This window comes from Hyla sarda, chromosome 1 (assembly GCF_029499605.1).
Source record: "Hyla sarda isolate aHylSar1 chromosome 1, aHylSar1.hap1, whole genome shotgun sequence".
Classification (NCBI taxonomy): Eukaryota; Metazoa; Chordata; class Amphibia; order Anura; family Hylidae; genus Hyla; species Hyla sarda.
The window spans coordinates 117,992,872-118,127,008 of NC_079189.1; the positions used below are offsets into that span (position 1 = coordinate 117,992,872).

The 134,137-nt window shown below is 43.8% G+C and overlaps 1 protein-coding gene and 1 long non-coding RNA gene across 2 annotated transcripts; both read right to left on the reverse strand.

The window, feature by feature from the left end:
• Positions 1–57,308: 57,308 nt before the first annotated feature.
• Positions 57,309–82,981, reverse strand: LOC130302397 (uncharacterized). Its single transcript, XR_008852635.1, has 3 exons — positions 82,864–82,981; positions 79,859–79,925; positions 57,309–57,738 (listed from the first exon to the last, which is right to left on the reverse strand). It is a non-coding gene; the product is annotated as an uncharacterized LOC130302397 (long non-coding RNA).
• A 10,842-nt stretch (positions 82,982–93,823) lies between these two features.
• Positions 93,824–115,716, reverse strand: SPCS3 (signal peptidase complex subunit 3). Its single transcript, XM_056560602.1, has 5 exons — positions 115,395–115,716; positions 105,596–105,671; positions 99,464–99,538; positions 97,197–97,312; positions 93,824–94,439 (listed from the first exon to the last, which is right to left on the reverse strand). The coding sequence occupies exons 1-5, from the start codon at positions 115,535–115,537 to the stop codon at positions 94,307–94,309; spliced, it is 543 nt and encodes a 180-aa protein (XP_056416577.1). The 5' UTR covers positions 115,538–115,716; the 3' UTR covers positions 93,824–94,306.
• Between the last annotated feature and the right edge of the window lie 18,421 nt (positions 115,717–134,137).

Below are 134,137 nucleotides of genomic sequence, written 5' to 3' on the forward strand. Positions count from 1 at the left end.
TCCCTTTAACAAGCTACATTGCTCCAACATCTTCTGAATTATTCTTCTTGCACATGATCTGTGTTGTAAGTCACGACCTGTCTTTAATCTAGTGTGTTGGCAATTGCTCAGCCCCATCAATTTTAGTGCAGAAGGCACAATAGTTTCCATTATGCATTGAATGATCCAAATGACTTGAGCCTGACATATCTCTCCTTGGCACTTTATCAGGCAAACCTTGCACCACCTCTTTTGGCCTGTGCTTGCCCTGTAAGTGATCAACATGGCCAAAGAGATAGTTGTGCCAAGCATGTACTGTATCATGCAGATCATCCCATTACATCATACAAAGAAGCATTGAATAAGTCTGTCGACTGCAATGGTAAGACGGAAGAGGGTGGAGGATGGAAAACACCAACATTGTAGATAAAGCTTTATTAAAATGTTTCACTTCTCAGCTAAATTCACAAATAATGTTGTTTCTCAATTCCAAACCATTGTATGCTTAGGAAACAAAAAAAAGTCCCATGCAAAGAACAAGCGGCCCCTTAGCTGTCCAGCTGTGTAGCTCTATTGTACCCAGAACTAAACTTATCCTTGCACTTAGATGTTCTTTTCTTTTAGATGTTTATGTGTAGTATAACGTAGAAAGTTTATGATACTAGTGGAATTTTATTTGACAGAAATTTCAACATAGCTGTTTTGTTAACAAAAATGTGTTTGTTTTCTATCTAAATATAAACTTGTCCAAAAAAAGCAGAAGAAAATGATTTTGGCTATATCATTAACTCATTAGTTGGCAAAAGACAAACTTACTATTGACCACACCAGAGAGATTTATTTCATATTTCATGCTGCTTAACCCACAGCTGTAAGCAGGGGCCAAACCTGTGGCACTGAAGCCAAGTGTAAATCCAAACCTAATGTCACTTTACACGGACATGGTGTCAAAAGAAAATTGCTTTGCTCCCGTGTTCTCTTCAAACTAAAAATAATAGGAAAAGTTTGCAAGAATAGATGAAACTCTTTCTGTTCTTCTAAAAAAAAAAATGCATAACTTTCTAAACTGAAAAAAACAGAGAAGTTGAATTGAGCCTTAAAGGGGTTCTCCGGTGCTTAAACATCTTATCCTCTATCCAAAGGATAGGGGATAAGGTGCCTGATCTCTGGAGTCCCGCCGCTGGGGACCCCCGGGATCATGCACGCGGCACCCCGTTTGTAACCAGTCCCCGGAGCGTGTTCGCTCCGGGTCTGATTACGGGCGACTACAGGGCGGGCGGCGTGTGACGTCACGCCTGCGCCGGCGTGTGATGTCACGCTCCGCCCCTCAATGCAAGCCTACGGGAGGGGGCGTGATAGCTATCACGCCCCCTCCCGTTGGCTTGCATTGAGGGGCGGAGCGTAACATCACACGCCGGCCACCCTGTAGTCACCCGTAATCAGTGCCGCATGCATGATCCCGCGTGCCGCGTGCATGATCCCGGGGGTCCCCAGCGGACTCCCGCGATCAGGCATCTTATCCCCTATCCTTTGGATAGGGGATAAGATGTTTAAGCACCGGAGAACCCCTTTAAAGGGGTTTTAGGCAAAACATTTGTAATAACTGGGGGTGATAGTAGGGAACCCTAGCTATCTAAATAAAGGGGGTTCCTGAGTGCCCCTTGATAATGGGGCAGAAATGTGCTTGCATGATCACATCTTCATTCACAGCTATGGCATTGATATTAGTCTCATAGCAGTGAAAGGAGCAGGAGTCACTCAAACACGTTGCCGTAATACTTTAAACTGGAGAAGAAAAGCATTTAGTTGCGAAAAACAGTATACCTAGAAGACTAGCATCTCACACAGTTTTAAACAGTCCTGTAATAAGCGTATTTTATGTAACCAGATATTACTAAAATGAAGATGCACTACACATAAAAGATTTTGCATTGATATTTTTGTGTTGGACATATCACTGATCGGTGACGTGTTCGAGAGAAGAAGTTAAAGAGGTATTCCAGGGAAAAAACAAACAGATTTGTGAATTACGTTTATAAAAAAAAATCTTACTCCTTCCAGTAGTTATAAGCTGCTGAAGTTGAGTTGTTCTTTTATTTCCGACAACAGTGCTCTCTGCTGACACCTCTGCTTTTCTCAGGAACTGTCCGAAGCTTTAGAGGTTTGCTATAGGGATTTTCTCCTACTCTGGACAGTTCCTGAGACAGACAGAAGTGTCAGCAGCAGAGAGCACTGTTGTCAGAAAGAAAAGAACAACTCAATTTCAGCAGCTGATAACTACTGGAAGGATTAAGATTTTTAATAGAAGTAATTTACAAATCGGTTACACTTTCTGGAGCAAGTTGATACGTTTTTTCTTGGAATACCCTTTTAAGTATGGGCAGAAATGTGCACAAACAGGCTGGGAACACCAAGGAAGATATTTTGCATATTATGTCCCAGGAACAGTGCAACGGATTTAGAAAAAGGTAACCTGTGTTAGAATCACCCGCATATTATCCTGTATAAACAGGTACCGTATTTTTCCTCCTATAGGACGCACCGGCGTATAAGACGCACCCAATTTATAGGTGCAAAATCTAAAAAAATAAAAATTTTGAACCCAATAGTGGTCTTCAACCTGCGGACCTCCAGATGTTGCAAAACTACAACTCCCAGCATGCCCGGACAGCCGTTGGCTGTCCGGGCATGCTGGGAGTTGTAGTTTTGCAACATCTGGAGGTCCGCAGATTGAAGACCACTGCATAGGAGGTAATACTCACGTGTCCCCGCCGCTCCGGACCCGTCACCGCTGCCCTGGATGTCGCTCCATCGCTGTCGCCGTGTCCCCGTCGCTCCGGAACGTCTCTACTGCCGGCCGGGTATCTTCGCTCTCCGTCGACGCCATAACGTCGTTACGCACGCCGACGCACATACGTGACGACGTGATGATGAGGAAGGAGAGCGCCGGCCATACAGGGGATCCCTGAACGGAGAAGACACCGAGGAGGCAGGTAAGGTCCCTCCCGGTGTCCTGTAAGCACTAACCCGGCTATTCAGTCGGGCTGTTCGGGACCGCCGCGGTGAAATCGCGGCGGTCCCGAACAGCCCGACTGAACAGCCGGGTTAGTGTCACTTTCCCTTCAGACGCGGCGGTCAGCTTTGATCGCCACGTCTGAAGGGTTAATACAGGGCATCACCGCGATCGGTGATGTCCTGTATTAGCCGTGGGTCCTGGCCGTTGATGGCCGCCGCGATAGGGGTGTATTCACCGTATAAGACGCACCGACTTTTCCACGTTTTGGGGAAGAAAAAGTGCGTCTTATACGGCGAAAAATGCGGTAAGTGCCGGTGATGCTGCTGTCAGAAGGTAACAGAAAATGGACAGACGTTATTCTACAGAACAAATTCCTGCTCATTTTACATATACGGTATAGTACATAGACCATCAAGCAAGCTGGTTGATCACCATTAGGTAATAATGGGAACCCTAATGCATGCTGTTAGTATATATTTTACTTGCAGAGTAAAAAATATGCTGCAGAAAAAGCAGGTGTGAAACCAGCCTTAGGGACCTCTATTTTCAGATTTTCTTTATTTCAGGGGTAAGAGCTCTATAAAACTGCTCATTTTTACAGTATATGCCTTACAGTCTGATTCACTTTTAAATTCCTTTTTATGACTCCCTGTAAATGTTACTATAACAGACCATATTGATAGGATTCATACAAAGTAAGATTAAGCATATGGTTCATAACTGGCTAAAGTACATCCACTTGTACATTGTGTGTGCTTATCATTCACATAGACAATTACTGCACACGCTAAGGCCAAATGTATCACAAGGAAATTGCAAATGCAAGCGTTAAACTGGGCGACTTTCATGGATTTCGGGAATGCATTATTTCATATCACCAGCCTTGACAAGTTATGTGTAGGATTATTTGGAGCGCTCAGGATAATGTTGATTTTGGATCATTTACTATATTTATTTTTTACAGAAGAGACAGATTTAAGGAATTTTATTTTGAAGAATGTATGAAAGGCAGCTAGAAATTGTGATAAAGGGGAAGAAAACTATTGAGACATTTTATTTGTAGCTAATAACATTTCAGAGAACAACTACAATTTTTTTTTATGTGAGAGTAGCCTACAATAGTAGTAAAAGAGTACTATATAAGTTATAGCTGAACAGAGACTCCTGCCAGTCATAGGGGGCCTTGGACATCATTTTACGATGACAAACATGTCATGATCCAAAACATATGAGAAATGAATGGACAGCACTCACCACTGGTTGCTGTGATACTTTATTCCATCAGATAAAAAGCGTGTAAGCCGGGAAGAAGCGCAACTAGTGTGAAACAATTGTTGCTTATTGAACGCACCTGTAATACGTACCTGCTTTTTATCTGATGGAATTAATTGTCATAGCAAGCAATGGTGAGTGCCGTCCATTCATGTCTCACGTTCTGGATTTGATTGCTACTGGACTTTTTGGGACTGAACACCATCAGGAGACACAGCTTCAGAATCATGACTGTGCCTGAATAGCTTGCATAACCGGGTGTTGTATGTCTGGACAGCTTGATACAGCAGTGCCAACTTGCATTTCTCTTATACTGGTAAGACTGGGTTCACACTACGTTTTGAAGATACGGGAACCGGATCCAGCTGGAGGGGAGTGAAGGCCCTCCCGTATCCCAGCCGGATCCGACTCATATCTCATTCATTTCAATGAGCCGACCGGAGTCATTTTTGCTCCGGTTTTGTGACCGGACCTAAAACCGCAACAGACCACAGTTTTAGGTCCGGTCAGAAAACCAGATACTGGCAAAAATTAGCCAGCCTAACATTAATGTGAGTTGATTTTCCTCCTACCCATTCACACTGCAGAATCTCCACTGTGGAAATTGTGTTCCTCCACAAAAATTCCGGACTTTGGGCCAGCCAAAAGAATGAATATGCTAATTCTTCCAGTGGAAATCTAAACGGACTGTATTGCCATCAATGGTGAAACCACAAGTCCGCATATTCCTAGCAATAATGGTTGCTGAACTCAAAATATTCACCCGGAATATCTCCAGGCAGATATTCCATATTGTAAGCGTAGCCTTATGCTATCATAACACTGTGAATCAATGTGATGGGCTCCTCTCCAGGTTTTCTTGTGGGGCCCTACTATTATGGAAAGTTGACAGATTATACTGTGCTACACAGTTTTCTGCCTATAAGGCCATACAGCCATATACTGGTAAGAATGCACATGGTGACTTCTGAGCATCAAAACTTTCCATAGAACAATAGAAGAAGGTGTCCTAGTCTATAAAATCATGTTTTTTTAGTTGAAGATGGCACTAAGAGTCATTATGGTAAAAAAAAAAAAAAAAAAAAAAAACAACAAGCTGGCAGCAGCATTTATGTGGATGCTGTTTTGACACATATCACCTACCTAAACATTATTGCAGACCAAGTACCTATGTTCCTTGCCAGCAGTATTGCCCACAACTACTTTCAACAGAATAATCTGTTCTGTCACACCGAAAGAGTTGCTCAGGAATCATTTGTGGTCAAGCATCTGTAGGATGTGCTGGAAAAACTATTCTGTTCCATAGAGTAGCTGCGCCTTACAATTTAGAGGAGTTAAGGGGGCTGGTCAACTAACAATACTAATCTACAGTGGTAGCGATGAGCTGCAGTCACACAGACAAGCCTCTATTCTATTAACACTGGGCACTCGACACTGTGGTTCTCATGAGCAATAAGTGTGGTGTCCCAGTACAGGATGTCATCCTGTGGGCTACATGTTGCCTCAGTCATCCCACTGTTCTGGGCCCACTGCTCCATGGCGTATTCTGTTGCATTGTACTGTAATTTCCTTCTATGTTATCATTAATGATGTTACTGCCCCCTTAAAGAAGTATTGCAGAGCGACCCAGATGACCCTGATGCCCCAATGGGAGCCCCCCAGCATTGTCCATGTGTAGTGAAGGGGAAAGGAGCTGGTCAGTCTAGTAAGAGTGCGTGAGAAGCAAAGGAGTGTGGAGAGCTGAGGAGTGTGTGGAGTAGTCTGAGGAGGCCTAAGGAGGAGAAACCTAAAATCTGCAGCCACACCAACCTCAGGAAAACCCCATCGCTCAGGTGAAATTTAAGCCTGGAGGTAAGCACAAAGCTCCGGGGGATAAATAGTCTTCAGTCAGTCAGTCTAAAGTCTCAAATTCAGCATGGACTGTCATTAATTACAAGTCTGCAGCTTAAGCAACTACAAGTCCCAGCAAGATGACAGGCTTCTCGGTTTCACTCTGCACCTTCCTCTGCACAAATCTGTACTGTGAAGGCTGTGACAACATTCCTGCCCCAGTAAAGATAATTTTCTGTAACCTAGCATCCTGGTCTTAATTATGCCTGCACTTGGCCCAGGAGAGCTACGTCATCCTCGGAACGTGTAGGTTAATGTTGCCCTGGCGTCACAAAGTGTACAGTTTAACCACATTTCACCCATAGACACTACATAAGGGTCCCATAATTTGGAACACCACCAATCCTACATTAGTTAAATGCTGATAAATGCTATTAGTTGGCTAACCCCTTTAAAGGATCTGCTGCTATGGTCTTGCTACCAGATACCACAGGATACCTTTAGAAGTCTTGTGTAGTCCATGCCCCTACAAGTCAAAATTGTTTTGGTGGTACTAGGAGGACCTACACGACAGAGAAGGTTTTTAGGTTATGGCTGAACATATTTCACTATATTGCTTATTGTCCCTATATTCTATATAAGCAAATTATAAAATAAGTAGAAAAAAAGATGTATTTCCTTTCCCAAAGTATACCGTGTATTTTATTTACATTTATTAAGGTATCATTGGCCCTCTAACATCTAACCTGTCACTAGAACCATTGAAAACTCTTTGGCCCCTGCACTGTCTATGTACAAGTCCTCAAGCTAAGTGAAAAGCTTTGATCCCAAACACGAGCAATACTCAGGTTTCCCTCTAGTGATGCCTGTTTGTGGAGCTAAATTGTCACACATTTATCATTGCTGCCACAAGCCGGAGTCGCTCAGAAGTCATTACTACTTTTTCCTGTATCACATAACTCATTCTCAGGAAATTTGAAATCCATGATTAACTGGTAGAAAAGAAGTCAGATGTTTGGTTTTCTAAAGCATTTAAGCCATCGCTACACATGTAGCTTAAATAATGCGTTCACATTGCTTGACTAGTAACCTGAGCAGCCACATTTGTTGGAATAGATCAAGTTTCTTTAGTAAAAATAACATTTATAGATTGAAGAGGACCATGGCATTACCAAGAATATTGATGACTTCACTGCAGAACACCAGCTTTACCAGATTAGCATGACAAACTGATGAAAAGTCCCAGAGGAAATGAAAGGAAGCCCAACCAAATAGATCCATCCATGCCAACAATATACATATACATGATAGTTACCTACAAGCATTGGAGGAGCTCGGCGGAAAAGGAAGGGTGGAGGGCAGTTACATCCTAACAGAATCAAATATAGAAGAAATTCTCAAAAATGACCTTTTATAAAAATGGTGAACTTCCAAGTTAAGAATTATCAACTGAAACACTGTTTCTGCTCTCTGTGAAACAGCAACTAGCTTAGCTAGAGAGAATGTGCAACAGTGTGATGGCAGTTTACATATAAATATCTGTCTGTTAGGTTTTATTATTTAGGGAAAAGACTGGATTAGGTAGAGTATATATAAGGGTATAAGGCAAATAGACAGTACAGAAGTTCTATAGTAAGGGTAGACACAAAACCCATATGGTTGTGCATGCTTAGATACTCTTTACCTCAGAACTTGACTGATTTGGTTGAATTCTGCACAAGTACTGTCATACCTTTCATAGGAAAGATAGAGGTGTTGTAAGAACTGGATTTACATATATAAGGATGATCTCTTACGCGCAGTGTTAATGCAGGTTGAAGCCAAAACTGGGAGTGCATAAAAAAAAAGAGACATAGAGATGTTAAAAAGCATACTTGGACAACAAACACCAATGTCAATATATCAGAATGGATTTTGATAAGAATCTACAATTTATATTATTCATCCCTACCATGTCTCAATCCCACACAGATAGTCTCTATACATTCAGGAAATAGACAAAATGTAGTCACAATTGGGGACATTTATCATTGTTGCTTTGGAAAGCAAGTTCTGTAGGCATTTTTTTTTTTTGCTTTAGATTTGCTTATGTATGACACATTTATCACCTGTGCCTAGGCGGTAACAGGCTGGCATTATTTAGGCTGGGGAGGGCCAGTAATAATGGTCCTCGCCGACCCTGGTAACATCAGGCTGTTGCTGTTTGGTTGGTATTTGGCTGAAAATAGTGGGAACCTTTTGCTTTTTTTTGTATAAATAATTAATTGTTTTAAAAAAACGCATAGGGTTCCCCCTATTTTTTATTTTTAGCCAGATACCAACCAAATAATTGGGGGTTAGCGCTAGCTGTTTTTGGGGCTAATGCTAAGCCCAGGCTTAGTAATGGATTCCGTCTGTAAGACAGCTTCCACTACTAAGCCTGTAAAGTGAAAAAAAAAAACACAACACGTTTAAAAAAAATTATTCCAAAAAACACTCCCCCACAAGCCCTGATTAACATTAAACAGATAAAAAAAAAAACGCTGGTCATTGACACAGTCCACCGAATCCAAAGTAGTCCACAGGATACACAGATCTGAAATGAGAAAAAAAAATAAAAAATACATATATATATATATATATATATCTATATATATATATATATATATATATATATATATATAGGTTAATACATTTATTGTCACCCGCCCGCGCATCTCCTGTGCCTCACGACTACAACTCCCAGCATGCCCTTACAGTAAGGACATGCTGGGAGTTGTAGTCATGTGGTGCGGGAGATGTGCGGGCGAGTGACAAGCTTGTTACCTACCCCCCGCTACATGACTACAACTTCCAGCATGCCCTTACAGAAAGGACATGCTGGGAGTTGTAGTTGTGCGGCAGGGGTCAGGCTTGTCACCCGCCCCACAACTACAACTCCCAATATGCTCTTACTGTAAGGGCATGCAGGAAGTTGTAGTCATGCAAGCCAGGGAACGAGCGGTAATGCGCTCTGCTCCCTGGCCAGTGGTGGTCAGAAAATCACTGTTATTTCATATTTCCTGCTGGGTCCAGTGACACGGGACCCAGCGGGAAATTTGAAATTACAGTAAAGTCTGCGGCGCCATGGTAAGGAGCCTGGGCTGACATAACACTGCAGCCACCTGGGACTCCCGCATCTCTCAGCTTATGTTGCAGTGCTGAGGGATGGCAGGGACGACTCCTACACATCTCCCGCCCGGCTGCGGGAGTCTGCAGAGTTATGTCAGTCCAGCTCCTTACCATGGCCCTGCAGGGATAATATATGATGGAGTCCTGGAAAGCTGCAGTGATGCCACCCCTGGCTCCTTTAAACATATAACGGCTTACATTTATGCTGTTTTGGAGGGCTTGCAACTTTTTGTGCTACTTTTGCACTTGATAAATCTTTGACCACTGCAAAGTGAAAAATAAAATTTACTTTGGTAAGCTCTTCTGTAGTTTTTTGCTTACAGCCAAAAGTCGCACAAAAATTTGCTTAGGTGCTAATGCGACTTTTTGTGAGACTCTTGTAAGCAAAAAAAGAGCTCTAAATCCCTTGATAAATCTCCCCCAATAAGACTATGGACATTGAAAAAAAACATCAAAAGGTGGTGCAAACATAAAGCTGTATGAGAATAAAATGATAAAAAAAATATCAAAGTTCAAAATTGTGCATTTCATATACCATAAAAATGTTAATAAAAAGCTATCAAAAAGTCTCATCAAAACAATGGGTACCTATAAAACTACAGATGACAGCGCAAAAAATGAGCCCTCACACCACCCCCGTACACGGAAAAATGGAAACGTTATAGGGGTCATAAGATGCCAATTTTAAACATATTCATTTTTGTGCATGTAGTTTATAATTAAAATAAAAATAAAACCTAACAATAAATTGGGTATCCTTGTAACTGTATGGACCTACAGAATAAAAATAAGGTGTAATTTTTACCAAATATTGCACTGCGTAGAAACGAGAGCCCCCAAAAGTTACAAAAAGGAGTTTTTTTTTTTTGGTTTTTTTTTCACCACTCTAATAATTTTTTTTGGTTTTGCCACAGGTTATATTCTAAAATAAGTGATGTCATTGCAAAGTACAATTGGTGATGCAAAAAAACAAGCCCTTATATGGGTCCGTAGGTGCAAAATTGAAAGCGTTATGATTTTTAAAAAAGAAGGAGGAAAATTTGCTGAGTCCTTAAGGTGAAAATAGGCTGAGTCCCTAAGGGGGTAAGTGACTGGCAGGTCACAATTGGAGCCATTGGATATTATCAGCTCTGTCACCTACACTGGAGCAATGTCTGTATACAACCCAGTATATTCTATTATGTTAGTATCCCTTTTTTGGCATTTTGCTAATGTAAAGCTCGGCGGATGCCCTAAAACGTGATGTTAATAGAACCTTCCCTCTACTCCAAGTCAGATAGAGTGCATCCCTTTAGTGTTGTGAACGAGTTGATGGAATGCTGGCTGTATCATGTAATGGGATATAGTATACAATTTTGCATCTTTTTTGGGTGAGCAAATGCCATGACATTTCTTTCTGTTTGATGATTTTAACATAGCTTTAGACTTTTCATCACCATTGAATATGAGAACTGATGTGTCCATGTGTCTGGTAAGTTCTTCAGGTAATTCTGCATGTGGTTTCCATTTCGCTTCTTTTAATATATGTTCTCCAGACTGTCTGACATCACTACTCGGTCCAGGCAGGAGAACAGGTATAAATCTCACCCCACCCCCAACCCCCCTATTGTCTTATGAATTTTCAGTCTCTTGTGGACTACTCTTTAGTATTCAACAGCAAAGTAGTAATGGTAGAATAAGGAACATGGTGGTGCTCTTTCACCTGCAGGTGACATATATGCCTATGGTGATATGAAGTCTTATGTATTGCAGCATGAAAGGTCAGACATTGTTTGAAACATCGATAGTTCTCACACTCTGTCTCTATATGCATAAAATATACAGACATGCCATATGATTTCCATTGTACTGTAGATGAAAGAGAAATAAAGCAGCGCCAAACAACGTAATTCAAAGTGAACTAGTCTGATAATGTGTTAATGTACTCACAACCTCTCCCTTCTTGGGTGTTCCATCCAGTTTGATTTTCTTTGGCAAAAATGTACTAAATGGTGCCTCGCACAGTTTGGTAGTGAGTTACCTCTTTTAATGTGTCACAATAACTCTGCTTCAGAAATGTACCCTATGTGTTTTTATACAGTAGGCACCAGGCCAAGCTATTCAGACAAAAACCAAAGAACACGGAGCGCTCCCTGTGTAGAATCAACGATGAACATGCAGTGGTGGAGATCTTGTACGAAACTCGCTCACCTGGTTCCGTTGTGCTGTAGAGGCACAATGCTCAGACGGGTGTGAGAGATGCGGTAGATGGCAACAGCTACCCATGCTGACCAGTAAGCGTGAAGACAATGGAGAACGAAGGAAGAACAAGGAAATGGAAGCTGGAACCGCGCTATCAAGGAAGGAGGTGAGTGGATCCAAGACTGTAGTAACATATACTTTTATTCATAGAACATGTGCACGCAACGTGTTTCAAAACCAATCCGTTTTTTTTCATCAGGGGTGATCATACTGGAGCCTGGATGTAATTTATACAGGATGTGATCAAAAAATTTCACAAACGGATGTGACGTGTTGTGTATTTAAAAAAACATGGAAGAACATAGTAAAGCTTGGAAAAACATGGAGGCATGGTAAAATACAATACTATGAAATTCATAAATGGTAACAAAAAATAAATAAATATATATATATATGTGTGTATATATATATATATATATATATATATATATATATATATATATATATATAGATAGATAGATAATCACTGAGTGAAAGTGGCACTGCGTGGGATTAAAATCCCAGGATCCAGGCGGGTGCTCAGTCCTGCGTTAGACTTGACCACGTCCCAACTATTAGAAATCTCCGAAATAACAAGACGCCACTCTAGTGATCCAATATAAAAAGTGATTTTATTCCCCCAAGTGTGAACTGTGACATTTCAACCTGCTCAATGAGGTCTTTTTGCTTGAAAAAGACCTCACTGAGCAGGTTGAAACGTTGCAGTTCACACTTATATTGGATCACTAGAGTGCCGTCTTGTTATTTCGGAGATTTATTTATATATATATATATATATATATATATATATATATATATATATACACCGTATTTTTCGCGGTATAAGACGCGTATAAGAGATTTATTTTTATATATATATATATATATATATATATATATATACACACTATTTTTCGGTGCGTCTTCTACGGCGAATACACCCCTATCGCGGCGGTCCCTGCGGCCATCAATGGCCGGGACCCGCGACTAATACAGGACATCACCGATCGCAGTGATGCCCTGTATTAACCCTTCAGACGCGGCGATCAAAGCTGACCGCCGCGTCTGAAGGGAAAGTAACACTAACCCGGCTGTTGAGTCGGGCTGTTCGGGACCGCCGGGATATCCCCTGTATGGCCGGCGCTCTCCTTCCTCGTCATCACGTCGTCGCGTACTTGCGTCGGGTGCGTAACAACGTGATGGCGGCGACGGAGAGCGAGGATACCCGGCCGGCAGCAGAGACTTTCTGGAGCGATGGGGACACGGCGACAGCGATGGAGCGACATCCAGGGCAGCTGTGACGGGTCCGGAGCGGCGGGGACACGTGAGTATTACCTTCTATGCAGTGGTCTTCAATCTGCGGACCTCCAGATGTTGCAAAACTACAACTCCCAGAATGCCCGGACAGCCAACGGCTGTCCGGGCATGCTGGGAGTTGTAGTTTTGCAACATCTGGAGGTCCGCAGGATGAAGACCACTATTGGGTTCAAAATCTTTATTTTTTTAGATTTTGCACCTATAAATTGGGTGCGTCTTATACGCCGGTGCGTCCTATAGGGCGAAAAATACGGTGTATATATATATATGTATATATATATATATATATATATATATATATATATATATATATAAAACCAGCCATGGATCCACATATGTTGTTTTAACCCCTGCATATTTTGTGAGATAGAACCTGTGTTTTTTCCTTGTGAGCTCAGACATGCTTATGACTTGATAAAGGGAGGAATCCCGAAAGCTTGTCTCTACATAATCTTGTTAGTCCAATAAAAAAGGTATTACAAGATACTGCAACTACCGATGATTTTGCTTTTTGCATCACTGGAATAATACGGCTACTCCTAACTACTATATATATATATATATATATATATATATATATATATATATATATATATATATATATATATTATATATATATATATATGAAAGAAAATCAGAGTAGAATAAAAAAATATATATTAATCATATATAGAGCTAAAAAGTAGTCTTTTCTATCAGTTCATTTAACCCATGAGGCCAAAGCGAATTAATATAAAAAATCCCAAATGACTCTCTATTAATAAGTCTCTGATATCTATTATGCATCTCTTCAGGAATAGATTCAATTACCGTATTTATCGGGTTATACCACACACCGGCCTATAACACACACCCTCATTTTACCAAGGATATTTGGGTAAAAAAAGTTTTTTACCCAAATATCCATGGTAAAATGAGGGTGCGTGTGTGCGCGTGTATACCCCGATACACCCCCAGGAAAGGCAGGGGGAGAGAGGCCGTCGCTGCCGGCTTCTCTCCCCCTGCCTTTCCTGGGGTCTAGAGCCCTGCTGCCGGCCCTTCTCTCCCCCTGGCTATCGTTCTGTCCCCCTGACTATCGGTACCGGCGCCCCATTGCCGGCGCCAATAGCCAGGGGGAGAGAAGCGGCGCAGACAGCCAGGGGGAGAGAAGGGGCAGCAGCACCCATTGCCGGCGCCGCTACCCCCGTTGCCTCCCCCCATCCCCGGTGGCATAATTACCTGTTGCCGGGGTCTGGTCCGCGCTGCTTCAGGCCTCCGGCGTGCGTCCCCTGCGTCGTTGCTATGCACTGCACGGCGCACTGACGTCATCCGCCGTGCCGTGCAGCGCATAGCAACAACGCAGGGGACGCACGCCGGAGGCCTGAAGCAGCACGGACCCGACCCCGGCAACAGGTAATTATGCCACCGGGGATGGGGGGAGGCAACGGGGCAGCAGCGCCGGCAATGGGTGCCGCTGCCCCTTCTCTCCCCCTGGCTGTCGGCACCGCTTCTCTCCCCCTGGCTATCGGCGCCGGCAATGGGGCGCCGGCACCGATAGTCAGGGGGACAGAACGGGCAGCGGTGCCGATAGCCAGGGGGGGAGAAGGGCCGGCAGCAGGGCTCTAGACCCCAGGAAAGGCAGGGAGAGAGAAGCAGCGACGGCCTCTCTCCCACTGCCTTTCCTGGGGGTGTATCGGCGTATAACACGCACATAGACTTTAGGCTAAAAAAAATTGCCTAAAAAGTGCGTGTTATACGCCGATAAATACGATATATGTACTGACAAACCGTGGGGGTCACTTGCATGAATCATGTCACATGTCTTGATACACTATGTTGCATGAATTTAATATGGATGTTGTGGCGGTGATTATTCATTTATTATTCATTGATTATTCATTATTCAAGTGTCTGTACGGTCCGGCCAATATATTGTATCCCACATTTACAGGTGAGTAGATAAATGACATACATGGAGGAACAATCCTATCTTCCTTTAATAGAGAAAATCTCACCTGTAGAAAAAATAATTGAACATTGAGGTATTGTTTTTAGGGACCCACAGACAGCACAGACACCGAGAATGACCGCATTTAAAAGTGCCAGTGCAAAGGGAAGGTGCATTTATTTTATTCTGAGGTAGAACAGTCTTAAGGCAACCAGGTGCAAGGTCTGAGCTCTCCGATAAGTGATCAGGAGTTTGGTAGGAATTTTATGTTTCAATAAGGGGTCAGTACCGCCCAATGTTTTTTTTAAATATTATGGATTTGAATTGTAGAACTGTTAAAATTTGTTATAAAATTATATTTTCTTCTGTCATTCTAATATTTAGATTTTTCATTCTGTATAGTTTTTTGTATATTATTGGACACTAAATCACTTTGTTTTAAGGCCTTTGTCTTATTATACGCTGTTTAAAGTAATTTCTTTGGGTAGCCTTTTTCTATAAAACGACTTTGTAAGATTTTCGCTTGATTCATAAAATCTCTGTTGAGTGAATAGTTTTTCCGAACCCTCTGATATTGTCCATATGGTATGTTTTTGACCCACTTGGGGAAAGGACAGCTATCAAAGGATAGGAAACTGTTCACATCAACTTATTTAAAATGTGTTCGGGTGAACAAAAAATCGACATAATTTCTCTTAAAAATTTCCAAATCCAGAAAAACTATTGATTTATCGGATATGTTTGGTGTGAACACTAAACCCCAATCATTTATATTAATGGTATTAACAAATTCTATGGCTTCCTGTTCGGAGCCACCCCACAGGATGATCAAGTCATTTATATACCTCCTATAAAATAAGATACCGATAGCGGTATCGCACATCCAAGTATCTTATTTTCGTTCTCCAAGACGTCAGAGTGCTTCAGACAGTGCAAACTCTGTGCTATGTTGACATATAGATAATACTGTTTTTACGCACATTTTTTTACATAACATACTACAGAACAACATAGAACACTCTAGAACATTGCTTCTGTAATAAACTTACCTGGCCCGGCTCCAGCGCTGCCTTTCTTTTAATGGTGCTCGGCATCTTTCCTTATTGTTCAAGCAACAGCCCTGGATGTCGTAGGGCCATTCGTCACTAGCCATTTAGCAGCTGCGTAAAGGGTGCCCTCACCTCCCAGTGCCAGCATATGTAAACTGTCTTTTACTTAGTCTTATGTCAGCGACTGAGGTTCTACCTGTAACCAGCATTCCTGGCCCCTATATTCCCTTTGAACCTGACCTTATCTCTACTTGTGACCTGACCATGTCTTTACCCACTGATTTTATGCTATGCTGCCCTTCCAGCTTGACCCTTGCTTCTCCTGAATCCATGGCTGGTTTTGATTTTGTACTGCGCTCCCTCTTCAGGTTTACCTTTTTCCTTGGTTATTCCCTTGTTTGCTGATTCTGTTACTACCTTGTCCTAGCATTGCTGATCTGGCCTAACTTTCTTGACACCTTGTGCACTTAGCGAGTGTAGGGACCATTGCTCAGTTTGTCCAAGTAGGTAGGGACAGTGGTTGAGGCCAGAACTAGTCTGCATTTATCTCTACCCCAGATGTGACAACTGCTTCTTTTTTTTACTGCAACAACAGCTAATTCCATTTTCCACATTAAAATAAACATGTACTCTTAGGCAAACACACATGTCAAGTGCAACTGGAAGAATTTATTATTTGAGTTAGCAGTTATTTCATATGATATTTTATGACTTTTACATGTGTCATACTAACCTACTAATAGCAGATATTATGCGTTCATGTTATCTAGCTTGGCCCCAGGAAGAACCTTGCTGAATACAAAGAGAAAAATGTTGGGCAATGAGAAATGTCACGTAAATAGTTTAGGACTCCCAAGTACAGCTAATATTATGAGCAGGGATGCCATTATCGGGGTTTGGTAACTCTACTGTTAGGCAGGTACTTTATACAGCATTATTAGAAATAGTGCAGTTTTCACCCTAGGCCAATTACCAGGTTTTACTGGGAATGTGAGCATAAAACTTTTAATGTCCTTAGAGTCAGTCTGATCTGCTGTGGCACTATACATATGTGTATACTACATGGTATGTATTTTCATTGCCTTGCATTGCCTTGCTTTGCATTGCCTTCCTGATACATATTTAAAACTCTAAATACACTGCTTAGTTTATATCTGTTACAATTATTATATGCAATCTGGATGTTTTCTAAGTGCTGTATATATTCAATACAGTATCTTAAACATACCAATTGGAATCTCTCTTAAACACTACCATATATGTAAAGCTGGACGAATTATTACTATATGTATTGCTTGTGTGATACAAATGAATCATCTTACATTTGCCTAACACTTCTATGGAACCTGCCTAAATTTTACCAGGTACTTTATAGCATATCAAGTGTTATATATGAATATTTCTGAATGCATATGAAGAATATTAATGGTGTTGCCAATTGACATATGGTAATTTTTCTCTTTGATATTGACACTTTATACTCAATGTTTTGGCATTCTATACTAAATCATAATTATATGTGATTTGTAGCCTAGAGGGGCCCATCTGGATTACTGTCCACATGTAAATCATTATAGTAGTCTTTTTTAGATGTATATAATAAAGGTTATATTTTAGGAGTATGGGGTTTTTCCTTTTGTGAGTTATATATCATGTGTAGAGCATGTTTAAAAATTGCAGTTTGGAAAAAATAAAGTGGAAGGAAGAAATGGAGAAACGCAAGCTGCAAACACAAAGGGCCCTGAACATAGAAAGACAGTCAGTGTCATGCGGGGACATTTATCATCGTTGCTTTGGTAAGCGAGTTCTGTAGGCATTTTTTTCTTGCTTTTAGTTTTGCTTATGTGTGACATATTTAATATATATATATATGTTTTTTACATTTTTTTACAACTCATTTTTTCAGATCCGTGTATCTTGTGGATTACTTTAGATTCAGGGGAGTACAGTGATCAGCATTTTTTTGTTTAATGTTAATAAAATGGTTAATGAGGACTTTTGAGGGAGTGTTTTTTTGGAATAAGTTTTTTTTTTAATGTGTTGTTTTTTTAACCCCTTCATGACCCAGCCCATTTTCACCTTCATGACCTGGGCATTTTTTGAAAATCTGACCACTGTCACTTTAAACATTAATAACTCTGGAATGCTTTTACTTATCATTCTGATTCCGAGATTGTTTTTTCGTGACATATTCTACTTTATGTTATCGGTAAAATTTCACTGATATTTGTATCCTTTCTTGGTAAAAAATCTAAAAATTTCATGAAAATTTTGAAAATTTTGCATTTTTCTAACTTTGAAAGTCTCTGCTTGAAAGGAAAATGGATATTCCAAATAAATTACATATTGATTCACATATACAATATGTCTACTTTGTGTTTGCATTAAAAAATTGACAAGTTTTTACTTTTGGAAGACACCAGAGGGCTTCAAAGTTCCGCAGCAATTTTCCAATTTTTCTCAAGATTTTCTAAATCGTAATTTTTCAGGGCCCAGTTCAGGTTGGAAGTGGATTTTAAGGATCTTCATATTAGAAATACCCCATAAATGACCCCATTATAAAAACTGCACCCCCCAAAGTATTCAAAATGACATTCAGTAAGTGTTTTAACCCTTTAGGTGTTTCACAGGAATAGCAGCAAAGTGAAGGAGAAAATTCTAAATCTTCATTTTTTACACTCGCATTTTCTTGTAGACCCAATTTTTGAATTTTTACAAGGGGTAAAAGGAGAGAAATCACCCTAAAATTGGTAACCCAATTTCTCTTGAGTAAGGAAATACCTCATATGCGTATGTAAAGTGTTCGGCGGGCGCAGTAGAGGGCTCAGAAGGGAAGGAGCGACAATGGGATTTTGGAGAGTGAGTTTTTCTGAAAGGGTTTTTGGGGGGCATGTCCCATTTAGGAAGCCCCTATGGTGCCAGAACAGTGTACCCCCCCACATTTGACCCCATTTTGGAGACTATACCCCTCATGGAATTTAATAAGGGGTGCAGTGAGCATTTACACCCCACTGGCGTTTGACAGATATTTGAAACAGTGGACTGTGCAAATCAAAAATTTTATTTTTCATTTTCACAGACCACTATTCCAAAAATCTGTCATACACCAGTGGGGTGTAAATGCTCACTGCACCCCTTATTACATTCCGTGAGGGGTGTAGTTTCCAAAATGGGGTCACATGTGGATATTTATTGTTTTGCGTTTGTCAGAACTGCTGTAACAATCAGCCACCCCTGTGCAAATCGCCTCAAATGTACATGGTGCACTCTCCCTTCTGGGCCTTGTTGTGCGCCCCCAGAGCACTTTGCGTCCACATATGGGGTATCTCCGTACTCAGGAGAAATTGCGTTACAAATTTAGAGGGTCTTTTTTCCCTTTTACCTCTTGTGAAAATGAAAAGTATAGGGCAACACCAGCATGTCAGTGTAAAAAATTTATTTTTTTACACTAACATGCTGGTGTAGACCCCAACTTCACCTTTTCATAAGGGGTTAAAGAAGAAAACCCCCCCAAAATTTGTAAGGCAATTTCTCCCGAGTACAGCGATACCCCATATGTGTCCCAAAACTGTTGCCCTGAAATACGACAGGGCTCCAAAGTGAGAGAGCGCCATGCACATTTGAGGCCTGAATTAGGGATTTGCATAGGGGTGGACATAGGGGTATTCTACGCCAGTGATTCCCAAACAGGGTGCCTCCAGCTGTTGCAAAACTCCCAGCATGCCTGGACAGTCAATGGCTGTCCGGCAATACTGGGAGTTATTATTTTGCAACAGCTGGAGGCTCCGTTTTGGAAACAGTAGCGTACCAGACGTTTTTCATTTTTTGGGGGGAGGGGGGCTGTGTAGGGGTATGTGTATATGTAGTGTTTTTTACTTTTTATTTTAGGTTAGTGTCAGTGTAGTGTAGTGTTTTTAGGGTACAGTCACATGGGCAGAGGTTCACAGCAAGTTTGCCGCTGGAAGTTTGAGCTGCAGCGCAAAATTTGCGCCATCTCAAACTTGCAGCACTCACTGTAAACCTCCGCCCATGTGAGTGTACCCTGTACATTCACATTGGGGGGAGGGGGCAAACATCCAGCTGTTGCAAACTCCGAGCATGCCCTTTGGCTGTCCGTGCATGCTGGGAGTTGTAGTTTTGCAACAGCTGGAGGAACACTGGTTTGGAAACACTAAGTTAAGTAATAAACTTTCAAGTGTTTTGCAACCAAACTTAGTGTTTCCAAACCAGTGTGCCTCCAGCTGTTGCAAAACTACAACTCCCAGCATGCATGGTCTGTCAGTGCATGCTGGGAGTTATAGTTTTGCAACAATTGCAACAGCTGGAGGCACTGAGGTAGGAAACGGACAATGTTTCCCAACTAGTGTGCCTCCAGTTGTTACAAAACTACAACTCCCAGCATGCCCAGACTGCCAAGGCATGCTGGAAGTTGTAGTTCGGCAATATCTGAAGGATCAGATGTTGCCGAACTACAACTTCCAGCATGCTTGGGCAGTCTGGGCATGCTGGGAGTTGTAGTTTTGCAACATCTGGAGGTCCACAGTTTGGAGACCACTGTATAATGGTCTCCAATCGGTGCTCTTCCAGATGTTAGAGAACTACAACTCCCAGCATGCCTGGACAGACTGAGCATGCTGAGATTTGTAGTTTTGCAACATCTGGAAGAGCACAGATTGGAGACCATTATACAGTGGTCTCCAAACTGTGGACCTCCAGATATTGCAAAACTGCAACTCCCAGCATGCCCAGAAAGCCAAAGGCTGTCTGGGCATGCTGGGAGTTGCAGTTTTGAAACTCTCAGAGGCAGCAGTGAGATCGCTTTACGGCGATCTCACTGCTGCCAATGAAGATGCCGCACTGCTGCCGGAAACTCACCTCCGGAACGCAGCGCAGCCGGGACCGCACGGAAGACGCCGGGACCGCACGGAGGACGCCGGGACCGCTCGGGACACCGCTCCGACGGGTAAGTGATGCCGGGGGACGGGTCAGGGACACTTAGCAGAGCGGTGTGTGTCCCGATCCCCGTGATCCGGACTCACACACCGCGCTGCTAAGTATTCTGATAGCGAAACGCTGCTATCAGCTAGTCAGATTTGACCAGCTGATAGCAGCGATCGCTGGGGGGGGTGGGGGACGAAACCCCCCGTGGTCGCACGGTAAGATGGCTGGCTATCAGTGATAGCCACCATCTTTCCGGGCGCTGCGGGATGCCGCGAGTAGCGGCAGTAATGTCCATGACGTATCTGTATGTCATGGGTCGGGAACACCTTGCCACCCATGACGTACAGGTATGTCATAGGTCGGGACGGGGTTAATTTACTTGACAAGGCTTAGTAGTGGAAGCTGTCTTATAGACAGAATCCATTACTATGCTGAGCTTAGCATTAGCCCCCAAAACAGCTAGCGCTAACCCCGGTACCAACCACCACAGTGGTGCCGGGAGGAGCCGGTACCAACAGGCCTGGAGCGTCACATATGGTGCTCCTGGGCCTAGGCGGTAACAGGCTGGCGTTATTTAGGCTGGGGAGGGCCAGTAACAATGGTCCTCGCCCACCCTGGTAACGTCAGGCTGTTGCTGCTAGGTTGGAATTTGGCTAAAAATAAAAATAGGGGGAATCTTATCATTTTTTTTTTTGCATAAATTTTTTTGCATAAATAATTAATTATTTTAAAAAAATGCATAGGGTTCCCCGTATTTTTATTTTCACAGGTGTTGTTTTTAAGACATAGATGAGGAATAAGAAAGGGTTTTTTGAAGTTAAACCCTTGAGGGGGTGAAAAAGGGGTTGAAAGTTTTATTTATTTTTTTGCATAAATTTTTTTGCATTAATAATTAATTATAAAAAAAAACGCAAAGGGTTCCCCGTATTTTTATTTTCAGCCAAATACCAAACAAGCAGCAACAGCCTGACGTTACCAGGGTGGGAGAGGACCATTTTTACTGGCCCTTCCCAGCCTAAATAACGCCAGCCTGTTACCGCCTAGGCTCCCATATTTGATGCTCCCGTGCTGTTGGTACCGGCTCTTCCTGGCACCCCAGTGGTGGTGGGTACCGGGGTAATAATTGGGGGTTAGTGCTAGCTGTTTTGGGGGCTAACACTAAGCCCAGGCTTAGTAATGGATTCCGTCTATTAGACAGCTTCCACTACTAAGCCTTTCAAGTAAATAAAAAAAAAACACAACACGTTTCAAAAAAATTTATTCCAAAAAACACTCCCCCACAAGCCCTCATTAAACATTTTATTAACATTAAACAGATTTTTTTAAAAGCTGGTCATCGAAGCAGTCCACCGAATCCGAAGTAGTCCACAGGATACACGGATCTGAAATGAGAACAAAAAAAAGAAAAATAGATTAATACATTTATTGTCACCCGTCCGCGCATGACTAAACATCCTAACATGCCCTTACAGTAAGGGCAGGCTGGGAGTTGTAGTCATGTGGTGCGGGAGATTGTCACCCCCCTCGCTGGAGCTGTGATCACGGCTGCCAGCGGGAAATATAAAATTTGCTCTCAAAAGCCGTTTTGTAAGACAACTATAGGCTGGCTTACATTTACGCAGTTTTTGAGGGCTTGCGACTTTTTGTGCGACCTTCGCACTTGATAAATCCCTGACCATTGCAAAGTAAAAAATAAAATTTACTTTCATACTTTACTTTTTGTAGCTTTTTGCTTACAGCCAAAAGTCGCACCAAAAATTGCTTGAGTGATAATGCGACTTTTTGTGCGACTTTTGTAAGCAAAAAAAAAAGCTCCAAATCCCTTGATAAATGTCCCCCATGGTCTTTGTAGCCTTCTGTTGTTGTCTAAGGTGCTTTGGACTTAAAGATGTAGAACAAAGGGTGCTAAAAATACATCTTCAAAGTAGTAGATGGGGTATCTATGGATGTGCCCTAAGGTTAAAGGGGCTCAGTGTGGCTTTCAGTTATGTGGGTTCTCAAAAATAGAGAGCAATTATCCATACATTTAATTCTTGCTATCATACAGTTGTTTTCCTTTCATTTAATGGTGTGATTCCATCTCATTTAGCTACAGAGCCCTATGAATGTCTCTGTAAAAGTATCTACCGTATGTCTACAAATATATATATATATATATATATATATATATATATAAAAAGAGAAGGCCTGACTCACTGACTCATCAACGACCAGCCTAAACCCTTGGACCTAGAAAGCTGAATTTTTTCACAGGTGTTGTTTTTAAGACGTAGACGAGGAATAAGAAATTATTTTTCGAAATTAAACCCTTAAGGAGGTGAAAAAGGGGTTGAAAGTTTGTTTGGAAGTCCTTCATTTTTGAAGCTAGAAGCATGAAACTTTGTTTTTAGGCTAACAGAGATAAAGAAACACGTATTTTAACGTTTTCTAAAATTCCACCCCTGAAGGGGTGAAACGGTGGTTCTAAGTCTGTATGACTTAACCCCTTGCTGCAGAACGCCGGGTATACCCGGCGCTGCGGCAAGTGAGGGTTATGAAGCGAGCTCAGGAGCTGAGCTTGCATCATACCCCCGCGCTCCCTGCTGATAGCAGCCAGGACCGTGGCTAATGCACGTTTTCTAAAATTCCCCCCCTGAAGGGGTGAAACGGGGTTTCAAAGTTTATATGAACTAACCCCTTTCCACAGAACATCGGGTATACCAGGCACTTCAGCACGGGAGGGTTATGAAGCCAGCTCAGGAGCTGAGCTTGCATCATATCCGCACTGTCCCAGCTGCTATTAGCAGCCAGGACCCGTGGCTAATGCTGGACATCGCCATTCCAGCAGATGTCCGGCATTAACTCTTTAGACGCGGGCAAAAGCTAGTTAGACTATATTCCCAGATATGGAACTTCCTCCTTACTATAGGACAGTAGCAAAAAATATGGAGAATTGTACCCTTTTTATACCAAAATTTTGTCTGTCCTTTCTTTAACGGGTGTTCTAAAAATAAATGAATAAATAAATACAAATATAAAAAGTAATATTGGTTGCCTACTTGCCTTCTTCTGTTGTTAGAACAGTCCCTGGGTATTTTGAGTGACAATCAATGTGGTTGACATATGGCAATACTGAGGGAATGGGGGAGGGGGGGTTGCAAAGAAATGTTCACATACTGGATGGCAGATTTGTTGCAGAATTTTTTAAGAAATATTGAATTCATTTTGTAGTCAGTTTCTGCAGCATTAAAATGAAGTCAAGTGAAGTGATCCTAGTCTAAAACTGCCCGTAACTGATGCTACAACTAATGACAAAGTACATCAGTTGGCATCAGTTGTCTAGCATTCAGTGGTCATTATTTGTGCAGGTTGGACAGAGAAACACAGTGGCCCTCATTTACTAAGAAAATCGGGTTGTAAGTCTATCTTGCTTTCTTACCCGACTGCTTTTTTCCCCTGGTATTTATTATTATGTCGCATCCTGTTTGTCGCACGTGGGTTTTGTAGGTTTTGGTTTCCAACTCCTCTGAGCTGTCGGGAAAAAATCCACAACAATTCAACAAATTCGGGTTGGAAACCTTAATAAATACGTGGGAAAGCTCAGAAATGTCGGGTTACGCCCCTTTTTCGGGTTTGGGAGAATCCACATCGGGTCCGTCGGGAAAAAATGTCGCATAGTGTCGCAGACTGGCGCACTATGTCTGCGACATGGCGCAGACAAAGATGCGCCAAAAAAACCCGACAAAAGAGGTCGGGTTTAGAATAGTAAATGAGGGCCAGTAAGTTGCGTTCTGCCGTCTGGTGCCATGAGGAGTGTTGGACAATCCGGCATTTGAATTGAGGTGCCGGATGATTGTGAACTGCCCCATTCAAATGAATACAATCAGTTCTACCATCAGTTTCCCTCTGGCGCCTTTCTACAGCTCTGGAGGTAAAAGCCACCAGATTGTCCTTACAGTACTAGACAACTAGGCAAATTTGCTATTCAGGAGTCTGAACAATATATGTAAAACTTTTGGGAATCAACTCCTAGAAATAGTTAAAATGGTTTCAGATGATGGAGGACTACACAGCTTGCAGGATTTTTCCTGGCAAGATAATCCAGAATGGTCCAGATATTTATGCTCTTTTAATGTTTTTTTCCTGAAGCCCACAAATAAATTACAGACAAGGATCCATGAGAAACTGACCCAGTCGTTGTGCATACAACTATTTACAGCTATATACTTCTGAATGATACAGAACTCTGATTTGGACATTATTCTTCTATAAAGTTAATGATATTGAATATAAATGATAGCTTGGGACGTGATTAATTTTGTTAACATCAGATGGTTAAGTGCACTGATTAAAATAAATGATCCCCTTGCTGGCCATGTGCTAAGTTTCACAGAGGAGTTAGTGTTTTGATTTCGGGTCAGGACAAAAAAATTAGTTTGTCTCTTCCAAAAGTCTAGCCAAGAATGGAGCTAATGATAGAACAGATGCTTGGCACAGTCCACGGCTGGCATCAGAGTATGAAGACCAGAAGGAGCTTATCTGCTTAATTTATAGGCGGTTAGCAAAGCAAATAGTATTACTGAAATATAGGTAATTAAATTAGTAGTTGCAGGTATGAAATACTGCTTACAGCAAACTAGCTACAAAGATGATGTGGTATCACTTTATATAACATTATTTAGATTCCCAGAAAAATCAAATAAGGTCATACATCCACGTTTTTATTCACATTTATTAAATAGAAAGCAAAGAAAATATCATAAACACCAATAAAGGACATTTAACCTCTTAAGGACCAATGACGTCCTGGAACGTCATGGCACTGTCACGATTCGGCTACCAGGTAGTGGATCCTCTGTGCCAGAGAGGGATTGGCGTGGACCGTGCTAGTGGACCGGTTCTAAGCCACTACTGGTTTTCACCAGAGCCCGCCGCAAAGCGGGATGGTCTTGCTGCGGCGGTAGTGACCAGGTCGTATCCACTAGCAACGGCTCACCTCTCTGGCTGCTGAAGATAGGCGCGGTACAAGGGAGTAGGCAGAAGCAAGGTCAGACGTAGCAGAAGGTCGGGGGCAGGCGGCAAGGTTCGTAGTCAGGATGGGTAGCAGAAGTTCAGGTACACAGGCTTTGGACACACTAACGCTTTCACTGGCACAAGGCAACAAGATCCGGCAAGGGAGTGCAAGGGAGGAGACTAGATAAAGGCAGGGAGCAGGTGGGAGCCAATTAAGCTAATTGGGCCAGGCACCAATCATTGGTGCACTGGCCCTTTAAGTCTCAGAGAGCTGGCGCGCGCGCGCCCTAGAGAGCGGAGCCGCGCGCGCCAGCACATGACAGCAGGGGACCGGGACGGGTAAGTGACCTGGGATGCGACTCGCGAGCGGGCGCGTCCCGCTGTGCGAATCGCATCCCCAACGGCCAAAACAGTGCAGCGCTCCCGGTCAGCGGGACTGACCGGGGCGCTGCAGGGAGAAAGACGCCGTGAGCGCTCCGGGGAGGAGCGGGGACCCGGAGCGCTAGGCGTAACAGTACCCCCCCCCTTAGGTCTCCCCTTCTCTTTGTCCGGTAACTGCCTCCCCTGGGATGAGGACACCGGGAAAGAATGGAGGGTTTCCTCAACGGCAGGCAGTACAGCAGGAGTGGGAATGGGGAGGGAGGGCAGAGGGCGAGGCCTGGCACGGGGCAGTGTGACACCAGGACGGGGGCCATGGGGAGGCACAGAGGCTTGCCTGATGGGACTGGGAGGGGGGGAGAGACACTTCCTGTGGCAGGCAGAGTCCCAGTTCCTGATCTCCCCGGTGGTCCAATCAATGGTGGGGGAATGAAGCCGGAGCCAAGGCAGACCGAGGAGGACCTCAGAGGTACAGTTGGGGAGAATGAAGAACTCAATCCTTTCGTGGTGGGGTCCGATAGACATCAGGAGGGGTTCTGTGCGGTAACGCACGGTGCAGTCCAATCTGGCTCCGTTGACCGCGGAAATGTAGAGCGGTTTGACGAGACGGGTCACCGGGATGCTGAATCTATTAACAAAGGACTCCAACATAAAATTCCCGGAGGCACCAGAGTCCAAGCAGGCCACGGCTGAAATGGAGGAGTTGGCTGTAGAGGAAATCCGCACGGGCACCGTGAGACGTGGAGAAGAAGACTTAGAAGCAAAAGATGCCACACCCACGTGAGCTGGGTGCGTGCGTGCGTTTCCCAGGCGTGGAGGACGGATAGGGCAATCCACCAAGAAATGCTCAGTACTGGCACAGTACAGACAGAGATTTTCTTCTCTACGGCGATTCCTCTCTTCCTGGGTCAGGCGAGACCGATCCACTTGCATGGCCTCCTCGGCGGGAGGCCCAGGCGAAGACTGCAAAGGATGCTGTGGGAGAGGTGCCCAGAGATCTAAGTCTTTTTCCTGGCGGAGCTCTTGGTGTCGCTCAGAAAAACGCATGTCAATGCGGGTAGCCAAATGGATGAGTTCTTGGAGGTTGGCAGGAATCTCTCGTGCGGCCAGCACATCCTTGATGCGACTGGATAGGCCTTTTTTAAAGGTCGCGCAGAGAGCCTCATTATTCCAGGATAGTTCAGAAGCAAAAGTACGGAATTGTATGGCGTACTCGCCAACGGAAGAATTACCCTGGACCAGGTTCAGCAAGGCAGTCTCAGCAGAAGAGGCTCGGGCAGGTTCCTCAAAGACACTTCGGACTTCAGCAAAGAAGGACTGGACTGTGGCTGTGGCAGGATCATTGCGGTCCCAGAGCGGTGTGGCCCAAGACAAGGCCTTTCCTGAAAGAAGACTTACTACGAATGCCACCTTAGACCGTTCAGTAGGAAACAAGTCTGACAACATCTCCATATGCAGGGAACACTGAGACAAAAATCCACGGCAGAGTCTGGAGTCCCCATCAAATTTGTCCGGCAGGGACAAGCGGAGGTTAGGAGCGGCCACTCGCTGCGGAGGAGGTGCAGGAGCTGGCGGAGGAGATGGTTGCTGCTGTAGCAGAGGCAGAATTTGCTGTAACATGGCGGTCAACTGCGACAGCTGCTGTCCTTGTTGGGCAATCTGCTGCGATTGCTGAGCGACCACCGTGGGAAGATCAGCGAGACTAGGCAGCGGCACCTCAGCGGGATCCATGGCCGGATCTACTGTCACGATTCGGCTACCAGGTAGTGGATCCTCTGTGCCAGAGAGGGATTGGCGTGGACCGTGCTAGTGGACCGGTTCTAAGCCACTACTGGTTTTCACCAGAGCCCGCCGCAAAGCGGGATGGTCTTGCTGCGGCGGTAGTGACCAGGTCGTATCCACTAGCAACGGCTCACCTCTCTGGCTGCTGAAGATAGGCGCGGTACAAGGGAGTAGGCAGAAGCAAGGTCAGACGTAGCAGAAGGTCGGGGGCAGGCGGCAAGGTTCGTAGTCAGGATGGGTAGCAGAAGTTCAGGTACACAGGCTTTGGACACACTAACGCTTTCACTGGCACAAGGCAACAAGATCCGGCAAGGGAGTGCAAGGGAGGAGACTAGATAAAGGCAGGGAGCAGGTGGGAGCCAATTAAGCTAATTGGGCCAGGCACCAATCATTGGTGCACTGGCCCTTTAAGTCTCAGAGAGCTGGCGCGCGCGCGCCCTAGAGAGCGGAGCCGCGCGCGCCAGCACATGACAGCAGGGGACCGGGACGGGTAAGTGACCTGGGATGCGACTCGCGAGCGGGCGCGTCCCGCTGTGCGAATCGCATCCCCAACGGCCAAAACAGTGCAGCGCTCCCGGTCAGCGGGACTGACCGGGGCGCTGCAGGGAGAAAGACGCCGTGAGCGCTCCGGGGAGGAGCGGGGACCCGGAGCGCTAGGCGTAACAGGCACCCTGGGCCTTAAGGACGAATGACGTCCCAGGACGTCATGGCATTTTCCGGTCCCTGCCGCGTTCCGGGCAGAGATCGGAACGGCATGCCTGCTGAAATCGTTCAGCAGGCATGCTGTGCAAATGCCGAGGGGGGTCCCGGGACCCCCGCATGTCGGCGATCGCCAGAGATCGCTTGCGAAATCACGCAAGCGATCTTCGGCGATTCGGGTCACTTGACCCGGGAATAAACGGTGATCGGCGGAGTACAATTCACCGCCAATCACCTGCTGTTGCTGGGGAGCGGTGACAATACTGTCACCGCCCCAGCAACGCTGCTATTGGCCGGCGATACGCAGGCCAATAGATCATTGCAGGGACAGGTAGGAGTTGAATAAGTTATAAAGTGAAATAAAAGTAAAAAAAAAAGTATCCCCCCTCCCCCCCCTAATAGGTCCTGCAGGGTCCTATTAGGGTCTGATCCTGACCCTGGGTCCTATTAGGGGTTCAGGGAGCTGCGTGCGCTCCCCCTTTTTTTTTTATTAAAAAAAATCCCCCCCTGACCCCCTAATAGGTCCCCCAGGGTCCTATTAGGGTCTGATCCCTTACCCCGGGTCCTATTAGGGGTTCAGGGAGCTGCGTTTGCCACCCCTTTTTTTGGCCACAGCTTTTTTTTTTCTATTCTATTACTGTTCTACACTTTTTAAACCAAGCACCACACAGTACATACTTCCCCATCCACCGCCCCTCCCCCCGCCAACGTAGAAAAAAGGCGATGGCCCGCCGGGCATTTTCGGCAGCCGAGGCTTACGCTTTTTTAGCCTCCGACTCCGAATCTGCCAGTGAGGACGATGAAGATCCAAATTTTTTGTGTTCTTCATCGCCCTCCTCATCATCTAGTAGTGATGATGAGCCCCCTGCACGGCGGCGGAGACGCCGCCAGGCGAGGCCACGCACCCCCCATGAGAGTGACCCAGTGGCCAACACTAGTACGAGTGGCAATGCCGCTCGTAATAGGAGTCCGGCCCCCCAGACAAGTGCCCCGGAGCCCCCTTCCTGTGACCCTGTCTGGAGCCCCCCAGAGGGTTATCAGCCACGGATTCCTGAGTTTGTTGGCGACTCAGGAATCCGGATTGACATGGCTGGGTTCACTGATCTGGACTTTTTAAAGTTTTTTTTCAGTGACAGCCTGGTCAATCACATGATGGAGCAAACGAACTTGTACGCCCAGCAGTTCTTTGCCCACCACCCAGATTCGCTTTTGGCCAGGCCCAATGAATTGCGCGCCATTGATGCAGCGGAAATGAGGACATTTTGGGGCCTCACGCTGCATATGGGCCTGGACAAAAAACCAAGTGCACGCCATTACTGGAGCAGGGACGTCCTCTACCAGACCCCGCTTTACAGTATGGTGATGACACAGAGGCGGTACGAGGCGATTCGGAAATGCCTGCATTATGCAGATAATGCGGCATGTCCGCCCCGAGGTGATCCCGCCCATGACCGGCTTTACAAAGTGAGGCCGGTCATCGATCACTTTGGGGCCAAATTTTTGGAGGCCTACGTACCGCTCAGGGACCTCTCGGTAGATGAGTCTCTCATCAGTTTTAAGGGGAGACTCATCTTCCGCCAGTATATTACCTCGAAGTGGGCGCGGTATGGCGTGAAGCTCTATAAACTTTGCGAGAGTACCTCCGGGTACACTTGCAAGTTTAGAGTGTATGAGGGACGAGATTCCCGTATTGAACCCCCAGATTGTTCCCCCACTCTGGGTGTTAGCGGGGAAAATCGTTTGGGACCTTATGTACCCATTGCTGGATAAGGGTTACCACGTGTACGTGGACAACTTTTATACCAGCATCCCTCTCTTCACATCCCTTGCCGCGAGATCCACATCCGCTTGTGGGACCGTGCGGAAAAACCAGAGAGGCCTCCCTCTAAATTTGGTCCAGACGCCTATCCCCAAGGGTGAGTCCCGTGCCATGACCCATGATAACCTGTTGTTGGTGAAGTATAAGGATAAGAGGGATGTCCTTATACTCACCACTATTCATGGGAATGGCAGCACCCCTGTCCCTGTGCGAGGTACCGTGGGACCGGTCCTCAAGCCCGATTGTATTCTGGACTACAATCGGTATATGGGGGGAGTTGATCTCTCAGATCAAGTCCTCAAGCCATATAACGCCATGCGGAAAACACGGGCATGGTACAAAAAAGTTGCGGTCTACTTGGTACAGGTTGCCATGTACAACGCTTTTGTGCTGTCTCAGTACGCTGGCAACACAGGGACTTTCCTCCAGTACCAAGAAGAAGTCCTAAGGTTCCTGATCTTTGCTGACCGGTAAAGAGCAGGCCGGACTTCCCAAGGGTCTGGAGTTATAGGCGCCAGGATCGTCCGAGGCCAACACTTTCCAGGTGAGATCCCACCCCACCCCCCACTGGGAAGAAGGGACGATCCCAGAAAAGATGCAGAGTGTGTTACAGGAGGGGAATTCGGAGGGACACCAGGTACCAATGTGACACTTGCCCAGATAATCCGGGCCTCTGCATAGGCTGCTTCAGGGAGTATCACACTTCCATGGAGCCCTAAATTTTCCCTTTTTATTTGAATTTTCCATAATTTGACCAATGTACCAAGTCCAGAGTACATTCCAAAATATAACCTCCATAAACCACTAAATTGCCCAAAAAATCCTTAAAAAAACAAAAACCTGATAAGACCTCTGGGGGTGTTTTTTCAGAAATGGGTCATAGGTCACTGAGTCACTATCATCGGGGACTTTTTATGTTGCCTCAAATGCGCAGCGCTCTCTCTCCACCTGAGCGGGTGCGCATTTGAGGCAACAGGTTAGGGACGGCCACACACATCACATTCCCAGAATGATGACTCAGAGCATAGGGTTTGGGGCGGGCATATTTTTTTTTTTGTTTTGGCTATGCTCTGGGTCATCATTCTGGGAACATATCCTGTTTTATTATTTTATGATTTATAGTTTTCTGGCCCACTGTACCCCATATTTACGGGCCTCTGTACCCCACCTGTCTACCCCAGTTATGGCCCGTTTCCCCCATAGTGTTCCCCTATTTTAGGGTTCAGTGCTCCCCCCATTAACGCTCCTTGAGGGGGGGTCCCACATCCTGGCTCCATATCAAGCTGACTGCGCTCCCACTCAAGCAAGACCTGCTGTGCACCCGCCAAGCCTAAATCATCAAAAAATCAGGTATGTCCTTACTCCAAAGAAATGTATTTACAAATTGTGGGGTGTCTTTTCTGCTATTAACCCTTGTAAAAATGTAAAATTTGGGGGGAAACACATATTTTAGCGAAATGTTTTTTTTTTTTTTTTTACATATGCAAAAGTTGTGAAACCCCTGTGGGGTATTAAGGCCTACTTTACCCCTTGTTACATTCCTCAAGTGGTCTAGTTTCCAAAATGGTATGTGGGGGGTATTTTGCTGTTCTGGCACCATAGGGGCTTCCTAAATGCGACATGTCCCCCCCCCATTTCAGCAAAGCTTACAAATGTGACTCCTCTTCTGAGCATTGTAGTTCGCCTGTAGTGCACTTGATGTCCACTTATGGGGTACCTCCATACTCAGAAGAGATGGGATTACAAATTTTGGGGGGTCCTTTCTACTATTAACCCTTGCAAATATGTGAAATTTTTGGGGAAACCCACATTGTAGTGAAAAATTTATTTTTTTTATTTACATATGCAAAAGTCGTGAAATCCCTGTGGGGTATTAAGGTTCACTTTACCCCTTGTTACGTTCCCCAAGGGGTCTAGTTTCCAAAAGATAATGCCATGTGGTTTTTTTTTTTTGCTGTTCTGGCACCATAGGGGCTTCCTAAATGCGGCATGCCCCCAGAGCAAAATTTGTTTCCAAAAAGCCAAATGTGACTACTCCTCTTCTGAGACCTGTAGTGCTCCAGTAGAGCACTTTTCACCCCCACATGGGGTGTTTTCTGAATCATGAGAAATTGGGCTTCAAATTTTGGGGGGTATTTTCTGCTTTAACCCTTTGTAAAAATGTAATTTTTTGGGGAAAACAAGCATTTTAGGTACTTTTCTTTTTTTTACATATGCAAAAGTCGTGAAACCCCTGTGGGGTATTAAGGTTCACTTTACCCCTTGTTATGTCCCCCAAGGGGTCTAGTTTTGAAAAAATATAATGCCATGTGGTTTTTTTTTGTTGTCCTGGCACAATAGGGGCTTCCTAAATGCGGCATGCCCCCAGAGCAAAATTTGCTTCCAAAAAGCCAAATGTGACTACTCCTCTTCTGAGACCTGTAGTGTGCCAGTAGAGCACTTTTCCCCCCCATATGGGGTGTTTTCTGAATCGGGAGAAATTGGGCTTCAAATTTTGGGTGGTATTTTCTGCTTTAACCCTTTGTAAAAATGTAAATTTTTTGGGAAACCAAGCATTTTCGGTATTGTTTTTTTTATTTTTTTTACATATACAAAAGTCGTGAAACCCCTGTGGGGTATTAAGGTTCACTTTACCCCTTGTTACGTTCCCCAAGGGGTCTAGTTTCCAAAATATATGGTGCCCCTGGCACCATAGGGGCTTCCTAAATGCGGCATGCCACCAGAGCAAAATTGGTAAATCGCAATTGCCGATGAAGAGCATAAAACAGCATGCTTTACTTGCACTTGAAGAATTGACGGTTAAGGGTACGATCACACTATGTTCTAGCTTCTGTTAATTGTTAGCCGTTAGCATCCCACTGAAACGAGATGCTGAAGGCTGGAGCAGTGGACTAAATTCTATGGCCAAACTCAGTTTGGCCATAGAACGTAATAGGGTCCACTCCTCCAATTAACAGTATATGCCAACAGATACGATTAATGGGGCCAGAACTTACTGTGATCATACCCTAAGTGACTGCACATTTTGCCTTGCAGTTCTTGGCTCGGCAGAAATTATCATAGCTCGTTCACATTATACCCGATCACTAGGGACAAGTGAATCGAATCTGACAAATCCAAATTCGTTCCGAATTTCAGGAAAAGTTTGAATTGCAACTAATGCGAATATCGCCGCAATTTGATCGTGAGAGTTGCTTCATTAAACTCCATTTAATGCGGTCCAGGCTCCAGGGCATCTTGCGAGGAAATGGCGCAAGGAATCCTGGGAAGGCTGGAACAAGGGTCGGCGGGATGACCCTGAATCACACGCAGCATGCAGCCTATCAGCAGCTAGTTACCCCTGTGATGTCACAGCCCTATATAATTGGCAGCCATCTTGCAGCCAATCACATCAGCGTTCTATTGCAGAGAGAGAGAGGGACAGAGAGCAGTGTGTTGCACAGAAAAGCATTTTTACAGCAGCGATTCACCTCAAGCCCAAATCCAGCCTAGTAGCACTGATAGGGAAGGGAGAGAGATTGAGAGAGAAAGTGCAATTACGGGTGTATTACAGCATCAATTCACCTCAAACCAAATCCAGCATAAAAGCACTGACAGGGTAGGGAGTGAGATTTACAGAGAAAGTGTAATTGTGGGTGTATTACAGCAGTGATTCAACTCAAGCCCAAATCCAGCCTAGAAGCACTGACAGAGAAGGGAGTAAGATTGAGAGAGAAAGTGTAATTTTGGGTGTAGTACACAGCGACTGTGTGCTGGAGCACTGGTGTGTACAACAACTGAAAAGCTAATAGTAGCCAGCCAGTTATGGGGAGCAGAGCACAAAAAGCGCATTGTCCTCTATTAAATATAACCTGTGTGTACCATTTTGTTTCTGTTAAAGTCTCAAGGGCCTAGTTACTGTGAAAGGCCAGCCAAAATGACCCACCTGCTGGTGTTGTAGACAAATACCATTTTAAGCATACAGAAGCGCATTGTACTCCCTCATAAGTGCATGCCACTTATGTACATCTACGTGGTGTACAATTTTGTTCCTGTGAAATACTTAAGGGCCTAGTTACTGTGAAAGGCCAGGCAAAAGTACACTCCTGCTGCTGTTCTAGACAAATATTATTTTAAGTGTACTGGAGTGCATTGTACTCCCCTCATAAGTGCATATCCCATATGTGCATTTAAGTGGTGTACCATTTTGTTCCTATTAAAGTCTCAAGGGCCTAGTTACTGTGAAAGGCCAGCCAAAAGTACACACCTGCTGGTGTCGTAGACAAATACTGTTTTAAGCGAATTGGAGCGCATTGTACTCCCCTCATAAGTGAATACCACATATGTACATATACATGGTGTACCATCCTGTTAAAGTCTTAAGGGCCTAGTTACCGTGAAAGGCCCGGCAAAAGTACACACTTGCGGGTGTTGTAGACAAATACTGTTTTAAGCGAACTGGAGCGCATTGTACTCCCCTCATAAGTGCATACCACAAACGTACATCTATGTGGTGTACCATTTTGTTCCTGTTAAAGTCTTAAGAGCCTAGTTACTGTGAAAGGCCAGCCAAAAGAACACACCTGCTGTTCTAGACAAATACTGCTTTAAGTGTAGTGGAGCGTATTGTACTCCCCTCATATACACACTAAGTATGTCAGGCAGAGAAGTGCCAGGACAAGCACAGAGGAGTGGCAGAGGCCTAAATTAATCAGGCACAGGCAGAGGTCGCAGCAGACTAGGGGTGAGTGGCAGCAGGAGTCACAGCGAGAGGCCTGAGGTCCTGGTATCAGCTAGCGGTCGTGTCTTGACCAGCAACCCATATGCTGTCATTGACTGGTGAACTCGGTCATCCACTTCATCACAAGTGACATCTGACACCCCCAGTCAACAGTCGGTGGGTTCTTTAGACACAACTCTCAGTTGGCATGAAGAGCAGTCCCTGTTCTCCAATTGCCTCTATCCTATGCTGTTCCCTCCCCCATAGAAATATCCTATGCTGTGGGTTCAGCTCCACTTTTTAGTCAGACACCCCAGCTTCCTTCGCTAGGCGGGCAAGTAGTGATGAGGAGAGTGGCGTGGTAGGTGGGGTTGGGAGCGTTCAGGCTCCTGAAGCAAACACTGTTGAGGAACTTGAGGAGGACATCAGTGACGTACTGACACAACTTGATGATGATGAAGCCGATCGCACTTGGGAACCGGGTGCAGAAGGGGCTTCACCATCATCAGGAAAAGAGGGTGGCAGGTTGCCCATGAGGCAGCAGTTGAGTCAGTAAGGTGGTAGCATGGTTGGGAGTCAACATGGTGGCAGCAGTGGGAAGTCTGGAGCCAAACGTGACCGGGTAGACCAACTGCTTCATGGCAGCATGCCTGCCCACGAGGTAGTGGAACAGGGGTCCATGGCAGTAGCAGTCAGTCAGTGAGGACTGTTGGTGGGAAAATCAGCTACTCTGTGGTGTGTCAATTTTTCATCAAGTATATGGAGGATGTTAACATAGCCACAGGCAATTCAAAAAAAATATCTTTAAATCTTTTCAATTGTGAGGCCCTTTGGTCTGGTCAGGCTGCCGCCACCTCCAGACTGTGCCATTTTGTCACCATATGGTCTCCTCTTGCTGCTGCCACCTCCAGGCTTGGTCATTCTGCCACATTTCGGTCTCCTCATGCTGGTGCCACCTTCAGGCTGTGTCGTTGTGCCGCCATGTGGTCCCCTCATGCTGCTGGCACATTACATAAAAAATTTATACGTTTAAAATTGTCATTTTCTGAGCCCTATAACTTTTTTATTTTTCCATGTTCAGGGGGCTATGAGGGCTCATTTTTTGCACCGTGATCTGAAGTTTTTGTTGGTACCATTTTTGATCGCTTTTTATTCATCTTTTCATGATATAAAAAGTAACCAAAAATACGCTATTTTGGAGTTTGGAATTTTTTGCGCGTATGCCATTGAACGTGCGGTTGAAAAAGCAGTATATTTTTATAATTCGGACATTTCTGAACGCGGCGATACCACATATGTTTATTTTTATTTTTATTTACACAGTTTTTTTTTTTTTTATTCTTGGAAATGCCAGGTGATTCAAACTTTTATTAGGGGAAGGGATCATTGAAAGGCTTAATGATTTTTTTACACTTTTCTTATGCCATATTATAGCCCCCAGGGGGGGCTATAACATGGCATGTACTGATCTTTACCACTGATTGATGCATCAATCAGTGTTTTCGGCGATTGAATGCTCAAGCCTGGATCTCAGGCTTGAAGCATTCATTCGGCGATCGGACTGCAGGAAGGAAGGTAAGAGACCTTCCTCCTGCAGTACAGCTGTTCGGGATGTCGCGGACATTTTATACCGCGGACATTTTACCGGCACATTTCACTTTCACTGTTAGCCGCACGGCTCAGCTTTGAGCGCGCGGCTAAAGGGTTAATAGGGCGCGGTACCGTGATCAGTGCCGCGCGCTATTAGCTGCGGGTCCCGGCTTCACTATGATGCCGGGCCCGCCGTGATATGATGCAGGGTTACCGTGTAACCCCACGTTATATCACGGGAGCGGGACTAGGGGCGTAAGTTTACGCCCTTGGTCCTTAACAGGTTAAGGTGTATCCATATAAATGGCCCACCCTGTATTTTAAATTATCGTCATGTTGTTGCCACCTCCAGGCTGGGTTGTTCAGCTACTATATGGTTTCCTCTTGCTGCTGCAAATTCCAGGCTGTGTCATTCTGCCAGATTAGGGTCTCCTCATGCTGCTGCCACCTCCAAATGGTCTCCTTATGCTGTTGGCACCTTAAAGGGGTACTCCGGTGGAAAACTTTTTTTTTTTTAATCAACTGGTGTCAGAAAGTTAAACAGATTTGTAAATTACTTCTATAAAAAAATGTAATCCTTCCAGTACTTATTAGCTGCTGAATACTACAGAGGAAATTATTTTCTTTTTGAACACAGAGCTCTCTGCTGACATCACGAGCACAGTGCTCTCTGCTGACATCTCTGTCCATTTTAAGAACTGTCCAGAGTAGGAGAAAATCCCCATAGCAAACATATGCTGCTCTGGTCAGTTCCTAAAATGGACAGAGATGTCAGCAGAGAGCACTGTGCTCATAATTCAGCAGAGAGCACTGTGTTCCAAAAAGAAAATAATTTCCTCTGTAGTATTCAGCAGCTAATAAGTACTGGAAGGATTAATATTTTTTAATAGAAGTAATTTACAAATCTGTTTAGCTTTCTGGCACCAGTTGAGTTAAAATAAAACAGTTTTCCACCGGAGTACCCCTTTAAATTAAACTTTTTAAACTTAAAATTTTCTATTTAAATTTTTAATAATATCTTTAATCTTTTCTATTGTGAGGCCCTATGGTTTTGTCAGGCTGCTGCCACCTCTAGGCTCTGTCATTATTCCGTAATGTGACTCCTTGTTATATTGGGTTTTGTGGTTATACAGTATTAGTTCAAAGTAAACGCTTCAAGCACCCGGGACATTAAACTTGTGAATCTAATCAAAGTCTTTAATTTAAATTTTAAAAAATTGATGGAATCTTTTCAAGACTGAGGCCCTATGGTCGTCGACATCATATATTACCTCTGGAATTTCCACAATAATCCAATCAAACAGGTTGGAGCTATAACAATGAACCATAACTGATTGAATGAAACATTTGCACTTTCACAGACAGGGGGGGAGGGGCGCTGAGAGGAGGAGGCTGGAACAGGTGGTACCTCCCCTGGCGGGGGATCGCCCGCTCGATTTTAAGATACAAGTACAAGCTTTCTCACTGCATCCACTTCTAGCTTTATGTGCCCACTTATCCAATGGCACAGAAGCTAAATGTGCTCCTGTCCAAGTTGTTGGGGAGGCAGTCCCTCCCTTTTGAAGTGGGCACTCAGTCATGAGCACGGGGGTGCGCTGAGAGGCAGGGGCTGGGACAGGCAGTAGCTGGCCTCACGGCAGACCACCAGCTCGATTTTAAGATACAAGTACGAGCTTTTTCACTACAGCAACTTATACACTGCAGCAAATTTTATACTATTGGAGCTGGAATTACCACGGCTGCTGCCACCAGACTTGCCCTCCATCTCAATAGAGATGAGCGAATCAAATCGGACAAATCTAATAAAAAAAAATTCAATCCTCTCTAGTCGTCGTCATATTTTACCTCTGAAATTACCACAAGAATCCAATGAAACAGTTTGGAGTGATAACAATGAACTATAACTGATTAAATGAAACATTTGCAGTTCCACACAGAGTAAAACAGTCGGGGGGTGGGGGGGGCGGTGGTGCTAAGAGGCAGGGGCTGGAACAGATGGTGGCTCTCCTCACGGGGGACCACAAGCTCGATGCTCACCAGAATGGGTACTCAAAAAAGCCAAAGCTAGAATTGGATCCAGCAGAAGTATAAGTCCTTCCTTTATATTCCCCATTCCTTTTGAATACACTTCTTGCTTTGGCTCAAAAAACTGCAAGCAATATCTGGATGACCTTCTGATTTTAAATCTTATCCATCTGTAAATGATGTAATTTACAAGGTACATGAGTTTGCAAAAAACTTTTGACAAAACCGCTGCAGCCCATCGGTGGCCTCTATGGTCATGCGCCATAGTTCTGGCTTCATGGCGCCTATCACTAGTTTTTGAAAGACATAAGTGCGTTTTTCTATTCCTGGATAACCCCTTTAAAGGTTCCTGTCAGGCCTCTTTGTCTGTAGCCCTGCATCTAGTGATGAAGTCATGGTCACTACAGATGAAGCTGTCTGGCCTCTTGGTCTGTAGCTGTCTGGCCTCTTGGTCTAGTGATGAATGCAGGACTACAGATGAAGCTGTCAGAATAGAAATAGGCTCAGGCTCTGTTTTTTTTTTTTTTTTTTTAACTTACTTTAAAGGCTTGGTAGTGGAAGCCATCTCATTGACAGAGTCCATTAGTAAGCCGGGGCTTACTGTTAGCCTCCAAAACAGCTTTCCCCCCATTATTACCCTGGTACCCACTAGCATAGATGCACCAGGAAGTGCCAGGTACTGTCAGGCCCAGAGCATCACAATTAGTGCTCCGGGACCTGGGCGTTCACAAGCTGGTAACATCAGGCTGCTGCTGCTTGTTTAGTATCTTGCTGATTGTGAAAATAGGGGGACTGCCATGCTTCTTTTTTTGTTATTAAAAAATAAGTGTGGGGTACCCCCCCCCCCCCCCAATGGCACAGCTCGGCCTTGCTAGGAACAGAGAGTCCTATTAGTAAAGTGAGGAGAGTCCAGGTTTTGGTATAGTATACAGCAGTGCACTATGCATCACTGTATACCATATGGCTGGTGGAGGTAAGTAGTGATACTATGCATCACCAACTATTTCCTTACACTCGGTGAGCTGAATGCACTGAAAAGGGGGGTATCCGTACAAATAAAAAAATGGCAGAAAAATACAAAAAGTTTTTTTCTGTTAAAAACCCTTAAGTGGAATATCAGCACCAAACTATGCACAGCAGATAATGTGCTGAGTTTGATGTGGAATATTTACACACAGGTAGTATTGACTGCTTCTGTTACTGATACATTTTGTTAGGTTGTGTTCACACAGTGGTAATGCTATAGGTCTCAAATAAGGATAGATCCACACTGTGCTAGCAGTGTATATTAGACGTATATGTCAAGGGAAGTCCCCAAGATATATGTCTAATGTATGCCCACAACAGATATCATAAATGTATTTAGGAGTGGGCTGAGCCAGAGGGATGATCACGGTTGCACCCTCTGCACATGTCCCAGATCCCTGGGTGAGCACAACTTTTTAGGAGCTGCAGGGGAGTGCTGTGAGAGGTGAGTTATGTTTTATATATTCTATAAGAATCATAATACTATAGTATATAAAAAAAATAAACCTTTAAATACCTCCAGTGCTCCTGCAGTGCTTCCGGTGTCTGCTTCTGTCCCCAGCTGCTATCCTTTTCCTAAGAGAAAGCATGACATTTGGGCCCTAGGTGTCATACTGCCGCTCTGCCAATTACTGGCCAGGGGAGGACATCACTAAGGTGTCACGCTGCAGCTCAAGAAGAGGATCGCAGCTTAGGACCAGAGCATGACAATGGAGGTAACTGAATTTATCCAGCTCCCCCACCAGATAACCCCTTTAAGGCTGGTTTGCCTGTTTTTTTTTTTTTTCTGGTGTTTTTTTTTTTTTTTTGGGGGAGGGGGGGGGAACTGCCACTGAAGTTTTTGAGCCAAAATCAGAAGTGGATCCAGTAGGAAGGAGAAGGATAAGTCCTTGCTTTATATTTCCCATATTCATTTTAAATAAACTTCTGGCTTTGGCTCAAAAAGTGCAGTAGCATTTTTTCAAAAAATGCCAGAAAAAAACCTGTGTGCATGTATCTGAATTGGGGCAGTGCTGGACCAGGAGGGAACTAATCACCGAAATGTAAGTCAAATATATTTTGCACGCCTTTACTTCCTTTACTGCCTGCTTTCAACCATTTACCATGTTCATTATTTTGTGCTACATTTTAGGGCTTGTTCACATCTGCTTTGGAGCTCCATTTGCAGATTCCTATCAAATTATGGAAGTTGAGCAGAGAATAAATTACTATGGGTCATTTTTATTTCTCAGAAAGTCCAAACCAGTTCACCCCGCCTGGACAACCGGAGCACGGATCCAAGTGCTGGACAACACCGAGAATGTAGAGAAGAAAGTAGAGTTGGATCCAGCTTCAATAGCAATAAAACAGTCTTTATTCAAAGGACATGCAAGGAACAGCAGAGGTTACGCGTTTCAAGCGCCAAGCACTCTTAGTCGAAGACTGTATTGGATTTATAATCTTGCAGATCTCTAAGGTATTTGATCTGTTTCGTTTCAGCAATAGATGTCTCCAACTGGGTGAGCTTATCATTAATTGTAGAAAAGTAGAGCAATGTCCAGCACAAAGCACGATGCAAGATGGAAATTTATTGTAGATACACACAGCAAACAGCAACATGGATCATAGAGTAAAGTGACGCGTTTCAGCAACCTTGGTCGCCTTAGTCATACAACATACTTGGTATGACTAAGGCGACCAAGGTTGCTGAAACGCGTCACTTTACTCTATGATCCATGTTGCTGTTTGCTGTGTGTATCTACAATAAATTTCCATCTTGCATCGTGCTTTGTGCTGGACATTGCTCTACTTTTCTACTGTTCGTCTTCGTGGTGTCCGCACGAGTCCGTGCACTGAGGCGGCGGTGGAGAGCTGGATGATTTTTCTATTTCTATAATCATTAATTGTAGCACCAAGTTCATTAAACAGTTCATGTTCAGCAAATTTAGTAACATTATCTTGTAGTTTAGTAATCTTTTCTCTCACCTCTTCGAGATTTTGCTGTTCATGCCGGATAATGAGCTTGACAAAACGCATAGATGAGTCGCACAGGAGATCCTGCCTTTCAGCCTTGAATTGTTCTGAATAGATGGTCGTAGGGAACTTCTTAATTCTGAGCCCTCGTGGGATCATATCCTGTGAGACATATCTTTGGAGCGATGCCAAATCCAGTGATATGCAAGATTCTTGTAAGACAGTAGTCTCCAAGTTCATCATGTGCATCCTAAGATCCACAAGTTCCTGTGTGTCCGGATTGAAAACATCCAACATGCAACATGTTGTCCGTACGTGCCTGTCTGTCTTCTTGTGATTTCAAGCAAGTGCTGGTAGAGGACATTGTGAGAACAGGTGGGATGAATTCCACATCAGCGTCTCAAGGTAGAAGGCTGGCGTGGGGAGCACGGATAATCCACAAAGGGAAACAGAAAGTCCAAACCAGCTCACCCCGCCTGGACAACCGGAGCACGGATCCAGGTGCTGGACAACACCGAGAATGTAGAGAAGAGTAGAGTTGGATCTAGCTTCAACAGCAATAAAACAGTCTTTATTCAAAGGACATGCAGGGAACAGCAGAGGTTACGCGTTTCAAGCGCCAAGCGCTCTTAGTCATACAACAAGTGCAAGGAAAACACAGGTATATAAAGGTGGAGCAATCCCACCTAAGCACGGGTGTTGTAGTCAGGTGGGATTAACCCTTTACATATTTTTACAAATATAGTAACATAAGAGATATATTAAACTGACATGAAAAACAGCCAGAAAATTTAAAACAAGGCGAATATGGAGACATATCAGCAAACCCCTAAATATTAAGTAAATAAGTATAAGAAAATGTATGTATAGAATAAATAAATAAATATGTATAGTAGGGGATGCAATGTAGCAACTATACATTGAAAAACGCAAATCACAGACAAATATACAGAAAGATATCAAAATAAAATAAAGCATTACAAAAACAATACTAATAATATATGTATATGGGAGAGATGTGTCAGAAATACAAGAAATAAATAATTAGAATGAATAAAGATAAAAATTATGTAAATATAAATGGTAATAATGAAGGTAATAGACCAATAAGTCAGTATTCTGACACAAAACTTCATAATTATCAATAATGCAGTATGACCTCTTGTCTTCTGTTTAGACCAGAAGGTGTGCGTGTAGAAAGTTTCAGGATCCAAAATATTTCTCTATTCAGAAGTTTCTGTCTGTGGTCACCTCCTCTTTTAGATGGATAAACCCTCTCAATAGCAGAAAACTGGAGAGAAGCAAAACTACCCTGGTGTTTTTCTGCACAGTGTTTAGAAACTGCAGAGACGTTTTTTTGAAGAGAAATGGGGAATATCGGAGAGGTGTTTACGTAGCCTCACCTTCAACGGGTTGATCGTACAGCCTACATACTGTAAACGGCAAGAAGTGCATGAGACCAGATAGACCACATAGGTGGTATTACAATTGATATATTGTTTTATCAAAAAACTGTTGTTATTGGCATAAGAAGTGAAAGTTCTGGTCACATGCATCACCGAACAGCATATACATCGGTTATGGCCGCACCGGTATGATCCTGGATAAGAAAGCCACATTGGAGGTGAGGGTCGGGTACTGAAGAAAAGACTTGGAGAAACTTTTTGACCTATAGTAGGTGCCTGTTTGGCTATGCATCGGTATCCGGATTGTTTGACAGCGTAGAATAAAGGATCAGATAGAATCATATGCATGTGTGAATGAATGATTTTGCAAATAGTAGAAAAATCCGTACAGTAAGGGGTAGTAAAGATGACAGGAGAAGGATTGGAAGAAGTAGAGTTTGTAAAGTGGATATTTTGTCTGTGCAGAAGTTCCAATCGTTTTTTGTCATGAGCAATCTTTTTAGCTCTGTCAAGAGACCAACGTGGGTAGCCCCTGGACAGCAGGCGTTTTTTGATGGAGTCAGCCTTGATGAAATCAGAATCAGTGGAGCAGTTCCTGCGCGCCCGAATCATCTCACCCACCGGCAGGTTCTTAGTAACCTGCGGTGGGTGACATGAGCAGGCAAACAGGATCGAATTAACTGCTGTGCTTTTACGAAAAGTAGTAGAAGAAATAACTTGGGTGCTGGGATCACCTTGTAAATTGACGTCTAAAAATTAGACCATATGCTGATGGTGGGTAACTGTAAAGCATAAATTACAATGATTAGAATTAAGATAGGATGAAAAATCTTGTACGGTCGCTACACCAGGACCCCATATAAATAAGAGGTCATCGATGTAGCGACCGTACCAGACCAACCGAGCAGCAAAGGGGTTGTCAGGAGAAAACAAGCAGGTAGATTCCCACCAGGACATGAAAATATTAGCTAACAAGGGGGAGAATTTGGCCCCCATTGAAGCTCCTGTAATTTGGAGGAAGAAACCTCCATCGAACATAAAAAATTATGTTCTAAAAGGAAGGTAACTGCAACACACACAAATTCACATAATTCAGGAGAATATGATGAGTAAACCGATAGGAACCACTGCAAAGCTACAATAGCTAGATTATGAGGAATGACAGAGTAAAGAGATGTGACGTCAGCTGTAACCCAGGATTAGTCAGAGTGCCATTTTTGTGTTTCAAGTTGACATAAAAGATGTTTTGTGTCTTGAATGTGTGCTGGTATTTGTGGTATAAGAGGTTGTAAATGGGTGTCAACCCAGGCACAGAGATTTTCATTCAAAGAACCAATACCAGCCACAATTGGCCTACAAGGAGGGGGAAAGGAGAGCTTGTTAATCTTGGGCAAAGAGTGAAAAATGGGAATGATGGGATGTTCTACTAATATATAGTCGGCCTCTTTAAGTGAAAGAAAGCCCTCTGCTTTACCAAGATTCACAAGCTCTGTAATTTGCTTTCTAAAAATAGGAGTAGGGTCTGACTGGAGTATACGATAAGTGTCACGGTCTGAGAGCATGTCCATATTAATACGTTGATATAAACCTTTGTCAAGGATGAAGACAGCGCCGCCTTTATCGGCCTGTCGTATGACAATATCATCGGCTATAGACAAGCTCTCAAGAGCGTCTCATTCCTGTAGGGTCAAATTAAATGTAGTATTAGACCTAGAACTGGCTAAAATCGTAAGATCACGTTCTATTGCTTCCTGAAAAGAGTCCAAGATGGGTGTTCTAGAAGATACAGGATAAAAGTTCTTATTAGTAATTTGAAATGATGGACTCTCGCCAGGAGCATCAGAAGCACGATTATGTAGTTGGTCTAAGTGAGAAACCACTATCAAATCCTGAAATGAAGAGTTAATACATCTGGTAGTAGGTATGTGTACAGACTGTGCGTTATTTGATTGAATATTCAATGTATCTGAGTCCATATCAGAAATGCTGGTATCATAAATTTTTATCTCATTAGACTTATCAACAGACAGATCATCCAAATTGCGGATAACATCAAAATTCTTCCGCAAAGTAATACCCCTTACAAAACGGTTAACATCTAGCAAAGTCCGAAAAAAATCAAATCGACTGGTAGGAGAAAAAGAAAGTCCACGTGACAATACGGATAACTGGTGCATGGAAAGAATTTTGGCAGAAATATTCAAGATGGGAAGACTCATTTCTTCCTGCGGTACTGGGGACTGCGCCTTTCTGGTTCGATGCTTGCGGCCCGCTCAGTGTTTTTTGAAGAGGATGCATGGTGTGAACGGGGTGCAATAGATTTAACAGGTGGTATATCATTTGAAGTGTTAGTGTCCCTCATTACTTCACCTCGTTCGGAAGCAGAGTCCGAAGATTCAAGCTCTGTCGAGCTAAAATTAACCCGTACATCTCCACGTTTATTGTTATTGGAATTTTTGTTGTAACGATTTTTAGTATATGATTTTTTTCAAAATAGACCATGGAGTGTCAGATCTGTGGGTAAGCTGTGGCCAGTTGAAGACTGTATTGGATTTATAATCTTGCAGATCTCTAAGTTATTTGATCTGTTTCGTTTCAGCAATAGATGTCTCCAACTGGGTGAGCTTATCATTAATTGTAGCATCAAGTTCATTAAACAGTTCATGTTCAGCAAATTTAGTAACATGTAGTTTAGTAATCTTTTCTCTCACCTCTTCGAGAGTTTGCTGTTCATGCCGGATAATGAGCTTGACAAAACGCATAGATAAGTCGCACAGGAGATCCTGCCTTTCAGCCTTGAATTGCTCTGAATAGATGGTCGTAGGGAACTTCTTAATTCTTAGCCCTCGTAGGATCATATCCTGTGAGACATATCTTTGGAGTGATGCTAAATCCAGTGATATGCGACATTCTTGTAAGAGAGTAGTCTCCAAGTTCATCATGTGCATCCTAAGATCCACAAGTTCCTGTGTGTCCGGATTGAAAACATCCAAGGCTTGCAACATGTTGTCCGTATGTGCCTGTCTGTCCTCTCGTGATTTCAAGCAAGTGCTGGTAGAGGACATTGTGAGAACAGGTGGGATGAATTCCACATCAGCGTCTCAAGGTTGAAGGCTGGCGTACCACAAAGTGAAACAGAAAGTCCAAACCAGCTCACCCTGCCTGGACAACCGGAGCACGGATCCAGGTGCTGGACAACACCGAGAATGTAGAGAAGAAAGTAGAGTTGGATCCAGCTTCAATAGCAATAAAACAGTCTTTATTCAAAGGATATGCAAGGAACAGCAGAGGTTACGCGTTTCAAGCGCCAAGCGCTCTTAGTCATACAACAAGTGCAAGGAAAACACAGGTATATAAAGGTGGAGCAATCCCGCTTAAGCACAGGTGTTGTGGTCAGGTGGGATTAACCCTTTACATATTTTTACAAATATAGTAACATAAGAGATATATTAAACTGACATGAAAAACAGCCAGAAAATTTAAAACAAGGTGAATATGGAGACATATCAGCAAACCCCTAAATATTAAGTAAATACATTTTTTTTATTTCTCCACTCGACTCCAGCAAAACAATGAACAACAGGCAGAAATCCAACAGACCCCATTGAAAGTTAGTTTCTGTTGTGCAACGGACCATCCAGTTCTGCTGTCTCTCTGGACTGGACTCTGCGATGGAGTTCTGATGCAGATGTGAACTTGGCCTTAGCTGTGTGCATTTAGACTAGCTCCTCAGAAGATGCTATCTACATCACTTTCTCTCTTCCTCACCCTCGTACCCCTCACAACTGATTTTATACTTTTTTCACATGTTGCGGTTTTAATGCGTTTTGACTTCATTTTTGCTGTAATCTTTCTAAAATTTCGGAAAAATTGTTGCTATTTTACAATGATTATGCAACTTGCTCTACAAGTGTCGTGTTTTTTTCCGTAGGTTTCATTATTGTGGAAAAATTCTGTAAAACTGCAACATGTGAGCACAGCGTAAGCCACAATCCATTGCTTTTGTAGATCACTAAACCATCTGGTTTATTTCTCTATCCTCCTGCTCTTAGCTTAGTGTTTTCCAACTAGTGTGCAAACAGCTGTCGTCTGTCTGGGCATGCTGGGAGTTGTAGTTTTGCAACTGCTGGAGACACGCTGCTTGGGAAACACTGTCGAAGCTGCATGGGATATGTCTGAAAAGGAATTAATCAACTCCGTTTGCTGCAAAGAACTTTAGACTGTTAGGCTAGGTTCACACTATGCAATTTCTGATCAGAATTCCGCTTGGGATTTCAGTCAGAAATTCCGGTACAGCAGTACGGTAATGGGATTCCGCTGCACAGTGAACACTATGGAATTTCAGTGGTGGGCATTCCACCTCTGAACAAGTCCATTCTGCTAAAAGAATCAACTTGTTAGTGATGTGGTCGACTGGGTGAGTGTACCAATTTACATTATGAGGTGTCCTGACTGAAGCTTTGGTTAGATTTATAGGATAAGGTGTAAAAGAAAGTGACTAAAAAGAGGAGGAACAAAGTGTAGCATATGTAAAACTAGTCTAGCTACGGTTTACGACAAACCTAATTGTGCAGTGTGTATAGGTAAGCTAACTACCACTAAGGTCTTAGGGTTTAGTAGAAGAATGTCAGGATCACGACACGATTCTTAAGTGTCAGAGGACAATATGTCCTGGAAACACAAAGTGGTTCAGGAGGCCAAGAGTTTGCAGGAACCAAGGAAACCCGGATTGATGCAAGACATCACGTTTGAACGCCTGGAAGTAAAAACAGTCCATAAACAGTATCTTAGTTGACTAAAAGAGAGTGAGAAAACCCTGATATGGCTTTTATCCATGTGGCCATCAAAAGGAAATATCCATTTGACAATACAGTCACTAGTTTCTGGGATCGGTTACCTAAAATAGATGTAGCAATTGCCAAATTCTCAAGGAAGGGACCCTTGTCATTTGAGGACCTGGGGTTTTTAAAAGACCGCATGGACAAAAAAGGCAGAGCTTTTATTTAATAGGGTCTGGAAACGGCAGGGGCAGCCCTTAGGCCAAACACTGTGGATAATTTAGTGTCCATGTTACTTTGGATAGACCAGTTGACCACAGATATTCAAAACAATCATTGGGGGACATTTATTAAAACATATGTAAAGGAAGAGTGGAGCAGTTGCCCATAGCAACCGATGAGATTCCAGCTTTCATTTTTCAGAAGCCTTTTAAAAAAATGAAAGAAGCAATCTGATTGGTTGCTATGGGCTACTGCACTTTCTCTGAAATTCCGCCAGACGTGCCCTGTGTTTTAAAAATTGTTCAGAAGACATTAGTTTTAACCCTTTAACGACGCAGGATGTATATTTACGTCCTGCGCCGGCTCCCGCGATATGAAGCGGGGTCGCGCTGCAACCCCGCATCACATCGCATCGGTCCCGGCGCTTATCAACAGCCGGGACCCGCGGCTAATACCACACATCGCCGATCGCGGCAATGTGCGGTATAAACCCTTTAGAAGCGGCGGCCAAAGCTGACCGCCGCTTCTAAAGTGAAAGTGAAACTATCCCGGCTAGTCAGTCAGGCTGTTCGGGACCGCCGCAGTGAAATTGCCGTGTCCCAAACAGCTTACAGGACACCGGGAGGGCCCTTACCTGCCTCCTTGGTGTCCGATCGACGAATGACTGCTCCGTGCCTGAGATCCAGGCAGGAGCAGTCAAGCGCCGATAACACTGATCACAGGTGTGTTAATACACGCCAGTGATCAGCATGAGAGATCAGTGTGTGCAGTGTTATAGGTCCCTATGGGACCTATAACACTGCAAAAAAAAAGAAAGAAAAGTGTTAATAAAGGTCATTTAACCCCTTCCCCAATAAAAGTTTGAATCACCCCCCTTTTCCCATAAAAAAAATGTGTAAATAAAAAAAAAAATAAACATATGTGGTATCGCTGCATGCATAAATGTCCGAACTATAAAAATATATCATTAATTAAACCGCACGGTCAATGGCGTATGCGCAAAAAAATTCCAAAGTCCAAAAAAGCGTATTTTTGGCCACTTTTTATACCATTAAAAATGAATAAAAAGTGATCAAAAAGTCCGATCAAAACAAAAATTGTACCGATAAAAACTTCAGATCACGGCGCAAAAAATTAGTCCTCATACCGCCCTGTACGTGGAAAAATAAAAAAGTTATAGGGGTCAGAAGATGACATTTTTAAACGTATAAATTTTCCTGCATGTAGTTATGATTTTTTCCAGAAGTACGACAATCTCAAACCTATATAAGTAGGGTATCATTTTAACCGTATGGACCTACAGAATAAAGATAAGGTGTCATTTTTACCGAAATATGCACTGTGTAGAAACGGAAGCCCCCAAAAGTTACAAAATGGCGTTTTTTCTTCAAATTTTGTCTCACAATGATTTTTTTTTCCGTTTCGCCATGAATTTTTGGGTAAAATGACTAATGTCACTGCACAGTAGAATTGGTGACACAAAAAATAAGCCATAATATGGATTTTTATGTGGAAAATTGAAAGGGTTATAATTTTTAAAAGGTAAGGAGGAAAAAACGAAAGTGCAAAAACTGAAAAACCCTGAGTCCTTAAGGGGTTAAAAATAAGCTTTACTCTATTCTGTGTGAGAGTAAATTTTTTGTTCAGTCCTCCCAAACCAGTCAGTGCAGAGACCAGTTAGGTAGATGGAAGTTTTCTCGTAGGGGCAGTGGATTTGTGTTCAATCAGCCCAAGTCCTCATCCAAAAAGTCTAACTCCCAATGACAGAACCTTATGAGTGGGTGGCAGGTAAAAATCTTTTTTTTTAGAGTGGCAAAAGATAGTTGTGTCTAGAATTTACCAGCCTGCCGCCAACTCATTTCCTGATCACAAAGGGTCCCTCCAATCCAGCAGGTCAGTCTTCCCTGAAAGATCTTGTTAATCCAGAAGAGGGTTTTAACCCCTTAAGGACCCAGCCCATTTTCACCTTAAGGACCAGAGCATTTTTTTGCACATCTGACCACTGTCACTTTAAGCATTAATAACTCTGGGATGCTTTTACTTTTCATTCTGATTCCGAGATTTTTTATTACTTTGAAACTCTCTTATAAGGAAAATGGACATCCCAAATATATTATATATTGATTCACATGTACAATATGTCTACTTTATGTTTGCATCATAAAGTTGACATGTTTTTACTTTTGGAAGACATTAGAGGGCTTCAAAGTTCAGCAGCAATTTTCCAATTTTTCACAACATTTTTAAAATCTGAATTTTTCAAGGACCAGTTCAGTTCTTAAGTGGATTTGAGGGGCCTTCATATTAGAAATACCCCATAAATTACCCCATTATAAAACCTGCACCCCTCAAAGTATTCAAAATGACATTCAGAAATTGTGTTAACCCTTTAGGTGTTTCACAGGAATAGCAGCAAAGTGAAGGAGAAAATTCAAAATCTTCATTTTTTTACACTCACATGCTTGTAGATCCAGTTTTTGAATTTTTACAAGGGGTAAAAGAAGAGAACTAGCCCTAAAATGTGTAACCCAATTTCTCTCGAGTAAGGAAATACCTCATATGTGTATGTGAAGTGTTCGGTGGGTGCAGTAGAGGGCTCAGAAGGGAAGGAGCAACAATGGGAATTTGGAGAGTGATTTTATCTGAAATGGTTTTTGGGGGGCATGTCTCATTTAGGAAGCCCCTATGGTGCCAGAACAACAAAAAAATAAAAAATAAATAAACATATGGCCTACTATTTTGGAAACTACACCCCTCAAGGCAAGTAACAATGGCTACAGTGAGCCTTTATACCCCACAGCTGTTTGAAAAATTTCCGCTAAAGTTGGACGTGAAAATGAAAAATTTGATTTTTTTCACTAAAATGCTGGTGTTACTCCAAATTTTAGATTTTCACAAGGGGTAATAGGAGAAAAAGCCCCCCAAAATTTGTAACACCATTTCTTCTGAGTAAGGAAATACCCTATATGTGGATGTAAAGTGCTATGTGGGCGAACTACAATGCTCAGAAGAGAAGGAGCGCCATTGAGCTTTTGGAGAGAGAATTTGGTTGGAATAGAAGTCGGGGGGCCATGTGCGTTTACAAAGCCCCGTGGTACCAAAACAGTGGACCCCCACATGTGACACCCCCCCACACTGCATTTGACAGATCTCTGGAACAGTGGGCTATGCAAATTAAAAATAAAATTTTTCATTTTCACGGACCACAGTTGTAAAAATCTGTCAGACACCAGTGGGGTGTAAGTGCTCACTGCACCCCTTTTTAAATTCTGTGAGGAGTGTAGTTTTCAAAATGGGGTCACATGTGGGGGGGTCCACTGTTTTGGCACCATGCGGGCCTTCAATTTCGGACACATTAGCCCTCATTTACTAAGGTAATCCCGTCACTTTTTGTCGGGTTGTGCGACTAAAATTGTGTTGCACAGCTCGTGCGACACTTTATGCGACACATTTTACCGACATGAACCAGCATCTCTCCGAGTGGTTTTAAAACCCCACAAAAAGGTTTTTGAAAAAAGGGGTGTGTTCCCGATAAAACAAAAAAATCACTCCGAGTGTGTGAGAAAATACACATAAAAACATGTGAGTTTGTTGAAACCAAAACCCTACACCTTTGAGCAGTCGGTAAAGTAATTAAAATAGAGTGTTTATGTTGAAAACCTTAATATAGACCTGGAAATGTATTTAATTATATCTGTTAATTACCTATTTATATTACTTATAAAAATGTTTGTTTATAATTAAAATTTGTACATAAGACATCACAATCAGGATTATATTTATTGTAATCTAATATTTTCTTTAATGTTTTTTCAATTACAATTCAACAGGTTTCAGGGTGTAATACAACCAAAAATAAGTTTATCAAGGCAGCCCCAATCATTAAAAAATAAAATAAAATAAAAATACTTATCAATCATGGCCATTCCCTTTCACACAATTTAGCGTGCAAGACAAATTTCAACGCATGCGACACAAAATTAAATTGACGTGCGGCAGATTAGTAAATCAGAGTGAAAAATACACAGAGTAAACCTGAAATCACTCCAAGATAAACACTCCATTCTTAGTAAATAAGGGCTATTCTCTTTCCAAAAGCCCAATGGAGCTCCTTCTCTTCTGAGCATTGTAGTTCGCCCGCAGAGCACTTTGCATCCACATATGGGGTATTTTCACACTCAGAAGAAATGGGGTTACAAATTTTGGGGGGCTTTTTTTCCTACTTTCCCTTGTGAAAATGAAAAATGTAGAGTAACACCACCAGTGAAATTTTTTTTTTTCACATCCAACTTTAATGAAAATTCATCAAACACCTGTGGGGTGTTAAGACTCACTATACCCCTTGTTACTTCCATGAAGGGTGTAGTTTCCAAAATGGGGTTACATGTGGGTATTTATTCTTTTGCGTTTATGTCAGAACCGCTGTAAAATCAGCCACCCCTGTGCAAATCACCAATTTAGACCTCAAATGTACATGGTACACTCTCGTTGCGTTACAAATTTTGGGGGCCTTATTTTCCTTTTACCACTTGTGAAAATTTAAAGTATGGGGCAACACCAGCATGTTAGTGTAAAAAAGAAAAAAAATTTACTCTAACATGCTGGTGTAGACCCCAACTTTACCTTTTCTTGAGGGGTAAAAGGAGAAAAAGCCCCCCAAAATTTGTAACACAATTTCTCCCAAGTATGTGGCACCAAACTGTTGCCTTGAAATACGACAGGGCTCCAAAGTGAGAGAGTGCCATGCGCATTTGAGGCCTAAATTGGGGATTTGCATCTGCCACCAAAATACCCTACAACAGTGTTTCCCAAACAGGGTGTCTCCAGATGTTGCAAAACTCCCAGCATGCCTTGATAGTCAGTGGCTGTCAGGCAATACTGGGAGTAGTTGATTTTCAACAGCTGGAGGCTCCGTTTTGGACACAGAGCCGTACAAGACATTTTTTTTATTGGGTGGGGGGGTCCCTGTGTAGGGGTATGTGCATATGTAGTGTTTAACTTTTTATTTTGTGTAGGTGTAGTGTAGTGATTTTAGAGTACATTCACACGGGCGGGGGTTTACAGCGAGTTTCCCGCTGGGAGTTTAAGCTGCGGCGGAAAATTTGCCACAGCTCCAACTTGCAATGGGAAACTCACTGTAAACCCCTGCCTGTGTGAATGTACCCTGTGCATTCACATGGGGGGGGGGCGGCAAACCTCCAGCTGTTGCAAACGTACTACTCTCAGCATGCCCTTTGGCTGTCCGTGCATGCTGGGAGTTACAGTTGTGCAACAGCTGGAGGCAAACTAGTTGCAAAACACAGTTTGTTACTTGACTGTTGTGTTTCACAACAAGTGTGCCTGCAACTGTTGCAAAACTACAACTTCCAGCATGTACGGTCTGTCAGTGCATGCTGGGAGTTGTAGTTTGCAACAGCTGGAGGCCCACTGGTTGCAAAACACTGAGTTAGGTAAAAAAAACTCTGTTTCGCAACCAATGTGCCTTCAGCTGTTGCAAAACTATGACTCTCAGCATGCATTGACAGACGAAGGGCATGCTGGGAGCTGTAGTTATGCAATATAAAAAAGATCCTCCAGCTGTTGCAAAACTACAATCCCCAGCATGCACGAACAGCCAAAGGGCATGCTGGGAGTTGTAGTTTTGCCACCAGCTGTTGCAAAACTACAACTCCCAGCATGCCCTTTGGCTGTGCATGCTGGGAGTTGTTGCTTAGCAACAGCAGGAGGCAAACAACTCACCTCCTGCTGTATCCTGCGCCGCCACTGAGGACGCTGCTGCCGCCGCCGCCCGGGGTCCTCCGCCGATGCTGCCAACTCCAAGGACCCTCCACATCGATGCCAGGGACCCCCACCTACTCCGATGGACAGGTAAGGGACCCCCGACTTGCCTGTGCCACCACACTCCTGCTGGTAAAGGGTGATAGGTGGCGTCTCGGACGCCACCTATCACCCTTTTTTCTGGGTCACCGGTGGCCCGACTGACAAGGAATGGCCACTAATCGCCGGTCTGAATTGACTCAGCCCCCCCCCAGGGATTTTTCCTCCTTACCTTTTAAAAATCATAACCCTTTCAATTTTCCACCTAAAAATCCATATTATGGTTTATTTTTTGCATCACCAATTCTACTTTGCAGTGAGATTAGTCATTTTACCCAAAAATTCACGGCGAAACGGATAAAAAAAATCATTGTACGACAAAATCGAAAAAAAAAACGCCATTTTGCAACTTTTGGGGGCTTCCGTTTCTATGCAGTGCATATTTCTGTAAAAATGACATCTTATCATTATTCTGTAGGTCCATATGATTAAAATGATCCCCTACTTATATAGGTTTGATATTGTCATACTTCTGGAAAAAATCATAACTACATGCAGGAAAATGTATACGTTTAAAATGTCCTCTTCTGACCCCTATAACTTTTTTATTTTTCCACGTACAGGGCGGTATGAGGGCTCATTTTTTGTGCCATGATCTGAAATTTTTATCGGTATAATTTTTGTTTTGATCAGACTTTTTGATCACTTTTTATTCATTTTTTATTGGTATAAATAAACTGTTTTGGAATTTGGAATTTTTTTACGTGTACACCATTTACCGTGCGGTTTAATTAACAATATATTTTTATAGGTCGGACATTTACGCACGCGGCGATACCACATATGTTTATTTTTATTTACACTGTTTTATTTTTTTTTATGGGATGGGAAAAGGGGGGTGATTCAAACTTTTATTAGGGAAGGGGTTAAATGATCTTTATTAACACTTGTTTTTTTTACTTTTTTTTTGCAGTGTTATAGGTCCCATAGGGACCTATAACACTGCACACACTGATCTCTATTAGCCGCGGGTCCCGGCCGTTGATAGCCGCCGGGACCGACCCAAAATGACGCAGGGACACCGCGTGACCCTGCGGCATATCGCGGGAGCCGGCGGAGGACGTAAATATACGTCCTTCGTCATTAAGGGGTTAATGGCGCAGAAAATGTGGAGTTTGGCAAATAACCCAAAACTAGGAGACAATTGGTTGTCCGGTTAATTTATCCAAAATTAACCGAGGGACCACCTGGATGGTCACAATAGCCTTATTTCCCAACCACTATTTAAAAAAGTATAATTACTAACTTTATTGAACAAAGAAGGAAAAATGGGGGAAACACACACATCTAAAATAACAGAGCGCAATTACCCCTTTCATCCAACATGCAGTGGGGTATGTGGACACATCAACCAACTAGTTGGTCACTAAGATTCTTGTGACTACATATTATGCAGAAGAATGCTATTTGTTTGGCAAATAGCACCTAACAATGAGTTCACCTGTAGTTATAAGTCAGGTGAAATTATGAGGGGAGCGCTACAGCAATTGTCTGGACTGCACTACCCAGGACAAGAAATAACTTATTTCCCTATGAATATTTTCACTTGTATTTCCAATGGTTTTAGTCGTCGATGACCTTGCTGATTTGATGCCGTGGTCTATCCACTGGTCAAGTCCTTTGTGCACAATAAATACAACAGTGACATCTAGAGGCAGAAAGAAGGTACCACTCTTATACACTAAGAAAAGTAAAATCACGTATCATTGTGCAGTATTCGCCATACTAATTGTCAAATATTCAAATAACCAAAATTCTAATTTTGGCTTGATATATGGTATATAATGTTGCATGATCAATCATACGTTATAGTGAATCATTATTGATTGAGGATCAATAAAGAAATTATTATTATTACCGAATGTGTGCCAGTTATGTGTCTTTTTCTCATCAGTGGTTTACTACCAAGGCTCTGACATTCAGGTGAAATTGTAGCAAGTATATTCACCTCTGGCAGCCAATCCAGACACAGAGCTGCAGTGTAAAGCATAGGGGAGGACAGAGCAGCAGACTAATTTCAGACTTCCTTAAAAGAGTTATCCAGGAAAAAAAAAAAATTATATCAACTGGCTCCAGAAAGTTAAACAGATTTGTAAATTACTTCTATTAAAAAATCTTTATCCTTTCAGTACTTATGAGCTGCGGAAGTTGAGTTGTTCTTTTCTGTCTAAGTGCTCTCTTATGGCACATGTCTCCGGAACCGCCCAGTTTAGAAGCAAATCCCCATAGCAAACCTCTTCTACTCTGTGCAATTCCATAGACAAGCAGAGATGTCAGCAGAGAGCACTGTTGCCAGATAGAAAACAACAACTCAACTTCAGCAGCTGATAATTATTGAAAGGATTAAGATTTTTTAATTGAAGCATTTTACAAATTTGTTTAACTTTCTGGATCCAGTTGATATATATATATATATATATATATATATATATATATATATATATATATATGTTTTTTCCTGTAATAACCCTTTAAATAACACTAACCAATTAAGCTGAGCTGGAGGGGCTGTTCATAGCTATAACTAATAGAGCATATTATCTTATCATGATATCTAAAAGTAATATAAGTGATCGGATATCGCTAACATCCGTTACAATTTGCTGCTGCCACTTGGGCACTACCAATAAACTGCACATGATGACGGGAACTACAGCCTGGTCAGATTGCTCTCCACCTCCCTATTTCCCATGACATTGCGATTTGACTTTGATATTTTTGTGTTTGTTTCCTGCCTTTCCTGTAAAAGGTACAACAGTCTGGTCACAAGGGAACTTTATTGCGGACATCAGTTGTTGTGACTTAATACTATTGTTTCCTCCGTCTTTTCTCACCCTCCTGTAAAAATCCATTTCCCTTTTTCTCATGAATGATGGGAATATGGGAGTTTTAAAATATCTGCTCTTAGTGACAGATCCTAAAATGTGCCTTTTTATAGACCATGTTGTAAATCCAGTGTACCTCCAGTTAACCTTCTTTGCCAGCCATTGTCTGAGGGCATCACCTTTATAAATAGGATAGCGGATTGTATGATGTATTTAATTTCTATAATACAGGCACAGCGGTGGTCCAGCTTTTGTTTTCGTACTGATTATTTATTTTTTAAATTAAAAACAGTGTTTAAAAAGAGTACATAGTAAGAAATGTGCAATAATACAAGCTATCCATGTCAGAAAAAAAAATAGCTTTTTTTTTTATAACCCACAAATCTGTAATCCCTGTAAGTGACACAAACGGTGCATAGGATATGTCCCAAAAGTGCATAAAATGGTCTTAGAAATCCCTATCAGGGCCTTATCTGACAAGAAGTAAAACAGTGAGGAAAGAAAAGATAACGAAAGATGGGAGATGTGTACAAATAAAATAATTGACTACAAAAACATAGCTTGCGGTACTTCACTGTTTCACAACTCTTATTAACCATTATGGGAGTTGCGTAAATGTGTAAAACAAGCTATTTTTGATTTCCCAACTATCTTTGGCTTCCACAAATAGGCTGGACAAGGCCAAGGAGCCCTTATACCCTCTGGGCCCACATTTATCAGACAATTATGGCATTTCCTATGAATCTCACATATAGCCAGAAACTCAGATGTGCATCAAACTAAGGCCTTTTTAAAGACTGACACTTTGAGAAGTTTGTCATTGATCCTCCTCTACCACAAGGTTTTTCCCTTTCATATTCTTCAGAGACAATTGCATGTAAAATGCAACTCTCGGGAACCCCCGGTGATCAGATGATTTTGCCGGAGAAAGCCACTGCCAGTCTGGCATTTACCCTGCAGAGGGTGCTGCGGGAGGAAATATAGTATTAGATGGTGGCTGTCCTTGTGCTATTCTTGCTATTAAATCACCTTATGCAATTCAAATGTTAACATGGCCTTATTGGGACGACTGCAGTTATTTACAGGGAATAAAGGTTAAACAAAGAAAAACTAAGGAACAATTTTTTATATTCAAGATTTTAATTTTTTTTAACAGAATAATAAACAAAGAAATAAAAGCCCTACACAGGGGAAGCAGGATTAAGATCATTGAGTACAATCTTAGTAAAAAGGGAAACCAGGAATTAAAACAAAATCCACCGCAGCACTAAAGGGGACCTAAAAGTTATAGGTGTGATGACTAATAGACTAGGCAATCCCCATGTGGCATATTAGACAAGGATAGGTAGCTGTCAATAAAAAAAAAGAGATCTGGACGGGAGGGTGTAAGCACACAAATACAAGACAAGCATTTAATATTGAGGGACAAATGGGAGGTAGAATTGCAAAGAGACAGATAGTTGAGGAAGATCGTCCAAAATCAATTGCCTCAGGTGAAGAGAAAAACACAGAGGACCTACCGGTGGGGAGAAGAAGGAAGAAATAAAGTCCAATAGTCAACTGTAGATAGGAACCATAGAATTGCCTGCTTCTCAGGGTGTTTGGGCCACCAAGAGCTCCTCTATATGATGAATACAGTGTACTTCTGTAAGTCAATTTGTTACAGAAGGGTAGTACATTTCCACTATTGGGGGGTCACCAATCTGGCTGCTATAAGCAGGAATCTGTACATGGACCGAGATAAAGCCCTCAGGGACATGTAACTATTTTTTAACTATTTTTCAGCCGGCGGCCCTGTAGTCGCCCGTAATCAGACCCGGAGCGAACACGCTCTGGGGACTGATTACAAACGGGGTGCCGCGTGCAAGATCCCGGGGGTCCCCAGTGGCGGGACTCCCGCAATCAGGCATCTTATCCCCTATCCTTTGGATAGGGGATAAGATGTCTAAGCACGGGAGAACCCCTTAAAGCCCCTGGGGACCCCCGGGATCATGCATGCGGCACCCCGTTTGTAATCAGTCCCCGGAGCAAGTTCGCTCCAGGACTGATTACCGGCGACTGCAGGGCGGGCGGCGTGTGACGTCACACTCCGCTCCTCAATGCAAGCCTACCGGAGGGGGCGTGATAGCTATCACACCCCCTCCCGTAGGCTCGCATTGAGGGGCGGAGCGTGATGTCACACGCCGGCGCAGGCGTGACATCACACGCCGCCCGCCCTGTAGTCGGCGAACACGCTCCTGGGACTGATTACAAACGGGTGCCGAGTGCATGATCCCGGGGGTCCCCAGCGGCGGGACTCCCGTGATCAGGCATCTTATCCCCTATCCTTTAATCTATACATAAAAGCTTTCACAGAAAAGAAATATAATATTGCTGAATTTTTTTTTTAAAGAGTAGTCTGAGATAAGGACAGCCACCCTTTTTTAGGTCTCTACTCCATGCGGTCAGTTAGGAAGGACTAATTGAGACATCTGAACAGACTTTGTCATTTTTGGTATTGTGTCATGTGTTCAGGGTGTGTGGTATCTCAACCTTTGGAAGCAATACGTTTAAAGAATAAGATGTAAAGTAAAACATGCATTTCTTAAAAGTATACATGCAAACAAGTTCTGAAGAAAAAAAGCTGACCGGTTGCATGACCCATGCTTTCAGCATTATTGGCAATCTAATAAGCATTACATGGGTTTTAGAGCTTGCAAATATTTATTAGTTAATATAATTAATTTCAAATATTCTATAACTCAATATCTAGACACTAAAGGTCCCAAGCTTAGGGCCATTAAGGAGTCCGTAGGGATAGGGGTATAGGGCCTTCATGTACTTTTGTATGAATGTGAAAAGTCATGACATGCTACAGAACATTTTCGTACAGAGCAAAACAGTAATACCTGCCATGTGTGCTGTCTAGAACCATACACCTGCATACGTAAACACACATTCATACAGCAGAAAATTATTCTCAGCCCCTGACTCCCATCTCCGGTAAAGGCTGGAGCCATTCATAAACAAGCTGCCCGCCTTATAGAGAACAGGGGATGATTATTCCTGAAACAGAGTCTTCCCCATCTCCAGCATTACCTAAACAAGACAACCCTGTATTGAATAGCACGTCTACAGGAAGTAGTGATGTATCTGACATACTACAAAAGCTCTCAGAGGCAATAGTGACAGCAAACTCCACCCATAGTTACCGAAAACTAAAGGTGTTTTCTGGGAAAGAATGGCGCAAAAATTGGTGTCTGAGCTTTCCTGTGATGGTACAGAATTTAACCCCCACGGAAGTCCGGATTGATCGTCATCAGAAGATCGGTGTGATACACCTATTAGATCATGTTTCGTCCATCATGTCTGTGAGTGCAGAACAGAAGGATCGTGTGAAAGCACTGGAAGATCTTCATTTGGAAGATTCTCCTCTACCACAACAGTGGAAAGACAGCCTTCGTTCTAAACTACCTACTCGAGATTGGAGTTTTCTCCAGTGCATAAATGGACATGGGGTGTTCTAATAGTGCCACCCATGTTCTAAGACTTTCTGATCCTACTCCTTTTAGAGAACGGTCAAGAAGAATACCCCCTTGAGATGTGGAAGATGTCCGGGACATACTCCAACAGATGGAAGGAGCAGGCATTATCACACAGTCCAGAAGTCCCTATGCTTCACCCATTGTAGTAGTGAGGAAAAAGAATGGTGCAGTTCGACAATGCGTGGACTGTCATACTCTGAACAAGAGGACTGTGCCTGATTAGTACATCTTGCCCCGGATAGATGATCTGCTGAACACCCTATCTATCAGCCAGTGGTTCAGTGTGCTTGACCTGAGATCTAAGTATTATCAGGTACCCATGAAGAAGGAGGATCAGGAGAAGACAGCTTTCATCTGCCCCTTGGGATTCTTCCAGTTCACCAGAATGCCACAAGGAGTCACAGGAGCTCCTGCTACCTTTCAGAGGCTGATGGAGAAAACTGTGGGGTATATGAATCCCAAATAGTGTCTAGTGTATCTGGATGACCTAATTGTGTTTGGGAACACACCAGAGGAGCATGAATAGATATTGTTGAAGGTGTTGGATCGATGTCAAGCAGAGGGCCTGAAGCTATCAGTGGACATGTGCCGATTTGCCCAGAATTCTGTCACTTACATAGGGCACATAGGTGGTTATTTATCAATAATGGTCTTGGCTAGATCATTTTTGTTGTTTGTCTAGATCAGGGGTTCCCAACCAAGGATTATGCAGGGGTACGGCAATTGGCTGACAAATACCGGCCATGCATTGGCCAGAATTTGTCAGCGCAGAGCGGGGATTGGGCGCCACAGTCACCATGGCAGCAGTGGCATCGCCAGGGGGGCCAGAGGGGGCCATGCCCCCCCCCTAGATCAGGCTGTGCCCCCCTTGTGCCCCCCCCAATTTAAAATAAACTAAGTCAGGGGTCAGCAACCACTCATGGCACGAGGGGCTCCGGGCGGAGAGGTGCTCACTCCGCTAATGGGGATCCAGGACACTTGTCTCGGATCCCCAGGCGAGCGAGCGCCGCTTTCAGCTGTGTGCACACACGCACACACAGCTAAGCCTCCTCTCAGTGTGAGCCGCAGGACCTGCCGCTTCACTGAGAGGAGACCTGTGAACTCTGCCCCCATGCAGTGCAGGCGCCAATGACGTCACTCATCAGCGCCTGCACTATAGCTGGAGAAGAACGCAGCCCCCTGTGCTGCTGAGGAGAGCCTGCATATAGGTGAGTAAAAGTGTATTTTTAATTTTTTAATCATCCTGGCATCAGCTGGAGGGGGGAGGGGGGGCAATGATGTGGAGGAGATGGGGGGGGCAATGATGTGGAGGAGATGGGGGGGGCAATGATGTGGAGGAGGTGAGGGGGTGATGATGTGGAGGAGGTGAGGGGGTGTGTGCAGGTGAGAGGGGGTGATGATGTGGAGGAGGAGAGGGGTGTGATGATGTGGAGGAGGAGAGGGGGGCAATGATATGGAGGAGGTGAGGGGGGCTGATGATGTGGAGGGGTGAGGGGGGGTGATGATGTGGAGGAGGTGAGGGGGGGTGCAGGTGAGAGGGGGGCAATGATGTGGATGAGGTGAGGGGGGTTGTGTGCAGGTGAGAGGGGGGTGATGATGTGGAGGAGGAGAGGGGGTGATGATTTGAAGGAGGAGAGGGGGGTGATGATGTGGAGGAGGAGAGGGGGGTGATGATGTGGAGGAGGAGAGGGGGGTGATGATGTGGAGGAGGAGAGGGGTTTGATGATGTGGAGGAGGAGAGGGGGGCGATGATGTGGAGGAGGTGAGGGGGGTTGTGTGCATGTGAGAGGGGGGTGATGATGTGGAGGAGGAGAGGGGGGTGATGGTGTGGAGGAGGAGAGGGGGGTGATGATGTGGAGGAGGAGAGGGCGGTGATGATGTGGAGGAGGTGAGGGGGGTGTAGGTGAGAGGGGGGTGATGATGTGAAGGAGCACTGGCTACTTCGCTACCTGGCTACCTACCCAATTACCTGCTTGGCTACTTCCCTACCTGGCAACCTACCTAGTTACCTGCCTGGCTATTTCCCTACCTTGAAACCTACCTAATTACCTGCCTGGCTACTTCCCTACCTGGCTTCCAACCTTATTACTGGCTACCTACCCACCTACTTAGCCTCCTGGTTACTTACCAACATAGCTACTTACCTACATAGCAACCTAATTACCTAGCTAGTTAGCTACCCAGCTACCTACCTACATACATAGCTACCCACTTACCTACCTGGCTACCTACTTAGCTACCTTGCTACCTACCTATGAACCTCCATATCTACATAGCTACCGACCTACCTAATTGGCTGCCTACCAACCTAGCAAGCCACCTATATCCAAGGACAATCTCAGCACACCAAAGTATAAAGTGCAGTTCAGTGGAGTTTATTCCATTCTAAACAGAGTTACGGAGCAGGCTACGATTCGTCGCTTCTAGTGCTTGGCAAAGGTGAAGACAGGTCGCTGAAACGTTGCTTGCTCTGTAACACTGTTTGGAATGGGATAAACTACACTGACCTCTGCACTTCTGGGGAGGGCACTGGAAAAAATGCAGAAACTAAAATGTTGGTCTTGCAGATGCTGCAGTGTGGGGTTTTGGCTGGAAGAAGTCGTCATGGCGGTCTGAGCCAGATGGAGAACAGAAGGAAAGAGGATGACGCCGACCATAAAAGATGTGAATTGTGAATCAGTTAATGTAACTGTATGTATATTATTGCGCAACACGACTGAGGTCTGTATTATGCAGGGGGATGAGGTCTATTATGCAGGGATCTGATTCTGGGGTCTGTATTATAGTGGGGTCTGATTATGGGGTCTGTTTTATGGTAAGTGGTGATGATTCAGGGGTCTGTATTGTGGTAAGGTAAGGTAAATTAAACATGTTCTGCATGGTGTGTGTGTGTGTGTGTGTGTGTGTGTGTGTGTGTATATATGTGTGTGTATATATATATATATATATATATATATATATACACACACACGTTTTAAAATTGCCCCCCACTTTTGTCACTGGCCCCCCATGTGCCCCCCCTAAATATGAATGCTGGAGACGCCACTGCATGGCAGGTCACTATATTGTACCGCAGTCAGGGACCTGCGAACGGGATAGACACAGGCCTGGTAAGCATGTTAAACGTGTAACACCGCAGTATGGGAGGGTGTTATTGTATGTATCTCATATATTGGCCCAGGGGGATCGGAGGGGGGAATAATGACACAAGGGGATTAAGATGGAGGGGGGATAATGGCAAAAGGGGATCAGAGGGAGGGGGGAATAATGGCACAAGGGGATTAAGATGGAGGGGGGAATAATGGCACAAGGGGATTAAGTATCGCATTAGAAAGGTAAGCACACGCCATTATGAAATGAATTACTTTTATTACTTATTTTGTCCGTGGGTACCCCTCGCGCGTAAGTTCCGTGTAAATTTACGTGCGAGGGGTACCCGCGGACATACATTCACTTTGGGGGTACAGTGGTTAAAAAGGTTGAGAACCACTGGTCTAGATGCGTTTTCGTTTGGTGGTGCTGCTCCAAATTTATCATATTGTCGAAGTGGCCATGATAAATTTAGCGCAGATCTGCACCAAGATCATTTTCTACAGCCGCTTTCAGATCATGTCTACCCTGCTTCTGAGGAGCTTGTTTGTGCGTTTGGCTTTATTGGTTTTGGTTTTCATTTTAAGGCAAATTAATGTCTAACAGAAGATCTGCAAAGAGAGTCTCCCTCACATGAGTAGTAGTTTACCTTGCCGCAGGAACAAAATAGTTATTGTTCGAGAGACAGATGTTTTAGTTGAACAGGTATTTTTTTTTCCTTTCACCTTTTTTATAATGTTATGATCACTTTGTCGAATATTTTTTAAAACTTGGGTACATGAAATTGTGACTTTGCTAACAATCTTATTGTTTCTTACATCTTTACCATTTCTTTTTTGTACCTTAAAAAATATATCTGATTGTTTCATATGGACAAATGCTTTATTTTTCCTTTGCTTGTTTTAGTTTTTAAAATGTTTTACTTTTTATGTCTTTAACCTCTTAAGGACGCAGGACGTACCTGTACGCCCTGCGCTCGGTGTTTAAAACGGGGTCACGCCGTGACCCTGCATCACACCGGGTCGGTCCCGGCTGTTATTAACCCTTCAGATACGGTGATCAAAGTTGATCGCCACGCAGAAAATGAAAGGAAACGCTTCCCGGCAGCTCAGTCGGGCTGATCGGGACTATCGTGATAAAATTGTGATGTCCCGATCAGCTAGGACGCGAGCGGAGTTCCCCTTACCTTGCTCTGTCGCATCCGATCTGGGTTTGATTACTCCAAGCCTGAGCTACAGGCTTGAGCAATCGAGCCCCTATCTCGCTGATCCATGCAAAGCCATGGCTTTGCAGGGATCAGTATAAGAGATCAGTGTGTGCAGTGTTCTAGCCCCTATGGGAGCTATACACTGCAAAAAACAAGTGAAAAAAAAAGTTAACAAAGGTCATTTAACCTCTTCCCTAATAAAAGTTTGAATCACCCCCCTTTACCCATGAAAAAAACGGTGTAAATAAAGATATGTGGTATCGCTGCGTCCGTAAATGTCCGAACTATAAAAATATATCATTAATTAAACCACACGGTCAATGGCATGCGCGCAAAAAAATTCCAAAGTCCAAAATAGCGTATTTTTGGTCACTTTTTATATCATAACAAAATGAATAAAAAGCGATCAAAAAGTCAGCAAAATGCAAAAATGGTACCGATAAAAATTTCAGAACACAGCGCAAAAAATGAGCCCTCATACCTGCCCGTACATGGAAAAAGAAAGTTATTGGGGTGAGAAGATGACAATTTTAAACGTAGAAATTTTCCTGCATGTAGTTATGATTATTTTCCGAAGTACGACAATATCCATCCTAAATAAGTAGGGTATCATTTTAACCGTATGGACCTACAGAATAAAGATAAGGTGTTATTTTTACCGAAAATTGCACTGCGTAGAAACGGAAGCCCCCAAAATTTACAAAATGACATATTTTCTTCAATTTTGTCGCACAATTAATTTTTTTCCGTTTCGCCGTGGATTTTTGGGTAAAATGACTAATGTCACTGCAAAATAGAATTAGTGGCGCAAAATATAAGCCATCATATGGAATTTTATGTGCAAAATTGAAAGCGTTATGATTTTTAGAAGGTGATGAGGAAAAAATGAAAATGCAAAAAGGTAAAAACGCTATGTCCTTAAGGGGTTAAACATTCTTATTCTCTACCTTATTCTCTCTCTCTCGATCCCTTCCTTTCTCCCTCTGTTTCACTCTGGCTGATGATTTTTTATTTTTGGCAAACAAACAGGAGTAGTAATCTTTTTTTAGACCTGGTCAGGAGGTGGTCTAGATTTGCAGGTATTTTTTTTAATTTTTTGCTCCATTTGCGGCAAAATTTACGCAAAAATAAAAAACACGCAGATTATAAATTTGTGACCACTGCATCCGTCACTTCAAAAAATGGGCTAGCAACTCCTAAGGTCAAAATGACGGATTTTAGAACTTAAAAAAAAAACAGAAGAAAAAATGTAATGCAATTAGCGCAAAAATTAAAAAAAATTGCAAATGAAGACCAAAAAAAGCAATAGAACACAATGATAAATAACCCCCCATAGTCTCTGCTAAAGGAGTAGCCACAGACCCAACTTAAGATTGAAGCAGTGTTGAATTGGCGAAGACCCAATAACATCAGCAAATTGCGGTCCTTCCTTGGATTCTGTGGTTACTACCGAAGGTTCGTGAAAAACTACTCGAAGATTGCTGAAGATTACCTCTGATGTGGAAGGTGCTAAGGCACCATGTCTTAAAGTTCCCTTTGGAGAAATGGACTTCAGGATGTGAAGAAGCTTTTCTGACATTGAAGAAGAGACTTACAAAAGCTCCTGTCTTGGCATTTACAGCCCCTGAGAAACCAAATATCCTCCATGTGGATGCCAGCATGGAAGGCCTAGAGGGTTTATTGCACCAAACTTATCGAAAAGGATCAAGACCAGTGGCTTACATAAGTAGAAGTCTTATGGGTGCTGAGAAGAACTAACCAGTCTATAAATTGGAATTTCTGGCACACAAGTGGGCCATCGTGGATAAGCTGCATGACTATTTGTATGGAGCAACATTTGAAGTAAGGACTGATAACAATCCACTCACCTACATTCAGACTACAGCCAAGCTGGATGCCAAAGGACATAGATGTTTGGCTGCCTTGTCAAACTACAGTTTCCGCCTGAAATACAAGCCCGGACCCAAGAATGTTAGTGCGGATGCCCTGTCACACAGACCTGGACTCTCTCCTCACCAAGAAGAAGAGGAATGGGAAGAGATCCTTGGCCAGGGGTGGGAGCCTTTTGTCAAACATATGTAGTGGCTGAGAGTCAAGAGGAATTTGCTGAGCTAAGAGGGATAGACTCTATTAGTCACTCCCCAAAAGCAGTGCCGGAGGTGTTCCATGCTCCAGTCATGCTTCAACAGTGGTCCAGCATAACCACAGAAGACAAGAGGAAGGCTCAAGCACAGGACTAGTATATTGGGACAGTTCTCAGGGCAATGAAGACTAAGAATCCTAAATTGCTGACTTCTCTCCCTGTGAGTCTGAGAGCGTTATACCGAAGAGAACAGAACCGACTAAGCCAGGAAGATGGAGTCCTAGAGTCCTCTATAGGGTTGTGAAGTCTCATGATCACCCTGGCAGAAAACAATTGGTACTACCACAAAGATACCGGGCATGGTCCTGAGAGCCCTCCACGATCAACATGGGCATCTCGGGGTGAACAAGACCTATGGCCTGGTAAAAAATCGGTTCTATTGGCCTCGCATGAGGGAACATGTCAAGCAACATGTAAAGACCTGCAGAAGGTGTATCCAGAGGAAGACCCTGCCTGTGAGAGCTGCCCCTATGGGTCATCTGAAAAGTATGGGACCCCTGGATCTTGTGTGAATGGACTATCTCTGTATGGAGAATGATACAGCGGGGATTGGGAATGTGCTGGTGGTAACAAATCACTTTACAAGATATGCTCAAGCTTTCCCCAGGAAAGATCAAAATGCTGTGACTGTAGCCAAAGTCCTTTGGCAGAAGTATTTTATGCACTATGGACTACCCAATCGGATACACTCTGATCAAGGTAGAGACTTTGAGAGCAAGTCAATCAAGGAACTGTTGGACATGTTACACTTGCATAAGTCCAGAACCCCATCTTATCATCCGGAGGGTGAAGCACAGCCAGAATGATTCAATAGGACCCTCCTAGACATGCTAGAGACTCTCAAGCAAGTTGAGAAGCAATCTTGGAGTAAGCATGTGGAAGCCATGGTCCACGCATGCAACTGTACAAGGCATGAATCTACAGGGTTCTCACCCTATTTCCTAATGTTCAGAAGAGAAGCCCGGTTACCGATAGATGTCTGGTAGGGAGTTTCTCCTGATGGAACCGATTCAACCTCACATTTTCAATATGTGAGGTACCTCAAACAAAACATTCATCAGGCCTATGAGTTAGCCACCCAAGCTGCAGCAAAAAGGGAAGAACAGAACAAAAGAAGGTATGATTCTAAGTTGAGACATCGGGAGATTCGAGCAGAAGATAAAGTTCTTTTCCGGAATTTAGGAGTGCCTGGAAAACACAAACGGGCTGACAGATGGAAAGATATCCTGTTTGAAGTTGTGTCTAAACTGGAAGGACTGCCAGTGTACAACATCAAGGGCCCGGTGGGCTGAATAAAGGCTTGGCATAGAAATCATCTGCTTCCAGTTGCATATGCTGATGAAGAAGAAGAGTAGTGAGTAACTGGGGGAAAACATAACAGAGAGTCCTGTAAATGGGGCAGAGGAGACCCCGGGAACTCCCAGTACAGAGGATCAGTGGTGGTCATCTCCTGCTGAGGAAACACAGCAATTGCCTCCTTTAACTCCTGTGGTTTCGCAAAGTCACGAAGTTCTCCAAGGTTGAACCCAGAAAGTCCATGTTGTGGGCCTGGAACTTCCCTTAGAGACTCTAGTTCGAGGGTAGGAGCCAAAGTTCCACATTTGCTGTCCCAAGACCCTCTCCCACAGTGAGAACTGAGACACAGCACCAGAGTGCGGCAACCCCCTAGGGCCCTAGTTTATGATAACATAGGAGAGCCCAGTTATGTCCCATTGACGCAGGCAGCATCTAAAATGACCACTTACCCCAGATGCTCCGCTGGGTGGAGGTACTGCCGCAGACATGTAACCCAGCTCCCTGATAGCGGAGGCTCGGGATCCGCCTGTCGGGCGTAGTGAGGTAACTAGGGTAAGGGACCCCAGAGACACTAGGGGGGGGGCTCCCAAAAACCTGCTAGACTTATGTAGGTGTCTACACTCCTTGAATGTCTGTTTAAATTTGCCAGGATCTCTGACTGTAGTGGCCTCAAATGCAATAGGGCCCATGGAACAGTGTGCACTAGGGATGAGCAAATCGAAATCTGGCAAATCCAATTTGTTACAAATTTCAGGAAGAATTCAGTTTGCAATGAATGCGAATATCGCTGTGATTCGATCACGCGAATCGCTTTATTAGACTCCATTTAGTGTGGTTCAGGCTCCAGGGAATCTAAAATGGTGGATCCACATGTGAGGACATGGGGCAAGGAATCCTGGGAAGACGGGAAGGGTCGGCAGGATGACCCTGAATCACATGTAGCATGCAGCCTATCAGCAGCCAACCACCCCTGTGATGTCACAGCCCTATTTTATCGGCAGTCATCTTGCGGCCACTCACATCAGTTTTCTGTGGCAGAGAGAGAGGGACAGAGAGCAGTGTGTTGCACAGAAAAGCTTTTTTACAGCAGCGATTCACCTCAAGCCCAAATCCAGCCTAGAAGTTCTGACAGGGAAGGGAGTGAGATTGAGAGAGAAAGTGCAATTGTGGGTGTATTACAGCAATGATTCACCTCAAGCCCAAATCCAGCCTAGAAGCACTGACAGGGAAGGGAGTGAGATTTAGAGAGAGAGTGCAATTTTGGGTGTATTACAGCAGTGATTTACCTCAAGCCCAATTCCAGCCTAGAAGCACTGATAGGGAAGAAAGTGAGATTGAGAGAGAAAGTGCAATTTTGGGTGTACTACACAGCGACTGTGTGCTGCAGCACTGGTGTGTACAACAATGGAAAGCTAATAATAGCCAGCCAGTTAGGGTGAGCAGAGCACTAAAAGCGTATTGTCCTCTATTAAGTGTAACCTGTGCGTACATCTAAGTGGTTTACCATTTTGTTCCTGTTAAAGTCTCAAGGGCCTAGTTACTGTGAAAGGCCAGCCAAAAGTGCACACCTGCTGGTGTTGTAGACAAATACTGTTTTAAGCGTACTGGAACGCATTGTACTCCCCTCATTAGTGCATACCACATACGTACATCTAAGTGGTGTACCATTTTGTTGCTGTTAAAGTCTTAAGGGCCTAGACACTGTGAAAGGCCAGCCAAAAGTACACCCCTGCTGGTGTTGTAGACAAATACTGTTTTAAGCGTATTGTTCTTCAGGCAGAGACGTGCCAGGACATGCAAAGAGGAGTGGCAGAGGCCTAAATTCATCAGGCAGGAGGTTGCAGCAGACTAGGGGCAAGTAGCAGCAGGAGTCGCATCGAGAGGCCTGAGCTCCCAGTATTAGCTAGTGGTCGTGTCTCGACCAGCAACCCATCTGCCGTCATCTATTGGTTAACACGGTCATCCACTTCATCACAAGTTACATCTGACACCCCAGTCAATGGTCGGTGGGTTCCTCAGACACAACCCTCAGTTGGCATGGCCTGGGAGCAGTCCCTGTCCTCCCATTGCCTCTGTCCTATGTTGTTCCCTCCCCCACAGAAGTATCTTATGCTGTGGGTTCAGCTCCACTATTTAGAGAGGACGATCTACTAGAGGATAGTCAGCTCAGCAGCTACTGCCCAGCCAAGAAGTGGAGGAGACATCGCCACTTCCTCCGTAGGCGGGCAAGTAGTGATGAGGAGGGTGACGTGGTAGGTGGTGTTGCGAGCGTTCAGGCTCTTGAAACAGACACTGTTGAGGAACCTGAGGAGGACATCAGTGATGTGCAGACACAACTTGATGATGATGAAGCCGATCGCACTTGGGAGCCGGGTGCAGAAGGGCCTTCATCATCATCAGGAGAAAAAGGTTGCAGGTTGCCAGTGAGGCAGCAGCTAAGCCAACAACGTGGTAGCATGGTTGGCAATCAGCATGGTGGCAGAAGTGGAAAGTCTGGAGTCAAATGTGCCCGGGGTAGACCACCTGCTTCTCGGCAGCCTAACTTCCCAGGAGGTAGTGAAATAGGGGTTCCTGGAGTGGTCTGACCATGCCAGCGCCGCAACACACAGGAATCCTTACCAGCATCTCTTGCACCCATCAGCATTGGAAGAGTGCTGTTGTACGTTTGGACCCGAGTAAGGCACTTTGTATGTGCCAAACGCGTTGTCCTTTTTGCAAATAAAAATCACTTGTCCTGTGCTGGCTTGAGTCTCTCCGTTTTGTGATCTCCTAAGCAGCGCCTCATAAGACTGCTTTTGCCTCTTTTTGAGATATTCGTGTCGTAAACACTGGCTCTTCCTGCTAAGAGTCCAGTCCCGGTCTAAGTGCAGCAGCTTGCTAATACCTCTACCCACCAATCCTCCACAGAGATTTGCACCAACGGGTGAGTAATATCACCTAGGTGTGGTGGAGGGTTCTTACAGAACTTTTACCTGTTACAAAGGGAGCGCCCCCTGTCTCTCGTTTTTTGTCTTTTTATTTCTGAGCTTCCCCTGCCATGGCTGCTGGGAGGGGTGGGGTGGCAGGAGTAGTACCAGCTCCATCAGCAGTACCAGCTCCATCTACAGTTGCTGAGGAGTAGCTTTCATCACCCACAGAGTGAAGCAACTCATCAGCAGCAGGTAGACCTGGAGAAGGACCTGAACCAGCAGGTGGTGGCATACCTTGACATGACCATGCCAACACACCTTGAAGATCTGCTGGACTTCTGGGCAGCCAAACTTGATTTGCGGCCACAACAAGCAGAGTTTGCCCTGGAAAAGCTGTCCTGCCCGGCCAATAGTGTGCCATCAGAGCAAGCGTTTGGTGTGGCGGGGGCCATAGTAACCCCAAGGAGAACTCATCTGTCCACAAAAAGTGTGGAGAGACTGACCTTTGTGAAGATGAATCAGGTATGGATCAGCCAGGATTTCCATCCAGAAGCATTAGAGTAGATTGACCATGGTGCCACACCAACACTTCACAAATATGGATAGTGCAAAACATATTTAAGGTGCTGCTCCCCAGTTACAGACATTCCTCCGCATCAGAACACAAGTAAGTATTGAGGATATGCATTAGCTAAAACTTAACTTTTCTTAGGATAAAATATATGTGCCCAAATTATTATTATTTTTTATCAAACAAAAGGAACGGTGTGTAAAAAGCACCATTTGCCACCTACACCACCAAGTATTGATGTGATGCAAAGACCTCTAAAAAGTGGAAGGGAACAACGTATGGTTCATTGTAACTCGCATTATTAATTCCCTTCTTGGCATGTGTTACTCGCTCTAAAAAGGGTGGCCCCACACAGGAACCTCTCCCTATTTCCACCTACAAACACTGCCATTTCCCAGTTCAGGACTCCTGATGCTGCTGATTCCACATCCAAGCTGTCTCATACTGCCACCATATGTTCTCCTCATGCTGCTGCCATCTCCAGGCTGTCTCATACTGCCACCATGTGTTCTCCTCATGCTGATGCCACCTCCAGGCTGTCTCATACTGCCACCATATGTTCTCCTCATGCTGATACTAGCTCTAGGCTGTCTCATACTGACACCATATGTTCTCCTCATGCTGCTGCCACCTCCAGGGTATCTCCTTCTGCAACTATATGGTCTTCTCATGCTTCCGCCACCTCCACGCTGTGTCGTTCAGTCACTATATGGTCTCCTTATGCTGCCGCCAGCTCCATGCTGTGTCATTCAGCCACTATATGGTCTCCTCATTCTGCCGCCACCTCTAAGCTGTGTCATTCAAGCACTATATGGTCTCCTCATGCTGCCGCCAACTCCAGGCTGTGTCATTCAGCCACTATATGGTCTCCTCATGCTGCCACCACCTCAACGCTGTGTCATTCAGCCACTATATGGTCTCCTTATGCTGCCACCACCTCCGCGCTGTGTCATTCAGGCCCTATATGGTCTCTTCATTCTGCCACCACCTCCACGCTGCATCATTCAGCCACTATATGGTCTCCTCATACTGATGCCACCTCCAGGCTCTGTCAATGTGCCGCAGTGATTCTAATAGTGACGCCTCTAATCTGCATGTCATACTGAATAACAGTATTATTTCACTAACACAGCATACACCCTACGCAAGGCAAAGTATTCCTATTGAGGCTCTCTGTAGGCCAGAAATAGCTGTTTTTAATACAGATTCACCACAAATAAATTTGGACTGAACAAATTTTTTCGGAAAATTTGAATTGGCCGAATCTAAAAATTTTTTTAAATTTGCTCATCTCTAGTGTTCACTACAAACGACATGAGTCCCATAAACCGCATTGTGAGGCTTTTAAAGTGTACCTGTTGTCAACAAAAACTTTTGATAAAATATACATTGGTTAAAAAAAAGTGTATATTTTTGGCTGAAAAAATGCTGTCCCTGTAGCTATTGTCTGTATGAGGAGTCCAAATACAGGTAGTGAGGACAGGACAAGCAGGGCTCAGTGTGCAGGCTCCTGGATTGTCCACCCACACTTCTTGCATTTGGACTCCTGACAGAGATACACAGGCAAAAGCTGCAGGGACAAAAATATACACATTTTTTAACCAATGTATATTACAAATATACATATAACAGTATTATATAAAAAGTTTTTGATGATGACAGGTACACTTTAAAGGAATTTATATTGTATACAAAACCTAAAAGGTCTTTCTAGTAGATGTATTCAGGTCTGATTTGTCCAGTTTTATTATCTATCCTAGATGATAAAGAAGGATGCATAAAATCTGTATTTTTCAGTATATTGTCCTCTGAGCTTGCTAGTATCAGCCAATGGTCAAGATAAGGAATTACCCTGCTACAGATTAAATTATCTTGGTTAATACAAAGGGAGCAGTTGATATGCCGCACGGCAGGACCCTGACTCGCAGGTGAAGAATCTTCTACTGAATACATGTACAGCTGTAAAATCAGCGTCCTTCTGATCCAGAGATGATAGGTAATCCACTCTTAGCATGAGGAGACCATATAGTGGCATAATGTTCACTGTCTGGATGGTCTCCATTCTTAATTTCTTGTTCACAATATTTTGGTTTATATACCTGAGTAGTGTTGCTCGCGAATATTCGCAATGCAAATTTTATTTGCAAATATCGCATATTCGCGAATTCGCGAATATTCGCGAATATAGCACTATATATTCGTAATTACGAATATTGTTTTTTTTTTTTTTTCCCCTCAGTACACATCACAGTGATCCCCCCTCTCTGCTTCCAGCTTGAGTGGTGTAAAGATATGCGAATTTCCGCTTATGCTAATTCTTGTATATGCTAATTTTCGCATATGCTAATTTTACGAATAATTTTACGAATATTACGAATATACCTCCATATATTCGCATAATATGGCGAATTTGAATATGGCCTATGCCGCTCAACACTATACCTGAGGTCTATAAACAGCCTCTGTTTCCCAGATAGTTAAAGGGGTACTCCCAGGGCTGCTGTCAGGGGGGTACAGCCAGTACTCCAGTAAGGGGCCCCAGCTCCCAAGCGGGCCCGGCCCGCTGCACCCTCCTGCAGCAACCAGGGTCGGAACAGTGGCAGTGGCTGGAGGCTAGGAGTCCCGACACACATATAGATCAGTCAGTGTGTCAGTCTGATAACTCAGGACCTGTGTGCACCGCAGCATCACACACAGGTCCTGAGACTGACAGCTGACACAGTGACTGGAGGTACAGAGGCTACAGGGTCTGTACTATATACTGTACAGACAGAATACTCACTGCTGCCTCTACTGTCTGCCTTCTCCTCACTAGTTCTGGCTCCTCCTGCTGACGGCACACAAGAACAGAAGCTGCTCAGGGGAAGATCTGCTACACTGGGTAAGAAGAGAACCTGATCTTATTACTATTTGAGGAGGGGGGGGCAGAGAGTCCTGCTGTGTGAGTGGGGGGGGGGCTGGAGAGGGGTGACCTGTTATAAGGGGGAGGGGGCTGGAGAGGGGAGATCTGTTATAAGGGGGGGGGGCGGGAGAGGGGAGACCTGTTATAGAGGGGGTGGAGAGGGGGGACCTGTTGTAAAGGGGGGGGGCTGGACAGGGTAGACCTGTTATAAAGGGGGAGGGGGCTGGAGAGGGGAGACCTGTTATAAGGGGGGGGCTGGAGAGGGGAGACCTGTTTATAAGGGGGGGGACTGGAGAAGGGAGACCTATTATAAAGGAGGGGGGCTGGAGAGGGGAGACCTGTTATAAGGGGGGGCTGGAGAGGGGAGACATGTTATAAGGGGGGGCTGAAGAGGGGAGACCTGTTATAAAGGGGGAGGGGGCTGGAGAGGGGAGACCTGTTATAAGGGGGGCTGGAGAGGGGAGACCTGTTATAAGGGGGGAGCTGGAGAGGGGAGACCTGTTATAAAGGGGGGAGGGGGCTGGAGAGGGGAGACCTGCTATAAAGGGGGAGGGGGTTGGAGAGGGGAGACCGGCTGGAGAGGGGAGACCTGTTATAAAGGGGGGGGCTGGAGAGGGGAGACCTGTTATAAAGGGGGGGGCTGGAGTGGGGAGACCTGTTATAAAGGGGGGACTGCAGAGGGGAGACCTGTTATAAGCAGGCAGAGGGGCTGGAGAGGGGAGACATGTTATAAAGGGGGGGGGGGCTGGAGAGGGGAGACCTGTTATAAAGGGGAGGGGGCTGGAGAGGGGAGACCTGTTATAAAGGGGGGGCTGGAGTGGGGAGACCTGTTATAAAGGGGGGACTGCAGAGGGGAGACCTGTTATAAGCAGGCAGAGGGGCTGGAGAGGGGAGACATGTTATAAAGGGGGGGGGCTGGAGAGGGGAGACCTGTTATAAAGGGGAGGGGGCTGGAGAGGGGAGACCTGTTATAAGGGGGGGGGGCTGGAGAGGGGAGGCCTGTTATAAAAGGGGGACTGGAGAGGAAAGACCTGCCATAAAGGAGGGGGCTGGAGAGGGGAGGCCTGTTATAAGGGGGGGGCTGGAGAGGGGGGACCTGTTATAAAGGGGGAGGGCTGGAGAGGGGAGACCTGTTAAAGGGGGGGGGCTGGAGAGAGAAGACCTGTTATAAATGGGGGGGGGGGGGCTGGAGAGGGGAGACCTGTTATAAGGGGGGGTGTCTTGGGAGTGAAGATTTGCTGTTACTACTGTGTTGGGGAGGCACTGTTTCTCTTTTTTTTTTTTTTTTGCAATTTAAGTTGTTTATTGTCTTTTAATTAAGTATATTTTAATATAGTTACTTACAGTTAAAGGGAACCTGTTTTATGCTGCCAAAACCACGGCCAGTATAAAACAGGCATTGCGATTGCGGGACACTATGATATATATCCTGTGTATAGGGGAAAAGAAGTAAGGTAGGGGAGTACCCCTTTAAGCTCTGTAGTATACAGGATTTGATCAGTAACAGTATGATGGTAATATGTATGGTGATCTTTCCTCTTTCCTTCCTTCCTCATTGGACTCACGGGCTCTTGTTTTTCTTGTCCTGTGTTTAAAAGATTTTTTTAAATGGATGATGGGGAAAACGGCAGTCGTGCCCTGGGGGCAGCTACAAGAGGTCAGGGGCCCAGGCTTTGAGCTGTGTAAGGGACCCCAAAATTTCTGATGTAAGCCCTGGGTACTCCGGCCCTAAGACATCTTATTCCCTATCCAAAGCATAGGGGATAAAATGCCTGATCGCTGGGGTCCCGCCGCTGTGGACCCCTGCAATCTTTCATGCAGCGCTCCGCTATCATCAGCCTCCGGCGCAAACTTCACTCCAGGTCTGATGAATCATGATCACGGGGCCGTAGTATTGTGACCTCACGGCTCCACCCCCTCAATGCAAGTCTATGGAAGGGGGCGTGACACCCACCACTCCACTTCATATAGACTTGCATTAAGGGCGCGGAGTGTGATGTCACAATGAAGAGGAGCCGTGACATCACGATACTCCGGCCCCGTGATCGTGATTCATCAGACCCGGAGTGATGTTCGCTCTGGAGGCTAATGATAGTGGGGTGTTGCATGAAAGATTGCGGATGTCCCCTCCTAATTCCCCTAAACATTCTTCTAATGAGGATGAGGATCATTCCTCTGAATAAGAGGATCAATCAATCTATGAAGACATCTCTGATGTTGGGGAGAATGATGACATCCTTGAAATGGATGATTCTGGTTCTGTTATCTTAGATAGTGAGGGAACCCCTTATTTTGATCCAGGAAAACATAAAGCACCCTAGATCAGGGGAATGGTTACCCCATCCCCAAGTATGTAAGTTTATGGGTAAAAAAGCCTTTAGACAAGGCAGCCAGGAGTAAACTAAAATCTGAGTGCCCTAAGCCTACATTCCCACAGAAACTTTCTATTACTCCTGATCTAGACCCAACTCTGGTCAAATATCTAAATCGGGTAAAAACACAAAAAATTTAGTAGATAGATCATTTAGATCCATTCAGGATATATTTTTAGACCTCTTTGGTCCGCTAACCAAGATATTAGACCTCACAGAGGAGGCATCCCTATCAGGAGAACCTGTGAATTTAACTGTATTGAGAGGTTGGGCTCAGAGAGCCATATGCCTCTTTGGGAATGCTAATGCCTCCCTTTGTACTGAACGGAAGAGATCCGTCTTAATGAGACTAGATCCACAGCTTATTCATTTAACCAATTCCAAAGAGAGTACTTCAACAGACGGCCATTTATTTGGTGAATCTTTAATAAAATAAATAAATATGTTGCCCTTTTTTTCTACTTTGGATAAAGTCCAAACTAACTTAAAACGAGTTTTTAGAGGGTGTGTTTTTTCAAGGGCTGGGAAAAGAAGAGCCCAATTTCCCAGTCAACAATCTTGAGACAATCAAAATTTTAGGGCTCCACCCACATACCCTCCACGTACAGACAGATTCCAGTATCCAACAACTACCTTCAATCAAGTTCCATTCTTCCCCACAAAAGGATGGCCCTGGAAGGCTAGAGGTTTCAGAGGAGCTTTCAGAGCAAGACCCAACACAGGTGAGAACCTTTCTACAATATTCTTCTCCCATTCCACTGGGTGGCAGAATACATGTTTTCCAAAATTGGTCTATGATAACTCATGATCAGACTCATGGATCCTCAATACGGTTCTAGGTTATCAGACAGAATTTGTATCCCCTCCCTTTCAATTTCAACCTCCTAACCCTATAAAGTTTGCTTTGTCAGATCAAAATCTTGTACAAGAGATCAGGGAACCGTGTTCAAGGGCGCAATTATACAGGTTCCTCTCAATTCCCCAGGGTTTCTGAGCAACCTATTCTTAGTGAAGAAAAAGATGGAGGTCACAGACCAGTAATAAATCTGAAATCCCTCAATGATTTTGTTTGTTATCAACATTTAAAAATGGAGGGAATCCATCTTTTAAGAGACCTATTACTAGAAAACGACTACTCAACCAAAGTAGATTTGAAAGACGCCTACCTCATGCATCCAATGTCTCAATACTACCTCCAATTTGTATGGAAGGGTCAGAAATGACAATTCACCAGTCTTTCATTCGGTCTCTCATCCGCCCCTTGGTGTTTCACCAAACTATTGAAGCCCGTAACGGCAAACCTGAGAACTTGGGACGTTCGTCTAATAATATATCTGGACAATATTCTTATCATGGCCAACTCTCTAGAGCTATGCAAACTTCACACACAATGGACAATTTCATTATTATCTGATCTGGGATTTTTAATCAATCACCAGAAATCTATTCTGACACCTTCAAAAGAATTAGAATTCCTTGGGTTTCTTATCAACACCCAGACAACAATATTGAGCCTTCCCTCCAAAAGATTGAAGACTATTCACAGAGAAATACGTATACTATTGAACAAACAACTAGTTTCCCTCCGCTCAATTGCCCGTTTAGTGGGCCTATTTTCCTCTTCCATTCAGGCTATCTTTCCCACTCCCCTGCATTACAGAGCTCTTCAACGCTTGAAGATAAAACATGTTAGTGAAGGTCTGGCATACTGGTCTCACTTCAGACACCAAAGAGGAGTTTTTATGGTGGCTTCACCATATCCAATCTTGGAATGGGAAAACCATTTTCATCTCTCTACCGGATTTGATTATAGAATCGGATGCCAGTCTATCCGGTTGGGGAGCTCGATGTGGTCCTCTTTCCACGGGAGGAAAATGGTCAGAGACAGAATCCCTTCTGCATATAAATTGTTTAGAACTATTGGCAGGTTCTATTGCCCTGAAAAGTTTTGTCAAAGACAAAACTAATTGTTGTATACTATTATAGATGGACAATATATCCGCAGTCCAATATATAAATCGATTAGGAGGCACAAAATCAAAATCTTTGACCAACATCGTCAAAGAATTCTTGCATTTCTGTCTGGACAGAGATATAATCTTGAAAGCAGAATATCTACCAGGATTATCCAATTCCATAGTGGATTGGAACTCTCGATTCCTAAGCGATAACATCGATTGGAGGTTAGATCCTCTGATCTTCTTCCAATTGAATCTATGGGGTCCCATTCATCTAGATCTCTTCGCTTCATGTCTGAATTATCAAGTACAACGATTCTTCAGTTGGCGCACAGATTCGGAATCTCAGAGCACAAATGCCCTTCTCCAAACCTGGCCATTAGAGAGACTGTACACCTTTTCACCATTCACTCTGATTCCCCGGACTATCATTCTGACAAGATATCAGAAATCGATGGAGGTTTGATAACACCATTATAGCAAACTCAGACCTGGTTTCCCCAGATATTGGAAATGGCTATAGATTTTCCTCGGATTCTCCCTCATCATCCTTCAATATTACTAGACCCTTCGGGGAATCCTCATCCACTAATATTGTGAGACCAATTATGTCTAGTAGCTTGGTTCATATCGGGTCATCAAGATCTGATTTTGAACTTTCAGAATCAGCGTGAAACATCCTTTCAGACACATGGGCCCCAGGTACCAAAACAGCTTATGAATCCGCCTGGAAGATTTGGTCTCATTGGTGCAATCAATGATCTTATAGAACTATCAATGCATACTGTTCAGCCATATCATTTTACCATGCTCCCATTCATGCACTACCTATTGGAAAACATTCTTTAATTTGTAAATTATTAAAAGGTATAACATTCTAAAAACCTCATTTACCAAAATATCAGTCCACATGTCAATTTAGTTCTAAAATGTATTAGATTCTTGGGGTGAGAATGATCTTCTCCCTATAAAACTATTATCCTACAGACTTACCATGTTGTCATGTTTAATTTCTTTTAAAAGGGTTTCAGATGTCAGAGCCCTAGAATTTTCTCATAGACAATTTTCTCCTCAAGGAGTTACTTTTACCATTCATAAAAGAACAAAGACTCACCGGAAAAGTGTCTTTTATCCGGCATTTCCTCATCAATGTAACCTCTGTGTTGTCCGATGTTTAAGATCTTATGAAAAGAAAACAGTCTTACTAAGAAAGCCTAATTTTTATCAGCCAATTATTTCCTATTGTAAACCATACTTAGGCTGCATTCACATCTCGTTTTTGCAATACTGTTGCCGTATCCAGTTTCTGTTAAAAAAACGTATTTCACCGAACCGGACTGAAACGTATGCAAACGTATGCAACCTTATATGCCTCCTCACGTTTTTAAACTGTTTACGGTTTAAAAACGGACATACGCTTGCATACGTTTTACGTTTTAATACGTTTTTCTTGAAAAAAATATATGCGGTTTTAAAGTTTGTCAACATTTTAAATAAAGTTCTTCTTGTTTTTATTGAATTTCCCCCCCAAAAAAAAGAAAAAAATGAAAAACCGTATTGTGCAAACACGATGTAACTCTATGCACATACGGTTACATACGGTTACCATAGAACTCCATTTTAAAATAACCGTATACAGGTTGGATGCGGTTTTTGACCGGGACACAAAACCGTAGTAGACTACGGTTTGGTGTACCATTAAAAACCGTATACAACCGTAAATGATGCAAAACGTACACAACCTGATACTACGTTTCGCATACGGTTTACAATGAAATGTCTATGTATACGGTTTGCACTACGGTTCAACCAAACCGGATATGGCAACCGTATTGCAAAAACGAGGTGTGAATGCAGCCTTACCTGTGTCTTCCCCTACAATAGCTAGATGGATAAAACAAACCATGTCCTTAGCTGGAATTGATACATCAATTTATGTCGCCCATTCCACCAGAGTAGCTATGTAAACAAAAGTCAGACAAGCTGGCGGCACTTTAACTGATATTCTAAAAGCCAGAAAGTGGTTTTCAGAATCCATGTTTAAGACTTTGTATTTTAGATCAGATCCTCATGTCATTATTCAATACATCCTAGTTTATTATGCAATTAAATGTGTGTGTGTATATATATATATATATTTATTATTATTATTATTTAAACTTTAAACAAGCATAATGTGAAGTATCCGTCCTGTAATAAAATTGGAGATTTTCCTATCCTTGGTGACGGAAAATATAGATTTTATTAAGGACAGGAGTCGAACATTATCCCTCCCTTTCTTCCCGACCCCTTTCCCATTGACGTAATTCTTTTATTTTTCAGTTTAATCTAAACTGCATTTCCAGTTGCAAAGTTTTTCCTCATCATAAAGTGGATTTATCTATAGTAGAAGTTATTGTTACAGTTGTTCGTTATTTGGATCTTCAGTTCCTACTGATCAAGTTAAATCATCAAAGAAAGAGGAGGAGTTTCACTGATTACTGCATTATATATGCTGGACTGTACCATTATACCCTATGTATCATTCTATGCTACAGTTTGAATTTTTTCTTGATATGTATAAATTTAACTGTTTGCTGCTACAATTTTCAGTAAAGAAAGATTAGCATAATGTTCATCTCTTGTCCTTAATAAAATCTAAATTTTCTGTCACCAAGGATAGGAAAATATCCAATTACATAGCAAATTAGGGTATCTGTAAGCAGGGGCGGACTGACCGCTGCTGCTACTGGGGATCCAAGACACTTGTCCCAGATCCCCAGGGGCGGCATTAGGGGGGAAGTCATGGGACTGCAGAACATCACTCGCACATACAGCTGAAATTTATGACAGGCTATCTATACAGACCGTAGCTGTATGTTGCCGTCTACAGGAATCAGAGAGTTGCACAGGACGTCAGGGTCACAGTGTTGGCGCTTGCGATGACGTCACTCGTTTTCTGACTACTTACTTAAAGAAGGGTTCTGTCTACCACGGGGGGCTTACCTATTTACTAAGGGGGTATAATTACTTAATGGGGAGCCCTAGCTGTTTACTTACTGGGGAACATATCTATCTGAGGACCCATCTACCTACCGGAGAGCCCTACCTGCCTATCCACTGGGGGGGGGGGGCATACCTAACAGGTGCTAATAGTGCGCGCCACATTTTAAGCAAATGTGGCGCAGCTAAAGCAAAAAAAAAGTGGCGCTAAATCATACGAATATCCCCCTATCCCCAATCCCCCCCCCCCCCAAACACACAGTCTTATATTTATTGCTCCTCAAGAAGACACACTATGGCTTATTTCCAGGGGATGTCTTATTTTTATTAAGTATGGTGCAACAATACAGAGACCCACAGACTGTTGCTGGTTGGTGCTGGGTGAGAGACACCCACATTGCTGAGTAAAACAGCAGCCACAGCTTTATTCTTCCCCCTGAGGACCCACAAAGCAGAACTTTCTGTTCCTTACTTCATTGAGGAGACTTTTACTTTCACTTACTGTCTCCCTCTATGCTGCGGCTGGCAGCACGAACAGAAGGACCTCGACCGGGGGGGCTGAACTTGTTTATGGGACTTCCGGCACCTCTCTGGTCACCTCTGAAATAGCAGCTGTCACACTGGGGCAGATGAGAAGGGCATTTTTCTAACTTAGAAACTTGGTGGCAACCACATAGCAAAGATGTCCCAGATTGAAAGTCGCAATATTTATGAATTTCAGACACTGGCACCTTATGGCCTAAATTCAGAATTGGAGATCTTTGGCTTTCTTTCTTAACCACTTGGGGGCGCAGGGTGTATGCATATGCCTTGCATCCCTGATCCTTAAGGACCTGAGTATTTCTGGTCCCTACCGCTCACCAGGCGGGGACCGGACCGGGATGCCTGCTGAAATAATTCAGCAGGCATTCAGTGACAACGCCTGGGGGGTCAGCGATTTGAAGCAATTCCGGGTCAATCGGGTCCCGGTGACCCGGAAAAAAAGGATGATAGGTGCCGTCCGAGATGGCATCTATCATCCTTTAGCAGCAGGAGTAAGGCGGCCGACGAATCAGGATGCCTGCTGTGGGGGTGTCCCTAACGGCACCCACTCCGCCCCTGTTCCGGAGGGCGAGAGCGGGTGCCAGAAACCCTCACCTGAGGCTGGGGCACCTGATCCCCGGCATCGGCGGTGGGATCGGAGCCCTAGCAGCGAAGGCGGCAACAGCAGGCAGATCTTCACTGCGCAGCTGCAGGAGGTAAGGCTGGCCTCCTGCTGTTGCTAAGCAACAACTCTGAGCATGCACACAAGGGTTGCATAACTACAAGTCCCAGCATGCTCTTCAGCTGTAAGTGCATGCTGAGAGTTGTAGTTTTGCAACAGCTGAAGGCACACTGGTTGCAAAACACAGAGTTTGTTACCTAACTCAGTGTTTCACAACCAGTGTGCCTCCAGCTGTTGCAAACTACAACTCCCAGCATGCACTAATAGACCGTACATGCTGGGACTTGTAGTTTTGCAACAGCTAGAGGCACACTGGTTGCGAAACACTGAGTTAAGTAACAAACTCTCAGTGTTTTGCAACCAGTGTGCCTCCAGCTGTTGCATAACTACAAACCCCAGAATGCACAACAACCAAATGCACCCCCCTCCCCCCAATGGGTACATTCCCATGGGCAGGGGTTTACAGTGAGTTTCTCACTGCAAGTATGAGATGCAGTAAATTTTCCTCTGCAGCTCAAACTCCCAGCGGGACAATTGCTAACCTCCGCCAGTGTGAATGTACCCTAAAAAACACTACACTACACAAAATAAACAGTAAAACACTACATATACACATACACCTACACAGTTACCCCCCAATAAAAATGAAAAAGGTCTGGTACGGTACTGTTTCCAAAACGGAGCCTCCAGCTGTTGCAAAACAACAACTCCCGGATTGTCGGACAGCCATTGGCTGTGCAGGCATCCTGGGAGTTTTGCAACAGCTCGAGGCACCCTGTTTGGGAAACACTGCCGTAGGGTAATTTTGGTATCGGAGGCAAGTGTAATTCTTGTATCCGGGTTCGTCCCTATGCAAATCCCTAATTTAGGCCTCAAATGTGCATGGCGCTCACTCACTTCGGAGCCTTGTCGTATTTCAAGGAAACAATTTAGTGCCACATATGGGGTATTTCCGTACTCGGGAGAAATTGCCTAACAAATTTTGGGGGTCTTTTTCTCCTTTTACCCCTTATGAAAAGGTAAAGTTGGGGTCTACACTTGCATGTTGTTGTAAAAAAAAAAAAAAAATTTTTACAGTATCATGCTGGTATTGCCCCATACTTTACATTTTCACAAGAGGTAAAAGGAAAAAAAGACCCCTAAAATTTGTAACACAATTTCCCCTGAGTACGAAAATACCCCATATGTAAAAAGCTCTGGGAACGCACAGCTGCACGGGGTGGCTGATTTTACAGCAGTTCTGAAAAAAACAAAAAAATATAAATACCCAGATGTGACCACATTTTGGAAACTACACTCCTCACGGAACGTAACAAGGGGTATAGTGAGCCTTAACAACCCGCAGGTGTTTGACAATTTTCGTTAAAGTTGGATGGGAAAATGAAAAAATAATTTTCACAAAAATGCTGTTGTTACCCTAAATTTCTCTTTTTCACAAGGGAAAATAGGGGGGAAAAAAATCCCCCAAAATGTGTATCACTATTTCTTCTGAGTATATAAATACCCCATATGTGGATGTAAAGTCCTCTGCGGGTGCACTACAATGCTCAGAAGAGAAGGAGCACCATTGGGCTTTTGGAGAGAAAATTTGTCCGGAATTGAAGGCCATGTGTGTTTACAAAGCCCCCATAGTGCCAGAACACTGGACCCCCCCCCCCCACATGTGACCCCCATTTTGGAAACTACTCCCTTCTCCTATTACCCCTTGTAAAAATGTTAAATTTGGGGAAAATCCAGCATTTTTGTGAAAAACATTTTTTTTTCATTTACACATCTGACTTTAACGAAAAGTCGTCAAAAACCTGTGGGTGTTAAGGCTCACTGGACCCCTTGTTACGGTCCTTGAGGGGTGAAGTTTCCAAAATAGTATGCCATGTGTTTTTTCTGTTATGGCACCATAGGGGCTTCCTAAATGCCACATGCCATTTCAGCAAAATTCACTCTCCAAAATCCCATTGTCGCTCCTTCCCTTCTGAGCCCTCTAGTGCGCCCACATAGCACTTTACATCTACATATGAGGTATTTCCTTACTCTAGAGAAATTGTGTTACAAATTTTGGGGGTATTTCTCTCCTTTCACCCCTTGTAAAAAAAAAAAAAAATAGCTCTACAAGAACATGCGAGTGTAAAAAATGAAGATTTTGAATTTTCTCCTTCACTTTGCTGCTATTCCTGTGAAACACCTAAAGGGTTAACAAACTTTCTGAATGTCATTTTGAATACTTTGAGGGGTGCAGTTTCTATAATGGGGTCATTTATGGAGTATTTCTCACAGAAAAGTCCCTCAAATCCACTTCAAACTTAACTGGTCCCTGAAAAATTCAGATTTAGAATTTTTTGTGAAAATTTTGAAAATTTCTGCTATACTTTGAAGCCCTCTAATGTCCTCAAAAAGTAAAAACATGTCAACTTTATGATGCCAACATAAAGAAGACATATTGTATTTGTGAATCAATATATAAATTATTTGGAATGTCCATTTTCCTTAAAAGCAGAACGTTTCTAAGTTAGAAAAATGCAAAAATTTCATCAAATTTTGGGATTTTTCACCAAGAAAGGATGCAAGTAACAACAAAAATTTACCAGTATGTTGAAGTAGAATATGTCACGAAAAAACAATCTCAGAATCAGAATAAAAGGTAAAAGCATCCCAGAGTTATTTATGCATAAAGTGAGAGTGGTCAGAATTGCAAAAAAGGGCTGAGTCAGAATACTTTTTTTTAAATCAACTGGTGTCAGAAAGTTAAACAGATTTGTAAATTACTTCTATTAAAAAATCTTAATCCTTCCAGTACGTATTAGCTGCTGAATACTACAGAGGAAATTCTTTTCTTTTTGGAACACAGTGCTCTCTGCTGACATCTCTGTCCCTTTTAACCCCTTAAGGACTCATGACGTACTGGAATGTCATGAGTCCGCTCCCGATCTATAACGCGTCATAGCGGGTTGGGCCCGGCCGGGACCCGTGGCTAATAGCGTGCGGCATTGATCACGCTGAAGCACGCCCTTTGTGAACCCCTAAAGTGAAAGTGAAAGTATGCCGGTTAGCTCAGTGGGCTGTTCGGGATAGCTGCGGTGAAATCGCGGCATCCCGAACAGCTTACAGGACAGCGGGAGGGCCCGTACCTGCCTCCTCTCTGTCCGATCGCCGAATGACTGCTCAGTGCCTGAGATCCAGGCATGAGCAGTCAAGCGGCAGAATCATCGATCACTGGTTTCCTATGAGAAACCAGTGATCAATGATGAAGATCAGTGTGTGCAGTGTTATAGGTCCCTATGGGACCTATAACACTGCAAAAGAAAAGTGGGAAAAAAAGTGAATAAAGATCATTTAACCCCTTCCCTATTAAAAGTTTGAATCACCCCCCTTTTCCCATAAAAAAAAACCGGTGTAAATAAAAATAAAAATATGTGGTATTGCGGAAATGTCCGAGTTATAAAAATATATAGTTAATTAAACCGCACGGTCAATGGCGTGCGCGCAAAAAAATTCCAAAGTCCAAAATAGTGCATTTTTGGTCACTTTTTATATCAAGAAAAAATGAATAAAAAGTCCTAGCAATAAGTCCTATCAATGCAAAAATGGTACCACTAAAATCTTTAGATCACGGCGCAAAAAATGAGCCCTCACACTGCCCCTTACGCAGAAAAATAAAAAAGTTATAGGGACCAGAAGAGGACAATTTTAAACGTATACATTTTCCTGCATGTAGTTATGATTTTTTCCAGAAGTACGACAAAATCAAACCTATATAAGTAGGGTATCATTTTAATCATATGGACCTACAGAATAAAGATAAGGTGTCATTTTTACCAAAAAATGTACTGTGTAGAAACGGAAGCCCCCAAAATTACAAAATGGCGTTTTTCTTTCTATTTTGTCTCACAATGATTTTTTTTCCGTTTCGCCATAGATTTTTGGGTGAAATGACTGATGTAATTACAAAGTAGAATTGGTGGCGCAAAAAATAAGCCATTATATGGATTTTTAGGTGCAAAATTGAAAGAGTTATGATTTTTTAAAGGTAAGGAGGAAAAAACGAAAATGCAAAAATGGAAAAACGCTGAGTCCTTAAGGGGTTAAGAACTGTCCAGAGTAGGATAAAATCCCCATAGAAAACAAATGCTGCTCTGGACAGTTCCTAAAATGAACAGAAATGTCAGCAGAGAGCACTGTGGTCATGATGTCAGCAAAGAGCACTGTGTTCAAAAAAGAAAAGAATTTCCTCTGCAGTATTCAGCAGTTAATAAGTACTGAAAGGATTAAGATTTTTTAATAGAAGTAATTTACAAATCTGTTTAACTTTCTGGCACCAATTGATTTTTTAAAAAAGTTTTCCACCGGAGTACCCCTTTAAGGTGAAAATGGGCTGAGTCCCTAAGGGGTTAATCAGCATTTTTTATTTTTATATGCACCTTTTTTCATTATAAATATTTTTACATCTTTTACTGTTTTATACATTTTTTATATTTATAATAATTGTTATACTTTTTACTTATTTTATTCTATGAATTCCTTTTTTATATATACAAATGTGTTTACAACACACATTTTTTAAAACATATGTTTACACCCACAACTCATTGAACATAAATATAGACTATATGCCGTATTTGAGCAATACACTATTTGATCCCATAAATATATAACACATTTTCAATTCAAAACTTTTATACATACAGAAGCATACTTTTCCTAATTGTTCCTTTATTCTTTCTAGAAACCCCCTATTTTTTCTGTAAACCTCCCATGTCTACACACATATATACTTATCAATATATTGTCTATTGTATATATTTCCCATGTGTTCTATGAAACAAAATACATTTCTTGTATAACAGAAATCCAATCCGGGTGTTTGAAGTTCACATCACCCATTACCCATGTCCAGGGTATGTCAGATTTTGCTAATAACTCTTATATCACCTTATATAAAGCGTAGTCAATTGCAAGCCATTCATCACTGAGGAAGGACCTAGAGCAGGGGTCTTCAACCTGCAGACCTCCAGATGTTGCAAAACTACAACTCCCAGCATGCCTGGACAGCCAACGGCTGTCCAGGCATGCTGGGAGTTGTAGTTTTGCAACATCTGGAGGTCCGCAGGTTGGAGACCGCTGACCTAGAGACCTTTGCCAGGACGGGTAAGTGGTACATAGTGCAAGCGCTTCATTCATTCTGTTTGCGGCCGCCGAGCCGTTAATATTAGAGCGAAATATTAACTTGATAGTCCCAAACCACCAGTGTGGTCCCAGGCTGTGCTGCAGTCACATCCACCCAGCCTAAACAGCGCTCACTATCAGAGACTTTGAGCCAAAAACCATTGTATCGGCACAGTGGGCCGAAAATTGAGGGACTGCAGCGCTTGAGAACGGACAGCGCTCCAATACCTCTACCCCAAGCTGGTTCATATCGGCTGTCCAGGCATGCTGGGTGTTGTAGTTTTGAAACCTCTGGAGGTCCACAGGTTGAAGACCACTGCGGCCTTCGTCATCATCTCCCCCCCCCCCCCCCCCTTTGTTTTGTACTCACCCCCCTCAGCGGGAAGTTAGGGTGAGCTAGTCCAGACCATCTATGCTGCAGGGACCGTCCAGTGGGGATGGTTAGTCGTTGCGGGCTATCCATTTTCACCGGGGGGCCTCTTCTCCGCGCTTCGGGCCCGAACTAGTGACGTTGCCTTGACGACAACACACAGGGACGTTGCGCATGAACGTCCCTGTGCGTCATCGTCAAGGCAACGTCACTACTCCAGGGCCGGGCCCGAAGTGCAGAGAAAATGGATAGCCCGCAACGACTAACCATCCCCACCGGACGGTCCCTGCAGCATAGATGGCCCGGACCAGCTCACCCTAACTTCCCGCCGAGGGGAGGTGAGTACAAAGGGTGGCTGGATGGGAGTTGTAGTTTTGCAACATCTGGAGGTGCGCAGGTTGAAGACCACTGACCTAGAGGCCTTTGCCAGGATGGGTAAGAGGTACATAGTGCAAGCGCTTCATTCATTCTGTTTGCGGCCGCCGAGCCATTAATATTACAGCGACATATTAACTTGATAGTCCCAAACCACCAGTGTGGTCCCAGGCTGTTCTGCTGTCACATCCACCCAGCCTAAACAGCGCTCACTATCAGAGACTTTGAGCAAGAAACCATTGTACCGGCACAGTGGGACGAAAACTGGAGGACTGCAGCGCTTGAGAATGGACAGCGCTCCCATACCTCTACCCCAAGCTGGTTCATATCAATAGACAGTGGTTACTTAGTGGTGCAGCAACTTTTATTTCACTACTATTCCTTATATTTTATTTATTTTTTAATTCACTAATCAGGGAGGCGTGCAAGGATCCTGCATCCTCTCTGTTTTGGTAGGTTATCATTGTATTTGATTATTTAGAATAAACCATATTTGTGCCTTGGACATTTGGACCATAGCATTTTTCATCATTTTCCTCTCTCGCTCATTTTCTCTTTTTTTCCCTCTTTTTCACAAACATGACCACCTTTCTTAAACAGTACCGTATATACTCGAGTATAAGCCGACACGAATATAAGCCGAGGCCCCTAATTTTAACCCCAAAACCCAGGAAAAGTTATTGACTTGACTATAAGCCTAGGGCGGGAAATACATCATCCCCCCCCATGTAATCATCAAGACCCCCGTCATCATCACCGCCTGTCAATCCCTTCATCAGTGGTCTTCAACCTGCGGACCTCCAGATGTTGAAAAACTACAACTCTCAGCATGCCCGGACAGCCATTGGCTGTCCAGGCATGCTGGGTGTTGTAGTTTTGAAACCTCTGGAGGTCCGCAGGTTGAAGACCACTGCGGCCTTCGTCATCATCCCCCCCCCCCCTTTTGTTTTGGCAGGGACCGTCCGGTGGGGATGGGTAGTCAATGCGGGCTGTCCATTTTCACCGGGGGGTCCTCTTCTCCGCGCTTCGGGCCTGGACTAGAGACGTTGCCTTGAAGACAACACACAGGGACGTTGCGCATGAACGTCCCTGTGCGTCATCGTCAAGGCAACGTCACTACTCCAGGGCCGGGCCCGAAGTGCAGAGAAAATGGATAGCCCGCAACGACTAACCATCTCCACCGGACGGTCCCTGCAGCATAGATGGCCCGGACCAGCTCACCCTAACTTCCCGCCGAGGGGAGGTGAGTACAAAACAAAGAAGGGGGGGGGACTGCATGGGAGTTGTAGTTTTAAAAGATCTGGAGGTCCGCAGGTTGAAGACCACTGACGAAGGGATTGACAGGCGGAGAGTTCACTCGAGTATAAGCCGAGGGGGGCGTTTTCAGCACGAAAAATTGTGCTGAAAAACTCTGCTTATACTCGAGTATATACGGTAACTATAACTCTTCATTCAATCATCAGATACAATCAGTAGCTAATTCTCAACCATCTTACACGCACACATTTGCCCCAAGTGAATACATATCTATTACTGTCCCCAATCATTTTTCCACACCATTACACATCCATCTGACATATCACTGACTGACCTCTATAGTCCCACATCATATATCCATTCACCCGTTCACGGCGGCATTTACCAGCAGTCCTTGAGAACCTGCCATTTCATTTTTTTTCTTTAGATTATTATACTTATCCATTTCTCCTGATTCCAACACATCAACTTCAAGAACCGACCAGTCACTTGCTACCTTCTATATCCCACCCCTTTACGGGGACCATTGTAATGAGATAGCCAATGTTATGAACTTCACCTGTCAGTGGTATTTAATTTATCCCTTGTGTGTGGAACATACAGTATCTCCACGTGTGCCAATGTTCCCCGGGCCATGTGCTGTGTTCATCAACAGGATGCCATTGGGTTTAATTTCTAGTACAGTGGTCCCTCAAGTTACTATATTAATTGGTTCCAGGATGACCATTGTATGTTGAAACCATCGTATGTTGAGACCAGAACTCTATGGAAACCTGATAATTGGTTCTGAAGCCCCAAAATGTCATCCAAAAAATAGGAAAAAGTGAGGATTAAAGAAAAATAAGTAGATAACTAATACAGATAAAGCAAGTCCTTACATATAAAAGAAAGAAAGATCAGCTGGGAGTTGTAATCACTGTCTATGTCAGTGTTTCTCAAGCAGGGAGCCTCCAGCTGTTGCAAAACTGCAACTCCCAGCATGCCTGGACAGCCAAAGGCTGTCCAGGCATGCTGGGAGTTGTAGTTTTGCAACAGCTGGGGGCACCCTGCTTGGGAAACACTGCTCTATGTAGAGGACAGGAGCTTCTTCAGGGTCCGGTACAGAACACGCAATGTCCTAAAAAAAAGTAACATGGAGTCGCCCTCACCTGGTTTCCAAAGGAGCAGCTAACCCTGGCACAGGTAAGGAGTAGTACAGAACATGTAATACCTCTCTGTACTGTAGGGTGCGCTACCAGACATCAGTCAGTGCATGCACTTCAGTAATACAGGTTAAGAGTAGTACAGAACATGTAATACCTCCCTGTACTGTAGGGGGAACTACCAGACAACTCAGTGCATGCACTTCAGTAATACAGGCGTTTTACCTGTGACTACCCATTCTGATTGGTCGGTCCTTCCAGCCATTGATATGTTTTACAGATCTGGACTGTCTGTACATTGTATGTTTAGTCTGGTTTCAACTTACAATGGTCCAGAAAAGACCATTGTATGTTGAGGCCTTTGTAAGTTGAGGGATCACTGTACATTCATAACATATATACATATTATCTCACATAAGTGAGTACACCCCTCACATTTTTGAAAATATTTTATTATATCTCTTGTTGCCAAGGTTTAGACATTAATGATTGTGTGTTGAGTTATTTTTGAGGGGACAACATTAAACACTGTTATACAGACTGTGCACTCACTGCTTTACATTGTAGCAGAGGGTCATTTCTTCAGTGTTGTCACATGAAAGGATACAATAAAATACAAAAATGTGAGGAGTGTACTCGCCTATCTGAGATACCTTATACACAATATGAATGTAACACAAGTTAAATACAACGACACCCTGATGATGAACACTATGCACATTGCACTGGGGAGCATTGGCACATATGGGCAATTGATATGCCAGTAACATATTTACTTCAATATCTTGATTCTTATAGAACAAGAGGTATATTACAACCAATAATGTGTAATAGAAGCTATTTCTAAGTTCATCGTAATGGTTTACTTATACATAAACATGGTGGCCTGTGTTAAATTACTGCAGGGCATCACCTTATTAAAAGTATTAGATTAATATCTAGTAATCCATGAAAGGTCACCATCTAGTGGCTTTGTTGAGTATATTGATATATTTCTTTTTCCCCAGGATGCTATTGATGCTGAGTCAAATACATCGATGTCTTCTGGTGATCAATGGAAATGCTGGTGAACAGTAGGGTGTGAAATGATACCTGGCAATAGTCTAAGATTCTCAAGCATAAGCTATTCTCCATTTTATTACTGAACCTACAAGGTCTTGATACTGACAGGGATCACATCCAGAATATAGCAGCTTTAGAATTTTGCCCTCTTCCAGTTCGATATTTCACCATTAGAGCTCATTCAAACAGTGGTACAATTCAGAGCGGACATTATGTGGGCAGCCGGCGCTAGAACAGTTCAGAAATGCATTTCAGCAGAATTCAGAATTTGAATTTCTATGGCAAATGTTTCCTCTGCGGAAATTCTGTGTGCATAGTGCAGCAGAATCCCACTGAAAACAATAGGAGGCTGCTTCACTGGGATTCCAGAGTGGAATTTTTACACTGGACTCCACTCGAAAATTCCGCCATTTGAACAACCCCTCACAGAATAAATGCTCTGTGTCACCAGCATTCTCCCACCAGTTGTGACATAATAATGAACGATACAAGTTGCACCCTGGGCGGTACAGTTGCTAAAGAAGTCGAACAATGGCTGATAAGGTGCTGCTCCTATTCCGAAATATGTAATTGAAATATTGCAGGTAAAATTCAAGCTTTATCCTATAAACAGGCAAGATGAGCAGAGATACAGCAACTGGCAACTTCTTTGAAATAGTGGAATTTTTTTTACCCCTCTTAGATTAATATGTCTGTTGAGCTGAATAATGCATAGTTAAGGGGTATATATCCCCACAAAGTAGCATTATTAGTAAATAGAGATGAGCGAACTTACAGTAAATTCGATTCGTCACAAACTTCTCGGCTCGGCAGTTGATGACATTCTGCGTAAATTAGTTCAGCCTTCAGGTGCTCCGGTGGGCTGGAAAAGATAGATACAGTCCTAGGAAAGAGTCTCCTAGGACTGTATCCACCTTTTCCAGCCCACCGGACACCTGAAAGCTGAACTAATTTATGTAGGAAAAGGCATCAACTGCCGAGCCGAGAAGTTCGTGACGAATCGAATTTACTGTAAGTTCGCTCATCTCTATTAGTAAAGCTTGAAGTAAAACTGTCATCAGTCACAGGCAGGTTGTGCGGGTGTCCGCAATCCATTCTCCCATTGTCACGGTATCTTCATATGTTCCACCCATTCCATTTGGCTGGCTTGGCAGGGCTTTGTGACATCACCGCTGCGAGCAGGTCTAGGGAAACAGCAGCGGTGATGTCACTAAGCTCCACCTGTGCCCCAAGCCTGCCGGACAAACAGAGGGGATGGATGAAGATACCAGTACAACGGGAGCATGGATGGCGGACACGCGAGAATGGTTGTCATCAGTGTCACTTGCACTACCTGCCTGTAACAGGGTAAATGCGGTGACACTGATGACAGTTTTCCTTTAAGCCAATAGAACTCTCCCTCAGTTTAAGTCATTATACCTGCTTTAAGGCCAGGATGTGAAGCTGTAATACAGACGCTATGATCCTTTATTTACCACAATGTATTTTACTTCCTTTAATAAAAAAAAACACACACACATTCACAAGTAACTTGTACTCCAAGTTGGAAAGTTTTATTTGAAAACAGTGTTTGGACTGCTGACATCTGTATAGTCTTCCAAATGAATATTCTAATAAAAAAAGAACATATACATTCATCAAATTTATTCCATTGACAAGCGGCTCAGCCATTATTAAACCAAAGGAGGAAAAAATAAAAACAAGACAAACATAATGTTGCATTGCTTCAGAAAGATGGAAGTGAATGTCTCTTCCCTGCACCTGGGAAGACTAAGACCTGCTCAAAATAAAAGAGAGATTGTGGCTTTAACTTGGTATTTACATGGGCGCTCTCTTCGACATGGCGAACACGTTTCCAAACAAGTGATTTATTGCCACGTGAAGCTTCTTCCTTTTTTTTGTAAATGAAACACTTCTTTCTTTTGGTAGGAAAGGTAGGCAGGATGTTTCCAAGATGTTCAGGAACATACGGATATATAAAAAATTCAACGTAGGAAAGATTTCAATAATTTAATAGCTCACTGGAGTTTTGTAGGTTTCAGGGAATGGGATAGAGATGTGTCCTGATCCCGTGACCAGAGGCAGGATGCCGGCATTGGGGACCACATTCCAGGACAGGGTGAGCGTGATATTCCGATTACCCCTGGAAATTGAAAATACAATATATTCATAACAAAAGCAACATAAAAATGATAAATAGCAAAATAACAGATGTACTGCTATGAAGTTATTAATGGCCCATATAAAGCTATTGTATACATTGAAAAGTCCTGTGGAATAGAATAACTAGTGGTGCACTGAAATGAAAATTTGGGGGGCAAACCAAGAATTTAGGATAACTTGTCACTCTGCTTTTTTTTTTTATGTAGTACTAGATTTGGGTCAGCTGCAGAGCCATGGGCTGTGTTAAGGAACTCTACCTACCTACAACTTCCATCATCATTTCCTGACATAGCCTATGGCTCTGCAACTGACCCAAACCAAAAATACAACCCCCAGCATGTTGCACTATAACTTCTACTATACTACCAATTGGTATAGGTCACAGCAAAAAGTATGCAGACTCCCAATTTCAAAAAAGGCTGTGGTCTTTATTTAGGTCATCAGCAGTGCAACGTTTCGGCTATAGTGTAGCCTTTGTCAAGCCTTTGTTCTACTACACTACTATACAGTGCAACATGCTGGGAGTAGTACTTTTGGTTTGGGTCAGCTGTAGATCCATAGGCTGTGTCAGGTCATGTGGCTGCTGAAAAGTTTTGACGCTGCTGCTCCTGCAGGATTTCCAGGAGTCTGTTCCTGCACAAGCCCCATTCCCTACTGCAATCCATGCCCACTGCCATTTTTGGCACATATTTTCCTTTTGGCAAAATACAGATAGAAGCATTTTGGCCCAATAATTTATGGATGCTGAATTTTCAGTGTATGCCTATAAATACAATTCAAAGTAAGACAGGTGTCCAGCTCACCCTTTATTGCCCAGAGCATCTCGGACCGGAATGGGCCAATTCTATGTAATCTTAGTAGAACAAACAAAATGGTCCAGTGCAGGTTTCAGTGAAATTGTGAGGATTTTATTTAACAAATACAGGTACAATCAGTGACGCATTTTGGATGCTAGCTCACAGCCTTAGTGGTACAAAGATTAAAACACACTGAGGATTCTTAAAGGTGTAGTCTGACCCTAATACATCTTATCCTCTATCCAAAGGAAAGGGGATAAGGTGTCTGGTCGCGGGGGTTCCGCCGCTGACCTCACGATACTCCGGCCCTGTGGTTGTCAAGCTTCACACACTGAGTCTCCAGTGCTGCAAAGAGCTCACAAAGGTGGGTGTGAGTGACAGACTGCAGGGGTCCCCAGTGGCGGGACCCCCGCGACCAGACACCTTATCCCCTATCCTTTGGATAAAGGATAAGATGTATTAGAGCCGGAGTACCCCTTTAAAATAGGGTAGGAAGAGGAGGAGTCACTAGTCAGGTAACACATCAAACCTGAAATGGACAGACTACCTCTACCACTCCCCTGTGTGATACTCCTACTTAAAATACATAGTAGAAAGACATCCAAATTAAATAGAACATAGTTCACACATATAGAAAAAAAAACGCATATAGCTAATGGTAACATACCAACCAAAATAAAAAGAGTCCCCATTATTTCCATAATATGGCACTGAACAACAAAGCCAAACTAATATAAATTATGAATTATAAACATCTTTACCCCACTTAGAAGGGCTAGAAGATATAACTGTACAGCTTTGTTTGTTCGGTGCCAAAAATGGGTTTAAAACTCAAAAAGAAAAATTGACCGTAACTAGTAGCAACTAGAAAGATGCAATACACACTATTGCAAAAAGTCCAAATTTTGTTTATGATGTTCATGAAATATCATAAAAGCCTCTTAAGTTGTAATGTACCTGTATTCGCTATTTCACCGAAACCTGCGCTGGACCATTTCGTTTGTTCTACTAATGCCTATAAATAACACTAAATAAATCATTTTACTGTTCTAGATCTGTGTAAATGGAAAAATCATTATTATAATTTAGATAGTTAGCTCAGGAAGATGAGCAACTATAAGGCATAACTCTTTATTGCGTTTTTTTCTGCCAATTGTCGTGGCTTTATCAGGTAGAACACAATTGTTGAAATGTTTCAACCACACAGCCGATACCTGCTATTTAAAACCACAGCATTGTCTGGTAAAAACATTGTTTTTTTTTTGTTTTTTTAAATCTCCTCACTCCCAGAAAATTGTTGCCAATTCTGGAAAATAATCAGGAGAAACTAGGAATGTTTTTAAAGGGATTAACCCTCCTACATATTTACAGCTGCTTATACTCCGTTTGTACCCACAAGCACCACTACAATGTAAGGCAGTGCTGTCTCCCTCACACGTACAGATGCCCCTTTTTTTTTTTTTCAATAGATAGGGCCACATAGATTATACTGTTAAAGGATTCAACCCCAGCTTTACTATTCCATTTCCCACATAGCAAACTACTTTATCTTCTTCCCAAATGTCCTTAATTAAAAACAAAAAGGGCTATAATTTTACCCATGAAAAGCCCGGACACAAACTTGAAGAGGTCTTAATACGCTTAGGCCCGATAATGAGGTTCAGATTTCATCAAGTAATAACATGAAGCGAGTGACTTCAGTAAAGTGTGCTACAAGGTCTATCAGACATTGATAATTGAAGAGCTCCGCTCTGAAGCACTTCTGACATCCTGATCCTCTACAGAACCCTCCATTCTGTCACCACAAATCAATCACAAACCATTCTGGCGCCAAAGAGTAAACAGACATCAGCTTTCACCTTATAAATTTTATCTCCTGCACTCGCTTCTTGAAGAGAGAACTTTTTAATAAAAACAATATATTTTTTCCAGATGCTTACTTCAGGCCGTTTCCATCGTCAAAGAAGAAATACTTCGATTTCATCTCCTTTAAAGACAACTTTGAGTTGTCTCCCCGCTGGATGATCTTGTCCCATAGCACAACCTGGTTTAAAGCCTAAAGTGAAATCAAAGAGATTCAGGGATAATAGTTCATAGATTGTAAAATATACCAAGCTCTAAAGGAGATACTTGGACATAATATACCCATATATGGTAATATGCACCTAAAAAATACCTTCTTACAAGTACTCCAGAAATATGTGGTTAACCCCCTTAAAGGAGAACTCCAGAATAGAAAAATTGTCCTCCATACCTTCCTTCGCTCCCCCGATGCCTCTGGTAACCCACTCCGTTCTCCGCCGAGATCCTCTTCCTGGTTGCCGGCGAGTCATACTGCACTCAGCCAATCACCGGCCACAGCGAAGTCCTGGCCGCAGCGAAGCCGGTGATAGGCTGAGCGGCAGTGTGACATTTTTGGCCCTGGTAGCAGGTGCCGGGGCCGAAAACATCACAATGCCGCTCAGCCTATCATCGGTCAAGTCGGGACTTCGCTGCGGCCGGTGACTGGCTGAGTGCAGTATGACTAGCCAACCACCGGCAACCAGGAAGAGGATCGTGGCGGAGACCGGAGTGGGTTACCGGAGACACGGGGGGAGAGAAGGAAGGTATGTACCTCTTTAGTTTTTATTTTTTACTGCCGGCAGTTTGGAGGACAATTTTTCTATTCGGGGGTTCTCCTTTAGGACAAGGCTTGTTTGATTTCCATAATACAGCAAAGAAGCGATAACGTGCACTCATCGCATGGTATGCGTATTCAGTCCAGATGTCCATAGATGACACTGAAGCGCTCGGAGGCAATGCCAGCCGTTTCACACGGTACTCAGTGCTTCTTCCGGCCTATTTGGAGGCCGGAAGAAGCACAGAGTACCGTGTGAAACGACTGGCGTTGCCTCCGAGTGCTTCAGTGTCATCTATGGACATCTCCAGGACCACAAGCCTCCATGACTGAATACGCATACCATGCGGTGAGTGCACGGTATCGCTTCTTTACTATATTATGTACAGTTTCTTTACACTGGATACGTTGCACCCCACAGGCGTTTTGAAGATATTTGCTTAACGGAGGATCGCGGCTTGGTACACACACAATTGTGAATACGTTATTCTAGATTCCATATATTGGTGTGCCTCTCCCTTTCTTCTTTATTAGTGGCATTGTTTGATTTCCCCCACAACATTCCAGCAATCACTTATTTATTTTTACAGTGATATAGCTGTATAAGGCCGTATGTGGGATGAGTTGTAGTTTCAGCTCCAATTTAGGGTACATTAGCATCTAAATTCCATTCATCTTATAGGAAAAAAGTTGTCTCATTGACCACATATAGGCTGTTACATTATTGTATGATATGTTAAAGTTAAGAAAATTGCGTAATGTTTATCCAATTTGCTGCCATTTGTCATGGTTTTATATAAAAATTGTTTACATTTTCTAGGATCCTCAGCAAAGGTTCATTATCAAATCAAATATCTGGTTGGCGAAGGTCTGACAGACAACACCCCCGCCAATTAGCTGCTTGTCATAGGTGCTACACTCGCAACACACAGCGAACGGAACTGGGGGCCGACTATTCCAAACATCGTGCTGTGGCCATGCTCAGTTACTGATGCTCAGCTCCCAATAAAGGAAACCCCTTTAAATATTGCAATTACTTTATTTTTAATGCCAATTTTGCATAACTACCGTACTACTTGCAGCACATTAGCCTGGGCATATACATGGGCCACATCTTGGGGTATGATCAATGACAGCAAAGATTGGGTACTGTAAAAGGTCCTTAAAGTTGTCCATTTACAATTCTTTTTCAAATCTAAGAAGTTGTCTTCTACTTTGGTAACACTGGACCAACAGAATGCTGAGGTCAGGGGCCAACAGCAGAGATTTCATACTATATACAGTACTACAAAACCTGTTTTTATATGCAGAGCAGCTTTAGGTTTCTCACAGTTATGCATACTAGTTTATAGTGGGGTTAAAGGGGTTTTCCTGTGAACCACACATGCCCATTTCTGCATCCATATTAAAGCCTCAAGTCCCAGCCTGACCATGAGTATGATGACCAAGACACCCGTCAGCTCTGGTCATCAGGCCTTCCTAGTCAGGTCATGATTTGCTGTAAATAATGATGTATTCCAAATATTTTTTAAGACAAAATGTGGCATTGAGAGCTGCAACTGATTCACTTGGGGATAACCTGATACTTACATTACTCTTAGTTGCGTACTCCGCAGAAAGGTATATGAATAACTGCTTGACGTTCCAATCAAATATCGGTTGCAAATGTAAGTTCATTAAGAAAAACTTTGTACTGCTTCTTAACACCACATTTATAAATGACAGTAAACTTTATTGTGAGGGTTTTGACCTCGTGTGAGCAACATTAACTGTTCTGTATATTATGCGATTTGCTATATCTAAATTGCCTCTATGTTGAACTAAATGTGGCCCAAAACCCGAAATGATTATCTGACCAACATCAGACCAGGATGTATATGATGTGGAAGCAAAGTCCCTGCGGGAACCTCTCACAACAGATTACATCCCGCAAGAAGAAAGAACCAAAATATCCCTTCCTTTTTCTTTCAGTCACTGGGGAACAATCAGGAGACACCCATATACTGTAAATGAGAAGGTAATGTGTCATATCTAATATCAATGGTTTGACCAATTTCTAACTACTGTGCATGGACAACTTAAAGGGGTAACCTACCCCAAGACATCTTATCCTCTATCCCTTAAAGGGGTTCCCCACCATAAGGTGATTTTAGTACATACCTGGCAGACAGTAATGGGCATGCTTAGGAAGGATCTGTGCTTGTCTTGGGGCTAAATGGCTATGTTGTGAGATTACCATAATACTGTGGCTAGCTTTCTGTGAACTGGTATTTCCCATTTGAGTTTTCTTTTTTGCCTACAAATCCCACAACTCCATTTTCCTTCCTCCCACACATCAGCCACCCCACCCATTGAAACATACATGAGCTGTATCCATTCAAAAGACCTGTGGTTTTCAATCAGGGTGCCTACAGCTGTTGCATTAGTTGCAGATTGATCTCTCTCCCACGTTCTCTCCACCTATTGAAGCAGACAGGCTCCCTGTCATCAGCTGACTAGTGAGTAAGGTCTCGGCTGCATTGCAACCTGGGAAAAATCTGAGACAACAGTCATTTTTTATGCTGTTAAAAATAAATATTGGGGGTGAAATGAAATTCACAGAAGAATTGTGAGAAAACCATCACACACAGGTACAGACACTATATTATGAACTACACTAACTTTACAGCCCCTGTAACATAGTCAAATAAGCAATTCCCAGAATACCCCTTTAACCCCTTAAGGGCCACGGGCGTATGGGTACGCCCTTGCTCGCTGGTACTTAACCCCTTAAGGACCAAGGACGTACAAGTAGGTCCTGAGTCCTTTCCCTTTCTATAAGGGACCTGTGGCTAATAGCGCACGGCTAATAGCGCACGGCTAATAGCGCACGGCAGTGATTGCGGTGCCGCGTGCTATTAACCCTTTAGACGCAGTGTTCAAAATTGAACGCTGCGTCTAAAGTGAAAGTGAAACCATGCCGGTTAGCTCAGGGAGCTGTTCGGGATCGCCGCGGCGTCCCGAACAGCTGTTAGACACGAGGAGGGTCTCCTACCTTGCTTCCTGGTGTCCGATCGCCGAATGACTGCTCAGTGCCTGAGATCCAGGCATGAGCAGTCAAGCTGCAGAATCATCGATCACTGGTTTCCTATGAGAAACCAGTGATCAATGTAAAAGATCAGTGTGTGCAGTGTTATAGGTCCCTATGGGAGCTATAACACTGCAAAAAAAAAAGTGAATAAAGATCATTTATCCCCTCCCCTATTAAAAGTTTGAATCACCCCCCTTTTCCCATTTAAAAAAAAAAACTGTGTAAATAAAAATAAACATATGTGGTAACGCCGCGTGCGGAAATGTCCGAATCATAAAAATATATCATTAATTAAACCGCACGGTCAATGGCGTACGCGCAAAAAAATTCCAAAGTCCAAAATAGTGCATTTTTGGTCACTTTTTATATCATGAAAAAATGAATAAAAAGCGATCAATAAGTCCGATCAATACAAAAAGGGTACCGCTAAAAACTTCAGATCACGGCACCAATGAGCCCTATACCGCCACATATGCTCAAAAATAAAAAAGTAATAGGGGTCAGAAGATGACAATTTTAAACGTATTAATTTTCCTGCATGTAGTTATGACTTTTTTCAGAAGTACGACAAAATCAAACCTATATAAGTAGGGTATAATTTTAATTGTATGGACCTACAGAATAAAGTTAAGGTGTCATTTTTACCGAAGAATTTACTGCGAAGAAACAGAAGCCCCCAAAAGTTACAAAATGGCGTTTTGTTTTCCAATTTTGTCTCACATTGATTTTTTTTTCCCGTTTCACAGCGATTTTTGGGTAAAATGACTGATGTCACTGCAAAGTAGAATTGGTGGTGCAAAAAATGAGCCATAAAATGGATTTTTAGGTGCAAAATTTAAAGGGTTATGATTTTTTAAAGGTAAGGAGGAAAAAACGAAAGTGCAAAAACAGAAAACCCCCTGGTCCTTAAGGGGTTAAAGACCAAGGGCGTACCTGTACGCCTGTGGGAATTTCCATCCCCACTGCGTGCTGGGCGGGGTCCGGCATAACTGCTGATATCCGGGGCATACAGGTCTGCGGCTGGCTCCCTGGTGCAGACTACGGAAGCCGGTGAGTTGCCTAGCAACATCTGGAGGGCTACAGTGTGAGACCACTATACAGTGGTATCTAAACTGTAGCCCTCCAGCTGTTAAACTACAACTCCCAGCATGCCCAGACAGCTTGTTGGGCATGCTGGGATTTGTAGTTTTGCAACAGCTAGAGGGCTACAGTTTGAAGATCACTGCAGTGGTCTCTAAACTGTGGCCCTTCAGATCTTGCAAAACTACAACTCCCAGCATGCCCAAACAGCAAACAGCTGTCTCGGCATGCTGAGAGTTGTATATGCGTACCTTCAGCTGTTGCATTACTAAATCTCCCAGCATGCCCTTCGGGGATCAGTACATGCTGGGAGTTGTAGTTTTGCAACAGCTGGAGGCCCACTGGTGGGAAAATACTGAGTTAGGTAACAGAACCTAACTGAAGGTTTTCCAACCAGTGTGCCTCCAGCTGTTACAAAAGTCCAACTCCCAGCATGCACGGTCTGTCAGTGCATGCTGGGAGTTGTAGTTTTGCAAAAGCTGGAGGTTTGCCCCCCCCCATGTGAATGTACAGGGTACAGTCACACGGGCGGGTTTACAATGAGCTTCCTGCTTCAAGTTTGAGCTGTGGTATATTTTCCGCCGCAGCACAAACTCCTAGCGGGAAACTCACCATAAACCCCCGCCTGTGTGAATGTACCCTAAAAACACTACACTACCCTACCACATATAAAGGGTAAACACTACATATACACCCCCCTTACACTGTCCCCCACAATAAACGTATCGTACAGCAGTGTTTCCAAAACGGAGCCTCCAGCTGTTGCAAAACAAATCCCAGCATTTCCGGACATCCACTGACTGTCCAGGCATGCTGGGAGTTCAGTAACAGCTGGAGGCACCCTGTATGGCAATCAATGGCGTACAATACCCCTATGTCCACCCCTATGCAATCCCTAATTTAGTCCTTAAATGTGCATGGTGCTCTCTCACTTCGGAGCCCTGTCGTATTTCAAGGAAACAGTTTAGGGCCACATATGGGGTATTTTGTTATTCTGGAGCAATTGCACTACAAATTTTGGGGGGCTTATTCTCCTTTTACCCTTATGAAAAGGAAAAGTTGGGATCTACACCAGCCTGTTAGTGTAAAAAAAAAAAAAAAAAAAACTTTTTATTTTCACAAGAGGTAAAAGGAAAAAAAAAAAGACCCCCAAAATTTGTAAGGCAATTTCTCCTGAGTACGGAAATACCCTGAAATGTGGGTGTAAAATGCTCTGTGGGCGCACAACATGGCTCAGGAGTGAGAGCGCACTATGTACATTTGAGGCCTAAATTGGTGATTTGCACAGGGGTGGCTGATTTTACAGCGGTTCTGACATAATCGCAAAAAAAATAAAAAAAATACCCACGTGTGACACCATTTTGGAAACTACACCCCTCACGGAATGTAACAAGGGGTATAGTGAGCCTTAAAACCCCACAGATGTTTGACACATTTTCATTAAAGTTAATAAACAAAGCAAACAAACAAATTCTCTCTACAAAAGCTAAATGGCGCTCCTTCTCTTCTGAGCATTGTAGTTCACCAGCAGAGCATTTGATGTCCACACATGGGGTATTTCCATACTCAGAAGAAATGGATTTACAAATTTTGGGGGGCAATTTCTCCTATTAACTTATAATGTATAATTGGGGGGGGGGGGACACCATTTTAGTGAAAACAATATTTTTGTTCAATTACACATCCAACTTTAACAAAAAGTTGTCAAACACCTGTGGGGTGTTAAGGCTCACTGGACCCCTTGTTACTTGCCTTGAGGGGTGTAGTTTCCAAAATAGTATGCCATGTTTTTTTGTTTTTTTTTGCTGTTCTGGCACAATAGGAGCTTCCTAAATGCGACATGCCCCCCAAAAACCATTTCAGCAAAATTCACTCTCCAAAATCCCATTGTCGCTCCTTCCTGTCTGAGCCCTCTACTGCGCCTGCCGAACACTTCACATACACGTGAGGTATTTCCTTACTCAAGAGAAATTGGGTTACAAATTTTGGGGGGCTTTTGAACTTTGAAGCCCTCTGATGTCTTCCAAAAGTAAAAATATGACAACTTTATGATGTAAACATAAAGTAGACATATTATATATGTGTGAATCAATATATAATTTATTTGATATGGCTATTTTCCTTACAAGCAGAGAGCTTCAACGTTAGAAAAATGCTAAATTAAAAAATTTTTCATAAAATTTTTGCATTTTTCACCAAGAAATGGTGAAAGTAGAATATATGTCACGAAAAAACAAAATCTCAGAATCAGACTGAAAAGTTAATCCATCCCAGAGTTATTAATGCTTAAAGTGACAGTGGTCAGATGTGCAAAAAACGCTCTGTCCTTAAGGTGAAAATGGGCTTGGTCCTTAAGGGGTTAATGCAAGTCTATGGAAGTGGGTGTGGACGGCAGCTTCACCCTCTCCCATAGACTTGCATTAAGGGGGAGGGTCGTGATGTCACGAGGGGGCCAAGCCGGCATGTCACGAACCGCCGGCCACTGTATCGTGAGTAATCAGGCACGGAGCAAATGTCAGCTCTGTGCTGCAGATGACTAGGGGCTGCAGGAAAGCTGCGTGATGGCCCCCAAAGCTGGCTAGAGGAGTACCCCTTTAATAGCCATAAACAAGTGCACAGACTTTATCTGGACAAGGGACTGGGGTTCTGATAATATAGATTTCCAACCTCCTCACACCCCCATTAGACAATGCAGAGAAACTGGAGTCACATTTCAGAGCTCTGTCCTAATGGATCAGAGCTAAAAATGTAAGGTGATATTAGTATGTACCTGGCAGACAGTAATGGACGTGCTTAGGAAGGATCTGTGGTTGTCTTGGGGCTAAATGGCTATGTTGTGAGATTACCATAATACTGTGGCTAACTTTTTGTGAACTGATAGTTTCAGTGTGAGTTTCCTTCTTTACCTACAAATCCCACAATTCCATTTCCCTCCCTCCCACACATCAGCCACCCCACCCATTGAAACATAAATTAGCTGCATCCAGTCAAAAGACCAGTGTTTTCCAATTAGGGTGCCTACAGCTGTTTAAAAAAATTATCTCTCTCCCACCAAGCAATCCCTCCACCCATTGAAGCAGACAGGCTCCCTGTCATCAGCTGACTAGTGAGTCAGGTCTCGGCCCCATTGCAACCTGGGAAAAATCTGAAACAGTAATTTTGTATTCTGGTAAAAATAAATATTGGGGTGAAAATCACAGAAGAATTGTGAGAAAACCTTCACACACAGGTACAGACACTATATTATGGACTACACTAACTTTACAGCCCCTGTAGCATAGTCAAATAAAAAAATCCTGGAATACCCCTTTAAACAGCCAACACTGAGAACAACAACTTGGCGGAATCTATCAGCAGTGACTACAACTTCGCCGTCATGTTAAATGAAAACAAATGTTGCAGCCGCGGCCTGTCTCACAGAGCTCATTCTGGCACAGATATCAGGAGTAAACATAACCTTGGGATTTTGTGCCTGCACAACTTGTTATCAGGGGATTAGGTTTCCCAACAGTCAGGAATAGCATGAAAGAGAAAGTCATTAAAACCACTCTGTTCTATAATAAAGAAAGGATATCTGCATTTATATCGAATATGAGAAATCCCAGGTCACTCTTTTCTCTGGGGCCGGTGAAGTCTTCAACATTCTCTCTGGAAGACATGGAAATAAAACATTAGATAGTGGACAGAAGAAATACGAGGCCTGTAAATGGTTCTTTTATTATATTATTTTAGCCAAGAACAGTAAACAAGTCCAATTCACTCAATGCCTCATGTGGTCCTATTAACCCCCTTAAGGGTACGTTCACATTACGGAATTGCCACGGAATTTCCGGGCGGAATTCCGCGGGCGGAATTCCGCGGGCGCAATTCCGCGGTATGAACTTTAACATTAGTGTGAACGGGTTTCCGCGAGACCCGTTCACACTGCGGAATTTCAGCGGTGGACATTTCCGCCGCTGAAAGTGTTCCGCACAAAGAAAGAACATGTTCATTCTTTGTGCGGAATCCGCGAGCGGACCATAGCCGTCAATGGTGACGGCTCAGTGCCCCGCAACCCTAGCACTGAAGCATCTCCGGCGGCGGCAGCCAGGCAGAATCTCGGCTCGCGGAATTCAGCCGCGAGAATTCCGTAGTGTGAACGCACCCTAAGGAGGCAGCCCCTTTTCATTTTTTTTTCCTTTCTCCTTTTAAGAACCATAATTCCATCTACAGATCCATATGAGGACTTTTTTCTCTCAAATACCTTGTTATACTTCAGATGCCTTCATCAGTACTGATCACGCCATCTGAAGGGCATCAGCATGATTGTTGACGTCCGCCATAAGCAGCAGGTCATACGCTCACTTTATAGTGTCCTTTTTTACTGGTACAAAAATAACTTTCTTTTTAGAAGCACAAGGTAAATCTGGTAAATATCAGAAAGCTTCTAGGCACATTGGCTACACGGGTACTAGAATGTTCTGCCGTGTTCTCAGAACAGAATTTATTGGTGTATAACCACCACATTTACAGCTGATCCCACGTGTTTCACCTTGGATCCTAAATTACTGTACTTGAGTATCATGTACCTTTGGTGCTCCCATAGAAAGGAATGGAGAGCGTGCTCAGAGTCAGGGTCTTGTTATGGAGATTGCTGGGGGCCACAGCAGTGGAACGCTTGTTCCCAATCCTGTGGATAGGGGAGAAGTTGTTTTTCAACAGACAACCCCTTTTAAAAAGGTAAAATTTTTCCGGACAGATATGTTAACCCCTTAACGACCTGCGGCTAATGCTGGACACCGGCGATCGGGATGATGAATGAACCCTTCAGATGCCAAGATTAATGTTGATCACGGCATCTAAAATGGCGAAAGTACAGAAGAGTTGATCAGGATCATCGCGGGGAAATCGGGTAGTGCCCTTACCTGCCTCCTTGCCATCCGATCGGTTCCTCAGGGCTCCAGTCAGCCTCAGCAGGCTTGAGAAATGGAGCACAAATAACACTGATCAATGCTATGCTACAGCATTGGCTCACATCAGTGTTTGCTGATCCCGTTCTAATGATCCCGGTCGCGATGTGTGCGAGTACACCGCGCATGCGCAACGACTCGTACATCGTTTCAGCGTTTAATACGCTTGCAAACAAGCTCGTGTGAACGTACCCTAAAATGGTACTCCGGTGGAAAACTTTTTTTTTTTTTTTTTTAAATAAATCAACTGGTTAAACAGTTCTTAATCCTTCCAGTACTTATTAGGTGCTGAATACTACAGAGGAAATTCTTTTATTTTTGGAACACAGAGCTCTCTGCTGACATCACGAGCACAGTGCTCTCTGCTGACATCTCTGTCCATTTTAAGCACTGTCCAGAGTAGGAGAAAATCCCCATAGCAAACATATGCTGTTCTGGACAGTTCCTAAAATGGACAGAGATGTCAGCAGAGAGCACTGCGCTCCAAAAAGAAAAGAATTTCCTATGTAGTATACAGTAGCTAATAAGTACTGGAAGGATTAAGAATTGTTTAACTTTCTGGCACCAGTTGATTTAAAAAAAATTAAGTTTTCCACTGGAGTACCCCTTTAAAGACCAAGGACGTATATTTACATCCAGCGGAGCTGTTCGGGACAACGGCGGAATAGCATTTTTCAGTGTATGCAATCAAAGGATTGCATGTAATAGTTCCCTATGGGGGCAAAAAAATGGTGTAAAAAAAAAAGTGAGTACCGTAAATGTGATTTAACCCCTTCCTGAATAAAAGTTTGAATTACCCCCCTTTTCCCATTAAAAAAAAATATGAAAACAAAAATTAAAACAAACATATGTGGTATTGCCACATGCGTAAATGTCAGAACTAGAGATGAGCGAACTTACAGTAAATTCGATTTGTCACGAACTTCTCGGCTCGGCGGTAACTGACTTTTCCTGCATAAATTAGTTCAGCTTTCAGGTGCTCCGGTGGGCTGGAAAAGGTGGATACAGTCCTAGGAAAGAGTCTCCTAGGACTGTATCCGCCTTTTCCAGCCCACGGGAGCACCTGAAACCTGAACTAATTTATGCAGGAAAAGTCATCAACTGCCGAGCCAAGAAGTTCGTGACGAATCAAATTTACTGTAAGTTCGCTAATCTCTAGTCAGAACTATAAAAATTGTAATGCCATCACTCACTTTACCATAAAATGTATGGCGCAACCAAAAACATACTATTTGTGTGGTGAACTTAAAAAGAAAACCGCAATTTTGCTAATTTTGGAAGGTTTCGTTTTCCCGCCGTACAATTTACGGTAAAAATGACATGTGTTCTTTATTCTTTCAGTCAATACAATTAAAATGATACCCATGATAACATACTTTTCTATTACTGCTGCGCTAAAAAAAAAAAAAAAAAACGCAAATTTTTTACCAAATTAGAACGTTTAAAATCCCCCTAATTTGAAGACCTATAACTTTTTCATTTTTCTGTATAATCAGCGGTATGAGGGCTCATTTTTTGCGCCGTGATCTGTACTTTTTATTGATACCACATTTGCTTATATAAAACTTTTAATCCATTTTTTCTAAAAAAAATGTTTTTAAATGTTATTAAAAAAATTTGTACTTTTTTTTTTTTTTTTTTTTTTTTTTAAGTTCACGCCGTTCACCGAATGGTATCATTAACAATTTATTTTAATAGTTCAGATATTTACGCACGCGGCGATACCAAATATGTATATAAAATATTTTTTTTAACACTTTTTGGGGATGAAATAGGGAAAATGGGAACATTTACGTTTTTATTGGGGGAGGGGGTTTTTCAATTTTTTTTTTTTTTTACACTTTATTAATCCCCATAGGGGACTATTTATAGCAATCATTCGATTGCTAACACTGTTCATTGCTATGTATAGGACATAGCACTGATCAGGGTTATCGGTCATCTTCTGCTCTGGTCTGTGGGAAGGTAGATGAGAGCAGAAGACGCCGGGAAGGCAGCGTAGCAAGGTGAGGGGACCTCCGTCTGCCATGCTGGAGGATCGGATCGTGACGGCAGTGCTGCGGGTGATCCGATAATCCATTTTAATGACTGCGATGCTGTGATCTGTATTGATCCCAGCATCTGAGGGGTTAATGGCGGACATCCGTGGGATCGCGGATGTCCACCATTATGGGCGGGTTCCTGGCTGCGATCAGGAGCCGGGACATGCCGCGCATGATCCGGGCATCGCTCCAATGCTTGCAGTTATGCTTAGGACGTAAATGTACGTCCTGGAGCGTTAAGTACCACCTCACCAGGACGTACATTTACGTCCTGCATCGTTAAGGGGTTAAACTGGTTTCGCCAATAAATGTTTGGGTGAAATGATGGATATCATTACAAAGTACAATTGATGGCTCAAAAAAAACAAGCCCTAAAATGGGTCTGTAGGTGCAAAATTGAAAGCGTTATGATTTTTGAGGTGGAAAATACAAAAGTGCAAAAACGAAAAAACCTGTGGTACTTAAGGGGTTAATCTATAGGTCTTTGGGTGGAAAATTGAAAATGTTATGACAATTAGAAGGCAATAAGGAAAACACAAACCACCCCCTAGTGCAGACAATACTATACCTGGCCAAGAGAGTGTGCAGACTGTCCTATACCAGGCCAAGAGAGTGTGCAGACTGTACTATACCAGGCCAAGAGAGTGCGCAGACTGTACTATACCAGACCAAGAGAGTGCGCAGACTGTACTATACCAGACCAAGAGAGTGCGCAGACTGTACTATACCAGGCCAAGAGAGTGTGCAGACTGTACTATACCAGGCCAAGAGAGTGTGCAGCCTATACTATACCAGGCCAAGAGAGTGTGCAGACTGTCCTATACCAGGCCAAGAGAGTGCGCAGACTGTACTATACCAGGCCAAGAGAGTGTGCAGCCTGTACTATACCAGGCCAAGAGAGTGTGCAGACTGTACTATACCAGGCCAAGAGAGTGTGCAGACTGTCCTATACCAGGCCAAGAGAGTGTGCAGCCTATACTATACCAGGCCAAGAGAGTCTGCAGACTGTACTATACCAGGCCAAGAGAGTGTGCAGACTGTCCTATACCAGGCCAAGAGAGTGTGCAGACTGTACTATACCAGGCCAAGAGAGTGTGCAGCCTATACTATACCAGGCCAAGAGAGTCTGCAGACTGTACTATACCAGGCCAAGAGAGTGTGCAGACTGTCCTATACCAGGCCAAGAGAGTGTGCAGACTGTCCTATACCAGGCCAAGAGAGTGTGCAGACTGTCCTATACCAGGCCAAGAGAGTGTGCAGACTGTCCTATACCAGGCCAAGAGAGTGTGCAGACTGTCCTATACCAGGCCAAGAGAGTGTGCAGACTGTACTATACCAGGCCAAGAGAGTGTGCAGACTGTACTATACCAGGCCAAGAGAGTGTGCAGACTGTCCTATACCAGGCCAAGAGAGTGTGCAGACTGTACTATACCAGGCCAAGAGAGTGCGCAGACTGTCCTATACCAGGCCAAGAGAGTGCGCAGACTGTCCTATACCAGGCCAAGAGAGTGCGCAGACTGTCCTATACCAGGCCAAGAGAGTGCGCAGACTGTCCTATACCAGGCCAAGAGAGTGTGCAGACTGTCCTATACCAGGCCAAGAGAGTGCGCAGACTGTCCTATACCAGGCCAAGAGAGTGTGCAGACTGTCCTATACCAGGCCAAGAGAGTGTGCAGACTGTACTATACCAGGCCAAGAGAGTGCGCAGACTGTACTATACCAGGCCAAGAGAGTGCGCAGACTGTACTATACCAGGCCAAGAGAGTGCGCAGACTGTCCTATACCAGGCCAAGAGAGTGCGCAGACTGTACTATACCAGGCCAAGAGAGTGTGCAGACTGTACTATACCAGGCCAAGAGAGTGCGCAGACTGTACTATACCAGGCCAAGAGAGTGTGCAGACTGTACTATACCAGGCCAAGAGAGTGCGCAGACTGTACTATACCAGGCCAAGAGAGTGTGCAGACTGTACTATACCAGGCCAAGAGAGTGTGCAGACTGTACTATACCAGGCCAAGAGAGTGTGCAGCCTGTACTATACCAGGCCAAGAGAGTGTGCAGCCTGTACTATACCAGGCCAAGAGAGTGTGCAGCCTGTACTATACCAGGCCAAGAGAGTGTGCAGACTTTACTATACCAGGCCAAGAGTGTGCAGACTGTACTATACCAGGCCAAGAGAGTGTGCAGACTGTACTATACCAGGCCAAGAGAGTGTGCAGACTGTACTATACCAGGCCAAGAGAGTGTGCAGACTGTACTATACCAGGCCAAGAGAGTGTGCAGACTGTCCTATACCAGGCCAAGAGAGTGTGCAGCCTGTACTATACCAGGCCAAGAGAGTGTGCAGACTGTACTATACCAGGCCAAGAGAGTGTGCAGACTGTACTATACCAGGCCAAGAGAGTGTGCAGACTGTCCTATACCAGGCCAAGAGAGTGTGCAGCCTGTACTATACCAGGCCAAGAGAGTCTGCAGACTGTACTATACCAGGCCTGGAACATTAAATGTGGTAGAGGAATTAAGCTCATTCCTCTCCACATCCAATACCCTCCATTTTATGTTCAATGAACAGGAAATGAATGGAGGGGATGTCGGTTGTCTATATGAAATGAGGGGATTGGACAGAAAATTGGGGAGAATGGACATGAAATTGGGGGATTTCACCATTTGTTTACATCTATATTTTCCGCAAATCATGCAGCCCTACTAGCTATCATCCCCTCATCTTACAGAGCACAGCAGGCACCACCCCCTCCTCCTCTTACAGAGCACAGCAGGCACCACCCCCTCCTCCTCTTACAGAGCACAGCAGGCACCACCCCCTCCTCCTCTTACAGAGCACAGCAGGCACCACCCCCTCCTCCTCTTACAGAGCACAGCAGGCACCACCCCCTCCTCCTCTTACAGAGCACAGCAGGCACCACCCCCTCCTCCTCTTACAGAGCACAGCAGGCACCACCCCCTCCTCCTCTTACAGAGCACAGCAGGCACCACCCCCTCCTCCTCTTACAGAGCACAGCAGGCACCACCCCCTCCTCCTCTTACAGAGCACAGCAGGCACCACCCCCTCCTCCTCTTACAGAGCACAGCAGGCACCACCCCCTCCTCCTCTTACAGAGCACAGCAGGCACCACCCCCTCCTCCTCTTACAGAGCACAGCAGGCACCACCCCCTCCTCCTCTTACAGAGCACAGCAGGCACCACCCCCTCCTCCTCTTACAGAGCACAGCAGGCACCACCCCCTCCTCCTCTTACAGAGCACAGCAGGCACCACCCCCTCCTCCTCTTACAGAGCACAGCAGGCACCACCCCCTCCTCCTCTTACAGAGCACAGCAGGCACCACCCCCTCCTCCTCTTACAGAGCACAGCAGGCACCACCCCCTCCTCCTCTTACAGAGCACAGCAGGCACCACCCCCTCCTCCTCTTACAGAGCACAGCAGGCACCACCCCCTCCTCCTCTTACAGAGCACAGCAGGCACCACCCCCTCCTCCTCTTACAGAGCACAGCAGGCACCACCCCCTCCTCCTCTTACAGAGCACAGCAGGCACCACCCCCTCCTCTTACAGAGCACAGCAGGCACCACCCCCTCCTCTTACAGAGCACAGTAGGCACCACCCCCTCCTCTTACAGAGCACAGCAGGCACCACCCCCTCCTCTTACAGAGCACAGCAGGCACCACCCCCTCCTCTTACAGAGCACAGCAGGCACCATCCCCTCCTCTTACAGAGCACTGCAGGCACCATCCCCTCCTCTTACAGAGCACAGCAGGCACCATCCCCTCCTCTTACAGAGCACAGCAGGCACCATCCCCTCCTCTTACAGAGCACAGCAGGCACCATCCCCTCCTCTTACAGAGCACAGCAGGCACCATCCCCTCGTCTTACAGAGCACAGCAGGCACCATCCCCTCGTCTTACAGAGCACAGCAGGTACCATCCCCTCGTCTTACAGAGCACAGCAGGTACCATCCCCTCGTCTTACAGAGAACAGCAGGTATCATCCCCTCGTCTTACAGAGCACAGCAGGTACCATCCCCTCGTCTTACAGAGCACAGCAGGTACCATCCCCTCGTCTTACAGAGCACAGCAGGTACCATCCCCTCGTCTTACAGAGCACAGCAGGTATCACCCCCTCGTCTTACAGAGCACAGCAGGCATCATCCCCTCGTCTTACAGAGCACAGCAGGCATCATCCCCTCGTCTTACAGAGCACAGCAGGTATCATCCCCTCGTCTTAGGCTGGGTTCACACCACGTTTACTTAAATACGGTTCGGAGGAGGGGGGGGCGGGGCTTAATTGCGGCGCCCGCACTCAGCCGTATTCGGGAACCGTATTTAATGCAAGTCTATGAGCCGACCGGAGTGAACCGCAGCCTCCGGTCGGCTTCGTTTTCGGCCATATGCGGTTTCCCGACCGCAGGCAAAAACGTGGTCGACCGGAGGCTGCGGTTCACTCCGGTCGGCTCATAGACTTGCATTAAATACGGTTCCCGAATACGGCTGAGTGCGGGCGGGGCTTAATTGCGGCCCTCCTCCCAACCGTATTTAAGAAAACGTGGTGTGAACCCAGCCTTACAGAGCACAGCAGGCACCATCTCCCTCATCTTACAGAGCACAGCAGGCACCATCTCCCTCATCTTACAGAGCACAGCAGGCACCATCTCCCTCATCTTACAGAGCGCAGCAGGCACCATCTCCCTCATCTTACAGAGCGCAGCAGGCACCATCTCCCTCATCTTACAGAGCGCAGCAGGCACCATCTCCCTCATCTTACAGAGCGCAGCAGGCACCATCTCCCTCATCTTACAGAGCGCAGCAGGCACCATCTCCCTCATCTTACAGAGCGCAGCAGGCACCATCTCCCTCATCTTACAGAGCGCAGCAGGCACCATCTCCCTCATCTTACAGAGCGCAGCAGGCACCATCTCCCTCATCTTACAGAGCGCAGCAGGCACCATCTCCCTCATCTTACAGAGCGCAGCAGGCACCATCTCCCTCATCTTACAAAGCACAGCAGGCACCATCTCCCTCATCTTACAGAGCGCAGCAGGCACCATCTCCCTCATCTTACAGAGCGCAGCAGGCACCATCTCCCTCATCTTACAGAGCGCAGCAGGCACCATCTCCCTCATCTTACAGAGCGCAGCAGGCACCATCTCCCTCATCTTACAGAGCGCAGCAGGCACCATCTCCCTCATCTTACAGAGCGCAGCAGGCACCATCTCCCTCATCTTACAGAGCGCAGCAGGCACCATCTCCCTCATCTTACAGAGCGCAGCAGGCACCATCTCCCTCATCTTACAGAGCGCAGCAGGCACCATCTCCCTCATCTTACAGAGCGCAGCAGGCACCATCTCCCTCATCTTACAGAGCGCAGCAGGCACCATCTCCCTCATCTTACAGAGCACAGCAGGCACCATCTCCCTCATCTTACAGAGCACAGCAGGCACCATCTCCCTCATCTTACAGAGCACAGCAGGCACCATCTCCCTCATCTTACAGAGCACAGCAGGCACCATCTCCCTCATCTTACAGAGCACAGCAGGCACCATCTCCCTCATCTTACAGAGCACAGCAGGCACCATCTCCCTCATCTTACAGAGCACAGCAGGCACCATCTCCCTCATCTTACAGAGCACAGCAGGTATCATCTCCCTCATCTTACAGAGCACAGCAGGTATCATCTCCCTCATCTTACAGAGCACAGCAGGTATCATCCCCCTCATCTTACAGAACACAGCAGGCATCATCCCCCTCATCTTACAGAGCACAGCAGGCACCATCTCCCTCATCTTACAGAGCACAGCAGGCACCATCTCCCTCATCTTACAGAGCACAGCAGGTATCATCTCCCTCATCTTACAGAGCACAGCAGGCACCATCTCCCTCATCTTACAGAGCACAGCAGGCACCATCTCCCTCATCTTACAGAGCACAGCAGGTACCATCCCCTCATCTTACAGAGCACAGCAGGCATCACCCCCTCATCTTACAGAGCACAGCAGGCACCATCTCCCTCATCTTACAGAGCACAGCAGGTATCATCCCCTCATCTTACAGAGCACAGCAGGTATCATCCCCTCATCTTACAGAGCACAGCAGGTATCATCCCCTCATCTTACAGAGCACAGCAGGTATCACCCCCTCATCTTACAGAGCACAGCAGGTATCACCCCCTCATCTTACAGAGCACAGCAGGTATCACCCCCTCATCTTACAGAGCACAGCAGGTATCACCCCCCTCATCTTACAGAGCACAGCAGGCACCATCTCCCTCATCTTACAGAGCACAGCAGGCATCATCTCCCTCCATGGAGTTCCCCTTTAGAGCATATGGCAGGAGGAGCCGCCTTCCCCGTCACCCCCCGGGCACTACTCACAGCGTCACCCTGGAGACGTGGATGTTCACGGGCACCACTCGCTCTTTGAACGCGGTAGTGATGAAACAGCCGAAGGTGAGAGCGGCCATAACACTCAGAGAGAAGGCGAAGAGGGAATTAGCCCTGGACAGCGCGGTGTTCATTGTGCTGGGGAGGGTAGGCCGGGCACCGGACAGCAGGCACGGGGTGATATAGCGGGTGGACGGGTCACTGACTGGAGAGCCGCAGCGGCTGAATGAACAGGCAGGAAGCAGGGTTAACGCTGAGCTGTCTATTAGAGCGACACAACTCCATGCAGAATCACTTCCGGGTCAGGTAGCCGCCACACAGGAAGACAGTATGTAGGAGTGATGTACTGAGCGGCCATGTTTGTTTCTGGCGTCTTCCCTGCTGTATTGCTGAAGGGCCCGGTCTGCACGTGATTAGTGTCCTCTTAGTTTCTACAGTTTTTTTTTTTTTTCAACCAGGGTGCCTCCAGCTGTTGCAAAAATACAACTTTCAGCATTCTTGGACATGTTGAGAGTTGTAGTTTAGCAACAGCTGGAGGCGCCCTGGTTGGGAAATACTGGACACAGCTATTTTTTATTTTTACACTTTAGTTTTTTCCTCCTCGTCTTCTAAAGAGCGACAACACTTTCCGTTTTTCACCTACAGACCCAAATGTTTTTTTGCGTCATTAATTGTATAATTAACTGCACATGAAGTCTGCGCCCAAAGCTGTACATTTACTTCGTGACCATGTAGTAAGCGCAGGAGCAGGGCTCGCTACATAGCCGGGCCTCACTGATAATGGCGGATATCAGCAATCCCACTATGGCAAAACCAGAGGTTTCACTGGGCTTAAAGGGTTACTCCGCTCCCCAGCGTCCGGAACATTGAGTTCCTGAACGCTGTGTGCGGGCTTCCGTGTTCACACCGCCCCCTTGTGACGTCACGCCCCGTCATGTGATGTCACGTCCTGCCCCCTCAATGAAAGTCTATGGGAGGGGGTGCGACGTGAACATAGACTTTCCCATAGACTTTCCCATAGACCTTCCCATAGACTTTCATTGAGGGGGTGGACGTGAACACGGAAGCCCGCACACAGCGTTCAGGAACTCAATGTTCCGGATGCTGAGGAGCGGAGTAACCCTTTAAAGGGGTAGTCTAGTGGTGAAAAACATCCCCTATCCCCCGGCTCGCTGGCCAGATAGCGGGTGTCGACCACCGCACGAAGCTGCGGCTGACACGACCCCTCAATACATCACTATGGCCGAGCCGGAGATTGCCATAGAGTGGTTGACACACCCCCTTCCCCCGTACAGGAGATCACAGGGGGCAACAGCGGTCAGACCCCCACAATCTGATAATTATCCCGATAAGTTTTTTTTTAGCACTGGATATCTCCTTAACAGACTCCGGCAGTGCAATCGCGAGGGTTAGATAAGCTTAAATGGAAGCCAGAGGTCTTGATGTGCAGGATCGACGATCTTCTTGTGCAGCCTGGACAGCTAGGCTATACAGATTATATATCACAGCCCTTTAGACCCTTGTTTAGATTTAAACAACTATTTATTGATATGCATTAAAAGGAATCTCATAACATAAAATGTGGTTAACCCTCTTAAGGACCAAGCCCATTTTCACCTTAAGGACCAGAGCATTTTTTGCACATCTGACCACTGTCACTTTAAGCATTAATAACTCTGGGATGCTTTTACTTTTCATTCTGATTCCGAGATTATTTTTTGGTGACATATTCTACTTTATGTGAATTCAGGTAGAAAACAGACATGGTTGCACATCTACAATCTTTCACAATGATCCAATTGTTTCTCAGCATAATTTCAAAAACTAACAGGTTGTTAGTATATACGTTTTGATCAAAAAGTACAAAGCCCACTCGCCACGTCAAGGCCACCTATTTATGATCAAAACGTATATACCAACAACCTGTTAATTTTTGAAATTATGCTGAGAAGCAATTGAATCATTGTGCAAGATTGTAGATGTGCACCATGTCTGTTTTCTACTTGAGTACACATTGTGTTTTCTATCCCCTCTTTTTTTTTTTAACACGTTGTCTGCACTCTTCCCCACCCCCTCAGCCCAACCCTATATAAGTAGTAGTTAGCTACACATGGGCCTTTTCTTTCCTGGCAGCCTCCCAGTCTGACTGGGATCACATGGTAAGTGAGCTATAACATCCTGTTCACACTGGTTTGGTGCTGTGCGGCGTCCGTTGCCGCCGTGGTGCCGTGTCTGCGGGGAGGTGCGACCCATGGACTGGTTTGAGTGGCGTTGGGGCCGCTCTGCCAGTGGGTCATTCCCCCCTGTGGGCACTGGTGTCGCGGCGGTGGTGGTCGCCGCCCAGTGCTACGCCATTTTATGCTAGGGATGTTAGGGACCCACTCTAAATAGGTGGCCTTGACGTGGCGAGTGGGCTTTGTACTTTTTGATCAAAACGTATATACTAACAACCTGTTAGTTTTTGAAATTATGCTGAGAAGCAATTGGATCATTGTACAAGATTGTAGATGTGCACCATGTCTGTTTTCTACTTGAGTACATATTCTGCTTTATGTTAGTGGTAAATTTTTGTCAATACTTGCATCATTTCTTGGTGAAAAATGCAAACATTTTATGAAAAATTAGCAAATTTTGCATTTTTTTTTTAAATTTGAAACTCTGCTTTTAAGGAAAATAGACATAACAAATAAATTATATATTGTTTCACATATACAATATGTCTACTTTATATTTTCATCATAAAGTTGATATGTTTATATGTTTTTACTTTTGGAAGACATCAGAGGGCTTCAAAGTTCAGCAGCAATTTTTCACCAAATTTTCAAAATCAGAATTTTTCAGGGACCAGTTCAGTTTTCAAGTGGATTTGAAATACCTTCATATTAGAAATATCCCATATATCACCCCATTATAAAAACTGCACCCCTCAAAGTATTTAGGTGTTTCACAGGAATAGCAGCAAAGTGAAGGAGAAAATTCAAAATCTTCATTTTTTTTACACTGGCATGTTTTTGTAGACACAGTTTTTGAAATTTTACAAGGGGTAAATGGAGAAAAAAAAACTAAAATTTTAACCCAATTTCTCTTGAGTAAGGAAATACCGTGTATGTTAAGTGTTCGGCGGGCACAGTGGAGGGCTCAGAAGGGAAGGAGCGACAATGGGATTTTGGAGAGTGAGTTTTTCTGCAATTATTTTTGGGGGGCATGTCACATTTAGGAAGCCAGAACAGCAAAGAAAACTCCAACATGGCATACTCTTTTGGAAACTGCACCCCTCAAGGAAGGTAAGGCTGGGTTCACACCACGTTTTTCAAATACGGTAACCTTATACGGTTTTCCGCAAAAAAACGTATACGACCGTATCAAAACCGTATGCATAGAGAATGCATTGTAAACCGTATTCCAAATGTTGTGTACGGTTGCATCGGTTTTGCCTCGGATACGGTTTTGCCGATTTTTCAACCGTAGGCAAAAACGCTGTCCACCACGTTTTTGCCTCCGGTTGGAAAACCGTATGTGAACCGTATGCGGTTCTTTTAACACTGTTGTCTATGAGAACCGTACACAGAATTTCAATAGAACAATAATAACTTTATTAAATTGCTGGAAAACTAATTCCAACAAAATAGCAAAACCGTTGGTAAAAACTGATGCAAACGGATATACCCGTACGGGGAAAAATCGTATACGTTTTAATTTGTCATACGGTTGTATACGGTTTTTGCCATACGTTTTTTAGCGGAAAACCGTATACGGTAACCATATTTGAAAAACGTGGTGTGAACCCAGCCTAAGGCTGGGTTCACACCACGTTTTCTTAAATACGGTTCCCGTATACGTTTTGGAGGAGGGGGGCGGGGCTTAATCGTGGCGCCCGCACTCAGCTGTATTCGGGAACCGTATTTAATACAAGTCTATGAGCCGACCGGAGTGAACCGCAGCCTCCGGTCGGCTTAGTTTTCGGCCGTATGCGGTTTCCCGACCGCAGGCAAAAACGTGGTCGACCACGTTTTTGCCTGCGGTCGGGAAACCGCATACGGCCGAAAACTAAGCGGACCGGAGGCTGCGGTTCACTCCGGTCGGCTCATAGACTTGCATTAAATACGGTTCCCGAATACGGCTGAGTGCGGGCGCCGCGGTTAAGCCCTGCCCCCCTCCTCCAAACCGTATACGGGAACCATATTTAAGAAAACGTGGTGTGAACCCAGCCTAACAAGGGGTACGGTGAGCCTTAACACCCCACAATGTTACATTTTTTAGAGAAGTAATAGGAGGAAAAAAAATTGTAACCCCCATCTCTTCTGAGTATGAAAATACCCCATGTGTGGACGTCAAGTGCACTGTGGGAGAACTACAATGCCCAGAAGAGAAGGAGTCACATTTGGCTTTTGGAAAGCAAATTTTGCTGAAATGGTTTTTGGGGGGCATGTCGCATTTAGGAAGCCCCTATGGTGCTAGAACAGCAAAAAAAAAAAACACATGGCATACTATTTTTGAAACTACACCCCTCAAGGAATGTAACAAGGGGTACAGTGAGCCTTAACACCGCACAGGTGTTTGACAAATTTCCGCTAAAGTTGGACGTGAAAATGAAAAATTAGATTTTTTTTCACTAAAATGCTGGTGTAACCCCAAATTTTTCATTTTCACAAGGGGTAATAGGAGAAAAAGCCTCCCAAAATTTGTAACCCCATTTCTAATACCTCATATGGAAATACCTAATATGTGGTGCTCAGAAGGAGCGCCATTGAACTTTTGGAGAAAGAATTTGGTTGGAATAGAAATCGGGGGGCCATGTGCGTTTACAACCATGTGCCCATGGTGCTAGAACAGTGGACTCCCCCCCCCCCCCCCCCCCCACATGTGACCCCATTTTGGAAACTACACCCCTCACAGAATTTCATAAGGGGGCAGTGAGTATTTACACCCAACTGGCGTTTGAGAGATCTTTGGAACAAATTTTATTTTTCATTTTCACGGACCACTTTTCCAAAAAATCTGTCAGACACCTGTGGGGTGTAAATGCTCACTGCACCCCTTATTAAATTCTGCGGGGGGTCCATTGTTCTGGCACTATGTGGGCTTTGTAAACACACATGGCCTTCAATTCTCAAAAGCCCAATGGTGCTCCTTCTCTTCTGAGCATTGTAGTGCGTCTGCAGAGCACTTTACATCCACATATGGGGTATGTTCTTACTCAGAAGAGGTGGGGCTACATATTTTGGGGGGCTTTTTTCTATTCTGGGAGTTGTTGTTTTTCAACAGCTGGAGGCACTGTTTTGGAAACAGTGCCGTACAAGAGTTTTTTTTTTTTTTTTATGGTGGGGGTGGGGGAGTGTTATACTTTTTATTTTGTGTAGTGTAGTGTAGTGTTTTTAGGGTACATTCAAACGGTCGGGGTTTACAGTGAATTTCTCGCTTGGAGTTTGAGCTGTGGCGGAAAATTTGCTGCATCTGCTGCATCTCAAACTCGCTGTAAACCCCCACCCGAGTGAATGTACCCGGGGGGGGGGGCAAACCTATAGCTGTTGCAAAACTACAACTCCCAGCATGCACTGGCAGACCATACATGCTGATAGTTGTAGCTATGCAACAGCTGGAGGCACACTGGTTGCGAAACACTGAGTTAGGTAACAAACTCTGTTTCACAACCAATGTGTCTCCAGCTGTTGCAAAGCTGCAACACTCAGCATGCATTGACAGTCGAAGGGCATACTGAGAGTTGTAGTTTTGCAACAGCTGGAACCAGAAAAAAACTGTGTGTATATATATATATATATATATATATATATATATCCTGATTTATATACAGGTTTTTGCTGTTTACATGTCAGCTTTACCCTCTGGCATCGGTCCTTAACTATTGGACAGATTTCCCTGGTTTTCCTTGAGAAACCCCAACATCATGGGGGAAACGCGTCAGAACGAGATGACATAGAACTGTAACGTTGTTTTTATTCACATGAGGTGTTAGTTTTTGGTAATCTAATCTGGTTTTTACTGGTGAGCGGATATCTTGCTACATACAATCTTATTATTGGTGACAGTTGATTTGTGTTGGAGACAATTTATCTCTACCATTAGACTGGAGTAAACTATTTGTCTCTTTTGCCATTGTCACCAAAGAGAATGTACTGTGATAAGTGATGTTTTATACTGTCACAGTTTAAATACAGTGGTGATATAGAGTCACAATTGTAATGCAGTGTATTGCGACACTTATATATTTATGAGGTTCCGCTCTCCTGACTACATTATTAAACAAACCAGATGTTGAGATACAGTCATGGCCGTAAATGTTGGCACCCCTGAAATTTTTCTAGAAAATGAAGTATTTCTCACAGAAAAGGATTGCAGTAACACATTTTGCTATACACATGTTTGCTCCCTTTTTTGTGTATTGGAACTAAACTAAAAAAGGGAGGAAAAAAAGCAAATTGGACATAATGTCACACCAAACTCCAGAAATGGGCTGGACAAAATTATTGGCAACCTTAACTTAAATGGAAAACTGTCACATATTTTCTCCCGCACTATCCACTGGTATTGGTGGAGAGTGTGGGAGACGCTGATTAAAACGAGCCCTACCTTGGTCTGATCCGCGCCGCCGTTCGCCCACAATTGTAGTTTTAATCTCTGTGTATATCCTGCTGTAACTGGCAAAGGTGGGGCTTCTGCGGACGCTCATGAATATTCATCCCCCCTCCCTCTGGTTAGGAGCGGCGAAGAGATGGAAAACAGGAGGGATGAATATTCATGAACGGCGCGGCACTGACGTCAGTGTCAGTTAGCCCGCAGAAACCCCGCCTTTGCCAGTTACAGCAGGATATACACAGAGATAACCAAGGTAGGGCGGATCAGACCAAGGTAGGGCTCGTTTTAATCAGCGTCTCCCGCACTATCCACCAATACCTGTGGATAGTGCGGGAGAAAATATGTGACAGTTTTCCTTAAATATTTGGTTGCACACCCTTTGGAAAAAATAACTGAAATAATTTGCTTCCTATAACCAATCAATAAGCTTCTTACACTTCTCAGCCAGAATGTCCACTCTTCCTTTGCAAACTGCTCCAGGTCTTTCTTATTGGAAGGCGCCTTTTCCCAACAGCAATTTTAAGATCTCTCCACAAGTGTTCAATGGGATTTAGATCTGGACTCATTGCTGCCACTTCAGAACTCTCCAGCGCTTTGTTGCTATCCATTTCTGGGTGCTTTTTGACATATATTTGGGGTCATTGTCCTGCTGGAAAACCCAAGATCTCAGACGCAAACCCAGCTTTCTGACACTGGGCTGTACACTGTACAGACCCAAAATCCTTTGGTAATCCTCAGATTTCATGATGCCTTGCACACATTTAAAGGGGTTATCCAGGAAAAACTTTATATATAGATATATATATATATATATATATATATATATATATATATATATATATATATATATATATATATATCTCAACTGGCTCCAGAAAGTTAAACAGATTTGTAAATTACATCTATTAAAAAATCTTAATCCTTTCTGTACTTATGAGCTTCTGAAGTTAGGGTTGTTCTTTTCTGTCTAAGTGCTCTCTGATGACATGTGTCTCGGGAAACGCCCAGTTTAGAAGCAAATCCCCATAGCAAACCTCTTCTAAACTGGACGTTTCCCGAGACAGGTGTCATCAGAGAGCACTTAGACAGAAAAGAACAACCTTAACTTCAGAAGCTCATAAGTACTGAAAGGATTAAGATTTTTTTTAATTTAATAGAAGTAATTTACAAATCTGTTTAACTTTCTGGAGCCAATTGATATATAAAAAAAAGTTTTCCCCTGGAATACCCTTTTAACCCCTTAAGGACTCAGGGTTTTTCAGTTTTTGCACTTTCGTTTTTTCCTCCTTACCTTTTAAAAATCATAACCCTTTCAATTTCCCACCTAAAAATCCAAATTATGGCTTATTTTTTGTGTCACCAATTCTACTTTGCAGTTACATTAGTCATTTTACCCAAAAATTCACGGCGAAATGGAAAAAAAATCATTGTGCGACAAAATCGAAGAAAAAGCGCCATTTTGTAAATTTTGGGGGCTTCTGTTTCTACGCAGTGCATATTTCGGTAAAAATGACACCTTATAATTATTCTGTAGGTCCATACGGTTAAACTGATACCCTACTTATATAGGTTTGATTTTGTCGTACTTCTGGAAAAAATCATAACTATATGCAGGAAAATTAATACGTTTAAAAATGTCATCTTCTGACCCCTATAACTTTTTTATTTTTCCACGTACATGGCGGTATGAGGACTCATTTTTTGCACCGTAATCTGAAGTTTTTATCGGTATGATTTTTGTTTTGATCACTTTTTATTCATTTTTTAATGGTATAAAAAGTGACCAAAAATATGTTTTTTGGGAATTTTTTGCCATTGACCGTGCGGTTTAATGAATGATATATTTTTTTATAGTTCGGACAGTTACACACGCGGTGATACCACATATGTTTATATATTTTTTTTATTTACACTGTTTTATTTTTTTATGGGAAAAGGGGGGTGATTCAAACTTTTATTAGGGAAGGGGTTAAATGACCTTTATTAACACTTTTTGTAACTTTTTTTTTGCAGTGTTATAAGTCCCATAGGGACCTATAACACTGCACACACTGATCTCTCATGCTGATCACTGGCGTGTATTAACACGCCTGTGATTAGTGTTATCGACGCTTGACTGTTCCTGCCTGGATCTTAGGCACGGAGCAGTCATTCGTCGATCGGACACCGAGGAGGCAGGAAAGGGGCCTCCCGGTGTCCTGTAAGCTGTTCGGGACGGCGCAATTTCACTGCGGCGGTCCTGAACAGCCCGACTGAGCAGCCGGGATACTTTCACTTTCACTTCAGAAGCGGCGGTCAGCTTTAATCGCGCATCTGAAGGGTTAAAACAGGGCATCACCGCGATCGGTGATGTCCTGTATTAGCCGCGGGACCCGATATGATGCAGGGACACCGCGTGACCCCGCGGAATATCGCGGAAATATACGTCCTGCGTCGTTAAGGCACCCAGTACCAGAGGCAGCAAAACAACCCCAAAACATCATTGAACCTCCACCATATTTCACTGTAGGTACTGTGTTCTTTTCTTTGTAGATCTCATTCCGTTTTCGGGAAACAGTAGAATGATGTGCTTTACCAAAAAGCTCTATCTTGGTCTCATCTGTCCACAAGATATTTTCCCAGGAGGATTTTGGCTTGCTCAAGTTCATTTTGACAAAATGTAGTCTTGCTTTTTTATGTCTCTGTGCCAGTAGTAGGGTCCTCCTGGGTCTCCTGCCATAGCGTTTCATTTCATTTAAATGTCGATGGATAGTTCGTGCTGATACTGATGCTCCCTGAGCCTGCAGGACAGCTTGAATATATTTGGAACTTGTTTGGGGCTGCTTATTCACCATCCGGACTATCCTGCTTTGACACCTTTCATCAATTTTTCTCTAATCCGGACTATCCTGCTTTGACACCTTTCATCAATTTTTCTCTTCCGTCCATGCCCAGGGAGATTAGCTACAGTGCCATGGGTTGCAAACTTCTTGATGATGTTGCGCACTGTGGGCAAAGGCAAATCTAGATCTCTGGAGATGGACTTGTAACCTTGAGATTGTTGATATTTTTCCACAATTTTGGTTCTCAAGTCCTCAGACAGTTTGCTTCTCCTCTTTCTGTTGTCCATGCTTAGTGTGGCACACACAGACACACAATGCAAAGACTTTTTTTATCTGCTTTCATGTGTGATTTTTATATTGCCCACACCTCTTACTTGCCCCAGGTGCGTTAAATGATTTTTATTGGATTTTTTTGAGAAATTTACAACAATGTAAAGATTGGCCAAAGAAAACAACGTGGCCAAGGAACAATACATAACAAATATAACACAGTTATATAAATGTTACTAAAGCAATCACTCAGCTGTATGTAGAAATATTGATTTGCAGAATCATGTCTTTGGATGTTGCGGATATTATAGACATATCCGGTAGATCATTATAGGTCATCTTGAAAAGTAAAAACGTCACATAAGCAGTTTTAAAGTATTTTATAGTCATACCTATAACTCTGCAGCGAAGAATAGGATTTGTCATGACTAGATCCCGTAGTCCTCCCCTCTCTCGTCACAGGAAGACTCATAAATATGTGCAAATAAATACAGAAATATGTGCAAAGTGTGGCACCCAGTAATCATAAGTAGTAATGGGTAGTTAGAGTAGTACCATTTAATAATATAGGATGAACATAATTGAATGGAATGGATCCCAGAACAGCATGAAATCTAATAAAACCGTGATAGAAGTGATGTGCATGGTTAATTAGCAACACCTAGGCCAGTGGATAGTGCTTCGTCCAGGTCTTCCATCTCGACTCGCAGGTCCGTCTTGGTGTTTAGCTTCCAGGCGTACGTCGTTTCGTAAAAACAATTGACTGCTTCTATAATGTCGGCTGTAGAAGGGACAGAAGAGGATTTCCACCTAGCTGCAAGTTGGGATCTATAGGCTATTAGGATATGGCATAAAGGTGTTCTATAAGCGGCGTCTGCTGTGTGAAGGCCTATGTTTAAAAGTACAAGTTTGCTGGATATGGATAATGACTTGTGTAAAACGAGTTGTACTAATTCCTCCACACCTTTTTTCAATGTGTGACGTGCAGGACACGACCAGAAAATGTGACTTATGGTGCCTGTCAACCCGCATCCCCTCCAACATAGTTGGGAACATAAGGGGACCATGTAATGCAATTTGGCCGGGGTATATGTATGTATGTATGTTCCAGCATCACGTCCAAACGGCTAAAGATATTAACATGAAACTTGGCACACACGTTACTTATATGTCAACAACAAACATAGGATAGGTGATTTAACCCTTACTCATCCCCATTTGCCAGGGGCGGGTTTTATGTTTAAAGTCCCATACAAGTCAATGGGAAATATATGTTACTGCATAACTTCCAAACGGCTGTAGATATTTCGATAATACTTGGTCACATGTTACTTATATGTCCACTTAAAATATAGGATAGTTAATTTAACCCTTAACTACCCCCATTTGTGAAGGTCAGGGTTTTTGTTTAAAGTCCCATGCAAATCAATGGGAAATGTATGTTCCCACATAACTTCCGTACGGCTGGAGATATTTCAATAACTGGTACACATATTACGGGTCGGGATAGGAGGTCAACATAGGAGGACCGGGATAGGAGGACCGGGATAGGAGGACGGGATAGGAGGTCGAGATAGGAGGACGGCATAGGAGGACGGCATAGGAGGTCGGGATAGGAGGACGGCATAGGACGACTTGATAGGAGGTCGTGATATCAGGATGGGATAGGAGGTCAGGATAGGAGGTCGGGATAGGAGGACAGGATAGATGGACTGGATAGGAGGACAGGAAAGGAGGACGGGAAAGGAGGACAGGAAAGGAGGTTGAGATATGAGGATGGGAAAGGAGTACGGGAAAGGAGTACGGGATAGGAGGACGGGAAAAGGAGAACGGGATAGATGGACGGGAAAGGAGGACGGGATAGGAGAATGGGATAGGAGGACGGGATAGGAGGATGGGAAAGGAGGACGAGAAAGGAGGTCGAGATAGGAGGACGGGAAAGGAGGTCGAGATATGAGGACGGTATAGGAGGTCGGGATATGACAACAATATATGAGGATGGGATATGAAGTCAAAAGCTTCCTCCTCCTTTGTTTATTTTCCTCCCTAACAAGGATTAGGAAGGAAAAACCGGGCAACGCCAGGTACTCAGCTAGTGTGTAAATAAATTTCTTTTTGTTATCCTGCTGATAAAAAACTACAGATCACTGTGCCAAAAATGAGCCCTCATATAAAATTTGTAAGTTATAGGGGGGGTCAGAATATTGCAATCTTAAACATAGTTATTTTGTTAACAATGTTTGCGTTTTTTTTTAAAGTATTATCATAATAGTAAAGAATATAAACATGGGTATTATTTTAATCATATTAACCCACAGAACCCAGTTTTACCATAAAGTGTGCTGCATATAAAACGACGCCCCCTAAAAGTAGCAAATGTTTGTTTTTGTTGCGCCATACATTTTATGGTAAAGTAAGAGATGTCATTACAAAATACAATTGGTCGTGCAAAAAACAAGCCCTCACATGGGTCTTTGGATGGGAAAAAAAAAAGTTAATGCTCTTAGAACGTGAGGAGGAAAAAAATGAAAATGCAAAAATGATTTTTTTTCTGTGTCCTTAAGGGGTTAATAACTTTTTATAATTTTTTTCCAGTATATGAAGTGACCAAAAATCTACAATTCTGAACTGTGGTGCATATTTACATGTACACCATTAACCGTGCAGTTTTATTAACGTTATATTTTAATAATTCAGACATTTCCTCACATAGCGATACCACCTATGTTTGTTTATTTTTGTTTACATCATTTTATTTAACCTCTTAAGGACATAGGAAGTAAATGTATGTCCTGGTACTTAACGCACAAGGACGTACATTTACGTCCTGTACATGAAGCGAGCACAGGAGCTGCGCTTGCTTTATGCATGGCAGGTCCCGGCTGCTGCTGTCAGCAGCCAGGGACGCACTGGTAATGGTGGATATCAGCAATCACGTTGATGTCTGCCATTAACCCCTCAGATGCTGTGATCAGTACTGATCACAGCATCTGCGGCAGTTCTAGTGGCTGATCGAATTGCCCGATTAGCTAAGATGGCAGACGGAGGTCCCCTCACCTGCCTCTGCCGCATTAGCACAGCATTGATCAGTGTTTTCGGTGCTCTATTACAACAGGCTTCTGTGGTTGGTTAGAGCTCTGACCTCTAGGCTTTGTTCACATGATGGAATTCTGCACGGGAAGATTTTCCTGCACCGACATTTCCGCTGCAGATGTTTCTTGTCTATTCTTTCTACAGAGTCCGCACGGAAATGCATTGCCGTCAATGAGACGGCGAATTTCCAAGAGGCCTTAGCGCCGGTATGTTCTGCCGACTCTCCCCTGTTGGAGGAATGTTCGCACAGTAATTTTACGTGCGTATATTCGCCATGTGAACATAGCATTAGGGTGTATTTAAACGTGCAATATCCTGTGCATATTTGATTAGCAACATTTTAAGCTGCAGATTTCAATGTTAACTAATTGACTGGACATAGCTTCAAATCTGCAGCATCAAATAAGCAAAGAAACTGTTTGTGTGAATACATCCTTAAAGCATTAAATAATTATCATAAACTTAAAAATTTTAACATTGCTTTTTACAAAGAGGGCGTCTGACAGCCCCAAGGTGTTATTGTTGAAACCCTGGTTAAACATTCTCAAAGTCGAAGAAGATTTATCAAAGCCTATGCAGTTTATCAGTTGCCCATAGCAACCAACCACATTGATTCTTTTATTTTTCAGAGAGCTTTTTAAAAAGTAAAGAAGCAATCTGATTGGTTGCTATGGGCAACTGATCAACTTTTACCCTGCACAGGTTTTGATAAATTTCTCTGTATTGTGTCTGTTTTACTGTTGTATTTAAGTGTCCTTAAAGGAGTACTCCGCTGCACATCCTTTGGAACAAACTGTTCCGACCGCTGAAGCCAGTGCCGGGAGCATGTGACATCATAGCCCCGCCCCCTCAAGACGTCATGCCCCTACATCATGAGCTCCCGGCGCTGGCTCCAGCGTTCGGAACAGTTTGTTCCAAATGCTGAGCAGCGGGGTACCCCTTTAAGGAGTTATTCAGTTTAGAAAAAAAATTATATATGACTGGAAATTATAGAGAGATGTCTGATCTATTTACACCTATTCCCTTAACCATTGCAACAGGGCATTTTCCTTGTCTAGAGGATATAAGGTTTCACCATCATCAGGAACCCACTGCTGCAGAATGCTGTGGTAAGTAATTTATTAAAAGTAATAATACTACATGTTACAGCAACACACCAGATAGTGGCCACTAAGCCACAGCCCATTTATCATAGGCTAGTCCAGGGTGCAGAGTCTAAACATTTCCCTGGCTTCTACTTTTAACTTCCAAAAAGACTGTGGGACATGACCTTTCTATGATCTACATGACATTCAGTTTTTCTCTGATGGCTATATGTTCTACCCAGCTCATTGCCAGATGTTAAAGAATCTAGTATTTTTGAGGGGAGGGGGACAAATAAAAAGCCCTCTTAGGTTGGGTTCACACCACAATTTTGCAGTACAGTTCCCGTGTATGCAGAGTCCACGTAGAAACACCAGCTCTCCAATCCCCTATAATGTGCTCGGATCGGTGTCCAGCCAACACCAGCAACGAAAATAAAAAGCAGATGATCCAGCACTATTTCCATGCAGCTTTATTAGAAACACAGCACACAGGTAAAATCAGCCTGAACTCAGACGCGTTTCGAGTTCCCGTGTATGTTTACAATTTAAAAACCGTACAGAACCGTATTGAAAACTGTATGCATTGACTTTCCATTGAAAACCATATGCCAAACGATGCATCCGGTTGTGTCCGTTTTGCATCTTGTACGGTTTTGTCCGTTTTTTTCCCATACCCAAGACCGTAGCCTACCACGGTTTTTGGTCCGGGTGAAAAACCGTATTAAAACTGTATACTTTTTCTTCTAACATGGGAGTTAATGGGAACCATTCAGAACCATATGTGTGTACGGTTCCATCCGGTTTTCACCATACGGTTTTTGACACCGAAAGTTTGTTTGACAAGTGAAACTTTATTCATTATGGAGTGAAAAGTTAAAAGCGTATACCGTTTCTTTCTTAAAAAAGGATGCAACCAGACATCATTTTTCAAACCATATATGGATTAAAATTTGTACACACATTTTGATACAGTTTAGTCCAGTTTTGAGAAATCTGTTTTTCATCAAAAACCTTATACGGGAACTGTATTGCAAAAATGTGGTGTGAACCCAGCCTTAGACATCTGAAAAAATCAGACAGACTGCTGACTTCAGCAGGACAGGCATACCATCTGATGTGTATGGGGGCCTTTTGACTCTTTGATGACAGATAATGGTGGAGGAGAGAAGGATCAAGCATGCTGGATTTCAACTGCCTGATCTTTCTGTTCCTAAAGAGATAAGCCACCATCAGAGGAGTCTGACAGCATCTTAGCCCTACTCTATCCATCCGGTTTTGTTGCCAAACCAAAAACCATGATCTGCCACAGTTTTTAGTCGAGCAATAAAACTGAAACTGTTCAAAAATGAGCCAACCGGAGTCACTATCTGACTCCATCCCCATTAAAATAAATGGTATAGGGCACAGGTCCGGCGATGTTGCTGCGACCGGTTTTTAAATTCTCTGGCCGGATCCGGCTGCTGGATCCCCAAAACGTGGTGTCAAGGCAACTATAGGTCTTTGCCTATGGTAAATCAAAGCCTTACTGCACCTTCATTGCCCACCAGAAGTCTGTATTTACAGAAATTGGCAGAGTCAGCAAGTAAGGATAGTGATAGGATATGTGTATCTTTCACTGGTAAACATCCAATTTGTTATTGGATATTTTTGCTCCTGTTATCTTTATCTTGAGTTTTTATTCAAAAGATCTACAGTAGAGTTGTTACTCTTTTGTTGTGGTTGCTATATAATACAGAACATGTCCTATTGTAACCTCTATTACTTTCAGTGAGGATGCTTGGCAGGCTCTCTACCAGAGACCAGAACAAAAAGTGTTCTATTCTCTGTAGGGTCCCTACAGAGGTCCCTAATTATTGATGAAGGGCTAGGGTAAAGGAAGCTGTTATAAACCTGTTCTGCCTTCTCTGATAAATAAGTATCTCCTCCTGCAGCTGCATGATAGATTCTAAGAGTTCTTGTAATGTTAAGTGCAAATCTACCGGACATTTATAGACTATGAACCATCCAACAGAAGTAAAGAATATAACAGGAAAGAGCATAAAAGTAATTCCCCAATGAAATGTTACAATTGGGTTCCCTAGCCTTCCGGCTATTTATTAACAAGCTGTTTTGCAGCAGTATTTTCACAGTCCCTCGTGCTTGCTATGTACTGTACTGTAGCTTCATCAATACAGTTTCTTTTATTGTAGTCTGCAGTTCATTGCAGAGTTATAGCCCACTGTCTAGTCTGCAAGAAAGATACTGGGAATTTAGAAATGTCTGCCATACTGCAAGATACAAGGAAATACAGGGTTTAGTCAAAGGTTTTCTGTAAAATGTTGTAGGATACATTTCTGTTGCTGTCAGTGGAAAATGTTTGTTCTTTACATTCAAAAGCTGATTGCATTGTTTTAGTGTGCTAAAAAATCTTTGGTCATTGGTTGCATATCTTCCCATGTAATAGGAGATGTGTGGCCAACAAATGATGAAAGAAAAGGACCACACAAGCAATCCATCAATTGTTCGATCTGCTGCTAACATCTTGGTGTCCGATACAACAGGGCACCTTCAGATGTCTTGTTAAGGCTATAACTTAAAGGAGTACTCCGCCCCTAGACATCTTTTCCCCTATCCAAAGGATAGGGGATAAGATGTCTGATCATGGGCCCCCCACGACCCCCGCAGACATCGGGTGCACGGAGCAAACTTTGCTCCATGCCGGATGACTGGCTATGAGGGGCGGAGGCTTGTGATGTCACAGCCACACCCCCACTCATCACATTATGGCCACGCCCCCACTCAATGCAAGTCTATGGGAGGGGGCATGGCTGTAGGATCACGAGCCTCCAATGCTGCAACCGATGCTGTAAATTATTACCAGGTGCAGCGAGATACATCCTATCAAACATCTTATCCCCTGTCCTTTGGGTACGGGATAAGATGTCTAGGGGCGGAGTACCCCTTTAACAGATCAGTGCAGTTTTCATAGCACAAGGAGGACCTATACAATATTTACTATTATGGCTGATTAGTGTCAGCTCACCTAAGCTTGTAGCAAGTACACATATGTACATGCGCTTCCCTAATACACAAGTGAATGTGTCACGAGGGTCTCCAGAGATAAATTTTCAATTTTTTTAACTAAGCAGCAACACGTTCCTATCAGTGTGATCATGAAAGTAATACATTGTATTATCTGCAGATAGAGAATGGTACCAAACAAGTATCATCATCACTCTATTCACACATTATTTTCTCTATAGTTTGCTACTATGCGACCTTTATAACTTAATTTTTCATTTTATCCTTTTTTTGTAACAAAGTAACAAGATGTTCTTGGCAATTAACCAGATGTGAATACATTTAGGAATGAAGGCACATACTTTTGCTTGTGCTTTTTTCCCTGTCTCTCTCCACTTATGGGCATTAAGACTCTCCTAGGGTGAACCGCGTGCCTATCATAACTTCAGTAAATGTTCACTCAGTGTGTTTTACATGCTCTGCTGCCTCCTGCTCCACCATGTGATACATACTTTTGGAACAAGCCCTTTAAAAATGAAATGTATTTTAGACACATCATTTAAGATAAGCCTCTTGCTTTTATAGGGATCTGAAAACGCTTTCCAGATCTATTTATACTGGCTATACATGTGAGAAAACAAAGCCATAGTAAATCATGCTGCATCCAAGTTTCATGAGTGACTGACAGTTGGCCACGGTGAAGCCATCATAGATTGTAGATAAAGATGAGTGCATTGGATATCTGTGCGAGCCATTAGTAGTGATCATAGTATAACACAGATGCCTCAGAGCCAGGATCATAACCAGAATAACAGAACATTCTCATTCCTTTTGGATAATGCCCATAGTGGGATCTCCATGTACCTAAAGTACAGATCAAGATCAAAACCATGGATGTTTGGCATGCCCTAAGATCCAGTTGAGATAAAAAAAATAAAAAAAAATTCTAAAGTAATATAGGATATTCTGTAAGGATATAACGTGCTAGGATGAATGGAACCAAAAAGTCTGTCGCTATTAAAAGGATGGTAGCACTGTGTGAAGATCTTGTAATGGCATTAGCAGGTACTGTGCCAGTAGAGAGACAAGATAAATGCCTCAATTGCATGACCCAAATAAAGTCCAAAGCACTTAAAAGTCATTGTGGTGACCCAGTACAGGATGGTGTTTCCACGTACCTCTCCTGCCCTTTCAGGCAGTGTCAATTCATGTCCCCAGGACCCCCTCCAGTGTACATATGTTATACATTAAAAGTGTAATGTTTCTTTAATTGCTATGACCATGTGATTGTTACCCAGGAGGCACTAGTGACCAGGTGACCCCCCAAGTGACTTATGAGCTCCTTGCACAGCCCCCCTATATAACCAGGGGAGGGGCTGCAATCTCTCTCTTAGCTCTCTTCCAGCATTCTTGCTCCTGCTAAGGTCCATTGCAGTCGTCTCAGAGTGTGTCCAGAGCATTGGAGGCCTCAAACCTAAAGTCTGCAGCCACAAAGTCAGCTCAAGCAAGCTCAAAGTCATCTTCGTGTCAATTGTCAAGTCAGTCAAGTCTTCTATATAGTCACCGTGGCCGGCACTAAAGTGTCTCTACATACTGCACATCCCAGCAAGCCTGCAAGGTTGCCCTGTGTCACTGGTCACCTCCTTGGTATATTGGCTGTACTGCATATACTGTATCACCTATCTACCTCAGTAAAGCTACCATTCTCCGTAACTTGGCGTCGGTGTCTTCATTGCCCCCAGGACCAGCGCTATTACCTTCGGGTGGCTAAGGCTAAACCCTGGCGTCATGACAAGTAAAGGTTAATAACATCTGCCCCCAGGGTTACAAAATCTGCCCTACATTGCACCCTCTGCACGCCACATCATGC

What these genes read in the sequence shown, in the direction of transcription:
- SPCS3 (XM_056560602.1), bottom strand. Translation starts at nt 115,537, where the DNA reads ATGAACACCGCGCTGTCCAGGGCTAATTCCCTCTTCGCCTTCTCTCTG. An exon ending in CACGTCTCCAGGGTGACGCT is followed by an intron (nt 105,672 to 115,394) that starts GTGAGTAGTGCC and finishes CATGTCTTCCAG; the next exon opens with AGAGAATGTTGAAGACTTCA. An exon ending in AGTACGCAACTAAGAGTAAT is followed by an intron (nt 97,313 to 99,463) that starts GTAAGTATCAGG and finishes ATTTCACTTTAG; the next exon opens with GCTTTAAACCAGGTTGTGCT.